The sequence below is a fragment of the Pinus tabuliformis genome, chromosome 1_2, assembly GCF_031772625.1.
Source record: "Pinus tabuliformis cultivar Carrire ecotype Pingquan chromosome 1_2, CPIR1, whole genome shotgun sequence".
Taxonomy (NCBI): domain Eukaryota; kingdom Viridiplantae; phylum Streptophyta; class Pinopsida; order Pinales; family Pinaceae; genus Pinus; species Pinus tabuliformis.
This window is the reverse complement of record NC_142298.1, coordinates 1,248,392,377-1,248,536,555: the sequence shown is the minus strand read 5'-3', so window position 1 is coordinate 1,248,536,555 and position 144,179 is coordinate 1,248,392,377. Positions and strand designations below refer to the sequence as shown.

At 38.3% G+C, this 144,179-nt stretch overlaps 2 protein-coding genes across 2 annotated transcripts; both read left to right on the top strand.

Moving 5' to 3' along the window:
• The first annotated feature begins 29,089 nt into the window (after positions 1–29,089).
• On the top strand, positions 29,090–89,299 carry LOC149210769 (F-box protein At5g49610-like). The gene is made up of 2 exons (XM_089399085.1): positions 29,090–30,007; positions 88,949–89,299. The coding sequence occupies exons 1-2, from the start codon at positions 29,090–29,092 to the stop codon at positions 89,297–89,299; spliced, it is 1,269 nt and encodes a 422-aa protein (XP_089255211.1).
• A 2,553-nt stretch (positions 89,300–91,852) lies between these two features.
• Positions 91,853–139,625, top strand: LOC149210768 (F-box only protein 6-like). Its single transcript, XM_089399084.1, has 2 exons — positions 91,853–92,687; positions 139,456–139,625. Exons 1-2 carry the CDS (start codon positions 91,853–91,855, stop codon positions 139,623–139,625), a joined length of 1,005 nt encoding a protein of 334 aa, XP_089255210.1.
• Positions 139,626–144,179: the final 4,554 nt, after the last annotated feature.

Below are 144,179 nucleotides of genomic sequence, written 5' to 3'. Positions count from 1 at the left end.
CTGCCTGCAATTGTTGAGTTAGTTGACTGTTTAATTGTTGTTGCGTCAACAATTGCTGCTCTGCCTTCTGCTTTGTTTCAGCTAACTGTGCCTGTAATGAGAAAATCTCTTGATCCTTGGTTTTCAGTAGAAGACTTACCTCCGCTGCCTTATCTATTGTCGCTGCCGAATAGCCTCCCGCATACTGTGACAGTTTTGTCAGGTCATCGGAGGGGTCAAATTCCTCCTTCCAAAGCACATTTCCCGTGATAGTTTTCTCTGGGAAAAGGGAAGGTTGATCAGTCCTTCTTCTTTTCCTTTGTCGGTTAACCACTGCTTTATGCCTTGGGTTGTAGAAGACATCCAAGGGAGGAATATCTTCTACCTGCAAAATGATTTGGTCGGAGGGGTCCTTTCGTATTATCTCTACCTCTTTAGAAATGGGTGGGCCGCTGGTTCCACTCATATCCTGTGATGAAGTGATTTCCTGTGTGTCCATTGTCTTGGAAGTGTCTGTGTCCTTTGAACATTCCAACCCACTGATGATGGAATAAAATTGCTTCCATTCCTGGAGCAATTTAGGGTAAATATGAGTATCTATATTGACATCAATGGTGGTTTGTTTTTGCTTTTCAGCTTGGGACTCCTTCCGCACGTTTTCCTGCTCTCTCTTCTGCTTTTCCTCTTGCTCTCTTCTCTGTTTTTCCTCCTGCACTCTCTTCTGCTTTTCTTCTTTTTCTTTTCTCTGCTTTTCTTCCTGCTCTCTCTTCTGCTTTTCCTCCTGTTCCTTCTTCTAATCCTTCGTTGTAACCGGAGGTTCCTTTGACTGTTGTCGATCAGGCTCGCTTGATGATGTCGCTGGGGTTGTCGCTAGTAAATCTAGAGGCAGAGTTTGCAACCTCTATTCTCTAAGTTTATTAAATTCAGTCAGCCCTTCATCATTATATTTCATTTTGGCCAATGCTCTAACCTGATTTATTGTCTCAGCTGAAGAGAAAAGGTCGTCAAACATATCTTCCTTATGGTCAAATTTTGACAATTTGGCCTGTTCTAGTGCATTATAGGCAACTTTGTTTGGATCAAACTGCCTATTTGGTAGAGTCGCCAGAGTCAATGATTTAATATTTGTGGCTTCCTTTTCTGCATGTTTGAGATCATGCAGAGTATAGACACCACATCTCAAGGGAAAAGAGGGCCAGCCCTGCTTTTTATTCTTTTTGAGAGTCTGTGTAACACTCTCAGCAATAATCTGGTAAGAGATTTCTCTTGCCAACAGTTTATCCGGTATATATAAAGGGAGAACATGAGGTTCGGCTTGGCTACCGAAAACTCTTATATATGTTAATTTATCCTCTCCAAACCATCTCCCTACCACTGTTAAATCAATCCCAGCTTGGTAGGAAATCTTGGGAATGGGTTTATCAAAAATAGAATAATAAATAGGCACCATAAAGCCATTGCAGACTTGGTACAGATGGTGCTTGTATGAGGATTTCCATAATTTTTTATGGTATATGTGGATAGTCGTGGGGTCTTGTGGCGTCCACCTCCATCCGAGCACGGGAAATTCAGAATTGAAACACAATGTATCTAAAATATATGTACTGTAATAGAATGGGGGAACTATCCTTTCAGATATGGAAGTCTTATTCCTAAACTCAAGAACAACTTTGGCTAGTTTATCTGAGAGAATAGTGGCCCAATCCAATATTATACTGTGGCATGCAGCTTCCATTAAGGGGACCATTTCTATAGTGAAATTAGCAGAGTCATGCAATCCCCATAATCTACACATCATTATTCCAGCGTAGCAATAAGGAGAAGCCAGGGAATCAACTAAGTACTTACCGGAAGACTCATGTTTGTGCTTCGCCAGGTTTTGTCTCCAATCCCGGATGGGTTCGGATTCAACTTCATTCTCGTTTGAGAATTTCTCCAGGAATGCCTTATTGTATATCTTCTCTGGCTCAGGCAAATGATACATTTTCCTCAGATCATCTGCTTGGAATGACCCAAAAATTCTCCCGTCTCTGGTGCTAAGGGTTCTATCCATGATTGGGATTTCTTCAATTGCCCATCGCACTACATCTGTGTATGGGAGAATTTGTTCCCTAGCTGCTATCCGGTGAAGGAAGGAGTCAGCTAAGTCCTTGAGAGTACCTTCAGATTTCCGAGTAGAATCTGCAGTAGCTTCTATTCCCGTCACTTTAGGTTCTTCGATCTCGATCAGGTTATAGGTGCTCTGCTAAGTAGTTCTGCCAAGACCAGAACATGTGGTATCCGAGATTAATCCTTTATTTTTTTCAGTGGCAACTTGTCCTGTAGCTGGCGCAGCGGAAGTGCCTGTGGTCTTCTTGGACTTCTTCCCCATTTTGCTTGAGCTTTCTCCTTGGGATGAATTCTGCACAGAGGCGAAAATAAACGTAACACGGAGAATTGGCGATGAAAACTTCAAAGTAATGAGCTATAGTGACTGATGCATAAAAAGGGATTAGCTTTTAAAATGGGCGCAGATGCAATCCATGGGAGGATTTTAGGACTTACGATCACATTAAATGGCAGTTTAAAACCTACCAATCCTAAATGCCCATTATATCATTAATCGGCCGAATGATTCATTTAAGCGTGCTGTAGATGTTTTGGCGGTTGAGTGCAGGCGAATCATTGTTGGGCGGATCAAACCTTTAATATGAATAAATCGTGATATCCCTTTATTCCAACTGTTTTTTTTGAAATCTGAGCTTTATCGCAATCGGCGATCGGGGCAAACTTAAATCCTTTATATTGACATCTTTTGAAAACCTTGATAGCCGATAGCGATATCACATCGCATCAGGAGTATTGGGATCATATGAGATATGCATTATATATCGCCGATCGTCGATCGCCGATATCGCATCGCATCGGGGCCAAAGGCATGGGGCGCTTTAAAATGTGCATAGAGTATTGCTGATAGCCGATAGCGATATCACATCGGCGGAGACCAATGTGCCACTTATTTATATGCTTTATGTCATTGCGATATGCGATCTTGCGATCACTTTATCGCAATGATAAAGATTGATTTATTTGATAACAATGGGTTTTTCCAGAAAAGGTTTTATAATGTTTTTTATTTGGTTTTCGGACCTTTTTTCAATAATGCAATATTGATACCAATCAACTTTAAAGGGACCCATTTCATATGATAATTTTGTGAATAAAATGATAAGAAATGGGGGGTTGTTGTAGAGCACAACAATTGGCGATTCGCTGGAAGAAACAACTATCTATGAAAAGTATAGAGATACTTAAACTTTTTTAAAATAGAGTTCTAATCACAAAAGGGAAAAAATCTAATATAACTAGGTATAAATGCATTCCGAGTAAAATGAAACCATTTTGTTAATTTCCTCTCTTTTTAAGAAAATAGATACATTCTAAGTTTTAAATAAGCCTTTATTGGTTTATAATGATAAAATAGAAAACCTTTCCAAATCATCTTTTATAATGAACTCGTCTGTCATAGGTAGAGCCTCTGCTGCCAGCAAACGTTCATAGTTTCGACAAGGATACCTTTTAACCATGTTATTGTCCATTGTCCCATCCAATTTAAGAGTGTGATTAACAGCATGAATTCAAAATATGTTTTCATATTTTGTATTTCTTTCTTTTCCTGTTATTGATAAGATAAAAAGTCATTGTCCTGGTTTGGTAGCCAGCTATTGACAATGCCATTCACTGGTAGTAATCTAACCGAACAAGCTGGCTCGTGATGAGACCCCTTGTCTTAAAATTGCTAAGCCATTACCCCGTTATGGTATGCAGTATTGGTAATGTCAGTTAAACTATTTCCCTATGATCATGGTAAGCAGGCTTGTAATAAGACCTCTTATCTTTTTATATCAAAAAAAAAAAAAATAGAATTACACTCTGAGTAATCATACACTTTGGTGAATGAGATGGACAATTTTCTCTTTTAAGAGTAGATGGATGACAGGGTAAGAGTTGAAGATGCTGAAGTTGGATTGGCTTATATCTTAATATTGATAACCTTTTATGACCAATTTAAAAACAGAAAATGATTTATAATACTTTTAAACTTTGAGAGGTGTTCACAAAACTTGAAGTGTGGTTTCAGAATACAATGATACCTAGTTTCCTAGAAATTATCCCTTTTGGTTAAGACTTCTATTATTTTAAAAGCAAATATCATTTTACCTTTATGGATTAAGTTTTCAAACACAACAAAGGTCAATAGAGGATACCTTACAACATTATTTTCTAAAAAAAAATCCTACAAACTACAAAAATCTATCAAGCTAAAAGGAGAAGGGGTTACCTTCTCAATTAAAGAATTTCTTTAAGATAAGGCCATTAATAGGGAGAGAATCTCTCAAACCTGATAAATCTTGCAACATGAAGGTTGAATAGCCTATCTTCTCACAGATCTGAAATGGTCCAAGCCACATCTTCTGGAACTTGGTGTGTTTTCCCTTGTCCTCATGAGCTTTGTCCCATTTCAGAACTAAATCACCGACTTGAAATTGTTTTGAACCGGATGAGACTGAATCAAAAGCTGCCTTGATGATTTGCTGATGTTTGGAATGAATAACCTTAGATTTTTCTCTTTCCTCTTCTAATTTTAGAATTTGATCATGTCGAAACTGAATAGAAGAGGAAGGACTTTCCTCAATGAACTAAATTAGGGCTAGAGAAGGAAGAACAAGATTTGTGGGTAGTACTGCTTCTTTTCCATACACAAGGTTGAATGGGGAAGATCCTATAGAAGCTTTCTGTGTTATCCTATCAACCCATAACGCAAACATTAAGGATTTGTGCCAGTTTTTATGATTCTGTTCGATAGTTCGCTTAATGATTTTGATCAGATTCTTATTAGTAGACTCTGCTAAACCATTACCCTGGGGATAGTAATTAGCATAATATTTCAATTTAAATCCTCTTTTAATAGCGAATTCAAACATAGCATTACCTGAGAAATAAGATGCATTATCAAAAACAAGAGCATTTGGGACACCAAACCTGGTAATGATGAATTGATCTATGAACTCAATGATTGCTTCAGAATTTGCTGTCTTCAAACGAATTTCCTCCACCCACTTAGTAAAATAATCGGTAGCAGTAAGGATATACTTATGCTGTTTGGAAGATGGTGGAGTAATTTCCCCAATGATGTCCAATCCCCATTGCTCAAATGGTTGTTCAATGTTGACTGGTTGCAGAGGGAAAGCTGGTTTACGTTGTCTTCCACTAGAAGTTTGACAATTGAGGCATTTCCTTACATATTCGTGGGTATCTCTAAACAGAGTGGGCCAATAGTATCCAGCATGAATAATTTTGTGAGCTGTTGTGTCAGCTCCAAAATGTCCTCCTGCTGGTCCATCATGTAACTCCTGCAAAACCTTTTGTGCTTTAGGTTTCTCAAGGCATCTTAATAAAATAGAATCATAATTATGCTTAAAAAGCACATCATCAATAATTGTAAAATTATTTGCTTTTAACCTAATGGCCCTTTTGTTTTTGTAAGACAGGTTTGGAGGTGCATAACCATTCTTTAAATAAAAGATTAAATCTGCATATTGAGATTCAGAATCAGTAACACTTATCTGGTTGATTTCTTCAGTTTGATCTGTATCGCTTGATTCTGGAATGTTGGATGCTCCTGCCAATATCCTGCAAAAACCTTGGCACCTAACAATCTTTGCTGGCTTAATTTCTAAGTCATATTCTTGAAGCGCTGTGACCCAGTTTGCTCTCTTTTCTCCCAATTCTTTTTGAATTAATAATTTCCTAACAGCAGGGAAAGGAACTATAACCTTTGTATGGGTTTTCAAATGGAAGGGTCTATAATGTTTGACTGCTTTAAATACAGCAAAGGCTTGTTTTTCTACTTCGGAGTAATTCAATTCAGCACCCTGAAGATTTGAACTAAAAAATGAAATGGGTGCTTCCAATTTGTGATCGTTGAGCTGCGTGAGTACTGCTGCATAAGACGAGGTGGAGGCAATAGTGTATAATGTAAAATGATTAGAAAAATTGGGAGTATTTAAGGCTGGGGCATCGATTATTGATTGTTTGATTAAATCAAATGCTTCTTTCTCTGCTGGTCCCCACTTAAAGATTGAATTCTTCTTGATCATAGTTTTAAGTGGCAAAATAATTTGAGAAAAATCTGGAAAAAACCTTTTAACAAAATTGATTTGGCCTAAAAATGACTGCATGGATTTCTTATTGTGCGGGAAAGGGATTTCAGATATTTCTTTGATCCGTTCAGGATCAATATAAATGCCATCTTTAGACACAATAAAGCCTAACAGCTTTCCTTGGTCAAGAGCAAAGAAATATTTTTTAGGGTTAAGAGAAATACCATATCTCTTGCAGCGTTGAAAGATTTGATTTAGGTCATGCAAATGATTGGACTTCTTTTTAGAGAATACAGTAATATCGTCTAGATAGACGACTACTGTTCTATTAATCATCCCTCTAAAAGTTGTATCCATCGCTCTTTGGAATGTTGCTCCTGCATTAATAAGTCTGAAGGGCATTTTTTGATATGCATATGTTCCCCACTTGGTTCTGAACGTGGTTTTAAGCTGGTCATCAGGATGGACCAAAACTTGGTTATATCTTGAGAAACCATCTAGAAAAGACATTAATTCAGAGCCTGCTACTGATTGGAGTATTTGCTCCATGGTAGGTAATGGGAAATTGTCTTTTAAGCTTGCTTTGTTCAAATTTCTGAAATCAATGCAAATCCAAATGTCGCCATTTTTCGTTTTGACTGGCACCATATTGGAGACCCAGTTTGAGTGTCGGACTGGAAAAATGATCTTGGCTTTCAAGAGTTTGTTAATTTCAGTCTTTATTTGACTCTCCAAACTTGGATGTATTTTTCTTAACTTCTGTTGAATTGGTTTCTGATTAGGAAGCAGTGGAATGGTATGCTGGATAATGGATGTATCATAAGTCTTCAAATCATCATATTTCCAAGCAAAAACCTGTTTATTTTTCCTTAACAGTTTAATGAATGCTTCTTTCTCTTCCAAGGAAAGTTCTAATCCTAAATTAATATTTTGAGGAGTTTGCTCAGTACCTAGATTTATCAATTCAAACCTTAGGGTAGAGCTTTGGAGCTTTGCATTAGTTACAGGTTTAAACCTGTCTTTAATATCATAAAGATCCTCCAGCTTTACCACAGGCTTAGGAATTGAATTTTCCTGAGGTGTTTCTCTCATTTGAGAGTCATGCTCATTTTCCTCAATAATTTGATTATCATAGGACTTTTCAGAAGTTAAAAATTGTAAAATATCCTCATCGTGATTGAACACTCTCCAATTAGTGACATTGTCAGGAATTGAAGGCCTAAAAAGCAATTCTACTGAAAATCTATCCAGGTTGTAGTCCTCAGAAGGTAGGAGTTTAGAAGCTACATTGGCTAGCAGGTCGGCTGTCGAGTTCTGAGATCTAGGGATGGCGGAAATATTGAATGCCAAAAAGTGTGAAGTGAGTTCTTGTACTAGCAATTGATAATGTTTAAGATGATTGGAAAGACAATGGATTGTATTTCTCACATGTTTGATAATAATTTCAGAATCGCCGAATACTTTTAAATATTGTACTTTAAGGCCGATCGCTTTATACAATCCCTGGACTAGGGCTTCATATTCAGTTGTATTGTTTGTACATTCAAATTCCAGCCTACAAGACAACATTGTTTTTTCTCCTAGTGGGCTAACCAAAATACATCCTGCTCCTGAGCCCTCACTAGATTTGGACCCATCGAAATATAATGACCAAAATAAGGAAGTATTAACAATTTTATTTACAGACTTCTCAGTATCATTGAAACATCTAGACTTATCTGTTTGTGAAAAATTCTCAATTTGAGATGAAAAATGATTGACTGAAAAAGGGGATGACTGGGCAGTAAAGTTACCAAAGAATGACTCAGATGCATAATTCCCCAAAATGTTGTTATTAAATGCTACAGGTTGGTTTTCTTGCTCAAATTCAGTGACTGTATGGGTCATATGTTTTTCTCGATCAATCCTTATTTGATTTGGCTTACCTTTATAGGGAAGCCACATATGTGACCAATCAGTAGAAATATATCCATGTAGTTTTTCAGACTAATCCCTACTCAAGATTAAACCGTAAAATTCAGGTATATCAGCTATCAGGATATCAATCCTTTGTACTACTATGGGATCAGCAGATAACCTGATAGTTACAGAATTAATATCTCCCACAAACTGTACTTTGGTCCTATCCAACTGCACAATATGAATAGCAGACTTCTGGGGTTCAATGTTCAGTTTGGAACAAACTGAGGCTGGCATTATGTTAGAAGATACCCCTAATTCAATCAAACAGTTGTGTAGGCTTCTGTTGTAAATCTCATAGGTCAGAAGGAAGGGTGGAGTATGGGAATTTGATCTGTCTCCAATCAGAACTGAATCGGTAGCTTCAACCATACCGGGAGGAGGTTGGCCTGAATCATTAGCAGCTTTTGCACTGGGAAGAGGTGTAGAAGGAACAACATTTAGTTCTTTGAGAAGAAATTTATGTTGATGTTTTAATTTACTAAGTTCAAGCATAGTAATGTTTGCTTTAGTTTTCTTCATGTCATCGACAATGTTGTATTCCATTGAATCTGATACCACTAATGTTTTAGATATTGAAGGATTATTAGAAGTTGAAGGCTGGTTTTGGGGAACTGCTGCAGGCGATTTCTTTGCAGGTATTTTTTCTTTGGTTGTAGCAGCACCAGCACTCCTTTTCTTTGATGTTACCTGAATGGGCTCGGAAGTACTTTTACTCCTAGTAGTGAGCGGGAATGCTTCCTCTTCATTATCGGTATCAGAGTTGGGGAGTATAAAATCCCACATTCAATGACATTCTACTACTTCTTCTTCATCGCTAGTTGGTGAAATCGTTTCCTCTTCCTCTTCTTCTTGCTCTGAATCAGCATTAGATATGACATTTGGTGGCTTTGATTCATTTTTCTTATAATTCCTAAAGGGTCTTTTGGTTGAGGTCTCAGCTACCTGTTTCTTTATTTCAACCATTTCATTTGATAAAGTTTTTAGGAATTTTTGCAAACCCTCCATGTCATAGGGGTCTTTTGAGGTTTTCTTTCTTGAGTCATCTTTAAAAGATACTTTTTTGGCTTTTCTGTCTTCCAGGGCAGCTTTCTTTTCTAGAGCATTGATACGTTTCTCCACAGCAAGTGCTTCTCTCATGTTTTCGGCTAAGGTAGGTTTCCCAGCCCTATCCACAAAAATGGCTATATTGGCAGGCAGGGTGGTTATATACCATTCGCTTCGAATTTGTTCACTTGGTTTGGAGGCTGTCGGGATTTTGTTCAGGAGTTTATTGAATCGAGCATTAAATTCCTTAATTGGTTCCCTATGCTCTATCCTAAGATTGGAGAGGTCGTTTATTAGGGTAGCCAGAGACCTATCATCTCCATATTTGTTAAGAAACTGCTCTTGGCAAGTGTTCCAACTGGTAATGGAACTAGAGGGTAAGGAAAAATACCAGGATCTGGCTGATCCCTACAAGGTGTAAGGAAAAAGTCTAACAACAACATCATGTTATGTTACTCCTTTCAAGTTGACTGCCAACATGAAATTATTAATGTGTTCCTCAGCCTGGGTCCCATCATCTGGATTAAACTTGGGTAGCCATTTTTCAGGAGCATCTGGTAATGGATGCAATGGTGCAGGCATATTGACTGCACTAGGTCTGGTCCATGGATCTGCCATTATAATAGCAATAGTGGTTGGTACTACTGTTGGGACTCCAGATGTCTGGGAAGGAAATAATGTTGAGGAGTGAGCAGGTTGGGATGCTGAAGCTCCTAATCCCTGGTGAACAACAATATGTAATGGGGGAATGGATGGTTGACTTTGCAGAGGAGAAGATGCAATGGAGGATGTGGATGAAAGCTCTTCACTGTCAGATCCTTCAGTATATTTCTTCACCTTTTTCCTTTTGGGTAAAGGGAACTCATTGGGTTCAATACCGAGCTTTTCGCTTCGAAGTCTGGTGAGAGGGTGAGGTAAATTGAACTGTGAAGTCACACTGCTTTGTGATACCTCAGATTTCTGTGGTGAAATCGAGAAGCTCTGAAGTTTGTGGATAAGAGACTGGACTTCAGGTGATTCAAGACTTAATTGTTCTGGAGTATGATGGGTTTGAGCAGTGGTAGTTGATTCCTCTTCTTCTTGTTTGGATACTGGAGAACCAGCATGCGAATGAGAAGTTTGAGGGGAATCGGAGGGAGATTTACTCTTAGAATGGCTTATAGATTTTTGTTTATGTGCCATTCACAGTCAGGCCCTCCTTCTACCGCCAAAAATGTTGATGCCTCGAAAATCACTGCAACAACATTGGGGATAAACACCCAGTCCGAACCTTAGTACAGCTCCTTTTCCGTTTGGAATGGTGGATCCGACTGGGGATAATGGGACCAGTTTCCCTGAAGTGGATAAACGGGATGAATGGATGATTTATTAACTAAGCTAGTTATGGGCGAATAACTAAATCTATTAACAAGAATACAAGAATATGACCTATCCCGGGAACTTATTGAGCTTTAAAGTGCAGTGCTTGATGGTTTATGTCTATAAAAAGGCATATAGATGACTCCATTTAACAGGCATGGACATTATTTCATTCGGGATTACTATGCTTAAATAGTTAAGCAAAGCGATTAAAGCGATATTACCACACTTATCATTTATATCATTGACACATACATGATTAAAAGAAAGGCACATCATAAAAAATCCAAAGTGGAAGGAATATAGATCTGCTGTTAAAGCGCATGCATATAATCAATAATAACAAAGGATAATCAAATAACAATTCATATGAAAGGAATGAATTCAGACATAGATAAAAATACCATATGAGCTGCTTGACACTCCCAATATCAATCGCTACTTGTAATTCTTCCTTCAACGCAGAAACATTTTCAACAAAGACAATAGTGCACAATTGCATAAAAAAGCTTCCTTGTCAAATTAAGAACAACTGGTCCAGTTTCATAAAAGAATATTGACTGAAGCACAGTAGTGAAAACTTCAGTCTTTAAGTCTGGTACAAAACTTTACGACCCTTTTTAAAACAATGAAAGGGTCTATAAATACTTAACTAATCTACCTATCTATAAAACAAAAATCCTATTTAATTGGTAACAATCAATCTTGATTTGATTTTCTTCAGCAATCTGGCAGTCGGAGGCATGATTCATCAAGTAGGCTGCTTGCCTTTATATATGAGCTGACTTATCGCAAGCATTGGCTCTACTTCAGGTGGTTTGTTGAGGCGCGAGCTGAGCTGGGCGGCATAGGTGGCATCCTGAATATCAGGAATAATATACCCGATTGCATCTGTTAGGCACTTGAGGGCGTCTCTCTGTGTATGCGGCTTGACCAGGAAGAACCAATATGTGTCCCAGGTTAAACTGTTAATCCCAGCGATTAACCTCCCATTTTCTTCTAGATCTGGATAACAAGATTGCTCCAATGTTTTCATAGTTGTCAACTTTCCTGGTGTACATTGGGAAATCATATTTGATAAGTAGAGAGTGTTATTAACTAGCTCAACTAAATTGCTAGAAGCTGATTTACATCTTGAAGCCGCCCTCTCTGCTTTCATTAACTGGGACTACCATTCTGTGAAGAGTATATCTTTATGTGGTTCTAGGATCCTGGGCAAATTCGCCGCTTGTCCGTGATCAAAATCTTGCCAGTCAAGAAATGCAGCCATGGTTTCTTCGGCTTGATCCACTTCAGTTCTGGCCTTCTCTACTTGCTTATTTATGGATGTCGTTAATTCACACAGTGGCTCTACCTGGGTGATTTGTTGACACAGAAGCTTAATTTGGGATATTAATGTAGTGTTTATTTGCAATGCTTCTGCTCTAAATTCAGCCACTTGTGGAACACCCTTTATTTTTTCGAGCTGTGATGACAATTGAGCAATTTGCTCATCTTTTGTTTTCATCATTTGCTCATTTGCTGCCTTTAATTGTGCCAATGCCTCTGATAATTCTTTCTGTTTCTGGATCGCGCTTTGGTCGATCCTTTTCTTTTCTGCCTGCAATTGTTGAGTTAGTTGACTGTTTAATTGTTGTTGCGTCAACAATTGTTGCTCTGCCTTCTGCTTTGTTTCAGCTAACTGTGCCTGTAATGAGAAAATCTCTTGATCCTTGGTTTTGAGTAGAAGACTTACCTCTGATGCCTTATCTATTGTCGCTGCCGAATAGGCTCCCGCATAATGTGACAGTTTTGTCAGGTCATCGGAGGGGTCAAATTCCTCCTTCCAAAGCACATTGCCCGTGATAGTTTGCTCTGGGAAAAGGGAAGGTTGATCAGTCCTTCTTCTTTTCCTTTGTCGTTTAACCACTGCTTTATGCCTTGGGCTGTAGAAGACATCCAGGGGAGGAATACCTTCTACCTGCAAAATGATTTGGTCGGAGGGGTCCTTTGGTATTATCTCTACCTCTTTAGAAATGGGTTGGCCACTGCTTCCACTCAGAACCTGTGATGAAGTGATTTCCTGTGTGTCTGTTGTCTTGGAAGTGTCTGTGTCCTTTGAACATTCCAACCCATTGATGATGGAATCAAATTGCTTCCATTCATGGAGAAATTTAGGGTCAATATGAGTATCTATATTGACATCAATGGTGGTTTGTTTTTGCTTTTCAGCTTGGGACTCCTTCCGCACTTTTTCCTGCTCTCTCTTCTGCTTTTCCTCTTGCTCTCTTCTCTGTTTTTTCCTCCTGCGCTCTCTTCTGCTTTTCCTCTTTTTCTTTTCTCTGCTTTTCTTCTTGCTCTCTCTTTTGCTTTTCCTCCTGTTCCTTCTTCTGATCCTTCGTTGTAACCGGAGGTTCCTTTGACTGTTGTCGATCAGCCTCACTTGATGATGTCGCTGGGGTTGTCACTAGTAAATCTAGAGGCAGAGTTTGCAACCTCTGTTCTCTAAGTTTATTAAATTCAGTCAGCCCTTCATCATTATATTTCATTTTGGCCAATGCTCTAACCTGATTTATTGTCTCAGCTGAAGAGAACAAGTCGTCAAGCATATCTTCCTTATGGTCAAATTTTGAAAATTTGGCCTGTTCTAGTGCATTATAGGCAACTTTGTTTGGATCAAACTGCCTATTTGGTAGAGTCGCCAGAGTCAATGATTTAATCTTTGTGGCTTCCTTTTTAGCATGTTTGAGATCATGCAGAGTATAGACACCACATCTCAAGGGAAAATAGGGCCAGCCCTGCTTTTTATTCTTTTTGAGAGTCTGTGTAACACTCTCAGCAATAATCTGGTAAGAGATTTCTCTTGCCAACAGTTTATCCGGTATATATAAAGGGAGAACATGAGGTTTGGCTTGGCTACCGAAAACTCTTATATATGTGAATTTCTCCTCTCCAAACCATCTCCCTACCGCTGTTAAATCAATCCCAGCTTGGTAGGAAATCTTGGGAATGGGTTTATCAAAAATAGAATAATAAATAGGCACCATAAAGCCATTGCAAACTTGGTACAGATGGTGCTTGTATGAGGATTTCCATAATTTTTTATGGTATATGTGGATAGCCGTGGGGTCTTGTGGCATCCACCTCTAGCCGAGCACGGGAAATTCAGAATTGAAACACAATGTATCTAAAATATATGCACTGTAATAGAATGGGGGAACTATCCTTTCAGAGATGGAAGTCTTATTCCTAAACTCAAGAACAGCTTTGGCTAGTTTATCTGAGAGAATAGTGGCCCAATCCATTATTATACTATGGCATGCAGCTTCCATTAAGGGGACCATTTCTATAGTGAAATTAGCAGAGTCATGCAATCCCCATAATCTACACATCATTATTCCAGTGTAGCAATAAGGAGAAGCCATGGAATCAACTGAGTACTTACCGGAAGACTCATGTTTGTGCTTCGCCGGGTTTTGTCTCCAATCCCGGATGGGTTCGGATTCAACTTCATTCTCGTTTGCGAATTTCTCCAGGAACGCCTTATTGCATATCTTCTCTGGCTCAGGAAAATGATACATTTTCCTGAGATCATCTGCTTGGAATGACCCGAAAATTCTCCCGTCTCTGGTGTTGAGGGTTCTATCCATGATTGGGATTTCTTCAATTGCCCATCGCACTACATCTGTGTATGGGATAATTTGTTCCCTAGCTGCTATCTGGTGAAGGAAGGAGTCAGCTAAGTCCTTGAGAGTACCTTCGGATTTCCGAGTAGAATCTGCAGTAGCTTCTATTCCCGTCACTTTAGGTTCTTCGATCTCGATCAGGTTATAGGTGCTCTGCCAAGTAGTTCTGCCAAGACCAGAACATGTGGTATCCGAGATTAATCCTTTCTTTTTGTTAGTGGCAACTTGTCCTGCAGTTGGCGCAGCGGAAGTGCCTCTGGCCTTCTTGCACTTCTTCCCCATTTTGCTTGAGCTTTCTCCTTGGGATGAATTCTGCACAGAGGCGAAAATAAACGTAACACGGAGAATTGGCAATGAAAACTTCAAAGTAATGAGCTATAGTGATTGATGCATAATAAGGGATTAGCTTTTATAATGGGCGCAGATGCAATCCATGGGAGGATTTTAGGACTTACGATCACATTAAATGGCCGTTTAAAACCTGCCAATCTTAAATGCCCATTATATCATTAATCGGCCGAATGATTCATTTAAGCGTGTTGTAGATGTTTTGGCGGTTGAGCACAGGTGAATCATTGTTGGGCAGATCAAACTTTTAATATGAATAAATCGTGATATCCCTTTATTCCAACGATTTTTTTTGAAATCTGCGCTTTATCGCAATCGGCAATCGGGGCAAACTTAAATCCTTTATATTGACATCTTTTGAAAACCCCGATAGCCGATAGCGATATCGCATCGCATTGGGAGTATTGGGATCATATGAGATATGCATTATATATCGCCGATCGCCGATATCGCATCGCATCGAGGCCAAAGGCATGGGGCACTTTAAAATGTGCATAGAGTATTGCTGATAGCTGATAACGATATCACATCGGCGGAGACCAATGTGCCACTTATTTATATGCTTTATGTCATTGCGATATGCGATCTTGCGATCGCTTTATCGCAATGATAAAGATTGATTTATTTGATAACAATGGGTTTTTCCGAAAAAGGTTTTATAATGTTTTTTATTTCGTTTTCGGACATTTTTTCAATAATGAAATATTGATACCAATCAACTTTAAAGGGACCCATTTCATATGATAATTTTGTGAATAAAATGATAAGAAATGGGGGGTTTTTGTAGAGCACAACAGAATCCGAAGCAACAGAAAAGTGCCCCCAAATTGTAGAACAAAGGACAAAGCCAAGGTGGGGTGGGCCAGGACAACCCACCAAAGCCACAACCAAATAGAAACACAGCGAAGCTAAAGAAGAAACAGGAAAGTGGTGTGAGTTCCATAAGAGCTCCACTCACAACAAAAGTTAGTGCTAGGCTAAGCAGTCACTGGTAGCTGAGCTAAAGGCTTCAGAATCAAATGCATGTTCCGACTCTGAGTCAGAACCCAATAATGGGAATTACAAAGGGAAGTAGATTATCGATGTGGAGCCCAACGCCACTATTTCCACCACGAAGATCCAGAAGGAGGAACCAGAAGATCCAAAGGAAGAGTGCCTCTTCCACTCTCAGATGTGGGTAAAGAGTTCCTCGATACAATTCATTCTCGATAGCGGGAGCTAAACGAACCTCATTTTGGCAGAGGTCGTGAAGCGCCTGGGATTACCAACTATAGCACATCCACAACCGTACATAATCGAGTGGCCTCACCAAGGACGGAATCTTCACGTGAGCTAGTAGTGTCACTTTCCAAATAGCATCAAGCCCTTCACAGATGAGGTATTATGTGACGTTTCTCCCCTTGATGTTTGTGATGTATTATTAGGCCAACCATACTTATGGAAGTGAAATGATTTGTATGACTCAAGGTCACGTGTTGTTGTTGTTACTTTGGGAAATAAGTTGTACAATGCAGTAAGCTCATTTCCAAAACTAGGATATTCATTTTCCTGATTATACGCCCTCAGGGAAAGAAAAAGACGGTGGCCACGACCTCTAGACAGGGACCTTCTACACAACAACAACAGATGGACAATGTCATGGAGGAGTATGAGGACATCTTCACCTCCCCTGTAGGGGTGCCTTTGCATTATTAGATCAACCAATCCATCAATCTGACCCCAGGTGCGCCGCTGCCCAATGGACCAATCTATCGGTGCTCCGTTATGGAGAATGACGAAATCAAGAGCCAAATTCAGGAGCTGCTGGAAAAAGGTCACATCTGGCCAAGTTCATCACCCTGTGGGAGCCCAATCATGTTGGTACAAAAGAAGGATGGGACTTGAAGACTCTGTATTGACTATTGTGCGTTGAAAAAGATCATTGTCCGGAATAGGTATCCGATCACAAGGATTGATGACCTTCTGGACCAACTAAAGGGGACAAAACATTTCAGCAAGATCGACTTGAAATCAGGATATCATCAAGCACCAATTGAAACCTATGATGTGTGGAAGACTGTCTTCATAGCCAAGGATGGCCTTTTCGAATGGTTAGTTATGCCTTTTGGGTTGACAAATGCTCCTGCAACCTTCATGAGGCTAATGGATGACATCTTGCAACTATTCACCAACTCATTTGTAGTGGTATACTTGGATGACATCTTGATCTTCATCTAGAGTTGGGAAGAGCACTTCCACTGCATCTGATAGGTTCTCTAAACACTGCGGCAACACAAGATATGTGCCAATTTGGAGAAATGAACTTTTGGCATGACCCACGTTCAATATCTGAGATACATTATTGATGAACAAGGGGTGCATATGGATCCATCCAAGATCCAAGTCAGCCAAGATTGGCCAGCTCCAACCTCTCTGACAGAGCTTTGCAACTTTCTGGTTCTTGCCAATTTCTACCGCAAGTTCGTGTTGGGATTCTCTCATGTCACTTGGCCCTTGAGTCAAGTCACTAAGGGAGGAGCGAAAGAAAAATTCTTTTGGTTTGAATATCAATAGAAGGGATGCGCAGAGTTGAAACATCACCTCTTCTCTGCACTAGTGCTCACATTACTACCCTTGCAATAGCCATTTGAGATCAAGACAGATGCCTCTGGCTATGCTATTGGGGCAATCCTTACACAACAGGGGAATCTAATGGCATATCATAGTGAGACACTTTCAGACACAGTCTAGAAGTATCCCACTTATGGCAAAGAGATGTATTCCATTGTGCAGGCCTACTGACTATGCTATTGGGGCAATCCTTACTCAACAGGGGAATCTAATGGCATAACATAGTGAGACACTTTCAGACACAGTCTAGAAGTATCCCACTTATGGAAAAGAGATGTATTCCATTGTTCAGGCCTACAAACAATCAAAGCATTACATTATGGGGAAGGAAATGGTTGCCCACATAGACCACCGACCCCTGTAGTTCATACAGACGCAAGGAAATTTGCAGAATGATCGCCATCAAAAGTGGTCCACATACTTGCAACAGTTCCATTTGGATATCAAGTATAATAAGGGAAGCACCAATAATGTTGCAGATTGCCTCAGCCGACCACCGATCATTACGTTAACCACTGTTCTCAACTATTGTGGGCATGAGACTTCTGATTGGCCACATCTCTACAAAAGCGACCCAAAATTCGACCACACATACCAAATGCTCTTGGAGGGTCATCAAGTTCCAGATGTTCACCTCCAGGATGCCCTATTATGCCACATGGGACACCTTTGTGTTCCTTCAAGTGAACATGCCAAGATGATTTGGGAAGCACACTACAGTCGGTCCACTAGGCATTTCAAGGTTGAGAAAACGATGGTAATACTGTAGAAGTATTTTTATTAGATGAATCTTTGACAAGATGTTGGGAAGTACATCAGATTCTGCATTGCCTGTTCCATTTCCAAACCAGCCATCAAGAAGTAAGGCCTCTATACTCCGCTACCTACCCCTAGTCAACCTTGGGAATCAATCTCCATGGATTACATGTCGGGCCTTCCTTCTATGAAGCATGACAATGACTGTGTTTTTTTGGTCGTTGATAGATTCTCGAAGATGGCCATTATGGCAGCCTGCAAGAAAAATATCATAGCGGAAGCCACTGCTAAACTCTTTTTTGAATGAGTGTGGGTACACTTTGGGATCCCACAGTCTATCATATCAAATAGGGACAGAAGGTTTCTCAGTACATTTTGGTCCAATCTCTCGTCGATGCTGGACACCAAGCTCACTAAGTCCACAACTTTCCATCCCCAAACTAACGGCCAGAAAAAGGTCATCAATAGGAGGATCACACATTATGCGCATGTACAACTCAAAGCATCCATGCACATGGGATGAGAACCTCTCCTATGTCTATCACAACTATAATCGGGCTCTCCACAGCTCGTCTGGCCATAGCCCTTTTCAGGTGGGCTTGGTATTCCATCCACTATGTCCCATTGATGTGGTCATGCCATTTGCAACTACTCTAGAAAATTCGGCTCATTTCCATTCCGAAACCGATAAGGCAAACAAATTCATTGAGCACATACAAAATATCCTCTATCAGGTCCACAAAATTCAATATAAATCAAATGCCAAGTACAAGCAGTGACATGATCAACATTGGGTTCCACACGAGTTTCAAGTGGGCAACAAAGTCTCGTTGCATTTGCAAAAGCAATGCCTTACTAGAGCCTATCAGAAACTCAGACCACTCTAATATGATCCTTACACCATTACCAAGGTTGTGGGAGACAATGCATTTGAGCTTAGCATTCCCCATTCCTTGGCCTGCACGCAATGTTCAAAGTGGACCGCCTTCAACCATACTTCCCACCATTGCTAGACACATCAGACATTGTAGAACAACTCACACCTATAGAGCTAAATCCAGATTGCATGGAACAATACAAAAATGATTAGATCATGGACACACAAATAAAGAACACCTGACAACAAAGGATCAAATTGTATCGAGTTGTTAAAGAAGGCTAACTCCTTCACAAGGGCAAGTGGCTCACGAGGGACCAAGTTCAACATAAGTTTCCTCATCTCATGGAGGAACTCAACACAATGGGGACCATTTCTTCCTAAGGGGGGAGGAATGATCCAGGTGGCCACCTGCCTATTCCACTTGGACCCCCACCATTTTTTCTTTCAGTTTTTCAGTTTCCTTATTTGTAGCACAATTTACTATTTTTTGCAGTTTTTCGGGTCCTCAACTTCGGAGCCATTTTGAGGCCCTAAATCACATTTTATGGGAAAATCGGGAGAAAAAATGGTTTGCAAACCAATGTTTCTCACTCAAAATTTGTAGTCCTCAGATAGATATTTCTAACGAGGTATTGTGCATGTCAAATGGAGATCACATGCCAAAGTTACGACCCTGGGAAGTTGATGTACCAATTTACCCAAACGGGGCCCATAGTTTGGCACTTCATCTCCTAGGGTTAGGTTTTTGGATGTTTAGGGTTTTCCATTGTTTCTCAATAATAAATAGGCCTTGAGCCTCATTGTGACATAGCTAAGAGGCATGTAGCCACCAAATCTCTTCGTAGAGATAAGCTACCATCGCCCGAGCTAGTCTTATTTCCATTCTATTTGTAAGCATATTTTAGTATTTGATATTAATGAAATGAAGTGTTATTTCTAATACATCTTTGTATTTATGGTTATATCTACAATTTTGTGTGTTCTTGTTTAAATTTGGATCACTCATCTTCATTTTCCCCTGCTATTTCTAGTGAGTGCCCCAATTATTTTTAATCACAACCTTGAAGGCGATAGTATATGATTGTTATCTAAGTTCATTCTTCGAACGAATCCATCCTAGTAAGTTTTACGAGCCCTAGGAAGGAGAAGCTCAGTTCTATCATGGTGACAAGCCTTTCGTTGTAAAATTTTAACGAGGCCGACGTAAGAATCACTTAGTATCTTTTTCATATTTAGAGAGTTTGAAAAAGAGATGAAAAAGAAAACTCCATCATGTCCCTTTTCGTAATTTTCCCCTCGAACCCAAAAAGGTAGAAATAAATATTCGAGGGAACCTCTTTACCATGTCGACCAAGGTGTAACTATTTTGTAAATGGTTAGTCTCAGCCCGAAAAAGGGGTAAACGTATACTGAGGTGATGTCGATTCATTTACTTTAACGAGTTCGAAATGACAAGTACTTGGAAATCTTTTCAATTTTCATGATTCAGAAAAGAGTTGAAAGATGACCCCATGGGGGTTCCTTTTTTGTTTATTTAAGGATTTTGAAAAAGAGATAAAATAAAACTCCTAGAATCGGTTAGTAATGATAATTTTTTATATTGAAGGCACCTGTAACTACACAATAAACGCACCCATCACTGATATCGATAAATTATCAAAATATTATAAAATATTTGACAAATGACTTTCAAAACTTATAAATAGGCAAAAGTAATTTCATTTTTTACTATTTTACCAAAATAAGTTGTGAAAGTGTTTTTGTGCCCTAATTTCCTTGATTTTCTAGTGGTTATTGTGGGAGATCCAAGGTATGATTCCATGATCCATCTATGACAGGTAAGAACCTCATCAGTATTCTTGCATTTCATTACCTTTTTATGCAATGTTAACGGTGAATTTTAAGCTAGAGAAGAGGATTTTTAAAATTTAGGTCGTCAGTCACCATCGCGGGTATGGTCATCAAATCTGCAATGGTTGCGCTAGAGCCCAAAGGTTTGCATGATGCCATTGCACTATTTTGAAAACATACGTGATGGTGCCGAGAGCGAATTTTAGAGATTAAAAACTCATATCAAAGAGAAAAAAGTTTATTTTTATCCATGGAAAAAGCACTAAAAAGGGTTTAAATGTTGTTTGCAGGAGAAATATTGTCCTAGAGTGGAAAGAAAGAGGCCATGAGGCTGAGGATCACCAAGCATCTCAAGATCTGGCATGCATAAATTATTTGAGGGATTGTCTCCTTCTGAAATTATTCCAGACCACAAGATTGAGGGCACAGATGGAGTTGCTACCCTATCTGATCAATCATTGGGATGTAAATCGAGAGATCTTCATCATCAAAGGGCAAGAACTGGAATTGGAGGAAATGGACATCCATTTCATCATGGGATTATCTTTTCAAGGAGAAGATATTCAACTCTTTGGATCTCACTAAGGAGGTGAGAATACCAGGAGTCTAGCCCATAGATATTGTCCTGGAGTCGAGATAACCAATGGAGGTAAGGTGAAGATTACAACAATCACCAATAACCTTGTTCTGAGAATAATATTGTTCACCATGGTCCTTGTATCTGGCACGCAAGATCTTTATGGGGCTTCCTAGTCTCAGTTTCAGTATGATATTTCTTGTTTGACCCCTACCATCTTCAACTGGTGTGGAGGTCTTTTGGTGAACATGAAGCACCAACTAACCAAGGGTAAGCATGGACACCTGAAGCAGTTCAGGTTTGGTTCCATTGTAGTGACCTTCTTCTTGGAGCGAATACTGCTCTTCTAGTATCAGTGGGTAGAAGTACCACATCCTACCCCCCGAGATTTGAGGCTTGTGAGATGGAGCCAGCTCATGCCTCGAGGAGGCACCAGCCAACATATGCGCTACCCTCCACAATTTTTTTCTTGCCTTGAATGCCAATTACTCATGGTGGATGACTATGCTTATGCCAACATATATTTCATAGGAGATCCAGATCTACCTCTTCCACCAGGCAAACAGTGGACCAACACAGTTAAAAACTTCTTTTTTTTGGATTTTTTTAAGCCTTTTCGGATTTTTTTTCAAGTTTTTTTGCATTTTTTTCTTTTTATGAGAATATAATATAAGACTCAACTTATGATAAATGTGTATATTTGTGACCAGAGACACCACCAAGCATGTCTCCAATAGCACGACAAGCTGCCCATCCAATAGTGGTTGGAGATTACGAGGAAGGGGTTGATCCCTTAGCCGAGATGGAGCGTAATCTGGAGGAAATCACCCAAGGGGTTCTAGATTATGCCACCATCAATGATGTTCCACTGCGTTGGTAGAGACATGCAATCAGAGTCTCTACGGGACTGCGTCGGCTATTAGGCTGAGTGGTCAGAGTAGTCACGAGCTACCATGAGCACCGCGCAATTTGATAGCTCTTCTAGTCTTTTACACATTTAGTAGGCTTTGAAAGCCAAGTGTCTCAGAACACTCTATTTTTTGACATTTTTAGGTAAACACTTAGGCAAATGCAATATATATATATGTATATATATATATATGTATATATATATATATATATGCATGTTTTATTTCCACTTATGTGTTCATAACATGATTCAGTTTTACAAATGACGCAAATGTCTATCAAGAACAAAATTTTCTAATGTATCAGTTAATGTATTTAAATTACATGGAATATGTTGATATGTAATGTAATCAAAATTTCTTTCCAGAAATCTAACACGTAGATACATATGCAATATTTGTAGATTTCCTACTAAATAATGATTATTTAATTGTAACACAATGAGCTGTGAATCCAACTTAAAAACTAAATCCCTAATGCCAACAACAACTGCTTCTAACAAGAGTTCAATAACTGCACTATACTCAATGATATTATTGGTTGTTTGACCAAGGCAGATGCCTTGTAAGTTAATCAGCTCACCACTAAGGTGATAGAGTACCCATGCTACGGAAGATAGGTTTCATGTGCTAAGACAAGCACCATTAGCAAAACTAATGTAATGACCTAATGACATCTGCAAACCGAGTGGAACACAAGGTAAGCAGAAAAACATATGTCTACAAAGAAAACAAACACACCAAAAATCAGAACATATTATTGACCCTTTCAATCAGTACATTTTGATCGAGATCTCTGATTCTTCCTCCAATAGGATTTTTCTTGCAATCTGTTATTTTGCTCCTATCAAATCTACCTCCTATAAGAAAAAACCTTAGATAAGAATTTTCCTTTCACTACCCTAGAAAAATACATTCACAATGTGAGGAATGAAGGTAATATCATTTTGCTTGGGTACTTCAATGCTTAAAATGCTACCAATCAAGTTATTATGTTAATTTACCACTCTAACCCTCACCCCTTGTGGCTAGACAAAGATGATGACTTAGCTAATAGATTCAAGAGAACCTCTTAAGATAGAACTGAGAACTTATTTGGCATTGAGCTCCTCAAGCTTTGTAGTTCCCAATACTTTATCTCTAATGGTATTGGCAAGTGGCCTTCCTCTGGAAAGATGACATGTTTACCTAGGTTGGACAGTAGTATTGTGGACTATGTGATTTCAGACACCCATGTCCTTAACCATATTACCAACTTTGAGCTTCTCAGATATTTCGAGCCTAACTTTGACCACATGCCTTTGTCTTTAAATATCAAACTTTCTATTCATACTAGCCACATGTAGGATACTAGTGAAATCCAAAGACATTGATTTCAATCAGAGTAATGTATACATTTTCTTAAAGGAGCTAAAAAGGGATTTATGTTCTCTCAATTATAATAATAATATTGATCAAATTTATCACAATTTTAATACTACCATTAACAAGTTCTCTACTGAGGTTTCCCATAAGGTTAATAGAACTTCCAACCCTTGGTATGAAAAATACTGTAAAAGTGCCAGGAAAGCTATTCGAGACACTCCTAACGAAACTGTTAAGATCTAAAATATTAGTATATACAAATCCCTCATTAAATAGAAAAAATGGGCATATATTAATAAGAGACAAGAGTGGCTTCTTCATATTTCTAAAGTTGCGCCGAAAAAGTTTTGGTGGAATGTGCTTATTCATAAATCTAAAGATAATCATTTTATCCCCTTAGGAAAGTGGAAAATCTATCTTAAGAAGTTGTATGACTCCCCGGAAACCATGGACAACATCGTTAGCACTCCTATTAAGGAAGATATATTTTCTCTTGAGGATGTTGAGTCTGGGATTAATAAGCTCGCTAGTGGGAAAGCTAAAGATATTGAAGGATACCAAGATGAGATCTTAAAGTTGGGAAGATATATCATCATTCTGCATCTCCACAAGCTTCTCAATTTGGGTGTAAAGCATAACTTCCCTAAGCCTTGGACACAAAGCCTTATTATGACTATCTTTAAAAATGGTGACAATATTGTTCCCTCTAACTGCATGACCTTTATGATTAGCCACATCTTAGCCAAGATTTATGGTCTCATTTGGAAAAGAAGAGTAACCATCGGCTCGAAAGACATGGCAAAAGAGCTAAAGGGCACGCTAGTTTTAGGAGATACCACTTGACTATCGACCATCTTGTCACTCTCAAGATCATTGTTGAGGAATGTTGCAATAGTAAATTTGATCTATTTTGTTGCTTTGTGGACTTTAGAAAATCCTTTGACATTGTTCATCGGGATAGGCTTTGGAAAATACTTGATGAGATAATGATTCCTCCTGAGTTGAAGATTGTTGTGATTCACCTCTATGAGATAGTTGTTTCCAATCTCAAGGCCAACTAAGGGTGGTCTAAATATATTAAATGCAATATCGGGGTTAAGCAAGGGTGTCCCATTTCCCCAACCCTTTTTGGTATTTACATCGATAAGCTAGAGTGTTTGGAAATTGCGGGCTGCAAAGGGATTGAGCTTGCTAGTATTATCATGACTCTTCTCCTCTATGTCTATGATATCATTCTTCTTGCTAGAAGCCATAAGGACCTAGACAAGCAACTTAAGAGTCTTCATGATTATTGCTCCAATATGAGTATGACAGTTAATATTGACAAGACTAAAATCATGATTATTAAATCCAAAAATATCTCCCATAGAAATTTCATCTACGATAACAATCGCTTCGAATATGTCTCTTCTTATAAATATTTGGGTATTGACAATCCATATCAGCGCAACTGGAATTACAACAATGTGAAAAGGATTATTAGAGGCTAGAAAGCTTATGATGATCTTGAAAACAATTGTAAGGATGTGGATCTTTGTATTTGGAGTAAAAAAAGGTTCCTTTTTATGACCCTCGTCACCCCCTGTTGTCCTATACGGTTGTGAAGTTTGGGGTTGCAGTATATATGGAGAGTCGTGAAGAAATATTCATATGATTCAAAGGCAACCATAACCTACAATCTAAAGCTCAAGGGAAATACCCCCTATCGTATCCTCGTAATTGAAGCTTGCCTCTCCCTTATTGAATGTAGGGCTACGTTTAAGTATCTTATGTATAAGAAGAAGCTTTACAACATGAAATCCAAGAGGCTTCTTAAAATTGCTTCTAACTTTAGTCAAAACCCCCACCTTTGTCTCAAGCATGGGTGGCATAAGGATGCGCAGTCTTGGCTCAACCATTGAAGGGTAAATGAGTAGATCATTTTCGGAAGCAAGGATAGTGTCAAAGATACTATCACCTCCAAATTTAAGGATAAGATATGGGATGATAAGGAGCTTGAGGGTAAAAGGAAGCCTAGGTATTATAAGGAGGTGATCAACCCCACCCTTGAGAACCAGAATTATATTTTTGTTTTGACTGCCTCGAATAAAAAGATGAGCCTAATATTATAACTAATTCTCATGAGTTTCCAAATGAAACCAGACAGTGGTCTACTCCCAAGACTCCCGAGGATGATAGAATTTGTCAGCTTTGTGATACTAAGAAGATGGAGGATGAAAATCACTTTCTTTTAGATTGGTCGACGTTTACTCACATCAGCTCTCATTTCCCTAACATGTGTCACACTTCTAATCTTATTGACTTGTTAAGTCAACCCAACTATAGTGACCTTGGTGCGCTTCTTTCCCTTCTTTTTTAGCATAGAAATAAGATTCTCAATAATTAAAATTAGATTCTTCTTCTTCTTAAAGTCTCATAAACCGCAATAAGCAAAATATGATAAATAAAAATATTTCAATTTATTTAATAAAATATTTTCAAAATAAAAAAATATTAATAATAATAACAACAAAATGCAACCAAAAAAATTATTTATAATAGAAAATAAATAAAAATATAAAAATATATATTTTTAAAAATAAAATAAATAAACATTCTAAAACAATTTAATAAAAATAAAAAATAAAACTACACCCATATATATTTATCTTTAATTTATCTTTAATGCAAAGTACTATCCACACAAATAATGCCCAGACTTACATAGATAACTTTACATTTACACCACCGAAAGAAGCACCTTACAGAATATCTTAAATAAGTAAGATACCTTTTCTCGTGGGAAACAAAGGTGAATTGGGCCGCGCTTATGGTTGTACTCCACACTCACAGAAGCAGGAGAAACAATTATGCAAGTGGACACTATCGTCAAAAATGTGGTTTGTAAGAGAATGATATATCAAATCCGTTTTATGATAAATATGACCGTTACATAAGTCAACGCTTGTGGTCAAAAATTGGTGGGCAGTCTTGTTTTTTGTATTCTAAGATACATACAGAGATAACTTTGTTTGAGCCTCCATGTAATTTTACTTTTTTACTTTAATAGATCAACATTACTTAGAAAAAAAAAAAGATAATGACGATGATTAACATCCACTGAGACCAAATTGGTCTATCGGACCTACAATATTCTTAATTACTTTCTAATTGTCTAGGTCCTCGTCTTTCTTGGCGAGATTGGTGTTGTAGCTTTCTTTTTTTCTCTACGGTCTTCCAACTTTCTTTATCTTGCATCTCCTTCATCTCTTCTGATTCTTGGGACATTGGTGTCTTAGCTTCGTGATCTATTGTGTTCGTCCTTTTGAGGATAGTCGAAGAAGAAGTTTAGTCTCGGAGATCTGCTTTGCTATTAAATGAAGATTTATTTTGTGCAGTATTCGAACCCTCATAACTGCTTGAGGGGTTGTCGAGTTCACTCTTTTGTTTTTGGGCGAGGCTTTCCCCCTGCTTGTCTTGAGAGTTGTTTCTTTCTTGCCCGATTTCTTGTGATTCAGAGTTTTCTTGAGATTATTCTTCTTTGACGACACTGTAGTGTTCCTTTTGTGCTCCTTCCCACCATCTAGATCTGTGGTGATTTTTTCTAGCATAATTTTTCTAGGAGGCTTTTGGGCAATTTTTGGCTAGGTAGCCTATCTCGAAGAAGGATCGACATCTGAAGATGACACTTTCATAATCGAGTTTTTGGTTCCACACATAGTCTTTACTTGTTTGATGTATTTTACATTTCCAGACAAATGCGTGCATAGGTGGTTCTAGCATATTCTATGTTTTTGGGCACCTGCAGTGAAATTTCTCATCTGGTTGGATAATATAAATAGCACAAAACAATGCTTCCACATCCTCATCCTTGAAGAGTCTTCCCATTCGGTAAGGTCGCCATTTTTTAAGTGCCTGTTGTTTCGTTTGATTTTGCACCGAAGTTGTTGGAAGTTCAATCCTATATGCAACTGATCCAATCCTCTCTAGGATTTCAACGGGCCCACAAAATGTAGCTACCAACTTTGCATAGATACCCAGTCTCAATGAAATTTTCAACCATAGAGATCTTAATTAACCATTATGATTGACCATATTCAACCATAAAAACCATGGTGAGAATGTCACTTTTACTTTAAGAATTGAACATTACCATTAGGGAGCATCAAAGGGCACCTTGGGAGTATTCGGAAAGTGTAGTTCCTCACAGAACAGTTTGGAATTTCCAAAAACAAAAAAAGCCTTGCGGAACCGTCCACCTTCTCTCGGATCCACTCACGATCTATGATTGCATTTCCAATGGCTTTTAGCAAAGAGAAATTCCAGAGATGCAAGGGTAGGTTTTGCAATCTCACCTAAACTGGTACTGAAATTATGACCGTTGTCGAGGGATCGAATAATGGGTTCCATGGCCTCATGAATAAGCCTGATTTTTCCCAAAACCAAGGGCTGGAATCTAGTATACATTGTCTGCTTTCAGGGTTTTCAAAATCTACTATAAAGAAACCCCTAGCACAGGGGTAGATATTAATTGCATTAGGAATTAGAGGTTTCCATACCTCCGAGATCCAACTGTGGAGAGCTGTCAGCCGCGGCCAAAAACCATTGAATCAACATATTAGGGCACTCTCAGAGAACTTCAAAGCCTCATCAAGTGAGGCTTGGACCACCTGGACTGGGGCTTCACTAACGATATGGGCAGGAGCTTGCCCCCCAAAAGCGGACGGAACTAAGCCAACATCGATTTTTGCGAAGCTGGGAGCCATCTGGAGAATGCTCTCGAGCTGAATATAAAAGATTGCCGAAGAGAAGCCAGAGAGGATTGTCGAAGAGAAGTGAAGAGTCGCAGATCTATAAACCGCAATAAAGAGACAAGCGATAGATCTAAGGCCCAATCGATGAGAAGAGAAGTGAGGAACCACAGGTCTATATCAAGACTTGGTTACATTCTAGTAATGGCTGCCAAGACTTGGTTACGAGCCGCAGTAATATGCATGTAGTATGTCGAAAACTAGTATTCTAGATCTTCGCCCAAAGCCATATTTTACATCTCCGCAATGAAGAGCCGCAGAGGAATCGACAGATGTAATATGGTGTATTGATAAAAAGCTACAGATCTCCGAAATAAAAAACCACACTAATATAATAGATTTCGAAGAGATATAATATAATAGATCTATTATAATAATAATATTTTTAACATACTATTTATCTTTTATTTAAAAAAAAAAAACAAAACTTAAGGAATTGGAATTTCGGAATTTGAAACCGAACAGAATCGAATTCCAGTATTTTCGAATTTTTCTGCAGTAATATAATATATCAATTATAATAATAATATTTTTAACATACTATTTATCTTTTATTATTAAAATATATATATATACCAAATTGGAATTTCGGAATTTGAAGCAGAATCGAATCGAATTCCACTGTTTTCGATTTTTCCTGGACAGAACGGGCGAACTTGGTAGCTATGCCCTTGGTAGCTATGCTTTATATCTCGTTATTTGTATTTTATAGCTCAATTCTCATGATATAACTTGTGAACGTGAGAGCGAGACCCTAGGATCAGAACGGACCGAGCAGAAGTACCGTGGAATACCTCCGAAATAATAATTGCAGCGTGAACAATTCAAAAGATATTTTCAGAGATTATAGCAATGGAAGCAGAAATCTGGCAAAGGCTCCCACAAGATTTGTTGCATATGATTTTAGCGAGGCTGCCAATGCGGGTTCTTGGCATAATGAGGACTGTCTGTAAACAGTGGAATTCTCTGTTGTCTTCCCGTGATGCCCTCCAAGTAAATGTTCCAAATTGGTCGCTGCATTCCACCCCGGGGTTTCTGATTCAGATCCATTGGAATCCGAGAGTTGACGTGGAATCTTGGGTTATGGAAGGACGCGGTTCCCACATTTACAAACTTCCTTTGCTCAGTCACATCGTTGTGCATAATTGCAAGGGCATCCTGTGCTGTCAAAGAAAAGGGGATCAGAAGGATCTTTTGATAGGCATTCCTGGTACCAAGAATTGGAGACGGCTGCCTCGTCTTCCATTACCTACTTTCTCTTTCAGTGGAATGAGTTTCGATACCTCCACTAGGCGTTGCACTCTCCTGCTCGGCTATTCCTACAGGCAACTTCAGGGCGACAATAGAAGAATTGTGATGTGTATTTATGATTCAGAATCGAACGCGTGGACCAGGGTTTCCACGACGGTCGCCGGCCATATTTGGCCTTGTAGAAAGGGTATTTACTGTAAAGGAAAGTTTTACTGGGCTACTCTCAATCTGGATGTAGAGCATCGCAATCTCATCGTAGCCTTCAATATTGTTGATGGACTTTGGACAGAAATGGCACAACCAGAGGGATGCACAAAGATACGTCCTGGAAATTTATGTGAACACGATGGCCAAGTGGTGCTAATTGAATTGTGTGCAACTAAGAAAAGTGGTTGTGTTGACGTTCGCATGTGGAAGTTGAACGAATTTTTAAAAGGTGAAACGTGGTGTAAGCTAACATCAGAAGGCCACTTTCCGTTATCTCCCGCCGTTACAATGAACAGCAGTGGGTTGATAATGGTAATAGATTGGAAAATAAATATGTCAATATATAACTCTGAGGGGAAATTAATCTGCCGGAATATGAGATTACCGGATCTTCATACTTATCAACGACGACTGCAATATTATATATCTTATATATCTCTATCAGCCTTGGAATCCAACAATTTGTGGTGGCCTTAGTTATCAGTCCCTGCTTGCGGCCATGCAGGGACTGTAGCAATCGCTTGTGGTTGAATTTATATTATTAGTCCCTGCTTGCCGCAATACAGGGACTATCGCAATCGCTTGTAGTTGAATTGATATTAATTGAATTGACTAGCTTTCTTCAACAAAATTTAACCAAATTAGTGGGGGCAATTTCAACTCAGCAAAATTTAACAGAAGTCTTGAATCGCATCTCTTATTGGAGACTTCACCTGCCTGGAGGCAATGATATACAAAGTTTATGCAAACTTTATACTGCAAAAGTAAGTATCTATTCATTCGTATTTTTTATAACTCCACTAATCTTTGCATTAGCCTAGCATTAGTCTTCGACATTATAATGTTGATCCTCCATCACCCCCAATACTTAGGCATTTGTTTTGTTGTCACTTCAAACCACTTGGCGGCTTGTTTTGTTGTGTGACTGTTTTGTTGTTTGGCTGTCACACTTGTCCAGCGCCAAGATGACAAGTTTTTTCTTTCTCCACTCACGAGCTTTTCTTTTGCTTCAAGAAGGTTGCACACCATTTGCTTGACTGGAATTCTTCAATCTCCTCTTCATTGTTCTTCACCTACTATGCTCTGCAAGCTTTTTTCCACCAAGTTTTTCTCCTCCAGGATTGGAAACAATAATGGGGCAACAACTAATTGCAACCTATTTTTTATCAAAGTTTCTCCATCTCCACCCTGTGAGAGGACCTTATCTACAGGCCATCCAGTTCAAATCTTTTGCTTCGTTCATACATATACAAATACTTCAGAATTGTACACTCGTAAAACCAGTGAATTCATAGCTACCGACTCTCCTGTAGAAGAAACAGTGGATCCTAAAAATCGCTCAAAAGTGTTCAAGGTCAAGAGTGTACAGAGAAAAAACAAAAACTAACACACAGAGACCAGCACACTGAAAGGTATTTTCAAATTTCAAATTTCAGCAATTATTCAATGTATGGTAAAATAATTACAGTAAAAATAAACAAAAACAAAAATTATTTCCAAATTTTAATTATTCTAGCTCAATGTGCAATAAGAACAAAATAGTAAAAATAGAAACCAACACAATTTTGCTTGACCGCATGTTCTATATTAAGCAGCATGAAAATTCCAATCCATGTGTTTACTAAAGTTGAGAGATGAAACCATATTCTAGCTTAGGGACGCCATGATCAAATGAATATAACATTTAGAGAAAAATATATTAAATTAATTACAATTATAAAAGTTTTCACAAACATAGCCTTTAAATCAAAGATCAAACACAGACCATTTCATGGAGGAAAATTAGCAGACACCTAAACAAAGTAGCTATATTCGCTTTCACTTATGAAACATATCATGGACATAACTTTTAAAAAGTGAAAATTCGAATGCTCTGAAGAGACTTCACATAAAACATTAAAAGGCAAGATTCTAATCTTGTTAAGCCCAGATTGAGAAGACCAGAAAACACCAACCTAACAATATATGAAGTGTCCGAAAGCAACCTCGGCAAATTCCTCGCTCGTGCAAATTAAGGTAATTCTTGTTAAGGGAAACTAGTCCATTGGTGATCTTGTCTGTTGCCTTGTACACCTTACCCTATGTGTCTTCCCCAATCTTTTCAAGCTTTTCACACTTATCCATGGCCACCTAATTCAATAAATCGCTGAGGCCATTTTCAGGTTCCATCAACATATTATATGGGAACTCTTGTTTCACATTGCGGCTCATACCACTTGGCGGTGGTTTTAATTTGTGTAGGTGGTTTTAATTTGTGTAGATGCATGAACTCCTCATGGCCTCCAAGATAGATGGTCCACAATGACAGCTCTATTTAGCAGCCCAGCGAAAGGTCTACAATTTCATTCCATAATATTGAATTTAGGTTCTTAATTGTTTTCATTTTTTTACAATTCAATGAAGTGTATTGGTCTTTGTTTTCTTGCTAATTTAATGATATGATTTTGAATTTCATATCGGTAATGTTTTTAATTGTTTTTTTCTTTACAAATTCAACGATTTTAATGAGATAATTGTTTGAAATATATTTGTTTCTGGTGAAAATATAAATTTTCAAAATTTTTAACATTGTTTATAAATATTTTATTCAAATTTATCATTTTAATATTTTCAACCAAAATTTCAAAATACATATATATTCCATATATGTTTATTTTCGAGTGTTGTCTCTGTTACTAAGTGCTCTTTATAATATTTAATGGTCACAGTTTCTCTTCACTAGCCGAAGATTTACGCAGTAACCTTTGTAGGCAGGTGAAGCTAATTCTATTTTCGGTATGTAGTCAAAGGTCCAACAAAAGACAAGCGACTAGGCTAATGCCAGGGATAGCAGATCATCAAGTATGGAGTTGCAGAAGAGAATATCTAAGATGGGTAAAGCAGAGAGGTTGAGAAAAAAGGCATATATAATGATACTGAGGTGTTTTAAACATCTGTCGAAAAGACCATGAAAATCTTCTTTCAGCCATTGTTATTATTAACATATGAAGTTTGAATTGTTTTGGTAATAATCCCTCTTAAAAGTTATGAATTTTGAATTGTTTTGGTAATAATCACTCTAAAAAGTTATAACACCTGCAGAAGTAATACACATATTTGCATTTTCTTTACCAGAATATTATGCTTCAATCCTTTATGAATAAGTACGCTCAAGTCTATATTGATTCCGCACCATCTTTGTTGGTGCTGATTGTGACTGCATTTTTAGAATTATTTTTATCAAACAATTGTTCTTTTAACATTTCATCTAATATTTACCAGCAGGGACTATCTAATGTTTACCAGCAGGGACTATGGCTGCCCAGCTCTAGATCTTTATACAATAATCTATGTTCTATGAAATATTTTATTGCTTTTTGAATTGTATTTGTAAATTTTAATGATATTGGATTTGCCTCTCTAACGAATGCATCATTTTTCCCTTTATGTCTACCTGTCACGATGATATCATAAAAAACTTATATTCATAGAAATTAGTATAGACATTCATTTTTTCTATAACTAATTTAATTCAAAATTATGGATAAGCAAAGTTTGAATTATTCGCGCAAATATATTAAACTTATTCTAAGTATTATTATAAAGATTAATTAAAAATTTAACGGCCTTGGGAATTCGATGGACAGTTTAAACTTTCTTGGCAATAAAAGGATTCTATATTTTGTAAATTCATTGAACACCCGTCTATTCAACTCTTTCATTTACGTAATTAGCATGCAATCGGATCTGTCTTCCGCATATGAATCTCTGAAAAGCTTCCCCTCGAAAATATAGTCGGATGCTTTCCAATCCACCTTCTGCAGACATTTCGTTGGTCGGCTAAGAAATATATTGTGTTAATGCAAATCAATCAGTAGTTTTACTCAAGTTAGATAGGTGTTTATGTAAACTTGTTTAGTGTTAATAGTTTGCGTTACAAGTATAATGCTATTCTAGGTTTTTTAAAGTCATTTTATAGTTCATTATGTGTAGAAACCTTAGAGTTGTAAGGTAAGAATGTAAAATAATGGGTGTGTTTTGAGAAAATTTTATTAAAACATATAACTTATAATTATCAGTGTTAAATTAAATTAATAATAGTTAATATAAAACAGAATTTTAGTCTTGGTTTGGCAAAACATTCATATATTTTGGTCGGTAGTAACCACTAGTAAGTCTATATATTTACTATTAAGTTCCTACAAAAGCATAAATTAAGGTGGTAAATAACCTCATAAATATGTTTATTTACATGTTATTCCTATCCATTGAAAGAATTGTTAAAGTTGTGGTGGGAAGTAATAGATGGGATAAAAAATCACTACACATCTAAAATTCATAGATGAATTTTGCAAGGATATCCATAAATTATGACATTAAATATGTGTGATGGTTATCCACATGACATTATATAGTACAAAAGATGCAATAAGACCGAAGTTGTTGTTGGGAAAAGTATCCAATATGGAATGACCCTATCCCACTCTAAGGGTGATAGTACCTCAGCAACAATCAAAGCAAAGCTATTTAGGATTACTTCTTTATGAGATGTAAGAGAGGGGAGAAAGAGATCCACTAACGGATGTCTTCCGCTAATGATTGATCCAATCTTCTCTCTTTGCTGCTTGCTCCGAGCTCCTTGCTCTTTAACTGGCCCAGCTACACCAAGATCCTGCAAAATGACAAGAGAGGGAAACTACAAGAAGCATACATTCATAATTGATTCAAGGATTAGAATAAATCAAATACACAAGTATAACAACACACCATTGAGACACATACATATAGAAGAACCTCAAATGCTTTATTAATGGAAGAAGTAAAGTTCAGGAAGTAATACAACCATAAAAGGCCCAATCCAGCATCACCTCCCAGCAGAAAGAAATCTCCTCTTCACCTCCTTCAAGCAAATCACCCAATAATTCTATACTCAAACCAACAACACTTACTTTCACAAGATTCCAGCCTCCTTAGACCTCATGAGAGAGCTCTATATATAGGAGTTTTGGAGAAAGGATGAGTCAGATTGTAGCTGGCATGAAGCTGACTAGTGTCCTCTCCCACTTTAGTTATTCTTCAGTTCTTGAGTCCACTTGGAGGTTCTTGCTTCCACTTGGAGATCTAGACCCTCTTACTCATCACCAGTCGAATTCCTTGATCCAAGTGTCATTTTGGAAGCTTCCTTGGCATTGACACCTTGATGAATGACTGTGCCACTTGGCCAAACTCGCCCAGCGCAGGTAGCCTTCTTTGCAGTTGACATTCAACGTAGGTACACAGTGGAGCAGTTGACATTCAGCGCAGATGCTCAATGGAGCAGTTGAGATGATCCAGAATTAGCTTGTTTTTGAGTGTTTTCAGGTGGAGAACTGATATTTAGAGTTGTGGTTTGCTGACCTTGTTCCTCTAGGGGTAGGAACAACATGTTTAGGGACTTTGGATCCCTTAGATTATCGACATTTCATGCTTCATGCTGTAAGGCATAAAAATGTCTATAACAGTTGCCCCCTAAAGTATGAGGTCGTTTATCGGGTGAAATGCTTTATCAAGAGGATCCGAAGTTCATTCAATCGCTGAGAGGTGACCTGTAATAAAATACAATACAATACATTATTTTTCATTCTGCTTTCATGATCTAGCTGAGGCAGACATTCCCATGCTCAGCCTTATAAATTCATTTTGGTACATATAACAGACGATCGTCTCATGGTAGACTGATAATTCTCTGCTGAAATTATCATCCTTTGAGTAGGATGATCATCTGCTGCAATGATGTACATGTCAAATGTCTTTATATTTCCTGAATATATATCGCAGCCCGGATGGATGAAACTAGATCCGGGGTCTTCAAACTCGTTCGATCTTCACTCTAAGTACAAGTCGATCCATGTGAGAATTGCGCTGAAGTCGAACATGGAAAGACATCGCTTGATTACTGGTCAATAATGTAAACCGTTAACAAGCGCGAGAGGAATCACCGATAATGATAATGACCCTCAAGGTACTGCAGTACAATTCACGTGGTGTGAATAAGGGACTTGGCGTCGAACACCACGCAAAATCTTCTGGTCGAAGGTCATCGATGTATACCTGTCGTCGGAAGTGAGAAACTTGCCATTGAGGCATGCAAGCTTCAAAGTACTGAGGGGGGTGTTCCTAGATCTACTTCTTGGATAATGAGCTGAAGTCGACAAGAAGCGATTCGTCAAAGGAGGGCCTTAATGAATCCCACATCAGTGACACGGAATGGAGCTAATGATTTTAGTGGAGGTGAAAACAATCTGTGAAATATGATTCAGGGTGGCGATCATGGGTGGATGAAGGATAATGTATGGCAGTGGAAGGGACACGGTTGACTCTTTCTGAACAACATCTCTTGAACATATAATGACACTGATGGGATGGATCGGTAGCATTACCCCAAATGTGGATGGTTTGGCGAAGACCATGGTGATGAGACCGGTGAATGAAACAACCCAACCCGATGTGATACAGAGGAAAAGTGTCATGCTCAAGAGCGACTTGCTACCATTAAAGCTTTGAGGTTCTCCCAATTTTTCCCCAGTCATTTCTGACCAGTACCTCTTTATTTTTGTCAAGCTTGAGGAGGATAACATATGCTTGTTCTATAACCTGCCCTTTGGGCAAGCCTATCGCTATGTTTTAACGAGCTTAGCGATAGGGAAACTCGTTCTCGTCTAAAGACAAGTTTGTCGCTATTTAATCATTTTAACGAGTCTAATGACAAGGAAAACTCGGTCCTTTTCATTTTTAGAGAGTCTGAAAAGGTACAGAAAGTTAACTCCAAAATTCCTTTTTCGTCATCTAATCCCTTAAGTCCGAAAAAGTATAAAACAATACAGAAGGGATGAGTTTTCGATAACTTTAACGAGCCGAATAAAACAAGCGCTCGACCTTTTTGTGCAATAATCCCTCAGGTCCAAAAAGATTAAAATCTAGAGGAGGGATAGCTCTTCCGGTCACTTTAACGAGCTGGAAGGCCAAAACTAGGCAAACTTTTCATATTTTACGAGTCAGATGAAAAGAGCTCAAAGAAGACTCGTCTTTTGAGGAACGAGTGATATACAGGGATAACAGCAGATTCCAGGTACAGGTTGGAATTTTCCAATCATGGCAGTGTCACAAGGATGGCTAGGTGAAATCACTCTTCGCAGTTGTTCCTCAAAATGGGTAAACAATCATATGGGGGCGAACGATCGGCCAAATGGAATGGAGGTGGCAGGTGCAAACACGACCAAGGCTTTTATGGCTAATAAATTTACGATCACAGTAGTTATTTGCCGGGGTATGTTCATTTTTTAATGAGCTTAAATGCTCATTCTTATGTTTATTTTTTAACGAGCATGAACTATGTACTAAAACTGCTCGGATCTCGCTTTTCTATTTTTTAACGAGCATAAATTCCACGGTAAAACTGCTCGAATATATGGTCAAATTTTGATTTTCGAGTTTTATTCTGTTTGAGTTATATGATCCATATATACAATCTTTGATGATGTGTCCTTTTTATAAATGTTGCAAATGTCTATCTAACACATAGTTTGCTAATGAGTCAGTTAATGTGTTTAAGTTTCTCGAAATATGTTGATATTGAATTGAATCAAATCGTCTTTCCAAGATCTTAACCCTTAGGAACATGCGATAAATAGCTGGATTGCGAACAGAATATATACCATTGAGTTGTAGTATTACGAGCTGTGAGTCTAGCCTGACAATTAGTCGGCATATGCCACGTGTGATGGCATCAGAGAGTAGTTCTATCAACGCGCTATACTCAGTGATGTTATTCGTTGATTTCCCAATACACACACCTCTGAAACTTACTAGCTCGCCGTTTGGATCAAAAATGGCCCAGGCTGCGGAGGATAGGTTCCGCGAACTACGACTCGCTCCGTCGGCATATCCAACACATGTCTCAAGAAGGTTCGACATCTGCAACAAATGGAAAAGGTGGATCACTCGACTAGAACAAATACTTTAGCGAAAACAAAATACAACAAAAGCATGCAGGTTACTATTTAAGCATAGTAACGCTTGAGGTACAACCCGTTGCGGGGCTGCGCCAGTGGAATTCCGTCATAATCCATTAACTCGTAGGCTCCTTTTGCTAATACCCTTTTCACAATATAGGGGCCCATCCATAAGGACTTGAATTTACCTGCTCCCAATTTATCAGATTCTTGGTCATAAAGCAAGACCAAATCACCTTCTGAGAAGACACGGGGTTTGACACTTTTGTCGAACTGAGCCTTGACTCGTTTCTTATGGGCTTCGTTAGCCAAAGCGGCATCACGACGGGTTTCATCCAACTGGATTAATTCCAAGAAATGAGCCTCTTATTCTAAAGTTCCAGGGAGGAGATCAATTGCGAGTTTAAGCAACGAAATTTCGCACTGGATTGGTAAGACTGCTTCCAGGCCATACACCAGTTGAAAAGGTGTGAACCCGGTTGCGTTCTTTACCGATGTTCGGTAAGCCCACAAGGCTGAGTACAGGATTAGGTGCCACCTTCTTTTATGAACATCGATCATCCTTTGCAACGTACACTTTAGGACCTTGTTGATTGCCTCAACTTGTCCGTTGGCTTGCGGATAATATGGGGTAGAGCTGTCGTGAGATAGCCCTAGCTTGGCAGCTAATTCAACCATCATGTGATTGCGAAAATGCGACCCATGATCTGTAACTATAGCCTGTGGTACGCCAAACCTGGCGACTACATGATTGAAAAAGAAAAGGGCAGCTGTTTCACCAGTGTTATCCAATGTAGGCATCGCCTCGGCCCATTTGGTAAAATAGTCAACAGCGACTATAATATACCCATGCCCCCCGGTCGAGGTGGGGTTACATTGCATGAAATCGATGCCCCACTTGGCGAAGGGCCCAAAAACAACTATCGGCTGTAAAGGTGCGAGTGGTCGTCTGGTTTTGTTATCAAAAATTTGACAAGCATGGCAACTTCTGACTGCGGTTATGCAATCTTTGAACATGGTTGGCCAGAAGTATCCTGCTCGTAAGATTTTTTCGTGCTATTGCATATCCAGACTGATGCCCCCCACACGCGCCTGAATGACATTCATTCAGGGCTTTTTCGGCCTCCTCATGGGTAAGGCACCTTCTCAGAACTGTATCGACACCACGACGGTAAAGTGTATCACCGACGATCATGTAGTCTTTTGCTTGGTATCGTATACGTTTTTGTTCGGAGTTGTTAACACCCAGGTTGTTCCCTATGACTCCCAAGGGAATACGGCCGGGGTAACCACTAACCAATCTTTGGATTACAGTGCCTAGCCACACTGTAATCAGAGAGGGCTCTCTCTTTATGATTTGTCTCTGTTTTGTGGAGGTTTTAGGCTAGTTATAAAATGAGGGTGTTTAGTTTTATGTTTTGGTTGAGGGATATCTTTCTGTACTTGAAGTGTGCAATCTGCAGATGAGTTTATTTCATTGGGAAATGGAGTCTGTGGCTACAAATGTTTTAGAAACCTTGGGGTGATTTACTGAGATTACAGGGCCAATTAGATATTTCATATAACAAAGTTAGATTATGATGGTGACATGTGAACAACCAGCGAAAAGCATTTAAGAAATTTTCACTAAAGTCGGGGTGTGGGGAAGAGATAGATGCCTCAGGAGCAAACTTGAATTCCTGAGAATATTTATCACAGTGAGAGATATAGCTTGAAAGTGTAGCAATTAAGAATTACACCTTATTTACTCTATCTGGAAGAAAACATTTATAACAGCTTAGATTGAGTTCAGGGTAATGTGTGATTAAATCCTGGAACTATTCTTTTACTTTGCCATTAAGTGTAAGACATCAGAAACATGAAAGAACATGAAAAAACTAGAAAACATATAACACAGAGGTTGAAAGAAAACTTATTGTGCTATGAAACATGCAGGAATCCTGTAACAATCAGCCAGCCACCACAGTGCATCAAGGAACACAGAGCTTTGGAAATTCCATCCACCTTTTGTATTATTTCTCTGAGAGTTATACAACAACAGAAGTATAGAAATGAAATCAACAACCACCCTTGCAAACTCATGCGAAGGGGAATTTATAGAAATGTTTATACAAAATATCTCAGGCATTGAGTCATCTGAGAGAAAATATCTTCATTACTTCGTACATAAAAGTAAAAAAGAAGTTATTACAGCTTTGAATGCAGCATAACTGCTCTTTAAGTCTGTCAGAGGATATTTTGACCTTTGGAGGTCAGTGAGTCGGTTGAACCGCTTTTCTTTAATGCTGAAAAATGTGTCTTTACGTTTGCTACGCTGTATTTTCTTGGCTCTGCCACCTGTGACTGTACTTGCTGCTGTGGTGACCGAATAGCCCTGTTGAGTTGGCTCAGCCTTTCATCTTTCCTCTGCATGCTTATCTACCAAAATTTTCCCTGTGTATGATCACTTATAAATCGGAGAACACATAAATTACAGGTTCTGGCTTGATAATATTATCTGTGTCAATTTATTCCAGACTTCCTATGTGGGCAATTGGTGCTTGACAATTGCCTCTATGGTTTCATCTGCTTCTGTATATTTGTAAAAATTTGGGGGCACATCGAACAGATGATTGATCTCGTTCATGATAAAAAAATAGGTTTTCCACCCTATTATATAGAGTTTGCCCTGATGCTGGCCCTGATTCTGCTGAAGTGCTGGGTTGTCCTGCAATTTGACTTGCAGCAAAGGCATTGACCCTTTTAGCATAGTTTTCATGGTTAAGCAGTCTTCCCACACTGCTTAGTAGACTGGGGAGGCCTCTGTTTTGCAATACTTGAAACCTGTCCATGAACTTGTTGATTTCGGTCTGCATATCTTGAGTTCTCCTTTCTAATGTTCCAACCAGGTTTCTTAATGTCAGGACCCTTTTAACCATTGAGACTGTCTCAGTCCTGTGAGCAATTCCCATGGTGGCCAGTTGAGAGCTTGTCCTGTTATTCAATATGTTAATCATTCTACTGGCAGCATCAGGCATGTTACCAAGGCTTGCTCTTGCTCTGTGTATTTCCCTATTTGCCTTTGTAATGAGCACTGACTGCTCATTTATGGTCTCAATGAACTGCCACTGATCAATAATGGACTGACCAATGTTGGCCCAAAGGACTATTTTGAGCTCTGCTGTCACCTTGTCTAGTGTGAGCTCTTTCTCAAGCTCAGCTATTCTCTTTTTGAGAGCTCTTATATCTCTTTCCTTCTCGGCCACATTCTGTTTGCTCTTGTCATATCTTTCATTTACTTTAGCCAAAGATTCTTTGGCTTGATTAAGCTCTAACATTTGAGCTTCCAGGACTTGAATTTCATTTTGAAGCTTCTGCATATCCAGACTATGAGTCTGCTCTGTTGTTGGTGCGACTATTGATGTAGTTGGTGTTGTAGGTTCTGTTTGCTGAGGAGGAGGGGCAGTAGTTGGAGCAGCTTCCTCAAGGTTGATCACTTCAGGAGGAGGCTTGGAGGTTTGCCCTTCTTCTCTTTGTTTCAAGGCTACCTGTAGTGTTGTTTTTGCAGCCTCTGATTCTCCCAGCTTTTCCTGAGTTTGGATTAGCTGCTTGTACAGAGATATCAACAAGGTTGTGGCCTCTTGATCATGTCTTTGCTGGGCAACATCATCTGTTTGAGGGTGAATTGTGGCTGGGAGTTTGATCTTTCTCCTCAAGGCTGCCATGTCTGCATCCCTCAATTTTAGTATCTCTTGTATGCCCTTGATGTCTTTGGGATCATGCCCAATCTCTATGATGATGTCCTCTAAGGACCTTATTCTGTTGTCCTTTGCCTGGGATGATTCTCTCTCCAACTCTAGCTGAGAGGCTGTATTGTTAAGGCTATTTTGTAGCCTGTAGTTATCCAATGTTTGGTCTGCCAAGGAAGCATAGACCATCTCACCCGTTTGCTTATGCAGTTCTATCTTGTCCATTGGGTGGATATCCTTGGCAAGGACTTCCAGGTTAGTCCTCAAGTAGTCAGAGGCAGATTGGGGTTGCACTGCTGTTGGCATAAAATGACTCATGATCATTTTGCCTTCCTGCACATCATATGTAGACATGAGTCTTTGTTGATTGGTGGGAGCCATGTTCAAAAGATGGTTATACAGTTGTATCTTGATGGGCTCATTTCTCCTCTTAATATCGATGAATTGCTGCTTAATGCTAGGTCCACCTTCCCTTTTCTGATTTGAGGAACTCACTTCTCCTCCCATTGCTCTATCCTGCTCCTGTTGAAAGGAGCTTGCTGATGCTTCCCTGCTGGGTGGGACCATACCAAAGGACTGTCCTATTGGCATTTCTTCCTCTGAGAAGGGATTGATTCTCTGTCTTTTCTCCCCATGACTTGCTGATGTTGTAAGGGGAGTCTCTCTGTCCCTTTTCCTTCTTGTATCCTCCTTTTGTGGAGTTTGGAGGATTGATGCCTCAGCTGAAGTTTCTTGCCTTGGAGGCACAGTTTGTTCAATGGATTTAGGGGCTTCCACTGTTTGCTCTTGCTGGACAGGCTGTTCCTGCCTTTGTTCTTTTTGTTGTTGCTGTTCTTCTTGTTGTTGCACTTCTCCCTGCTGTTGCACTTCTCCCTGCTGCTCCATCTCTTCTTGTTGCTGCACTAGGGTTTCCATTTGCTCTTCAGTCATAGGAGATGGCTGTTCCACCTGCTTTTCTTTGCCTTTGCTGCTTGTCTATGGAGTATTCATGGCAGCTTGCTGATGTGTTGTTGAGGCTGAGGCAGCTGCTCCAAGTTGTCTTTTGTATGAGAGGGGGACCTGTCCACAAGTTTTTAAGTCAGTTTCCTTTTGAATATTTCTGGCCTCTCTTTCTAGCAGCTCTTCACTAGTGATTTCCTTTTCTAGGGTGCCCTCTTCCTAGCTCAATGCATTGGCATACTGCTCAATCTCAGGCTGCCTCACATGTGAATAGGTACCCAATTTGTATCTTATCCTCCTGAGGGAAACAAAATGATTGGGGTCATAGGGTATCCACTCAAAACTAGTTTGCAGTTTGATAGCCTCTAGGATACTATTGGCCTCTTTCCATCCCTCCTCTTTTTTGTTATATAGGAAAGGGCCCAGCTGGCTCCTTACCTTCAACTGTGCCTTCTTGTTCTTACTTTGGAAGTGGAGGTAGTCGGCATTCCCAAATTGCCTGAAGTATTCTAGGGCAAAAAGCCTCATGGGGACATACCTTGGCAGCCTATAAGGCTTCAACTCACAGCCATATACTCTGATGACTGTGTGGTCTTGGTAAAGGTACCAATTACCAATGCTGTAGGTTTTGTTTACATGGAGAATTCTCCTCATGTCATCAGTTAACCTTGGAGGAGGAACACCATACAATAATGTCATAGCTGGATGTATGAATAAGTCTATGAACTCACAGTATGTGTATGGTGACACAGAGGTGCAATGAAAAACAGAGGTCCAAAACACAACTGACCTTGGATTCCCCTGGGCATTAACTTGTTTCAGGGTAATGAGGAAGCTGCATGGTTGATAAAACAAGAATAGATGGTAAATGTAGGAAGTGTACCTGAACAGTCTTTCCCTTTGCAGATTCATCAGCTGGTCATGGATCCTATCTGCAATATATGTGGCATAGTCATAATGTACAGCTGGAGGCTTTCTAGGAGAGAATATAGACAGCATTGCCATTATAATATCATCCACATCCTCCATTCCCCTGAACCCTAGGACATAGCTGATCAAATCCACTAGCATTCTGCCCAATTCATTTAAGTATGCATATCCAATAGGAGGAGTTCTTATGGCTTCAGAGCCTGGTTGTATAAATAGCTGGTTGATTTTGATGATCTGGTCATTTGACAACTTATTCCCCTTCTTTATCAAGTTCTGCATGTAGAGGGGGGTCAATGGTTTTGCAGTGTGGAAATGCAGCATCTCATTTATGCTCTCTGGGGTGATATGGAACAGAATTGAGCCTGTGGGGCTGAGGACAGCTCTTTGGCATGGATCATAGCACTCCTGGCATCTGTGGATCAATTCAGGCATAGGATTTACCTGGGGCAGGTTGTAGATGGGCAAGTTTGAGTCCCAAATCCCTAGGATATCATCTCCACTAAGGTGCTGGGCTTTCAACTCATTTAGCATCAGAATATTATATTTAGAGCCTAATGGAAACCAATCCAACATTTTATAATCCATATCTCCCAGAGCTTTCCATTCTAACTCCCTATGAGGGGCATTGAGAGGCTTGATGTTCAGTGAAATTGGAGTTTCCATGGTCTATTAAGCTTCTGACTTGCAGGTGAACTGGTTGAAGTAAACAGCACAACACAGAGGTGATTCCTTACAAAGAAGGTGTGAATTTCAGGGACCAGAGGGTGAAGTGGGCACACAGTAATTGAAGTATTGTTTGAATTACGAATAAGACCAATGTCTTGTCTCACTCTGTCTTTTGTGGCAGGTTTTTAATGGATTGTCCAACTGTCTCACGATTGCGCGAGCAGTTTACAGTTTTTGATAAGAACTCGGGAAATCAAGGCTCAGCTGGTGGTTTTCGAGCTTGCAGTTGGAAATAGAGGCTTTGCAGAGGGAATTTGCCAGTAAAATGATGAGTTTTAGTGTCCTTTGAGCCTTCTGAGTAATTTACAGACAATTTAGGCGTATCGAGGATAAATGATGAGAAATACCTGGTAAACAGCGAGCAGTGGTCGTAAATGTGGGCAGAATTGGTGCTCTGGAGGTCTCCAGGTCGATTCCAGTGGGGTGGTGCAGTTTTGGACGTAAAAGACCATGCAGCGGAAACAATATCGAATGAGCAAAATGTATGCAAAACGTGATTTTTGGCCAAAATATGGACCTTTTGGCAATTTGGCACCTTTTCTGGGATGACGTCAGCATGACGTCATAGGGTGGGGTCAAGCTCGGATGACGTCAGCATGACATCATCGGGTGAGGTGGCGAGCTGCTATTGGTCCACGGGGATGATGCGGTGGCAGATACGTTGGCACAGAGGCGGACAAAAGTACTGATGCGATGGCGGCGTGGTTCTGACGTGGCGTTGACGTGGGACCAGCAAACCGGGCGGTAAGTACCATAGCGGTTACGGTTTCTCAAAGCGCTTACGATACGGCCCCGGTTTTGTCAGAGGCCGCTCCGAGAGCCTTGAACGGGTGACGCGTGGCTGAGGACTGACGTAACCCTTCGTCATTTTCTCGGGCGCTAACTGTCAGGCGTGGGGGCCGCTCCAATATCAATGAGGACCGTCGGATCACTTGGGTCCAATCCGACAGTTGACGGAAGGGCGATGTGATCGGTGGATACGGACGCGGGTGGAGGAATAAACAAATATTTCTTTTGGGACACGTGCTCAGCGGGAAAGATTCAGATATGGTTTTTTCAATGTTTTTCAATATATTTCAAAAAATCAAATATATGCGCCAACTTTGGTTAAGCGGCAAAAAGTGGGTTTTTTGGGTTTTTTCATAATTTCAAAGGGGTTATGGGTAGGAAGGGGTTTTTATAGGGTTTTTCTTTGCAAATGACGGTTTAATGAGTGGAATGACTTGAAACAAGGGAGAGAGATGAGGTATAGGTTCATCAAAGTGACCAGATGTCATTTTGATTCCTTTTTAGAGAACATATGGCTATAATGCCAAGGGGAGGGATATTTATACAAAATTTGGGGTTTATACACCATGGTGTTAGTACTAGTAGGGGAAAGGTAATATAGGGGATTTACATAGTAGTGTTAGAGTTAATATGGGGGAGAATGTGAATAAGGGGGAAAATCACTAAGTTTATTTGAAACTTACTTAGTTTAGGGAGTAGATCAAAATGAAAAGAATTTTTAGACAAGAAATGTGGCTTCTAAAAGATTAAGAACCACCATGAAACCATAATCTCTTCCATGAATCTCAGCTGATGAGGGAGTGTTAGTAATAAAATGGAAAAGGGGAAGAAGGGAGGTTAGACATGCTTCTTGCTTGCTGCAACTTGATGAAGAATGACACCTTCTCAATTTATTTATTTTGCTTTGGTGAACAGAGTTAGCACACATGCAACTTATAAGGAATGACCTTTCTGCAACCCCAACTGCCTACCCATCTATTTGCCTAGCATTTTTTATTTCTTCTTGGAGGGTGCACTTGGACTTGCAGACCCTTACTTGCCTTTTCTTTTCTTTGGCTTTTTTTTTTTTTTTATCTACTTCTACCCTTATTTCTTCCAAGGTCCCAAATTAAGCTGTTGGGAGCCTTTTTTCTCTACCTAAACTACTTGTCTGCCAAGATTAAACAGTTTGGACAGACTCCTTTCTCTATTCTACAACTGAAAATTTAAAACATGACATGGTCTAGATTAGACTGTTGGACCATCCATCAAAATTTGAGTCCTTACCAAGCTATAAGCACAGATTGGATTCTCTTGGAAATATGTGATCTTTGAATCATCAAAGTAGAGCATATTTGGACCTTTTCATAGCCAATCATGAAATATGAAACCTATTGGTATAGGTAGCTAACAGGAGCGAGAGGTGTTAGGCCTGAAATTTTGGGTTTGGAGATAAACTACGATATCTCCATACCACTCATCGCTTACAGATATCAGAAACAAACTTTCGTCCACAATTGACTCTTCCGATGTTTCATCGTTGGACGATGATGGGAGATCGCATAACAATTCTGCGAAAACTAGAGCTTTCTTTGATTATTTCACAAATTCCAGATCAAACTCTTGAAGGATCGCTATCCATTTTGAATATTTCCCCCCAGCAACTGTCGCGACAGTATATAAGTCATGGGGTTGCAATCTGACAAGATGGTAGTTTTCCGAAAGAGGACATAATGTCGAAACCTTTGAATCGCTTGAACAGCTGCAAGCACTAGTTTTTCAACATAAGAATATTTAATTTCTGTATCATTTAAGTTTTTACTTAAACAATAAATAGGATGTTCCATTCCATCGACCTCTTGAACTAAAACCATCGCAATGGTCGTATCCGTTGCAGCCAGATACAGGTTAAAATCTCTTTGATAGTCCGGGGCGTACATTAATGATGCTTTTGCTAGACAATCTTTCAGAGCATCAAAGGAAGCTTGCGCCACCTGGTCCCAGAAAAAAGGTACATCCTTTTTCAAAAGACGAGTATAACCCTTAGCAAGTTCTGCGTAATTTGGAATGAACCTCCTCAGAAAGTTTGCTTTCCCTTGGAGTTTCTAAATCTGAAGCAAATTTGAAGGTGGAGGCAAATTAATGATTGCCTGAACCTTCCAGGGGTCGAGACGAATCCTGTCCTTAGAGACTACAAAGCCAAGTAAACGACCAGAACCGACGCAAAACACACATTTGTGTGGATTGAGTCTTATCTTGTAGTGTCGGAAACGTAGAAATATCGCTCTTAAATGCTGCGGATGATCAGTCCGCTTTCGCGAATGAGCCGGAATATCGTCGAGATAGGGTTGAACAATGTTCTTGATGTCATGGAAGGCATAATTCATTGCCCTCTGAAACGTCGCCCCTGCGTTCTTTAAACCAAAGGGTAATTTTTGATAAGCGAATGTGCCCCACGGACAAATAAATGCAGTCTTTGACTGGTCCTGTGGGCGGATATTTATTTGATTATACCCGGAAAATCCATCCATAAATGAAAAGATTTCACATCTGGCGCATTCATCAATTATCTGGTCGATGAAGGGTGTAGGGTAGTTGTCCTTCGGACAAGCTTGGTTTACATCCCTATAATCGACACACACTCTAATCGTCCCTTGTTTCTTCATAACAAGGACAATATTCGATACCCAATCGGTTAGAGGAACCGGGTAGATGAATCCAGCATGGAGGAGTTTTTCAACTTTCGCCTTAATGGCAGCGGCTTTCTTGGGGTGCACCTGCCGAAGCTGTTGTCTTACTGGTTTGACATCAGGATACATTTTAATTTCATGTTCAACGATACTCGAGTCAATGCCTGGCATTTCATCATATGACCAAGCAAAAACGTCTTTGAATCGCGAAAAAGAGCGTTATATATTTCCAGTTCTGAAGGGGAACAACCTTTGCCGACATAAATATTCTCTACAACATCTGTTTTAGTCGAGATATTTATGGCTATAGTCTCTTCAATATTGGATAGGTTTAGCTCGGAATCCACCGTGTTTACAGTATTTGTTAGGAATTCAAAAACTGAAGGGTGATAAAGGTCCCTTTGAGTATCTTCTTCATATTCCGGAAGAAGGGAACGATGGTGGTGATCATTCCATGGTGCCCCCTCAATCATCATTGATTGTAAGATTCCCTCATCAGTCCCATGTACTTTAGACCAAGGATCCAATGGGTTCCATATTCTCTAGACCTATCTACCCAAACGCTTGACGAGCGTTGATTTGGGTTCGCCTCCCATGCTTGAAACATTGATTGCTACAATATTTCTAAAGGGCTCGGGGGCAAAACCATTGAACGATCCATGTTGACCTTTGTGGAAGATATCATGTTGCAGGTTGCTACAAATGGTATATTTCCCATATAAATAGGAGGTGGTAGCGCGAAAGTTCCCATCAATGTGGGGTCTTTCAATAATCCTACTCCGATATCTTGAATTGAATGGTTGCTCTCATGGATCATGGGAATGCTTCCTGTGACTTGTGAACCATTAGGGAGGAAATTCTGTTGGTCGACGATCGTAATCCCTCCTTCAAATGGGAATGCGATCTTCCTAAAATAAGTCGACACAACAGCTGCCATGGCATAAATCCATGGTCTACCTAGTAGGATGTTATAGTCAAGATTTCCATCAATGACCTCAACATCAATTTCTATTGTCTTTCCTCCTAGTTCAACTTTCAAGTTATTAAGGATACCGTAAGAGGTATAAGTCCTTTCGTCGAAAGCTTTTAATGTCGTCGAAGATCGCGACAAGGTTGGAGATCCTAAAGTTTTCCAGCAACTCATCGACATAATACATGTCGATGCTCCCTCATCAATTATTGTTCTGTGAACAGTTTTGTTGAGGGCTTTCACTTGAATAAGGAAAGCTAATTGAGCTGGTAACTGAGGATCGTATCCTTTGTGATCAAAGGATACTAGATTGGAATCCTTAGGATCAACCCCACCAATTGCTGATAACAATGCCTGCCTTTGGGATGGACAATTTTGTAATACTTCAAGAGTCGATATAACGGATGGCGATTGTGCCAAATCTTCCACTATGTTATAATGTTGCGCCACTCTGGCGCGAGGATTAAATGTCGACTTCTGTACTACACCCTTTGGCGGTTTTATTGTTAATTCAGGAATGATGGGTGGTACAACTTCTGTCGAAGTTGTTGTCCAACTACTTGGTTGATCTTTACCTTTTTCATTAGACAGCTGAGGATTCCCATAATATTTGTTCCTTGTCGAAATCAAAGCATCATTTTGTTGTTTCGAAACTGACAACATAAGTACTTGCGACGGGGAAGCATTTCCACTATCAACCAGATTTTGACCTGGGTTGCGAAATGGATCAGTTAACACAGCTGAGGTTTGAGAACTTTTAAATAACCTCTTTAACTCAACTTTGAATGGGCAATTCTTTGTGTAATGATCCTCTTCATCACATATTTGACATGGATAAATTTGTTTCCCTTGCCCAGGAGGGTTTGAAGAATTTTTTCGAGGAGATGATTCTCCTTGTTTTTTCTTCTTCCCTTTGTTTTGCTTTTTCTTTCTTCCTGGTTGATTGGTTTCTTTGCCTTTATCTGCTGATACGACATTTACTTCCGAAGCAAGAATTTCTTCTTTTGCATTTTGATCCGAATTCTTACGAGCTTTCTTTGACGAAGCCTCTATCGATTTCGCGTTTTCTGTGCCAATCACACCGTCACCGGCATGAGAGTCACTATTTGATTTAGGAGGAGGAGGAATTGAAAATTCTGGTCTAGGGGCGTCAGGTATTTTGTCGTAGAGCGTGCCGGACTGAGTATAAACTAAGTCCAAATACTGTGCACGAGCAATGACTTGCTCCTCAGTTACGACTCCCCCCTTGGCCACATCTTCCGTAATAGCAAGAAGTAACGACTTTATAAACCATTCAGCTAATAGCTGATCGGGAACGTATTTTTTCACCATCCTACGACGACGACGCCACTCATGTATATGATCAGATATATGGGTGGCAGTTGTCTGCTTGAAGTTGGTTAATATTTCAGTTCCCGTTTCATACCTTATCGGTAATTGAAAATGGGTTAAGAAAGTCATGGCGAGGGAACTAAAATTGTTGAAAGAGGCTCTTGGCAATTCAATATACCATTTAGCTGCTGGACCTGTCAATGTCCTCTGAAAAAGGTGAAGCCTTATCGAATCGTCGTTTAGGGTGTTCGACGAACACCACAGATGAAAAGTCATCACGTGATTCGATGGGTCTTCACCTGGATTTCCATTGAATTTAGGAATGTCAGATGGAAGTTTATGAGGAATCGCTGGCCATCAAGGGGCATAAGCAATCGGATCGTTGGTTAACCGGTGTAAATCGGGTAACTCTAAAGTTGCCACGAATGGTAACTGCTGATTCAGGTTAGGCGAAGCATAACCAGGGTATGATGGAATCGCTTGAGCAGTTGGCCTTTGCATACCAGCATAATGTAATTGATGTTGGTATGACTGATACGGTTGGTGGACTTGACCACTGTAAAGTGGTTGGTTTTGGCCGTTTTGGATATACGGTTGTCCACTGTTCGCAAAGATCTGCTGCTCAGAACCTTGGTACACTTGCTGGAATTGCGGTTGTTGGTATTGCACAAGCCACGGTTGTGAAGCCATGTTTTGTTGTGCTATGCTAACCGTTGGACCGAGGTGTGGGGTAATTGTACCCATTTGGACCTGTGTCGCCCCACCAGTTGGCGATTGCGGTTGTGGCGCATGTTCAAGAGGCTGTTGCATTACAACCTGAGAAATCTGAGGTTAACATGTAACAGGTATCGCTTGAACTTGTGACACAGTTACAATAGCTAGTGTGGTTGGGATGTTCGTCATAGGTACACACTGTTGCATAGAATATACAACCCTTGGTTGTTGAGGTAGCATAGGTACCCAACTACTCGACGCAATTCCAGTATAACCTGAATACTGTTGAGAACTGCCGTATGGATATCCTCCCGGAGGAGGTAATGAAATGGCATACTGCCCCCCATACGGTAGCAATCCGGAACTGAGAGGGATTGTTAGTCCTTGAGGACTGGATGGCCCAAACTGACCTCCATGAGGATCAATATGTCGAGTTTCAACATAAGAGTTTCCAGGTATTACTCCGGATGAACAAACTGGAACAGACCATACTGTCGAAATAGTCCCTTGGTGGACTCCTTCTAGCTGTTGTGAGCTAGTTGGGACAGCTGGTATGCCGGCAAGCATTGTCGGAGTGATGGCAGGGGCTTCTGTTGTCGCTGTGTCATTTGACATAGTCCTAGATGATGACGGTTGTTCAGACATCTTAATTCTATCCAATAGATTGCCTAGCGATTCTACAGGAACTTCCACTTGTGGTGGATTAACCTCTGATGAAGGAAATAGAGTGACCCCGACTCCAAAATGAGTTGGAGTACTTGCTTGCGGATCCTCTGCAATTTCCTCTATCGCAATCAAACCCGGTGGAAGAGGAAGACCGTCAGGTCCGTAAAATATTTCTGGTGCCGAAGAAGTGGTTGCTTCGACAACGACAGTTTTTTGGGGAACAAAACTCTCTGGACCAGTTACAGATGGAACTGGTTCAGTTATACAAGTATTTTCCCTCGGACTAGGATCAGTATTACTGTCCTTCTGTGGCTGTTGAACTTCTTCTATAGAGGCAGGGTTTCCAGAAATGTTAGGAGTAACCAGAACCTCAGATGCAGTTGGAACACTTGTTCTAACTTTTATAGGAGATTTTGAACCGGTTAAACGAGTTCGCTTTGTCCATACTGTTTTCGATTCCGGAGACAAAGACGGTTGACTCGTAAGCCTCGGCGAACGACGGGGTTTCAATTGACTTTCTTCCACGATTGCGGATTACTCGATCAACCAAAATATTAAAAGGGGAAATTTTTGTTTCCGTATTGAATGAATTTTATTAGACGCTTTTAGACACAACTTGCTTTTTCACTTTTTAAGAGTCGAGAAAAAGCTAAAGATGACTCTAGTCTCCTTCGATGTTTTAACGAGCCCGAAGTGACAAATGCTCGGATGGACTTTTTCAGTTATAGAGTTTGAAAAAGGCCAAAAGAAACTGCTATGGATATCTAGGCAGAGGGTGTGCCAAACCTTTCGCAAAACCACAGAATACATTTTACGGTACGGGTGGTCGATCTTCGTGAATGCTGTGTTCACTGCATTGCGATCAGTAGGGCGGCCGACACGGCTTCCTATGGATAAAAGATATATTCCTATAGGGGTCTCCCAATATATACGCGACGGTACGTGGGAGCACAAGTCCGTATTAGTGCCACCGACTCTCAGGAGGAATCACCCACCTTCTTCGAGATCGACAATCACTACGTTTAACGACACCAGAACACATCTCTAGCTTAGACCTCTATGTGTTTGCGTTATGTTTCAAAGCGTTGTTAGGTTCATTCAATATATTTTAAGTTTATCTTTTTAAATTTTGCCTTTCAAGGTTCACCACGAGATGTTTGATACAAATTCATAAATGCAATCTAAGATGAGAAGCAAGCTTTTTCAATCTTTTCGACTTATGAAAATCTTAGCTACTGAGGGAAAAGAAAGACATCATCTTTTCACACAGATCAAAGAGCACACACTAATGCACTTTTTCCCTAAATCAACATACAAACTTATCAAATGAAAATTGCATAATGCAGGTATTTCTTTTCTCTTTCTTAATGTTGATGTAATACAAAAAGAAAGCTGTTGTATAATTTCGAATCCAATTTCAAGCGAAAGCAAACAAGCTTGTCCAAAATCAAAAGACACCTTAATATTTACTTGTTTCGACACTAGAAATATATAAATTCAAACAATATGACGAAAGCAAAAGCTCAATCAGCTATGAACAGCAAATAAACTAACTCTTAAGATCAAAACGACACTTATCACAGGTCTAGATCTAAGAGGCCACAGCAAGACTAGTTCACTTTCGTTACGGGAAACTGTAAATGATACAAGAAATACACAAAGAACAAACACAGTTTCTTTATACAACCGAGGCAGAATAGTGGCAAGGAAAGTTGGTTTCAGATAGGTACATTGACTGGTAACGGGCTGAAAAAACAAGGATGAAAACAGGGCAATAAACAGGAGGGAACCCCAGTAGCACTAGGCAAAACTGGTTCAGCGCAGGTAGTACATTGGCAGTTTGACCTTCAGCGTAGGTAGCCCCTTCGGGAACTGCGCTGAAATGCAGATTGCCTTCACAGTGCCTGCACTGAAGAGATAAACTTTCGTTTTTCTCAGTTTCCGGGTCACAGATTGCTAAAAAATTCATAGTCTTTGGCCAAATCAGAAGCTATCAATCAAGTACACACTAAGGGATGAAAAGGAGGATGAAAAGCTATCACTAAGAGCTATTTAGAGTCCTTGTGGATCAACTCTTCAAATCATAAACTTGCCTAGAAACTGAGCTAGAGTAGCTGCCCTCTACTTTGCATTTGAAAGATCCAAATGCAGTTCGATTCGATACTCCATGTGTTTATGAAATGAATAGCAAAAACACAAACAACCAACAAGATACAATTTCCCCAGCGGAGTCGCCAATTTGTTGTTGGGAAAAGTATCCAATACGGAATGACCCTATCCCACTCTAAGGGTGATAGTACCTCAGCAACAATCAAAGCAAAGCTATTCAGGATTACTTCTTTATGAGATGTAAGAGAGGGGAGAAAGAGATCCACTAACCGATGTCTTCCGCTAATGATTGATCCAATCTTCTCTCTTTGCTGCTTGATCCCAGCTCCTTGCTCTTTCACTGGCCCAGCTACACCAAGATCCTGCAAAATGACAAGAGAGGGAAACTACAAGAAGCATACATTCATAATTGATTCAAGGATTAGAATAAATCAAATACACAAGTATAACAACACACCATTGAGACACATGCATATAGAAGAACCTCAAATGCTTTATTAATGGAAGAAGTAAAGTTCAGGAAGTAATACAACCATAAAAGGCCCAATCCAGCATCACCTCCCAGCAGAAAGAAATCTCCTCTGCACCTCCTTCAAGCAAATCACCCAATAATTCTATACTCAAACCAACAGCACTTCCTTACTTTCACAAGATTCCAGCCTCCTTAGACCTCATGAGAGAGCTCTATATATAGGAGTTTTGGAGAAAGGATGAGTCAGCTTGTAGCTGGCATGAAGCTGACTAGTGTCCTCTCCCACTTCAGTTATTCTTCAGTTCTTGAGTCCACTTGGAGGTTCTTGCTTCCACTTGGAGATCTAGACCCTCTTACTCATCACCAGTCGAATTCCTTGATCCAAGTGTCATTTTGGAAGCTTCCTGGGCATTGACACCTTGAGGAATGACTGTGCCACTTGGCCAAACTCGCCCAGCACAGGTAGCCTTCTTTGCAGTTGACATTCAGCGCAGGTACACAGTGGAGCAGTTGACATTCAGCGCAGATGCTCAGTGGAGCAGTTGACATGATCTAGAATTAGCTTGTTTTTGAGTGTTTTCAGGTGGAGAACTGATATTTAGAGCTGTGGTTTGCTGACCTTGTTCCTCTAGGGGTAGGAACAACATGTTTAGGGACTTTGGATCCCTTAGATTATCGACATTTCATGCTTCATGCTGTAAGGCACAAAAATGTCTATAACACAAGTTATGGTCCAATCAAATGTTTGGGAAATATTTTTTTAATAATAATTGAAAAATAAAACCGAAGGGAGTAGCTCAATTGAATATTGCCTTGGTAATGAAGTGACATATTCCTCAATATTTAGGTTCAAACCTCCTAATGGATTAGCTAACACAAAAAAAAAGGAACAACAACAACAAAATAATAAAAACATATAGTTAATAAACATACACATATATGACATGCATACCACATTAAAAAAATAAATTAAGAAAATCTTAAAACTTTTACATAAATATATTTTAATATAATTAAAAATAAGAATATCTCTTGATTTTAGACTTTTGTGATTTATACAAAAGGATATCTCTATATATAAACATTAAATTTATATAAATATAAATAATATTAATAAGAATTAGTATCGATCCATCTTAATTTTGGATCTATTATAGGCTTGGAAGAATTAAATCTCTTGAGGTGCATCATAATTTTGGATCTACTAAGCATTTAGAAGGATCATATTTCTTGAGGTGCAAACCTCTTTGAAAGTGAAAAGAAATTTGATCCCTTTAAAATAAACCTAAATTGGATAATAACACAATATAAACTCAAAATTAAATTTTGAAATTATCTAATTAAAATAAAAAAATTATATATATATATATATATATATATATATATATATATATATTTTACTCAAGTGTTCTAATTCATTTCATTAAATCAAATATTAAATTAAATTAAATTATTAAGTTAATTTTAAATTATTAAATTAATTTGAATCCAATCCACACATAATATAGTATAGCGAACAATTTGCCAAAGAATATCAATATTATTTATAATAATTATAATAATGGTGATGGTTTAGTTTTTTATTTTTGCGTGATATAGTTATCAAAAATTAATTTCATCTCTTAAACATTATTTACTTTCTGAATTTAGGTTTATCCGATCCATAATGAATTACAAAGTTTTTTAGTGGAAATCACATAATAATTTTTTTGGCCAAAGCCTTTCCGTAGAAATCACATAACAATTATTTTTGGCCGAACCATGGTTCATCATCCTGACCAGATGAAGAGATAGACATTAAATAGAGAGCAATATAGAGACCAAAATTTCAAATAACGGCTATTTTTGAAAAATAATATTTAAATTATGGTAGTAACAAATATTATTAAGTAACGCTATATTAAGAAACTAGTTTTTGAAAAATACTATTTAAATTAATTTATTAAGATCAAATATTATTAAAAAAATATTAATGGAAAATAATCCAAAAATAAAACTAAAAAGAAAAAAGTCAAAGTCAATAATATTTAAATTATGATATTGATTTATAAAAAACAAATATTGTTAAGTAACAACTAGTTTTTGAAAAATAATATTTAGATTAATTTATTAAAATCAAATATTATTAAATTTTTTTATTAATGGGAAATAATCAAAAAATACAACAAGAATAAATAAATAAATAAAATCAAAGTCAATAATATTTAAACTTTGGATTGCTTTTGTGATCCATAATAAATTAAACAAAGCCTTTTGGTAGAAATCACATAAGAGAATTTTTTGGCAAAAAAAAATAAAAAACAAAGTCAATAATATTTAAATTTGAGGCTTCTCTAATCATAATGAATTAAGCATAGTCTTTCAGTAGAAATCACATAAGAGAATTTTTTAGCTGACACGTTTGGAACCAAGTGTGATTCATCATCATAATATTTAAATTATGATATTAATATTAAAAACAAATATTATTAACACAACTAGTTTTTGAAAAATAATGTTTAAAATTAATTTATTAAAATCAAATATTATTAAAAAAATCTGTTAATGGGAAATAATCGAAAAATATGACTAAAAAGAAAAGAATTAAAGTCAAACTACAAGGAAGGGAAGTAAAAAATTATAAAAAGGAGTGAAGACCCTAATTGAGACAACATCATATAACAAATAAAAATAATTAATGGAAATAAAATAAAATAAAAATAATTAATAGAAAATAAATAAAATAAAACAAAAATATACACAAGTAACTATATGATGATGATGATGATGGTTAACGTCTGCTCAGACCAAATAATGATCTATCGGACCTAAAATGACAAATTATTTATTTTGATTTAAGATTTTATTCCTATGCTCAAAAAGCTTGGAGAGAAGCCTCCCGAGTTCACTATAATTTTGGCATTGTAAAAGGCTAGGAAGGTCAGTATTGTAACAAAGGTTGTGAAATTGAGATCTAATGTGGTTGTATGCAGGGCACTCTAAGAGGAAGTGGTTTTCATCCTCGATGCTCCTATTCTCACAAATGCGGCAGATCCTTTCTATCCATGGCGTTTTAGGAACTGCCCAACGGCCAGTTTCACTATGGAGCTCATGAGAATTCGTTCTAATCTTTGCTATATTAGTTTTCTTCTTTGAGCTAGTTAAAATAGAGAGATACTTTTGATCTTCAAGGGTGGGGTTGATGACCTTCTTATAATAACTTAATTTTCTTTTAGACGCTAAATCTTTCTCACACCACAATTTTTCTTTGAACTTAGAAGTAACAATATCTTTAATGTTATTTATGTTTTGCAAAGCATCATTCTCATTGATCTCCCAATATTTTAACCAGGCCCTTGTGTCCTTATGCCATCCTCGGTTAAGCCTTAGGTGGTTTTGGCTGGAATTTAAAGCTAGCTTAGGAAGTCTATGATTGTCTATGTTATTGAGCTTGTGCTTGTACACCAGAAACCTGAGCATAGCTAGGCTCTCAATAGGAGAAAGAACTGCTTCTATTGTTGAATCTATATATATATATATATATATATATATATATATATATATATATATATATATATATATATATTTAACAATAAAATACAAGGTTGAAGCCCATTAAACAAATAACAAAAATATTAAAAGGAGTTAAGAACAAATAAAATACTTAAGAAAGCATGAAGGATCAAGAATATAAAGTCTAATGAAGAATAAACCAACAACAAATACTATAAAAAGGACACCAATACCTTCATAGATAAACAAACAAACAAAATCAACCCAAAAGAAAGAAACCTAAAAAACAAGGAGGACAAAATAGGGACCCAACTTCTATTAATAATTCAGGCATCGTCTTGATTCAAATTATTAGGACTTTTTTTTATTTCTAAGGCCTCCTTCAATTTACGATGATGGAAATGACTAGCCCTAGCAACGGCTTGGGTCTCCTCAGTGTAGATGTGATGCTTAGATTTATCTGCATGGTCTGCCAAAGCAGAGGAGTGGGTCCTGCCATGCTTGATGTCAGCAACATGTTCATGAATCCTTTGATTAATTGAGCGACCAGTCTCACAAATGTAGGGAGTCCCATAAGAGCATGGGTTACCGTAAACACCCTTCATATTCTTGGGGTCCACTGGGTCTTTTATAGATCTAAGGGAGCTCCAGATGGTTTTTAAAGGCCTAAAGGTTGAAGCGACCTTATGTTTCCTTAGGATCTTCACAATCTTGTCAGTGGTATTTTAGATAAAAGGAAGATGAACACCAAAAAATTGATCCTTGGTATCTTTCTTAGCCCTAGGACCTTTTTGAGCCCTGAGGAAAGCCTTAGTACATTGGTGTTTACTATACCCATCATTAAATAAAACACTTAGGAGATGTTCTTTCTCTTCATTGAGGTGGTTTTCATTAGAAACTCTTCAGGCTCTAGTCGCTAAGGTGTTGAGAAAACCAAGCTTTTAAGCTAAGAAATGATGAGAATTATCATGAATATATTGTTTCATATGAGTTTTCTTACGAAATCCCTGATGAGAAAAAGAGCCATTATCATTCCTTGAGAGGAGGATGTTAAGGAAGGGAAGACTACCATTACTTTCAAATTCCAAAGTGAAATTTATGGAACTAGATTGATTTTTAATATGGAGAAAAAATAATTCCAACCCTTCCTTAGCATGGGACCAATGACACAAGTGTCATCCACAAACCTCTTCCACATCTTAGGTAGAAGACGAGAAGAAGCTAAGTCCTTTGATTCAAAATCCTCCATGAATAGATTAGCTACCATAGGGGAGAGGGGAACCCATGGCAAAACCGCAAGTTTGCTCATAGAATTCCCCATCGAATGAAAATAATTCATCTAGTCCTGATGATGAGCCACACTAGTTGATTCGAAACGCGTCGGTCAAAATAATTCATTATGTGATTTCTACCGAAAGACTTTTCATAATTAGTTATTTTTTTATTATTATCAAATCATTTAAAATTATTATTATTATTTTTTAATATTAATTAAATATTTTTTATTAATTTATTTTTATACATAATAATTAAATAATTTATTTTAATTGCTTTCTCTTTTCTCATTTTTTTAAGAAATTGAGCAATTTTATATTAGGAAAAATATTATACATAAGTACAATCATAAAATCGTTGAGGCTTGGGGTTGAGATTAAACTGGGAGGAGTTGAATGTGGACCATCTACACGAGAGGAAACTAGATGGTCTTTCAATGCAAGTATAAGTTTGAAAGAGTGCCATAGTCCATGCAAGAATTAAAAACAGTTTACAAAAGTAGCTTATTTCAGGATTCAAAAAGTGTGGCTATCAAAACTTTTCCCATGTAGAGAGCTAAGGAAAAATAGAGCATAAGAAACTAAATAAATAACATGTTCAGACCACTTGTTTTCCCTTGGAGCTAGATGAGACTGGTTGCACTTTATTGATTCCAACTTCATTATCCTTTGCCTTAGAAAACTCATCATTCGCATTTTCCTCAACAATGACACAACCATTGTTAACAAGGTTCATCCTCTCTGCAGACAGAGACGATCCCTCTAGCCCAATGAGTTAGTCTAGCGACTTGAGAGGACAATCAACTAGATATCTTCCCAGATTATGATTGAAAAATAGAACAAGAGATCAGAAGGCCTACCTTGCTCTGATGCTAATCTGATTTCCTTTGTGAAGTCCTTGAACTACTTGTGTCAAGGTCTTGTTCCTGCTTCTTTCAGCGCTTATGTACCTGTACAAACAACCAAGAGACAATAAAGCATGCCAAAACCAATAGCATTAGCTGATCAAGTTATGCCAAACAAATACATACATGAACATATATATTGGGAATATGAATGAGCAGTTGTATTATTATTTAAAGAATAAAGGGGAAGCTTACAACCATAACCTTGATGTCGAAAGGCTCTCCTTTAGTGGTAATCCAAGTCCAAGCCAAGAAACTCTCCAACACTCCTTCTCCAATTTTAATGAATAACCTCTAAGCACAAGCTCGGCATAGGGGTGCAAATGGACATAGATCAACCATTTGGGAATGGTAGAGGGGAAATTTATAGGTTGGGAGAGGGAGTTAGACCTCCTCCAAATATAGGATTAGGCCCACATCTTAAGGAGGTAGCTCATAGGGATGAGACGTAGAGGTTAAATTAGGAAGATTTGACCTCATCTATGCAAAACCACCTCTAGCTTGCCGCTCTAGAAGATTCTAGATCACAAAGCTTCTCATTCTCTTTTGGAAAACTTCATTTTTGAGACCATCATGAATATGAGAGAGAACAGATCGATGCCATCACTGGCTTAACAAGGTGCAACAGGCGATCATCGCGGTTTCGATTTTTATAAGGGTGATGATTCTCATTTTAGGGTTTCATGAGCTATTTCTTTAGGGAATGCTGTAGATATTTTCCAGACAAAGTTAAAGGAGGGATCTGAGATGTATAAACTGATGAGTATACTGTATAATTATCATGTTTCGATCACTTCTGTGTATTTCACAGGAAGTGCAGGAGGCGTGACAAAATATTGTGTAACAAATGGCCCCTAAAGCGCGAAGGCAGAACGAGGAGTGATGGTTGAAATGCTTTACGAGATTTTGGTAAGGACAAGGATGCACAATATCAGGAGACTTGCAAATCCAGGATGCATATACCTATACATATTTGAGATTAAGACATGAATCCATGGCATGGACGCAACCATCCAGATGATGAAGACTACATAAAAATATCCATGGTATGGGCACAACCATTTAGATAACAAGGATCAGATAAATATTAAGTCTCAGGGTATGGTCACAACCATCCGTATCATAGAAACATGTGTACATTCATGAATAACATAAAACTCCATGCAACCTAAGCCATAACAGACAGGGCTCAGGGTCTTGCACTCCATCCCAATCCGATCAATGTATGAATCCTAGCATGCAAAGAAATGTGTTGAAGTCGAACATGCTAGAAAACCACCTAATTAGTAGGCTAATGATGTGGACCGTTAACAGGTACGATAGAAACCACCAATAATAATAATGGCCCTCAAGGTACAATAGTACAATCCTTAAATGTAATAATGAAGTTGAGGTCGAACACTCATGGAATCACTCAATCAAAAGCCAGTAATGAAGACCTATCATCGGATACAAAGAACTGACCATTAAAGCATGCCAACTCTAAGGTACTAAAAGGGAGTTTCTAAGTCATCTTCCTAGATAGTGAGCTAAAGTTGATAGGAGGTGACCCATTCAAGGAAAGAAATGATGAATCCCCCATCATTGACATGAAACAAGGAATAAAGTAGAATGATATTTAGGATTGTACCAATGACTCAAACAATATATGGGTAAATAACTGCAAATTAGAATTTCTTGAACATATTGGCGACACGACTCTAGAGTGTGGTAGCATCTGACTCAACATGGAACTAAAGTTCATGATGACAATGTGGAATAGTTAAAGGAGAGGCAATATGGATCACCCAAACCCGAGAGGACAAGTGACTAAGTGAGGATATCCCAAACCCGACACAAGAGCAGAAGAGTGTCATGTTCAAGAGTGACATGTTGCCTATACAAAGGATGTCTCATTGATATAGGTGGATATTGGTGGCCACTCGCCTATTCCACTTGGACCTCACCATTTTTCTTTCATTTTTTTAGTTTCCTTATTTGTAGCACAATTTACTATTTTTGGCAGTTTTTCGGGTCGTTCACTTATTGAGCTGTTTTGAGGCCCTAAACGACGTTTTTTGGGAAAAGCAGGAGAAACATGGGACATAAATTGATGTTTCTCACTCAAAATTTGTAGTCTTCGGATTGATATTTATAACAAGGTATTGTGTGCATCAAACGGAGATCATATGCCAAAGTTACAACCCCAAGAAGTTGATGTACCAATTTACCCAAACGGGGCCCATAGTTTAGCGCTTCATCTCCTAGGGTTAGGCTTTTGGATGTTTATGGTTTTCCATTGTTTCTTAATAACAAATAGGCCTTGGAGCCTCATTGTAACACAGTTTAGAGCATGTAGCTGCCACATCTCTTCTTAGAGATAAGCTACCATTGCCCGAGCTAGTCTTATTTCCATTCTGTTTGTAAGCATATTTCGATATTTGATATTAATGAAATGAAGTGTTATTTCTACTGCATCTTTGTATTTATGGTTATATCTGCAATTTGTTGCATTCGTGCTTAAATCCGAACCAGTGGTATTAGAGTAGTCTACTCTTTCTCTATTTTGCTTTTCATGTCCCCAACAAGGTCAGGATATAAGAAGTTAGGGCTTGAACTGGTTGAACCTTTGTAAGACTAGCCTCGCAAATCCCAACAGCTTCCCATGGCAGATGAAAGTAAAGATGAGGGGGCAGGCGATCCTATCAAAATCTTGCTTGAAGAAGCCCTTGAGCGACAAAGGAACGTAATGATGGACAACTTTTCTCAAATCCTTCAACGGCTACCCAAGGGCGTCACATCTACTTCATGCAGCTACTCTGGAAGTGCCACACCCTTTAAGGTACAACTTAACTTTGACATTCCCATATTTGAGGGTCGGCTAAATGCAGACACTGTAGATAAATGGTTAAATATGCTAGAAGTATATTTTTTCGTTCATGATTTTTCGAGCCAGGAAAATATCACTTTTTCACTTCTCAAAGAAGCCCCCCACATCAAGGGCTGGTGGGAAACCTATTGTGAGCAGAAGGATGAAAGTACGAACTCATTGTTTTCAGCCACACCCACTTGGAAATTGTTCCGGGATTCCATCAAGGAGTAGTACTACCCTATCGGGAACTATGAGGATAAATACATAAAGTGTACAACACTGTGATAGTGAAGGGACCAAGATGTGCCATATTTTACCAATGGTTTTCATACCCTTCACACAAAGTTGGGTATCAAGGATTTTGAGAAGCTTTTGGTTTTCATGTACCACAGCTACCTACATAGATACATCCATGATGAGATGGAGTTTCTGGACATCTCCTCGCTCAATATGGCATACCGATATGCTGTCAAGATCAAACAAAAGTTTAAACAAAAGAAGCAAGAATTTGCATCTGTGAGTCTGTTGATGCCTCAAAAATCACTGCAACAACATTGGGGATAACCACCCGGTCTGGACCTTAGTACAGCTACTTTTCTATTTGGAATGGTGGCTCCGACTGGGGATAATGGGACCAGTTTCCCTGAAGTGGATAAACGGGATGAATGGATGATTTATTAACTAAGCTAGTGATGGGCGAATAACTAAATCTATTAACAAGAATACAAGAATTATGACCTATCCCGGGAACTTATTGAGCTTTAAAGTGCAGCGCTTGATGGTCTATGTCTCTAAACAGGCATATAGATGACTCCATTTAACAGGCATGGACATTATTTCATTCGGGATTACTATGCTTAAATAGTTAAGCAAAGTGATTAAAGCGATATTACCACACTTATCATTTATATCATTGACGCATACATGATTAAAAGAAAGGCACATCATGAAACATCCAATAGTGGAAGGAATATAGATCTGCTGTTAAAGCGCATGCATATAATCAATAATAGCAAAGGATAATCAAATAAAAATTCATATGAAAGGAATGAATTCAGACATAGATAAAAATACCATATGAGCTGCTTGACACTCCCAATATCAATCGCTACTTGTAATTCTTCCTTCAACGCAGAAACATTCTCAACAAAGACAATAGTGCACAATTGCATAAAAAAGCTTCCTTGTCAAATTAAGAACAACTGGTCCAGTTTCATAAAAGAATATTGACTGAAGCATAGTAGTGAAAACTTCAGTCTTTAAGTCTGGTACAAAACTTTACGACCCTTTTTAAAACAATGAAAGGGTCTATAAATACTTAACTAATCTACCTATCTATAAAACAGAAATCCTATTTAATTGGTATCAATCAATCTTGATCTGATTTTCTTTAGCAATCTGGCAGTCGGCGGCATGATTCATCAAGTAGGTTGCTTGCCTTTATATCTGAGCTGACTTATCGCAAGCATTGGTTCTACTTCAGGTGGTTTGTTGAGGTGCGAGCTGAGGTGGGCAGCATAGGTGGCATCCTGAATATCGGGAATAATATACCCGATTGCATCTGTTAGGCACTTGAGGGCGACTCTCTGTGTATGCGGCTTGACCAGGAAGAACCAATATGTGTCCCAGGTTAAACTGTTAATCCCAGCGATTAACCTCCCCTTTTCTTCTAGATCTGGATAAAATGATTGCTCCAATGTTTTCATAGTTGTAAACTTTCCTGGTGTACATTGGGAAATCATATTTGATAAGTAGAGAGTGTTATTAACTAGCTCAACTAAATTGCTAGAAGTTGATCTACATCTTGAAGCTGCCCTCTCTGCTTTCATTAACTGGGACTGCCATTCTGTGAAGAGTATATCTTTATGTGGTTCTAGGATCCTGGGAAAATTGTCGCTTGTCCTTGATCAGAATCTTGCCAATCAAGAAATGCAGCTATGGTTTCTTCGGCTTGATCCAATTCAGTTCTGGCCTTCTCTACTTGCTTATTTATGGATGCCGTTAATTCACACAGTGGCTCTGCCTGGGGGATTTGTTGACACAGAAGCTTAATTTGGGATATTAATCCAGTGCTTATTTGCAATGCTTCTGCTCTAAATTTAGCCACTTGTGGAACGCCCTTTATTTTTTCGAGATGTGATGACAATTGAGCAATTTGCTCATCTTTTGTTTTCATCATTTGCTCATTTGCTGTCTTTAATTGTGCCAATGCCTCTGATAATTATTTATGTTTCTGGATCGCGCTTTGGTCGATCCTTTTCTTTTCTGCCTGCAATTGTTGAGTTATTTGAATGTTTAATTGTTGTTGCGTCAACAATTGCTGCTCTGCCTTCTGCTTTGTTTCAGCTAATTGCGCCTGTAATGAGAAAATTTCTTGATCCTTGGTTTTCAGTAGAAGACTTACCTCTGATGCCTTATCTATTGTCGCTGCTGAATAGGCTCCCGCATACTATGACAGTTTTGTCAGGTCATCGGAGGGGTCAAATTCCTCCTTCCAAACCACATTGCCCGTGATAGTTTTCTCTGGGAAAAGGGAAGGTTGATCAGTCCTTCTTCTTTTCCTTTGTCGTTTAACCACTGCTTTATGCCTTGGGCTGTAGAAGACATCCATGGGAGGAATATCTTCTACCTGCAAAATGATTTGGTCGGAGGGGTCCTTTGGTATTACCTCTACCTCTTTAGAAATGGGTGGGCCGCTGGTTCCACTCAGAACCTGTGATGAAGTGATTTCCTGTGTGTCCATTGTCTTGGAAGTGTCTGTGTCCTTTGAACATTCCAACCCACTGATGATGGAATCAAATTGCTTCCATTCCTGGAGCAATTTAGGGTCAATATGAGTATCTATATTGACATCAATGGTGGTTTGTTTTTGCTTTTCAGCTTGCGACTCCTTCCGCACTTTTTCCTGCTCTCTCTTCTGCTTTTCCTCTTGCTCTCTTCTCTGTTTTTCCTCCTGCGCTCTCTTCTGCTTTTCTTCTTTTTCTTTTCTCTGCTTTTCTTCCTGCTCTCTCTTTTGCTTTTCCTCCTATTCCTTCTTCTGATCCTTCGTTGTAACCGGAGGTTCCTTTGATTGTTGTCGATCAGGCTCGCTTGATGATGTCGCTGGGATTGTCGCTGGGGCCAATGCTCTAACCTGATTTATTGTCTCAGCTGAAGAGAATAGGTCGTCAAACATATCTTCCTTATGGTCAAATTTTGACAATTTGGCCTGTTCTAGTGCATTATAGGAAACTTTGTTTGGATCAAACTGCTTATTTGGTAGAGTCGCCAGAGTCAATGATTTAATCTTTGTGGCTTCCTTTTCTGCATGTTTGAGATCATGCAGAGTATAGACACCACATCTCAAGGGAAAAGAGGGCCAGCCCTGCTTTTTGTTCTTTTTGAGAGTCTGTGTAACACTCTCAGCAATAATCTGGTAAGAGATTTCTCTTGCCAACAGTTTATCCGGTATATATAAAGGGAGAACATGAGGTTCGGCTTGGCTACCGAAAACTCTTATATATGTGAATTTCTCCTCTCCAAACCATCTCCCTACCGTCGTTAAATCAATCCCAGCTTGGTAGGAAATATTGGGAATGGGTTTATCAAAAATAGAATAATAAATAGGCACCATAAAGCCATTGCAGACTTGGTACAGATGGTGCTTCTAAGAGGATTTCCATAATTTTTGATGGTATATGTGGATAGCCGTGGGGTCTTTTGGCGTCCACCTCCAGCCGAGCACGGGAAATTCAGAATTGAAACACAATGTATCTAAAATATATGCACTGTAATAGAATGGGGGAACTATCCTTTCAGAGATGGAAGTCTTATTCCTAAACTCAAGAACAGCTTTGGCTAGTTTATCTGAGAGAATAGTGGCCCAATCCATTATTATACTGTGGCATGCAACTTCCATTAAGGGGACCATTTCTATAGTGAAATTAGCAGAGTCATGCAATCCCCATAATCTACACATCATTATTCCAGCATAGCAATAAGGAGAAGCCAGGGAATCAACTGAGTACTTACCGGAAGGCTCATGTTTGTGCTTCACCGGGTTTTGTCTCCAATCCTGGATGGGTTCGGATTCAACTTCATTCTCGTTTGCGAATTTCTCCAGGAATGCCTTATTGTATATCTTCTCTGGCTCAGACAAATGATACATTTTCCTCAGATCATCTGCTTGGAATGACCCGAAAATTCTCCCGTCTCTGGTGCTGAGGGTTCTATCCATGATTGGGATTTCTTCAATTGCCCATAGCACTACATCTGTGTATGGGATAATTTGTTCCCTAGCTGCTATCCAGTGAAGGAAGGAGTCAGCTAAGTCCTTGAGAGTACCTTCAGATTTATGAGTAGAATCTGCAGTAGCTTCTATTCCCGTCACTTTAGGTTCTTCGATCTCGATCAGGTTATAGGTGCTCTGCCAAGTAGTTCTGCCAAGACCAGAACATGTGGTATCTGAGATTAATCCTTTATTTTTGTCAGTGGCAACTTGTCCTGCAGCTGGCGTAGCGGAAGTGCTTGTGGTCTTCTTGGACTTCTTCCATATTTTTCTTGAGCTTTCTCCTTGGGATGAATTCTGCACAGAGGCGAAAATAAATGTAACACGGAGAATTGGCGATGAAAACTTCAAAGTAATGAGCTATAGTGACTGATGCGTGATAAGGGATTAGCTTTTAAAATGGGCGTAGATGCAATCCATGGGAGGATTTTAGGACTTACGATGACATTAAATGGCCGTTTAAAACCTGCCAATCTTAAATGCCCATTATATCATTAATCGGCCGAATGATTCATTTAAGTGTGTTGTAGATGTTTTGGCAGTTGAGCACAGGTGAATCATTTTTGGGCGGATCAAACCTTTAATATGAATAAATCTTGATATCCCTTTATTCCAACGATTTTTTTTGAAATCTGCGCTTTATCGCAATCAGCGATCCGGGCAAATTTAAATCCTTTATATTGACATCTTTTGAAAACCCCGATAGCCGATAGTGATATCGTATCGCATCGGGAGTATTGGGATCATATGAGATATGCATTATATATCGCCGATCGCTGATCGCCGATCGCCGATCGCTGATCGCCGATCGCCGATCGCCGATATCGCATCGCATCGGGGCGAAAGGCATGGGGCGCTTTAAAATGTGCATAGAGTATTGCCGATAGCCGATAGCGATATCGCATCGGCGGAGACCAATGTGCCACTTATTTATATGCTTTATGTCATTGCGATATGCGATCTTGCGATCACTTTATCGCAATGATAAAGATTGATTTATTTGATAACAATGGCTTTTTCCGAAAAAGGTTTTATAATGTTTTTTATTTGGTTTTCGGAGCTTTTTTCAATAATGCAATATTGATACCAATCAACTTTAAAGGGACCCATTTCATATGATAATTTTGTGAATAAAATGATAAGAAATGGTGGGTTTTTGTAGAGCACAACAGAATCCGAAGCAACAGAAAAGTGCCCCCAAATTGTAGAACAAAGGACAAAGCCAAGGTGGGGCGGGCCAGGACAACCCACCAAAGCTACAACCAAATAGCAACACAGCGAAGCTAAAGAAGAAACAGGAAAGTGGTGTGAGTTCCATAAGAGCTCCACTCAACACAAGTGAGTGCTAGGCTAAGAAGTCACTAGTAGCTGAGCTAAAGGCTTTAGAATCAAATGCATGTTCCGACTCTGAGTCAGAACCCAATAATGGGAATGAAAAAGGGAAGTAGATTATCGATGTGGAGCCCAACACCACTATTTCCACCACGAAGATCCAGAAGGAGGAACCAGAAGATCCAAAGGAAGAGTGCCTCTTCCACTCTCAGATGTGGGTAAAGAGTTCCTCGATACAATTCATTCTCGATAGCGGGAGCTAAATGAACCTCATTTTGGCAGAGGTTGTGAAGCGGCTGGGATTACCAACTATAGCACATCCACAACCGTACATAATCGAGTGGCCTCACCAAGGACGGAATCTTCACGTGAGCTAGTAGTGTCACTTTCCATATAGCATCAAGCCCTTCACAGATGAGGTATTATGTGACATTGCTCCCCTTGATGTTTGTGATGTATTATTAGGCCAACCATACTTATGTAAGTGAAATGCTTTGTATGACTCAAGGTCACATGTTTTTGTTGTTACTTTGGGAAATAAGTTGTACAATGCAGTAAGCTCATTTCCAAAACTAGGATATTCATTTTCCTGATTATACGCCCTCAGGGAAAGAAAAAGACGGTGGCCACGACCTCTAGACAGGGACCCTCTACACAACAACAACAAATGGACAAGGTCATGGAGGAGTATGAGGACATCTTCACCTCCACTGTAGGGGTGCCTTTTCATTATTAGGTCAACCACTCCATCAATCTGACCCCAGGTGCGCCGCTGCCCAATGGACCAATCTATCAGTGCTCCGTTATGGAGAATGGGGAAATCAAGAGCCAAATTCAGGAGCTGTTGGAAAAAGGTCACATCTGGCCAAGTTCATCACCCTGTGGGAGCCCAATCATGTTGGTAAAAAAGAAGGATGGGACTTGAAGACTCTGTATTGACTATCGTGCGTTGAACAAGATCACTGTCCGGAATAGGTATCCGATCACAAGGATTGATGACCTTCTGGACCAACTGAAGGGGACAAAACATTTCAGCAAGATCGACTTGAAATCAGGATATCATCAAGTACCAATTGAAACCTATGATGTGTGGAAGACGGCCTTCATAGCCAAGGAGGGCCTTTTCGAATGGTTAGTTATGCCTTTTGGGTTGACGAATGCTCCTGCAACCTTCATGAGGCTAATGGATGACATCTTCCAACCATTCACCAACTCATTTGTAGTGGTATACTTGGATGACATCTTGATCTTCATCTAGAGTTGGGAAGAGCACCTCCACTACATCCGATAGGTTCTCTAAACACTACGGCAACACAAGATATGTGCCAATTTGGAGAAATGAACTTTTGGCATGACCGAGGTTCAATATCTGAGATACATTATTGATGAACAAGGGGTGCATATGGATCCATCCAAGATCCAAGTCAGCCAAGATTGGCCAGCTCCAACCACTCTGATAGAGCTTTGCAACTTTCTGGGTCTTGCCAATTTCTACAGCAGGTTCGTGTTGGGATTCTCTCATGACACTTGGCCCTTGAGTCAAGTCACTAAGGGAGGAGCGAAAGAAAAAATCTTTTGGTTTGAATATCAACAGAAGGGATGCGCAGAGTTGAAACATCACCTCTTCTCTGCACTAGTGCTCACATTACTACCCTTGCAATAGCCATTTGAGATCAAGACAGATGCCTTTGGATATGCTATTGGGGAAGTCCTTACACAACAGGGGAATCTAATGGCATATCATAGTGAGACACTTTCAGACACAGTCTAGAAGTATCCCACTTATGGCAAAGAGATGTATTCCATTGTGCAGGCCTACTGACTATGCTATTGGGGCAATCCTTACTCAACAGGGGAATCTAATGGCATATCATAGTGAGACACATTCAGACACAGTCTAGAAGTATCCCACTTATGGCAAAGAGATGTATTCCATTGTGCATGCCTACAAACAATCAAATCATTACATTATGGGGAAGGAAATGGTCGCCCACATAGACCACCGACCCCTGTAGTTCATACAGATGCAAGGGAATTCGCAGAATGATCGCCATCAAAAGTGGTCCACATACTTGCAACAGTTCCATTTGGATATCAAGTATAATAAGGGAAGCACCAATAATGTTGCAGATTGCCTCAGCCAACCACCGATCATGGCGTTAACCACTGTTCTCAACTCTTGTGGGCACGAGACTTCTGATTGGCCACTTCTCTACAAAAGCGACCCAAAATTCGACCACACATACCAAACGCTCTTGGAGGGTCATCAAGTTCCAGATGTTCACCTCCAGGATGCCCTATTATGCCACATGGGACACCTTTGTGTTCCTTCAAGTGAACGTGCCAAGATGATTTGGGAAGCACACTACAGTCGGTCCACTAGGCATTTCAAGGTTGAGAAAACGATGGTAATACTGTAGAAGTATTTTTATTAGATGAATCTTTGACAAGATGTTAGGAAGTACATCAGATTCTGCATTGCCTGTGCCATTGCCAAACCGACCATCAAGAAGTAAGGCATCTATACTCCGCTACCTACCCCTAGTCAACCTTGGGAATCAATCTCCATGGATTACATGTCGGGCCTTCCTTCTACGAAGCATGAAAACGACTGTGTTTTTGTGGTCGTTGATAGATTCTCGAAGATGGCCATTATGGTGGCCTGCAAGAAAAACATCATAGCGGAAGCCACTGCTAAACTCTTCTTTGAATGCGTGTGGGTACACTTTGGGATCCCACAGTCTATCATCTCAAATAGGGACAGAAGGTTTCTCAGTACATTTTGGTCCAGTCTCTGGTCGATGCTGGACACCAAGCTCACTAAGTCCACAACTTTCCATCCCCAAACTAACGGCTAGAAAAAGGTCATCAATAGGAGGATCATACATTCTGCGCATGTACAACTCAAAGCATCCATGCACATGGGATGAAAACCTCTCCTATGTCTATCACAACTATAATCGGGCTCTCCACAACTCGACTAGCCATAGCCCTTTTCAGGTGGGCTTGGTATTCCATCCACTATGTCCCATTGATGTGGTCATGCCATTTGCAACTACTCTAGAAAATTCGGCTCATTTCCATTCCGAAACCGATAAGGCAAACAACTTCATTGAGCACATACAACATATCCTCTAGCAAGTCCACGAAATTCAAGATAAATCAAATGCCAAGTACAAGCAGTGACATGATCAACATTGGGTGCCACACAAGTTTCAAGTGGGCGACAAAGTCTGGTTGCATTTGCAAAAGCAATGCCTTACTAGAGCCTATCAGAAACTTAGACCACTCTGATATGGTCCTTACACCATTACCAAGGTTGTGGGAGACAATGCATTTGAGCTTAGCATTCCCCATTCCTTGGCCTACACGCAATGTTCAATGTGGACCGCCTTCAACCATACTTCCCACCATTGCTAGACACATCAGACATTGTAGAACAACTCACACCTATAGAGCTAAATCCAGATTGCATGGAACAATACACAAATGATTAGATCATGGACACACAAATAAAGAACACCTGACAACAAAGGATCAAATTTTATCGAGTTGTTAAAGAAGGCTAACTCCTTCACAAGGGCAAGTGGCTCACAAGGGACCAAGTTCAGCATAAGTTTCCTCATCTCATGGAGGAACTCAACACAATGGGGACCATTTCATCCTAAGGGGGGAGGAATGATCCAGGTCGCCACCTGCCTATTCCACTTGGACCCCCACCATTTTTTCTTTCAGTTTTTCAGTTCCCTTATTTGTAGCACAGTTTACTATTTTTTGCAGTTTTTCGGGTCCTCAACTTCGGAGCCATTTTGAGGCCCTAAATGACATTTTCTGGGAAAATCGAGAGCAAAAATGGTTTGCAAACCAATGTTTCTCACTCAAAATTTGTAGTCCTCAGATAGATATTTCTAACGAGGTATTGTGCATGTCAAATGGAGATCACATGCCAAAGTTACGACCCTGGGAAGTTGATGTACCAATTTACCCAAACGGGGCCCATAGTTTGGCACTTCATCTCTTAGGGTTAGGTTTTTGGATGTTTAGGGTTTTCCATTGTTTCTCAATAATAAATAGGCCTTGAGCCTCATTGTGACATAGCTAAGAAGCATGTAGCCACCAAATCTCTTCGTAGAGATAAGCTACCATCGCCCGAGCTAGTCTTATTTCCATTCTATTTGTAAGCATATTTCAGTATTTGATATTAATGAAATGAAGTGTTATTTCTAATACATCTTTGTATTTATGGTTATATCTACAATTTTGTGTGTTCCTGTTTAAATTTGGATCACTCATCTTCATTTTCCCCTGCTATTTCTAGTGAGTGCCCCAATTATTTTTAATCACAACCTTGAAGGTGATAGTATATGCTTGTTGTCTAAGTTCATTCTTCGAACGAATCCATCCTAGTAAGTTTTACGAGCCCTAGGAAGGAGAAGCTCAGTTCTGTCATGGTGACAAGCCTTTCGTCGTAAAATTTTAACGAGGCCGACGTAAGAATCACTCAGTATCTTTTTCATATTTAGAGAGTTTGAAAAAGAAATGAAAAAGAAAACTCCATCATGTCCCTTTTCGTAATTTTCCCCTCGAACCCAAAAAGGTAGAAATAAATATTCGAGGGAACCTCTTTACCATGTCGACCAAGGTGTAACTATTTTGTAAATAGTTAGTCTCATCCCGAAAAAGGGGTAAACGTATACTGAGGTGATGTCGATTCATTTACTTTAACGAGTTCGAAATGACAAGTACTTGGAAATCTTTTCAATTTTCATGAGTCAGAAAAGAGTTGAAAGATGACCCCATGGGGGTTCCTTTTTTGTTTATTTAAGGATTTTGAAAAAGAGATAAAATAAAACTCCTAGAATCGGTCAATAATGATAAATTTTTATATTGAAGGCACCTATAACTACACAATAAACGCACCCATCACTGATATCGATAAAATATCAAAATATTATAAAATATTTGACAAATGACTTTCAAAACTTATAAATAGGCAAAAGTAATTTCATTTTTTACTATTTTACCAAAATAAGTTGTGAAAGTGTTTTTGTGCCCTAATTTCCTTGATTTTCTAGTGGCTATTGTGGGAGATCCAAGGTATGATTCCACGATCCATCTATGACAGGTAAGAACCTCATCAGTATTCTTGCATTTGATTACCTTTTTATGCAATTTTAACGGTGAATTTTAAGCTAGAGAAGAGGATTTTTAAAATTTAGGTCGTCAGTGACCATCGCGGGTATGGTCATCAAATCTGCAATGGTTGCGCTGGAGCCCAAAGGTTTGCATGATGCCATTGCACTGTTTTGAAAACATACGTGATGGTGCCGAGAGCGATTTTTAGAGATTAAAAACTCATATCAAAGAGAAAAAAGTTTATTTTTATCCATGGAAAAAGCACTAAAAAGGGTTTAAATGTTGTTTGCAAGAGAAATATTGTCCTAGAGTGGAAAGAAAGAGGCCATGAGGCTGAGGATCACCAAGCATCTCAAGATCTGGCATGCATAAATTATTTGAGGGATTGTCTCCTTCTGAAATTATTCCAGACCACAAGATTGAGGGAACAGATGGAGTTGCTACCCTATCTGATCAATCGTTGGGATGTAAATCGAAAGATCTTCGTCATCAAAGGGCAAGAACTGGAACTGGAGGAAATGGACATCTATTTCATCATGGGATTATCTTTTGAAGGAGAAGATATTCAAATCTTTGGATCTCACTAAGGAGGTGAGAGTACCAGGAGTCTAGCCCATAGATACTATCCTGGAGTCGAGATAACCAATGGAGGTAAGGTGAAGATTACAACAATCACCAATAACCTTGTTGTGAGAATAATATTGTTCACCATGGTCCGTGTATCTGGCACGCAAGATCTTTATGGGGCTTCCTAGTCTCAGTTTCAGTATCATATTTCTTGTTTGACCCCTACCATCTTCAACTGGTGTGGAGGTCTTTTGGTGAACATGAAGCACCAACTGACCAAGGGTAAGCACGAACACCTAAAGCAGTTCATGTTTGGTTCCATTGTAGTGACCTTCTTCTTGGAACGAATACTGCTCTACTAGTATCAGTGGGTAGAAGTACCACATCCTACCCCCCGAGATTTGAGGCTTGTGAGATGGAGCCAGCTCATGCCTCGAGGAGGCACCAACCAACATATGCGCTACCCTCCACAATTTTTTTCTTGCCTTGAATGCAAATTACTCATGGTGGATGACTATGCTTATGCCAACATATATTTCATAGGAGATCCAGATCTACCTCTTCCACCAGGCAAACAGTGGACCGACACAGTTAAAAACTTTCTAGAGCATTGATACGTTTCTCCACAGCAAGTGCTTCTCTCATGTTTTCGACTAAGGTAGGTTTCCCAGCCCTATCCACAAAAATGGCTATATTGGCAGGCAGGGCGGTTATATACCATTCGCTTCGAATTTGTTCACTTGGTTTGGAGGCTGTCGGGATTTTGTTCAGGAGTTTATTGAATCGAGCGTTAAATTCCTTAATTGGTTCCCTATGCTCTATCCTAAGATTGGAGAGGTCGTTTATTAGGGTAGCCAGAGACCTATCATCTCCATATTTGGTAAGAAACTGCTCTTGCCAAGTGTTCCAACTGGTAATGGAACCAGAGGGTAAGGAAAAATACCAGGATCCTGATGATCCCTACAAGGTGTAAGGAAAAAGTCTATCAACAACATCTTGTTCTGTTACTCCTTTCAAGGTGACTGCCAACATGAAATTATTAATGTGTTCCTCAGCCTGGGTCCCATCATCTGGATTAAACTTGGGTAGCCATTTTTCAGGAGCATCTGGTAATGGATGCAATGGTGCAGGCATATTGACTGCACCAGGTCTGCTCCATGGATCTTCCATTATAATAGCAATAGTGGTTGGTACTACTGTTGGGACTCCAGATGTCTGGAAAGGAAATAATGTTGAGGAGTGAGCAGGTTGGGATGCTGAAGCTCATAATCCCTGGTGAACAACAATATGTAATGGGGGAGTGGATGATTGACTTTGCAGAGGAGAAGATGCAATGGAGGATGTGGATGAAAGCTCTTCACTGTCAGATCCTTCAGTATATTTCTTCGCCTTTTTCCTTTTGGGTAAAGGGAACTCAGTGGATTCAATACCGAGCTTTTCGCTTTGAAGTCTGGTGAGAGGGTGAGGTAAATTGAATTGCGAAGTCACACTGCTTTGTGATACCTCAGATTTCTATGGTGAAATCGAGAAGCTCTGAAGTTTGTGGATAAGAGACTGGACTTCAGGTGATTCAAGACTTAATTTTTCTGGAGTATGATGGGTTTGAGAAGGGGTAGTTGATTCCTCTTCTTCTTGTTTGGATACTGGAGAACCAGCATGCGAATGAGAAGTTTGAGGGGAATCAGAGGGAGATTTACTCTTAGAATGGCTTATAGATTTTCGTCTATGTGCCATTCACAGTCAGGCCCTCCTTCTAGCACCAAAAATGTTGATGCCTCGAAAATCGTTGCAAGAACATTGGGGATAACCACCCGGTCCGGACCTTAGTACAGCTCCTTTTCCGTTTGGAATGGTGGCTTCGGCTGGGGATAATGGGACCAGTTTCCCTGAAGTGGATAAACGGGATGAATGGATGATTTATTAACTAAGCTAGTGATGGGTGAATAACTAAATCTATTAAAAAGAATACAAGAATTATGACCTATCCCGGGAACTTATTGAGCTTTAAAGTGCAGCGCTTGATGGTCTATGTCTATAAACAGGCATATAGATGACTCCATTTAACAGGCATGGACATTATTTCATTCAGGATTACTATGCTTAAATAGTTAAGCAAAGCGATTAAAGCGATATTACCACACTTATCATTTATATCATTGACGCATACATGATTAAAAGAAAGGCACATCATAAAACATCCGATAGTGGAAGGAATATAGATCTGTTGTTAAAGCGCATGCATATAATCAATAATAGCAAAGGATAATCAAATAAGAATTCATATGAAAGGAATGAATTCACACATAGATGAAAATACCATATGAGCTGCTTGACGCTCCCAATATCAATCGCTACTTGTAATTCTTCCTTCAACGTAGAAACATTCTCAACAAAGACAATAGTGCACAATTGCATAAAAAAGCTTCCTTGTCAAATTAAGAACAACTGGTCTGGTTTCATAAAAGAATATTGACTGAAGCACAGTAGTGCAAACTTCAGTCTTTAAGTCTGGTACAAAACTTTACGACCCTTTTTAAAACAATGAAAGGGTATATAAATACTTAACTAATCTACCTATCTATAAAACAGAAATCCTATTTAATTGGTATCAATCAATCTTGATCTGATTTTCTTCAGCGATCTGGCAGTCAGCGGCATGATTCATCAAGTAGGCTGCTTGCCTTTATATCTGAGCTAACTTATCGCAAGCATTGGCTCTACTTCAGGTGGTTTGTTGAGGCGCGAGCTGAGCTGGGTGGCATAGGTGGCATCCTGAATATCGAGAATAATATACCCGATTGCATCTGTTAGGCACTTGAGGGCAGCTCTCTATGTATGCGGCTTGACCAGGAAGAACCAATATGTGTCCCAGGTTAAACTGTTAATCCCAACGATTAACCTCCCCTTTTCTTCTATATCTAGATAACATGATTGCTCCAATGTTTTCATAGCTGTCAACTTTCCTGGTGTACATTGGGAAATCATATTTGATAAGTAGAGAGTGTTATTAACTAGCTCAACTAAATTGCTAGAAGTTTATTTACATCTTGAAGCCGCCCTCTCTGCTTTCATTAACTGGGACTCCCATTCTGTGAAGAGTACATCTTTATGTGGTTCTAGGATCCTGGGCAAATTCGCTGCTTGTCCTTGATCAGAATCTTGCCAGTCAAGAAATGTAGCTATGGTTTCTTCGGCTTGATCCAATTCAGTTCTGGCCTTCTCTACTTGCTTATTTATGGATGTCGTTAATTCACACAATGGCTCTACCTGGGCGATTTGTTGACACAGAAGCTTAATTTGGGATATTAATGTAGTGTTTATTTGCAATGCTTCTGCTCTAAATTCAGCCACTTGTGGAACACCCTTTATTTTTTCGAGCTGCGATGACAATTGAGCAATTTGCTCATCTTTTGTTTTCATCATTTGCTCATTTGTTGCCTTTAATTGTGCCAATGCCTTTGATAATTATTTCTGTTTCTGGATCGCGCTTTGGTCGATCCTTTAATTTTCTGCCTGCAATTGTTGAGTTAGTTGATTGTTTAATTGTTGTTGCGTCAACAATTGTTGCTCTGCCTGCTCTGCCTTCTGCTTTGTTTCAGCTAACTGCGCCTGTAATGAGAAAATCTCTTGATCCTTGGTTTTCAGTAGAAGACTTACCTCCGATGCCTTATCTATTGTCATTGCCGAATAGGCTCCCGCATACTGTGACAGTTTTGTCAGGTCATCGAAGGGGTCAAATTCCTCCTTCCAAACCACATTGCCCGTGATATTTTGCTCTGGGAAAAGGGAAGGTTGATCAGTCCTTCTTCCTTTCCTTTGTCGTTTAACCATTGCTTTATGCCTTGGGCTGTAGAAGACATCCAGGGGAGGAATATCTTCTACCTGCAAAATGATTTGGTCGGAGGGGTCCTTTGGTATTATCTCTACCTCTTTAGAAATGGGTGGGCCGCTGGTTCCACTCAGAACCTGTGATGAAGTGATTTCCTGTGTTTCCGTTGTCTTGGAAGTGTCTGTGTCCTTTGAACATTCCAACCCACCGATGATGGAATCAAATTGATTCCATTCCTGGAGAAATTTAGGGTCAATATGAGTATCTATATTGACATCAATGGTGGTTTGTTTTTGCTTTTCAGCTTGGGACTCCTTCTGCACTTTTTCCTGCTCTCTCTTCTGCTTTTCCTCTTGCTCTCTTCTTTGTTTTTCCTCCTGCGCTCTCTTCTGCTTTTCTTCTTTTTCTTTTCTCTGCTTTTATTCCTGCTCTCTCTTCTGCTTTTCCTCCTTTTCCTTCTTTTGATCCTTCGTTGTAACCGGAGGTTCCTTTGACTGTTGTCGATCAGGCTCGCTTGATGATGTCGCTGGGGTTGTCGCTAGTAAATCTAGAGGCAGAGTTTGCAACCTCTGTTCTCTAAGTTTGTTAAATTCAATCAGCCCTTCATCATTATATTTCATTTTGGCCAATGCTGTAACCTGATTTATTATCTCAACTGAAGAGAACAGGTCGTCAAACATATCTTCCTTATGGTAAAATTTTGACAACTTGGCCTGTTCTAGTGCATTATAGGAAACTTTGTTTGGATCAAACTGCCTATTTGGTAGAGTCGCCAGAGTCAATGATTTAATCTTTGTGGCTTCATTTTCTGCATGTTTGAGATCATGCAGAGTATAGACACCACATCTCAAGGGAAAAGAGGGCCAACCCTGCTTTTTATTCTTTTTGAGAGTCTGTGTAACACTCTTAGCAATAATCTGGTAAGAGATTTCTCTTGCCAACAGTTTATCCGGTATATATAAAGGGAGAACATGAGGTTCGGCTTGGCTACCTAAAACTCTTATATATGTGAATTTCTCCTCTCCAAACCATCTCCCTATCGCTGTTAAATCAATCCCAGCTTGGTAGGAAATCTTGGGAATGGGTTTATCAAAAATAGAATAATAAATAGGCACCATAAAGCCATTGCAGACTCGGTACAGATGGTGCTTGTAAGAGGATTTCCATAATTTTTTATGGTATATGTGGATAGCCGTGGGGTCTTGTGGCGTCCACCTCCAGCCGACCACGGGAAATTCAGAATTGAAACACAATGTATCTAAAATATATGCACTGTAATAGAATGGGGGAACTATCCTTTCAGAGATGGAAGTCTTGTTCCTAAACTCAAGAACAACTTTGGCTAGTTTATCTGAGAGAATAGTGGCCCAATCCATTATTATATTGTGGCATGCAGCTTCCATTAAGGGGACCATTTATATAGTGAAATTAGCAGAGTCATGCAATCCCCATAATCTACACATCATTATTCTAGCGTAGCAATAAGGAGAAGCCAGGGAATCAACTGAGTACTTACCGGAAGACTCATGTTTTTGCTTCGCCGGGTTTTGTCTCCAATTCCGGATGGGTTCAGATTCAACTTCATTCTCGTTTGCGAATTTCTCCAGGAACGCCTTATTGTATATCTTCTCTGGCTCAGGCAAATGATACATTTTCCTCAGATCATCTGCTTGGAATGACCCGAAAATTCTCCCGTCTCTAGTGTTGAGGGTTCTATCCATGATTGGGATTTCTTCAATTGCCCATCGCACTACATGTGTGTATGGGATAATTTGTTCCCTAGCTGCTATCCGATGAAGGAAGGAGTCAGCTAAGTCCTTGAGAGTACCTTCAGATTTCCGAGTAGAATATGCAGTAGCTTGTATTCCCGTCACTTTAGGTTCTTCGATCTCGATCAGGTTATAGGCGCTATGCCAAGTAGTTCTGCCAAGACTAGAACATGTGGTATCCGAGATTAATCCTTTCTTTTTGTTAGTGGCAACTTGTCCTGCAGCTGGCGCAGCGGAAGTGCCTGTGGTCTTCTTGGACTTCTTCCCCATTTTTCTTGAGCTTTCTCCTTGGGATGAATTCTGCACAGAGGCGAAAATAAACATAACACGGAGAATTGGCGATGAAAACTTCAAAGTAATGAGCTATAGTGACTGATGCATAATAAGGGATTAGCTTTTAAAATGGGCGCAGATGCAATCCATGGGAGGATTTTAGGACTTACGATCACATTAAATGGCCGTTTAAAACCTGCCAATCTTAAATGCCCATTATATCATTAATCGGCCGAATGATTCATTTAAGCGTGCTATAGATGTTTTAGCGGTTGAGCACAGGTGAATCATTGTTGGGCGGATCAAACCTTTAATATGAATAAATCGTGATATCCCTTTATTCCAATGGTTTTTTTTGAAATCTGCGCTTTATCGCAATTGGCGATTGGGGCAAACTTAAATCCTTTATATTGACATCTTTTGAAAACCCCGATAGCCGATAGCGATATCGCATCGCATCGGGAGTATTGGGATCATATGAGATATGCATTATATATCGCTGATCACCGATATCGCATCGCATCGGGGCCAAAGGCATGGGGCGATTTAAAATGTGCATAGAGTATTGCCGAAGCCGATAGCGATATCGCATCGGCGGAGACCAATGTGCCACTTATTTATATGCTTTATGTCATTGTGATATGCGATCTTGCGACTGTTTTATCGCAATGATAAAGATTGATTTATTTGATAACAATGGGTTTTTACGAAAAAGGTTTTATAATGTTTTTTATTTGGTTTTCAGACCTTTTTTCAATAATGCAATATTGATACCAATCAACTTTAAAGGGACCCATTTCATATGATAATTTTCTGAATAAAATGATAAGAAATGGGGGGTTTTTGTAGAGCACAACAGAATCAGAAGCAACAGAAAAGTGCCCCCAAATTGTAGAACAAAGGACAAAGCCAAGGTGGGGCGGGCCAGGACAACCCACCAAAGCCACAACCAAATAGCAACACAGCGAAGCTAAAGAAGAAACAGGAAAGTGGTGTGAGTTCCATAAGAGCTCCACTCACAACACAAGTGAGTGCTAGGCTAAGCAGTCACTGGTAGCTGAACTAAAGGCTTCATAATCAAATGCATGTTTCGACTCTGAGTTAGAACCCAACAATGGGAATGACAAAGGGAAGTAGATTATCGATAGTTTGGCACTTCATCTCCTAGGGTTAGGTTTTTGGATGTTTTGGGTTTTCCATTGTTTCTCAATAATAAATAGGCCTTGAGCCTCATTGTGACATAGCTAAGAGGCATGTAGCCACCAAATCTCTTCGTAGAGATAAGCTACCATTGCCCGAGCTAGTCTTATTTCCATTCTATTTGTAAGCATATTTCACTATTTGATATTAATGAAATGAAGTGTTATTTCTAATACATCTTTGTATTTATGGTTATATCTACAATTTTGTGTGTTCCTGTTTAAATTTGGATCACTCGTCTTCATTTTCGCCTGCTATTTCTAGTGAGTGCCCCAATTATTTTTAATCACAACCTTGAAGGCGATAGTATATGCTTGTTATCTAAGTTCATTCTTCGAACGAATCCATCCTAGTAAGTTTTACGAGCCCTAGGAAGGAGAAGCTCAGTTCTGTCATGGTGACAAGCCTTTCGTCGTAAAATTTTAACGAGGCCGACGTAAGAATCACTCAGTATATTTTTCATATTTAGAGAGTTTGAAAAAGAAATGAAAAAGAAAACTCCATCATGTCCCTTTTCGTAATTTTCCCCTCGAACCCAAAAAGGTAGAAATAAATATTCGAGGGAACCTCTTTACCATGTCGACCAAGGTGTAACTATTTTGTAAATAGTTAGTCTCAGCCCGAAAAAGGGGTAAACGTATACTGAGGTGATGTCGATTCATTTACTTTAACGAGTTCGAAATGACAAGTACTTGGAAATCTTTTCAATTTTCATGAGTCAGAAAAGAGTTGAAAGATGACCCCATGGGGGTTCCTTTTTTGTTTATTTAAGGATTTTGAAAAAGAGATAAAATAAAACTCCTAGAATCGGTCAATAATGATAATTTTTTATATTGAAGGCACCTGTAACTACACAATAAACGCACCCATCACTGATATCGATAAAATATCAAAATATTATAAAATATTTGACAAATGACTTTCAAAACTTATAAATAGGCAAAAGTAATTTCATTTTTTACTATTTTACCAAAATAAGTTGTGAAAGTGTTTTTGTGCCCTAATTTCCTTGATTTTCTAGTGGCTATTGTGCGAGATCCAAGGTATGATTCCACGATCCATCTATGATAGGTAAGAACCTCATCAGTATTCTTGCATTTCATTACCTTTTTATGCAATTTTAAGAGTGAATTTTAAGCTAGAGAAGAGGATTTTTAAAATTTAGGTCGTCAGTGACCATCGCGGGTATGGTCATCAAATCTGCAATGGTTGCGCTAGAGCCCAAAGGTTTGCATGATGCCATTGCACTATTTTGAAAACATATGTGATGGTGCCGAGAGCGATTTTTAGAGATTAAAAACTCATATCAAAGACAAAAAAGTTTATTTTTATCCATGGAAAAAGCACTAAAAAGGGTTTAAATGTTGTTTGCGGGAGAAATATTGTCCTAGAGTGGAAAGAAAGAGGCCATGAGGCTGAGGATCACCAAGCATCTCAAGATCTGGCATGCATAAATTATTTGAGGGATTGTCTCCTTCTGAAATTATTCCAGACCACAGGATTGAGGGCATAGATGGAGTTGCTACCCTATCTGATCAATCATTGGGATGTAAATCGAGAGATCTTCATCATCAAAGGGCAAGAACTGGAACTGGAGGAAATGGACATCTATTTCATCATGGGATTATCTTTTCAAGGAGAAGATATTCAACTCTTTGGATCTCACTAAGGAGGTGAGAGTACCAGGAGTCTAGCCCATAGATACTGTCCTGGAGTCGAGATAACCAATGGAGGTAAGGTGAAGATTACAGCAATCACCAATAACCTTGTTCTGAGAATAATATTGTTCACCATGGTCCTTGTATCTGGCACGCAAGATCTTTATGGGGCTTCCTAGTCTCAGTTTTAGTATGATATTTCTTGTTTGACCCCTACCATCTTCAATTGGTGTGGAGGTCTTTTGGTGAACATGAAGCACCAACTGACCAAGGGTAAGCACAGACACCTGAAGCAGTTCAGGTTTGGTTCCATTGTAGTGACCTTCTTCTAGGAGCGAATATTGTTCTTCTAGTATCAGTGGGTAGAAGTACCACATCCTACCCCCCGAGATTTGAGGCTTGTGAGAGGAGGCACCAGCCAACATATGCGCTACCCTCCACAATTTTTTTCTTGCCTTGAATGCCAATTACTCATGGTGGATGACTATGCTTATGCCAACATATATTTCATATGAGATCTAGATCTACCTCTTCCACCAGGCAAACAGTGGACCGACACAGTTAAAAACTTCTTTTTTTTGGATTTTTTAAAGCTTTTTTGGATTTTTTTTCAAGTTTTTTTGGATTTTTTTCTTTCTATGAGAATATAATATAAGACTCAACTTATGATAAATGTGTATATTTGTGACCAGAGAGACCACCAAGCATGTCTCCAATAGCACGACGAGCTGCCCATCCAATAGTGGTTGGAGATTATGAGGAAGGGGTTGATCCCTTAGCCGAGATGGAGCGTAATCTGCAGGAAATCACCCAAGGGGTTCTAGATTATGCCACCATCGATGATGTTCCACTGCGTTGGTAGAGACATGCAGTCAGAGTCTCTACGAGACTGCGTCAGCTATTAGGCTGAGTGGTCAGAGTAGTCACGAGCTACCATGAGCACCGCTCAATTTGATAGCTCTTCTAGTCTTTTACACATTTAGTAGGCTTTGAAAGCCAAGTGTCTCAAAACACTCTATTTTTTTACATTTTTAGGTAAATACTTAGGCAAATGCAATATATATATATATATATATATATATATATATATATAGATATAGATATATATGCATGTTTTATTTCCACTTATGTGTTCATAACATGATTCAGTTTTACAAATGACGCAAATGTCTATTAAGAACAAAATTTTCTAATGTATCAGTTAATGTATTTAAATTACATGGAATATGTTGATATGTAATGTAATCAAAATTTCTTTCCAGAAATCTAACACGTAGATACATATGCAATATTTGTAGATTTCCTACTAAATAATGATTATTTAATTGTAACACAATGAGCTGTGAATCCAACTTAAAAACTAAATCCCTAATGCCAACAACAACTGCTTCTAACAAGAGTTCAATAACTGCACTATACTCAATGATATTATTGGTTGTTTGACCAAGGCAGATGCCTTGTAAGTTAATCAGCTCACCACTAAGGTGATAGAGTACCCATGCTACGGAAGATAGGTTTCATGTGCTAAGACAAGCACCATTAGCAAAACTAATGTAATGACCTGATGACATCTGCAAACCGAGTGGAACACAAGGTAAGCAGAAAAACATATGTCTACAAAGAAAACAAACACACCAAAAATCAGAACATATTATTGACCCTTTCAATCAGTACATTTTGATCGAGATCTCTGATTCTTCCTCCAATAGGATTTTTCTTGCAATCTGTTATTTTGCTCCTATCAAATCTACCTCCTATAAGAAAAAACCTTAGATAAGAATTTTCCTTTCACTACCCTAGAAAAATACATTCACAATGTGAGGAATGAAGGTAATATCATTTTGCTTGGGGACTTCAATGCTTAAAATGCTACCAATCAAGTTATTATGTTAATTTACCACTCTAACCCTCACCCCTTGTGGCTAGACAAAGATGATGACTTAGCTAATAGATTCAAGAGAACCTCTTAAGATAGACTGAGAACTTATTTGGCATTGAGCTCCTCAAGCTTTGTAGTTCCCAATACTTTATCTCTAATGGTATTGGCAAGTGGCCTTCCTCTGGAAAGATGACATGTTTACCTAGGTTGGACAGTAGTCTTGTGGACTATGTGATTTCAGACACCCATGTCCTTAACCGTATTACCAACTTTGAGCTCCTCAGATATTTCGAGCCTAACTTTGACCACAGGCCTTTGTTTTTAAATATCTAATTTTCTATTCATACTAGCCACATGTAGGATACTAGTGAAATCCAAAGACATTGATTTCAATTAGAGTAATGTATACATTTTCTTAAAGGAGTTAAAAAGGGATTTATGTTCTCTCAATTATAATAATAATATTGATCAAATTTATCACAATTTTAGCACTCCTATTAAGGAAGATATATTTTCTCTTGAGGATGTTGAGTCTGGGATTAATAAGCTCGCTAGTGGGAAAGCTAAAGATATTGAAGGATACCAAGATGAGATCTTAAAGTTGGGAAGATATATCATCATTCTGCATCTCCACAAGCTTCTCAATTTGGGTGTAAAGCATAACTTCCCTAAGCCTTGGACACAAAGCCTTATTATGACTATCTTTAAAAATGGTGACAATATTGTTCCCTCTAACTGCATGACCTTTATGATTAGCCACATCTTAGCCAAGATTTATGGTCTCATTTGGAAAAGAAGAGTAAGCATCGGCTTGAAAGACATGGCAAAAGAGCTAAAGGGCACGCTAGTTTTAGGAGATACCACTTGACTATCGACCATCTTGTCACTCTCAAGATCATTGTTGAGGAATGTTGCAATAGTAAATTTGATCTATTTTGTTTCTTTGTGGACTTTAGAAAATCCTTTGACATTGTTCCTCGGGATAGGCTTTGGAAAATACATGATGAGATAATGATTCCTCCGGAGTTGAAGATTGTTGTGATTCACCTCTACGAGATAGTTGTTTCCAATCTCAAGGCCAACTAAGGGTGGTCTAAATATATTAAATGCAATATCGGGGTTAAGCAAGGGCGTCCCATTTCCCCAACCCTTTTTGGTATTTACATCGATAAGCTAGAGTGTTTGGAAATTGCGGGCTGCAAAGGGATTGAGCTGGCTAGTATTATCATGACTCTTCTCCTCTATGTCTATGATATCATTCTTCTTGCTAGAAGCCATAAGGACCTAGACAAGCAACTTAAGAGTCTTCATGATTATTGCTCCAAGATGAGTATGACAATTAATATTGACAAGACTAAAATCATGATTATTAAATCCAAAAATATCTCCCATAGAAATTTCATCTACGATAACAATCGCTTCGAATAGGTCTCTTCTTATAAATATTTGGGTATTGACAATCCATATCAGCGCAACTGGAATTACAACAATGTGAAAAGGATTATTAGAGGCTAGAAAGCTTATGATGATCTTGAAAACAATTGTAAGGATGTGGATCTTTGTATTTGGAGTAAAAAAAGGTTCCTTTTTATGACCCTCGTCACCCCCTGTTGTCCTATACGGTTGTGAAGTTTGGGGTTGCAGTATATATGGAGAGTCGTGAAGAAATATTCATATGATTCAAAGGCAACCATAACCTACAATCTAAAGCTCAAGGGAAATACCCCCTATCGTATCCTCCTAATTGAAGCTTGCCTCTCCCTTATTGAATGTAGGGCTATGTTTAAGTATCTTATGTATAAGAAGAAGCTTTACAACATGAAATCCAAGAGGTTTCTTAAAATTGCTTCTAACTTTAGTCAAAACCCCCACCTTCGTCTCAAGCATGGGTGGCATAAGGATGCCCAGTCTTGGCTCAACCATTGAAGGGTAAATGAGTAGATCATTTTGGGAAGCAAGGATAGTGTCAAAGATACTATCACCTCCAAATTTAAGGATAAGATATGGGATGATAAGGAGCTTGAGGGTAAAAGGAAGCCTAGGTATTATAAGGAGGTGATCAACCCCACCCTTGAGAACTATAATTATATTTTTGTTTTGACTGCCTCGAATAAAAAGATGAGCCTAATATTATAACTAATTCTCATGAGTTTCCAAGTGAAACCAGACAGTGGTCTACTCCCAAGACTCCCTAGGATGATAGAATTTGTCAGCGTTGTGATACTAAGAAGATGGAGGATGAAAATCACTTTCTTTTAGATTGGTCGACCTTTACTCACATCAGCTCTCATTTCCCTAACATGTGTCACACTTCTAATCTTATTGACTTGTTAAGTCAACCCAACTATAGTGACCTTGGTGCGCTTCTTTCCCTTCTTTTTTAGCATAGAAATAAGATTCTCAATAATTAAAATTAGATTCTTCTTCTTCTTAAAGTCTCATAGACGCAATAAGCAAAATATGATAAATAAAAATATTTCAATTTATTTAATAAAATATTTTCAAAATAAAAAAATATTAATAATAATAGCAACAAAATGCAACCAAATAATTTATTTATAATAGGAAATAAATAAAAATATAAAAATATATATTTTTAAAAATAAAAAAAAATAAACATTCTAAAACAATTTAATAAAAATAAAAAATAAAAATACACCCATATATATTATATTAAATAAGTAAGATACCTTTTCTCGTGGGAAACAAAGGTGAATTGGGCCGCGCTTATGGTTGTACTCCACACTCTCAGAGAAACAGGAGAAACAGTTATGCAAGTGGACACTATCGTCATAAATGTGGTTTGTAAGAGAATGATATATCAAATCCGTTTTATGATAAATATGACCGTTACATAAGTGAACGCTTGTGATAAAAAATTGGCGGCTTTCCCCAAATCAGGTTGACTCTAGTTTGATTTAATCAGTATTAAAATAATATAAATTATGCTTTATATTATAGTTAACAAATTCAAATTTATATTATAGTTATCAAATTCAAATTTGATTCGGAAAAGATTTTACTACATACTATATAAATTCAATAAGCATAGATTTTCCAAAATTAAATTATTAAAAAATATATATATTTATCAAAAGATTATAACATATCATAAAACAATATATTTTAAAAAAATTCACATTCTCACATCCTAAATTTTAATATCACTTAAAAATAAAAATAAAACATTATTACTTAATAACTAAAACAACCTAAATCAAGATCCCAATGAAAACACGTTTTCAAAGCACATTCTACTTAATTCAAAACAAATAGGAGGGGAGAAGCACACCCAAAAACTTTAGTTCATGTTCGATTTGGTTACTTGTATGGGAGTGTTCCCAACATATTTACCAAATTTGAAAAAAAAAATACCACTAACTGAAATTAAAATAGAAAAAATTGGAGATTATATATTCCACTACCTGAAATTAAAATAGAAAAAATTGGAGATTATATATTTCATAAATATCTATAACTAAGCATTTATTAATTTTTATTAAAGGATTTTATTATTTTTAACAAGTATAAACTTATTGTTTTCAACTATATTACATTATGATTTTTTTTTTTTTTAAGACTAATTTTTTTAATATCTTGTTTTTTTTAATATAGAAATTTCAGTTTGTAATATTTTAAAGAATATATAATTTTCTATTTTTTTTGTTAAGCTTGAGAAAACTTTCTCATTTTCAATTTTACATGTCCATTATTCACCCCACAACTAAAGAAAGGTAGTACAAGATTCAAACCCAAGATCTCTGGTTGGATGAGACTTCATTCCATGGCCATTGCCATTTGAGCTACCCAAACAAGCTTAAAAATTTCTATTTTTAAATATTAAATTTTATATTAAAAACAAATTTTACTAAATTAAATAATATAGATTTTTCTATTTTTAAATATTAAATTTTATATTTATAATTTTGTTTTACTAAAATCTATTGATGATGATGATGATAACGACGATGATTAACCGAGATGCGGGTGATTAATGGGAATTCAATGCCAATAAGACAGGAGAACGACAGACGGCGGTGCCACATGGCCACCCGCATCCTCCTTCATGCCAAATTATGGCAAAATACAAGTTACAGGTAGGCACCATTAATCTAGTGCATTGGTCGAGGCAACCATAATAGGCTTAAGGCCATGGCGAATATCAGCAACAATTCATTATCCCTCTCCCCGCTTGACTGCTCCTACCCCCCACAAGCAGAGGCGCCGAACACACGCACTGGCACAATGAAACACTATTGGCTTCTATGCTATGTGGATTTTGGAAATGGACAGCACTTCACCCATTCCACCCACGGTGCTTTGAATTTTACAGAATTCTTCTGCCTCTAGCCCAATCAACACCAAAAACCCCAGAACAAACGATATCCTATATGTTTCTAATTCTAGTTATAACTCTGTTATCCCCACTCAAAACTCCAATAGCCATCCTGCTGGTCACGCAATGACACGGATCAGGCATAGAATGCATAACAGACGTGGAAGTAGTCGGTAGCACTCGCCCAGCGATGCAGCCCACCCCTGATTCAGAAGCCCCTGTCTCCTCCCCTCTTCTGGCCATTTCAGAGGTCATCTCTCTGACAATTACCCGCATACCCATAGTGGAAGAGGTCGAGCACAGATTCATGGTGCTCGAAGAGTAAATGCTGCCACTCAAACAACTGGCCCTCCTGATCTCCCTTATCCCTCTTACCACACTACCCAGTTTCGCTTTCAAAGCATGATGAATCAACCAGCCATCCTTGCAACTATAACTGTGGCTTTCAGTGAGGAATTGAATCAGTGAGAGGCGCAAATTTCCTGGACACAAGAACCAGAACTAGAGAAAGGGACGCCAAGCAGGCAGGCGAAGGTTGAGAAGTCGGGTGATACAAAAGCTGGACCAAACACAGAAAAGAAGATTGTTTCGTTCAAGCACAAAGAAAGATATGGCAGCACCCTGCATGGCGAGGATATGGCTAGTGGCAAGCATGCAGGAGATGAACACAAGGGAGACATGCAAAAGGCTGGAGGCAACCAAGGTGGCATGTCTATTGCGATGGCGAAGGAGGAAGACTACGGCTGTTGCGTCGTGGAGGAACTGGTGGACTGGGTGGACCACGACTGCTGCATAGTGGAAGAGCAGCCACGTGACGACTAGTGGACTTCGTTGGACTATTGAGAATGACAGGTGGGCATTGTTGGACTGAATCATGTTTTTCTCTGTTTTGACTATATGTCTCATTTGGACTAGATCACAACTGGGTTTTACCAATTTTATACTGATTGGAATCTGACTAGGTTTATACTTCTTTTGTTTATGAACTGGCTTTATTTCTTGGATACACTCGGACTGGTTTCCCCTCGGTGGGCAGTCTTGTTTTTTGTATTCTAAGATACATACAGAGATAACTTTGTTTGAGCCTCCATGTAATTTTACTTTTTTACTTTAATAGATCAGCGTTACTTAGAAAAAAAAAAGATAATGACGATGATTAACATCCACTGAGACCAAATTGGTCTATCGGACCTACAATATTCTTTATTAGTTTCTAATTGTCTAGGTCTTCGTCTTTCTTGGCGAGATTGGTGCTGTAGCTTTCTTTTTTTCTCTATGGTCTTCCAACTTTCTTTATCTTGCATCTCCTTCATCTCTTCTGATTCTTGGGACATTGGTGTCTTAGCTTCGTGATCTATTGTGTTCGTCCTTTTGAGGATAGTCGAAGAAGAAGTTTAGTCTCGGAGATCTGCTTTGCTATTAAATGAAGATTTATTTTGTGTAGTATTCGAACCCTCATAACTGCTTGAGGGGTTGTCCAGTTCACTCTTTTGTTTTTGGGCGAGACTTTCCCCCTGCTTGTCTTGAGAGTTGTTTCTTTCTTGCCCGATTTCTTGTGATTCAGAGTTTTGTTGAGAGTATTCTTCTTTGATGACAGTGTAGTGTTCCTTTTGTGCTCCTTCCCACCATCTAGATCTGTGGTGATTTTTTCTAGCACAATTTTTCTAGGAGGCTTTTGGGCAATTTTTGGCTAGGTGGCCTATCTCGAAGAAGGATCGACATCTGAAGATGACACTTTCATAATTGAGTTTCTGGTTCCACACATAGTCTTTACTTGTTTGATGTATTTTAGCTAGGAATCTGGCGCTAAAGTCCATTTCCACACAAATGCGTACATAGGTGGTTCTAGCATATTCCTATGCTTTTGGGCACCTGCAGTGAAATTTCCCGATTGCATTTCCAATGGCTTTTAGCGAAGAGAAATTCCAGAGATGCAAGGGTAGGTTTTGCAATCTCACCTAAACTGATACTGAAATTATGACTGTTGTCGAGGGATCGAATAATGGGTTCCATGGCCTCATGAATAAGCCTGATTTTTCCCAAAACCAAGGGCTGGAATCTAGTATACATTGTCTGCTTTCAGGGTTTTCAAAATCTACTATAAAGAAACCCCTAGCACAGGGGTAGATATTAATTGCATTAGGAATTAGAGGTTTCCATACCTCCGAGATCCAACTATGGAGAGCTGTCAGCCGCGGCCAAAAACCATTGAATTAACATATTAGGGCACTCTCAGAGAACTTCAAAGCCTCATCAAGTGAGGCCTGGACCACCTGGACAGTGGGAGCTGGGGCTTCACTAACGATATGGGCAGGAGCTTGCCCCCCAGAAGCGAACAGAACTAAGCCAACATCGATTTTTGTGAAGCTGGGAGCCATCTGGAGAATGCTCTCGAGCTGAATATAAAAGATTGCCGAAGAGAAGCCATAGAAGATTGTCGAAGAGAAGTGAAGAGTTGCAGATCTATAAACCGCAATAAAGAGACGAGCCATAGATCTAAGGCCCAATCGATGAGAAGAGAAGTGAGGAGCCACAGGTCTATATCAAGACTTGGTTACATTCTAGCAATGGCTGCCAAGACTTGGTTACGAGCCGCAGTAATATGCATGTAGTATGTCGAAAACTAATATTTTAGATCTTCGCCCAAAGCCGTATTCTACATCTCCGCAATGAAGAGCCGCAAATGAAAAGCCACAGTAAGAGCTGCAGAGGAATCGACAGATCTAATATGATGTATAAATGCAGAGCTGCAGATCTTCACACATCTAATATGGTGTATTGATAAAAAGCTTCAGATCTCCGAAATAAAGAACCACACTAATATAATACATTTCGAAGAGATGTAATATAATAGATCTATTATAATAATAATATTTTTAACCTACTATTTATCTTTTATTAAAAAAAAAAAAAAAACAAAAACAAAACTTAAGAAATTGGAATTTCGGAATTTGAAACCGAACAGAATCGAATTCCAGTATTTTCGAATTTTTCCGCAGTAATATAATACATCAATTATAATAATAATATTTTTAACATACTATTTATGTTTTATTATTAAAATATATATATATATATATATATATATTATATTTTATATTTCATATTTCATGTTCATATACCGAATTGGAATTTTGGAATTTGAAGCCGAACCGAATCGAATTCCAGTGTTTTCGAATTTTTCTGACCAGAACTTGGTAGCTATGCTTTATATCTCGTTATTTGTATTTTATCGCTCAATTCTCATGATATAACTTGTGAACGTGAGAGCGAGACCCTAGGATCAGAACGGACCGAGCAGAAGTACCGTGGAGTACCTCCGAAAGAATAATTGCAGCGTGAACAATTCAAAAGATATTTTCAGAGATTATAGCAATGGAAGCAGAAATCTGGCAAAGGCTCCCAGAAGATTTGTTGCATATGATTTTAGCGAGGCTGCCCATGCGGGTTCTTGGCATAATGAGCACTGTCTGTAAACGGTGGAATTCTCTGTTGTCTTCCCGTGATGCCCTCCAAGTAAATGTTCCAAATTGGTCGCTGCATTCCACCCCGGGGTTTCTGATTCAGATCCATTGGAATCCGAGAGTTGACGTGGAATCTTGGGTTATGGAAGGACGCGGTTCCCACATTTACAAACTTCCTTTGCTCAGTCACATCGTTGTGCATAATTGCAAGGGCATCCTGTGCTGTCAAAGAAAAGGGGATCAGAAGGATCTTTTGATAGGCATTCCTGGTACCAAGAATTGGAGACGGCTGCCTCGTCTTCCATTACCTACTTTCTCTTTCAGTGGAATGAGTTTCGATACCTCCACTAGGCGTTGCACTCTCCTGCTCGGCTATTCCTACAGGCAACTTCAGGGCGACAATAGAAGAATTGTGATGTGTATTTATGATTCAGAATCGAACGCGTGGACCCAAGTTTCCACGACGGTCGCCGGCCATATTTGGCCTTGTAGAAAGGGTATTTACTGTAAAGGAAAGTTTTACTGGGCTACTCTCAATCTGGATGTAGAGCATCCCAATCTCATCGTAGCCTTCAATATTGTTGATGGACTTTGGACAGAAATGGCACCACCAGAGGGATGCACAAAGATACGTCCTGGAAATTTATGTGAACACGATGGCCAAGTGGTGCTAATTGAATTGTGTGCAACTAAGAAAAGTGGTTGTGTTGACGTTCGCATGTGGAAGTTGAACGAATTTTTAAAAGGTGAAACGTGGTGTAAGCTAACATCAGAAGGCCACTTTCCTTTGTTGAACGAATTTTTAAAAGGTGAAACGTGGTGTAAGCTAACATCAGAAGGCCACTTTCCGTTGTCTCCCGCCGTTACAATGAACAGCAGTGGGTTGATAATGGTAATAGATTGGAAAATAAATATGTCAATATATAACTCTAAGGGGAAATTAATCTGCCGGAATATGAGATTACCGGATCTTCATACTTATCAACGACGACGGCAATCTTATATATCTCTATCAGCCTTGGAATCCAACAATTTGTGGTGGCCTTAGTTATCAGTCCCTGCTTGCGGCCATGCAGGGACTGTAGCAATCGCTTGTGGTTGAATTTATATTATTAGTCCCTGCTTGCCGCAATACAGGGACTATCGCAATCGCTTGTAGTTGAATTGATATTAATTGAATTGACTAGCTTTCTTCAACAAAATTTAACCAAATTAGTGGGGGCAATTTCAACTCACCAAAATTTAACAGAAGTCTTGAATTGCATCTCTTATTGGAGACTTCACCTGCCTGGAGGCAATGATATACAAAGTTTATGCAAACTTTATACTGCAAAAGTAAGTATCTATTCATTCGTATTTTTTATAACTCCACTAATCTTTGCATTAGCCTAGCATTAGTCTTCGACATTATAATGTTGATCCTCCATCACCCCCAATACTTAGGCATTTGTTTTGTTGTCACTTCAAACCACTTGGCGGCTTGTTTTGTTGTGTGACTGTTTTGTTGTTTGGCTGTCACACTTGTCCAGCGCCAAGATGACAAGTTTTTTCTTTCTCCACTCACGAGCTTTTCTTTTGCTTCAAGAAGGTTGCACACCATTTGCTTGACTGGAATTCTTCAATCTCCTCTTCATTGTTCTTCACCTACTATGCTCTGCAAGCTTTTTTCCACCAAGTTTTTCTCCTCCAGGATTGGAAACAATAATGGGGCAACAACTAATTGCAACCTATTTTTTATCAAAGTTTCTCCATCTCCACCCTGTGAGAGGACCTTATCTACAGGCCATCCAGTTCAAATCTTTTGCTTCGTTCATACATATACAAATACTTCAGAATTGTACACTCGTAAAACCAGTGAATTCATAGCTACCGACTCACCTGTAGAAGAAACAGTGGATCCTATAAATCGCTCAAAAGTGTTCAAGGTCAAGAGTGTACAGAGAAAAAACAAAAACTAACACACAGAGACCAGCACACTGAAAGGTATTTTCAAATTTCAAATTTCAGCAATTATTCAATGTATGGTAAAATAATTACAGTAAAAATAAACAAAAACAAAAATTATTTCCAAATTTTAATTATTCTAGCTCAATGTGCAATAAGAACAAAAGAGTAAAAATAGAAACCAACACAATTTTGCTTGACCGCATGTTCTATATTAAGCAGCATGAAAATTCCAATCCATGTGTTTACTAAAGTTGAGAGATGAAACCACATTCTAGCTTACGGACGCCATGATCAAATGAATATAAGATTTAGAGAAAAATATATTAAATTAATTACAATTATAAAAGTTTTCACAAACATAGCCTTTAAATCAAAGATCAAACACAGACCATTTCATGGAGGAAAATTAGCAGACACCTAAACAAAGTAGCTATATTCGCTTTCACTTATGAAACATATCATGGACATAACTTTTAAAAAGTGAAAATTCGAATGCTCTGAAGAGACTTCACATAAAACATTAAAAGGCAAGATTCTAATCTTGTTAAGCCCAGATTGAGAAGACCAGAAAACACCAACCTAACAATATATGAAGTGTCCGAAAGCAACCTCGGCAAATTCCTCGCTCGTGCAAATTAAGGTAATTCTTGTTAAGGGAAACTAGTCCATTGGTGATCTTGTCTGTTGCCTTGTACACCTTACCCTATGTGTCTTCCCCAATCTTTTCAAGCTTTTCACACTTATCCATGGCCACCTAATTCAATAAATAGCTGAGGCACGCTTGGAAAGGTCGATTAAGTGAATCTAATCCAAGTCAATATGCCCAAAAAACGATCCATTGTTACAGGATATCCACCTTACAAGAAACTATGTTTATGAGGCTGCATGTTCTGGATTTCTATATGGTCATGGAAATGTATATGAACGAAAGAAAATTGAAACCAGAAAGTTGTGAATGAAGGAATATATCGGTTGAAAATTCCCTTTAGGTGGGCGGTGCATGTGAAGAGAACGTGTCATGTTATATGGTTGTGTGGTAAGAGCTTTAGAAAATTATAATTTGTGAGCCAATGTCATATATATGGGATGCCCAGCTAATAAATTACCAGTTCTTTAAAATGTTGCAATAGAAAAGTTTTATATGGTTGTGTGGTAAGAACTTCAGAAAATTATAATTTGTCCGCCAATGTCATATATGGGATGCCCAGCTAGTAAATTACCAGTTCATTGATTTATTTTAATATGTAAATTATTTGTTTTGTGACAACAGTAGAATTTTATTGATTTATCTTAATAGGTAAATTATTTGTTTTATATTGAATATAAATGTATTATTACTTGGGTTGAAAATCACATTTTATGATGGCTACTAAGATTAATCACACTTTATGAGCGCTACTGAGATTAGTCTTGATGGAGATATAACAATTGACATTTCTTCTTTTAATTAGGTTTTTCCAGGAATATCAGATATGATTGGTACTTCTTATAATCTTCTTGCCACATCATTGTACTGCATTGTACTTTTTGAGAGGTAAAGGTAATGAATAAACTAGAAAATATGAAGCGCACACAAGCAAATCATAGGTTACCAAATCCAATTGTAATTCAGACAAATTTCTTTCGGGGTATCGATCTAAAGATGACCAGCCTAACTGCTATCCAAACCAGAGTTACAGATGAAAATCCAATAAAATCCTTGGCTGAGAAGGTACCTAAATAGTAAACCACATGTTCAGATGAAAAATCAACTAAACCCTTATCGAAAGGATTGGAGGAAAAGTCACATCAGTTTTTCAGGTTCCACAACATATTATATTATATGGAACTCTTGTTTCACATTGCGGCTCATACCACTTGGCGGTGGTTTTAATTTGTGTAGATGGTTATACAACATGCATGAACTCCTCATGGCCTCCAAGATAGATGGTCCACAATGACAGCTCTATTTAGCAGCCCAGCGAAAGGTCTACAATTTCATTCCATAATATTGAATTTAGGTTCTTAATTGTTTTCATTTTTTTACAATTCAATGAAGTGTATTGGTCTTTGTTTTCTTCCTAATTTAATGATATGATTTTGAATTTCATATCGGTAATGTTTTTAATTGTTTTTTTCTTTACAAATTCAACGATTTTAATGAGATAATTGTTTGAAATATATTTGTTTCGTGTAAATATTTTATTTAAATTTATCATTTTAATATTTTTGAACCAAAATTTAATACATATATATATTCCATATATGGTGATTTTCGAGTGGTGTCTCTGTTACTAAGTGTTTTGTTGGGAATAATGCTTAATTAGTTATGTAAATTGGTGACAAAGTAGGCAGCAGATTTTGTGTTGTCTTTAAAATTAAAGCAGCAGATTGTTAGGATGGTGAGTGCTCGAAGATGCCAGTAGATTGATTGCAGAGTTGATTGACAAATATTTTAGTAATAGTTTTACTATTTAAGAATGTAGTTTATAGTTGAATTTAATATATGAGATTTGCACCATTTCTTATCTCACACAGTCACTTTGTTTTTTTAATTGTTTTATCTTTTATATGTTTTTTTCTTCATAGTACTGTTTTCTCATTTGGCTGGAAATAAGTCATTTCATATTCTACATGTTGTGTTTTTTAATTGTTTTATATTTTATATGTTTTTTTCTTCATAGTACTGTTTTCTCATTTGGTTGGAAATAAGTCATTTCATATTCTACATGTGGTATCATAGCAGGTAAAATTATTTTGGGTTAAAGCTGTATTGTTGGAATTTCGCCAAAGTTAATCATGTCGAATTCTAACCAGATGCTAGTTCCAGAATTTGATGGTAACGATTATGATTATTGGTGCATTAAGATGCTAACCTTTTTTATTGGAAAAGATTTGTGGGAGATTGTTGAATCAGGATATGAAGAGCCAGCTGATTGGAATGCTCTTACAGCCAATGAAAGAACAACAAGAAAGGAAGCAAGGAAGAAGAATGCTCAAGCTTTGTTTCACATTCAGATAGCTCTTGATAAGAGCTTATTTCCAAGAATATCTGGAGCAAAAACTGCCAAAGCTGCATGGGAGACTCTACAAGAAGCTTACCAAGGTAGTGATCAAGTTAAGGTGGTCAAGCTTCAGACATTGAGGCGAGAGTTCGAGAATTCGAAGATGCAAGAAGCTGAAAGTATCAGTGACTATTGTGTGAGAGTCAAAGATGTGGTCAACAAAATGGCTACACTTGGAGAAGTTGTAAGTAATGAAGTTTTAATTAAAAAAGTATTGAGATCTTTAACACATAGATGGAATCATGTTGCAATAATCATGGAAGAAAGTAAGGATTTAATAAAACTACAGTTTGATGAATTGGTTGGATCTTTGATGTCTCATGAAGAAAGATTGAAGGAAAGTTTTGAAGCTGTAGAGAAAGCTTTTTCCTCTAAATTACAAATTACAAAGAATGAAGATGCAAGTAGCAGTACCAAAAGCCATCAAGGTCAAGGTAAATGGAAAAGCCAAAATTATTCTAGAGGTAGAGGAAGAGGTGGGTCAAGTGGAAGAGGTAGTTTCAGAGGAAGAAGTAGAGGTAGATTTGATAAGAGAAATGTTCAATGTTACCATTGTAACAGGTATGGTCACTTTGAAAGAGAATGCAGATTGAAAGAAGGTAAAAATGCTAATTATGCTCATGAAAGTGGTGAGTATCCTCAAGATCACTTATTTTTATCTTATGCCAAAGGTGAAAATACTAGTAAAGATGTTTGGTACCTAGATTCTGGATGCTCTAACCATATGACAGGGAATGAGAAGTTGTTTTCAGCAAAGGATAGAAGTTTCAAATCCAAGATCCAGCTTGGTGATGATAAATCATTGGAGGTTGCTGCCAAAGGAGCTATGGAGGTCCAAACAAAAGAAGGTACAAAGAGTATTCATGACATTTATTATACTCCAGAATTGAAGCATAATTTGTTGAGTGTTGGACAGCTATGTGAGAAAAATTATAAAGTAGTCTTTGAAAATAAGACATGTACTATCTATGATAAGAATAAGGGAAATAGGGTGATCACTGTTATGCCTATGACAAGAAATAGGATGTTTCCCTTGAGGTTTGATGAACATAACAACAATCTTGCTAATATGGCTTATGAGGATTCAAGTTGGTTATGCAATCTCAGGTATGGGCATTTAAATTTTCACAGTTTGAAGTTTCTAACCTCACATGCATTAGTTTCTGGTTTGCCCAAGGTAGAAGAGCATAAGGAGGTTTGTGAAGGATGTGCTAAAGGAAAGCATGCAAGGGAAAGGTTTCCAAAGGGTAGTGCATGGAGGGCTTGTCACCCACTTCAGCTTGTTCATTCAGACATATGTGGTCCTATGCAGACTAAGAGTTTGGGTAAGTCATCATATTTCATCACTTTTATTGATGATTACTCACGAAATTGTTGGGTATATTTTTTTAAGGCCAAAAGTGAAGCCTTGGATACATTCAAGAAGTTCAAAGCCCTTGTAGAAAATGAGAAAGGGTGCAAGATCAAATGTTTGCGAACTGACCGTGGAGGCGAATTCTGCTCAAAAGTTTTCCAGAGTTATTGTGATATGAATGGCATCAGGAGGCAGCATACTACAGCATACACACCCCAGCAGAATGGCATAGCTGGAAAAAAAAATCGTACTGTGGTTGAAATGGCAAGATGCATGCTACAAACTAAGGGATTGAGCAACACTTATTGGGGAGATGCAGTTGCTACAGCAGTATACATCCTCAACTGTAGCCCCATCAGTGCATTGAAAAATATGACTCCTTATGAAGCTTGGTATGAAAAAAAGCCTAATGTTAATCATTTCAAAGTTTTTGGTTGTTTGGCTTATGTGCATGTACCTTATCAGAATAGAAAAAAGTTAGATGCAAAGAGTGAGTTATGTATTTTTATTGGGTATAGTGAGACAAACAAGGCTTATAAATTGTATAATCCTCTAACTAACAAGCTTATTGTCTCAAGAGATGTAATTTTTGATGAAGGGGGAGTTTATGGTCATCAAAAAGGCCATGTTGAGAAGACAAAATCTGTTTTGAATGATGACATAATTGTTGATAATGATCATGAGCAGCCAACTAATGTTTCTGTAATTAGTGGCTTAACTCCACCAAGCGGCCCTTCATCAATTTCTTCAACATCAAGTTCAAGTCCAACTTCTTCTCCAAGTTCTACAAGGAAGGTAAGAAGATTGAGTGATATTTATGAGAGGAGTACAAATCAAGCACATGAAGAAAGCCCAATAGGTGAGATAGTCAATTTTGCTTTATTAGCTAAGGCTGAATTTGAACCAGCATGTTTTGAAGATGCGTGTACTAATGAGGTTTGGATGCAAGCCATGCAAGAAGAGATGGATTCTATTCAAAGGAATGACACTTGGAAGTTGACAGAGCTTCCACATGACAAGAAAAAAATTGGCACCAAATGGGTCTATAAGACTAAATTTAACAGTGATGGGAGTGTTGAAAGACGCAAAGCAAGATTGGTTGCTAAAGGATTCACACAGAAGTATGGAATTGATTATGAAGAGACATTTGCACCAGTAGCAAGACAAGAGACCATTAGAATGTTGATTTCATTAGCAGCGCATAAAAGGTGGAGCATACATCATATGGATGTGAAAAGTGCCTTCTTGAATGGGTACTTAGAAGAGGAAGTATATGTGGAGCAGCCACAAGGTTTTGAAGTGGAAGGAAAGGAGAATAATGTCTACAAGTTGAAGAAGGCTTTGTATGGCCTTAAGCAAGCACCAAGAGCGTGGTATGCAAGGATTGATGGATACTTTCAGGAAAATGGCTTCCAGAGAAGTAAGAATGATCCTACCCTTTACTACAAACAAGAAGGTATTGATATTTTAATCATAAGTTTGTATGTTGATGATCTATTGTATATGGGTAGTAGTTCTAAGATGAATGATAAATTCAAAGCTGCTATGATGAATGAATTTGAGATGAAAGATCTAGGCATCATGAAATATTTTCTAGGAATGGAGGTTTATCAAAGTAGGGATGAGATTTTCATTTGTCAGACAAAGTATGCACAGGATATGTTAAATAAATTTGATATGCTTGATTGTCATCCATCCCCTACTCCAAGTGCTCATGGAGAAGTGTTATGTAGAGATAATGGTGCTGATTTAGTTGATGAGAAAACTTACAGAAGTATTGTGGGGAGCTTGATATTTCTAACCCACACAAGGCCTGATATTACATATTCAGTTTCACTTGTTTCAAGGTATATGACAAATCCATCTCAAATACATATGAAGGCAGCAAAGAGGATTTTAAGGTATGTGAAAGGCACTCTAAATTTTGGTATTCATTACTACTCTTCTGAAAAGTTCAATCTTGTTGGATTTAGTGATTCAGATTGGGGAGGTAGTCTTGATGACCGTAAGTCCACATCTGGAAATTGTTTCTCTTTTGGTTCTGGTTTGATTACATGGAGCTCAAAAATACAAATCATTGTTGCCCTCTCATCCACAGAAGCGGAATATGTTGCAGTTACCTCAGGTACACAAGCTCTTTGGCTCAGAAAAATTTTGGAAGAAATTGGAGAAAAACAAGTTCAGTCTACAATGATTTATTGTGATAATGTAAGTGCCATCAAGTTAGCAAAGAATCCAGTTCATCACAGCAGGACAAAGCATTTTGACCTGAAATATCACTTCATTAGAGATTTGGTGCAGAAGAAGGAGATTGAATTGAAGCATATAAATACTCAGCATCAACTAGCAGATATATTCCTTAAAGCAGTTGCAAAAGATCAGTTTTTGGCATTACGAGATAAGATAGTAAATCCTCATTAATCATTAAGGGGGAGTGTTGGAAATAATGGTTAATTAGTTATGTAAATTCCTGACAAAGTAGGGAGCAGATTTTGTGTTGTCTTTAAAATTAAAGCAATAGATTGTTAGGATGGTGAGTGCTGGAATGGAAATTCGCTTTAATGCCAGTAGATTGATTGCAGATTTGATTGACAAATATTTTAGTAATAGTTTTACTATTTAAGAATGTAGTTTATAGTTGAATTTAATATATGAGATTTGCACCATTTCTTATCTCACATAGTCACTGTGTTTTTTAATTGTTTTATCTTTTATATGTTTTTTTCTTCATAGTACTGTTTTCTCATTTGGCTGGAAATAAGTCATTTCATATTCTACATGTTCTTTATAATTTTTAATGGTCACATGTTTCTCTTCACTAGACGAAGATTTACGCAGTAACCTTTGTAGGCAGGTGAGGCTAATTCTATTTTCGGTATCTAGTCAAAGGTCCAACAAAAGACAAGCGACTAGGCTAGTGCCAGGGATAGCAGATCATCAAGTATGGAGTTGCAGAAGAGAATATCTAAGATGGGTAAAGCAGAGAGGTTGAGAAAAAGGCATATATAATGATATTGAGGTGTCTTAAACATCTCTCGAAAAGACCATGAAATTCTTCTTTCAGCCATTGTTATTATTAACATATGAATCTTGAATTGTTTTGGTAATAATCCCTCTTAAAAGTTATGAATTTTGAATTGTTTTTGGTAATAATCACTCTTAAAAGTTATAACACCTGCAGAAGTAATACACATATTTGCATTTTCTTTACTAGAATATTATGCTTCAATCCTTTATGAATAAGTACGCTCAAGTCTATATTGATTCCATACCATCTTTGTTGGTGCTGATGGTGACTGCACTTTTAGAATTATTTTTATCAAACAATTGTTCTTTTAACATTTCATCTAATGTTTACCAGCAGGGACTAGGGCTGCCCAGCTCTGGTTCTTTATACAATAATCTATGTTCTATGAAATATTTTATTGCTTTTTGAATTGTATTTGTAAATTTTAATGATATTGGATTTGCCTCTCTAACGAATGCATCATTTTTCCCTTTATGTCTACCTGTTACGATGATATCATAAAGAACTTATATTCATAGAAATTAGTATAGACATTCATTTTTTCTATAACTAATTTAATTCAAAATTATGGATAAGCAAAGTTTGAATTATTGGCGGAAATACATTAAACTTATTCTAAGTATTATTATAAAGATTAATTAAAAATTTAACAGCGTTGGGAATTCGATGGATAGTTTAAACTTTCTTGGCAATAAAAGGATTCTATATTTTGCAAATTCATTGAACACCCGTCTATTCAACTCTTTTATTTACGTAATTAGCATGCAATCGGATCTGTCTTCCGCATATGAATCTCTCAAAAGCTTCCCCTCGAAAATATAGTCGGATGCATTCCAATCCACCTTCTGCAGACATTTCGTTGGTCGGCTAAGAAATATATTGTGTTAATGCAAATCAATCAGTAGTTTTACTCAAGTTACATAGGTGTTTATGTAAACTTGTTTAGTGTTAATATTTTGCGTTACAAGTATAATGCTATTCTAGGTTTTTTAAAGTCATTTTATAGTTCATTATGTGTAGAAACTTTAGAGTTGTAAGGTAAGAATGTAAAATACTGGGTGTGTTTTGGGAAAATTTTATTAAAACATATAACTTATAATTATCAATGTTAAATTAAATTAATAATAGTTAATAGTAAAACAGAATCTTAGTCTTGGTTTGGCAAAACATTCATATATTTTGGTGGGTAGTAACCACTAGTAAGTCTATACATTTACTATTAAGTTCCTACAAAAGCATAAATTAAGGTGGTAAATAACCTCATAAATATGTTTATTTACATGTTATTCCTATCCATTGAAAGAATTGTTAAAGTTGTTGTTAGGATATTCCGACACATAGGAAATAGTTAAGTTCAACTTGGTCTAGTATAGAGTTACGTAAAGTGTGTTTCTTTACCGTTGTACATTTTGTAACTTACAATCCGACGGTCACGATATGTAGTGATACGACAGTTCACTCTCTCCTCGGTATTACCGACACTTGATCCGTGGCTTGACACCCGATTGGTCCATGAGTTCTATTTAAAGCGCATGGAGGGTCATTGTTCGGGTCATCCGTGCATGAGAGAAGCTTATGTAAATTTTCATTCTTTGATTAATAAATTGCCTATAGTACCCACGTTGGGACAGGCTGTGGACTATTTCCCTCTTTGAGGGTTTTAACCACGTCAAAAATACTCGTGTATTGATCTGTGATCTGGTTGTGAGCGGTGTCCTTTTGGTATTCTTTCTGAGGAACTTACCCTGTAAATTCCTACATGGTATCGGAGCTATTTGAGGGCCGCGTCCATTGGTGATCCAAATCTGAAGCCGGTAGAACTGCATGCGGTTGTCGTTTCCTAGATCTGTTGTTTCTGACTGCTTTCGGGCCGAGAAGACTGCTCTGTTGCGTTCGGAGCATCTGTTCCAGTGAGGAACCCCTTTCGTTTCACGCGAAAAGGTTTCCGGTAGCCCTAGCTGCGTCATTTTTCAGATCGGGAGGTATACAGTGTTTTTATAGTTTACTGTTATTTTCTCTCTGCTTATTTCGGTTTCGGTTTATTTAGCCCTTTTTTAACCGGATCTATACCTTTCATTTATGCGTATGCTCTTTGCCCTGCGACTCTGTGCGATCTGGGCAAATCAGAAACAGAAAGGAAGGATTTTTCTCATGCGTATGCTCTTTTCCCTGCACCTTAGTGTGATCTTGGAAAATCAGAAACATTGAGAAAAATATTTAGTTTTTCGGCTAAAGCTAACTTTGAGCCGCAAGGTTCATTTTTTTAAAATATCTAGTTTTTTGGCTAAAGCTAACTTCGAGCCGCAAGGTTCGTTTTTCTTGGCATATTCGTGTTGTGTTTTGTATTTTGTGTTTTTGTAGGGAAAAAGAGCTTTCTCAAGGCAAGCACGCAAACCAAGCCCCCCCCCCCCCCTTCTCCCTCTCTCTCTCTCTCTCTCTCTCTCTCTCTCTCAAATTTTTTGTATAGATCAATTGGTTCAAAGCTATTTTAAGAGAGTAGAGGTCTTGGGTTCAAGTCTCCATTTTGTGGGGGCGGATTTTTTCATTCCCGCACATTCGCGCACTTTGCCGGCGACTTCAACAAATTTTTTTCAAAAAGCCATAACTTCTTCATCCGGAAGCCTTTTTCAGAGCCGTTTTTTTTTAAAACAGCCTAATTTTTCGAGATCTATCCATTGGAACACTTACTTTCAGCATCTTCAGCTTCAGTTTTTAAAAAAAAATGGAAAGTCCATACCAAGTCATTCTTGACAGCACTAACTACTTCCAATGGGTAGCCTACATGGAAGATTTACTTAGAAGTAAAGGTCTCTACAGAATAGCCACAGACCAAGAGAAGCCAAAAGATGAAGACAAGGCTGCAAAATGGGAAAATAGACAATATCAAGCACGTGGTTTGATAGGGATGTCTATTTCTCCTAATCTTAGATTCCATATTGCAAAACTTGAGACTCCTCATGAAGCATTGGAAAAAATCGCTAAAGTTTTTGGGATTAAAAATTAAATTAGAGCCCATCAACTTGAAAATGAGTTGCTTACCTTGGATCCTAATAATTTTTGTTGCATTGAAGATTTCTTGTCCAAATTCAAGACCCTTAGATATCTCTTGGAAGGTATTAAGGTTAAGGAAGAAGATGGTAACCTTATTTATTCCATCCTTACTAAGTTGGGACCAGCCTACTCTGTATTTGTTTCCACTTTCCATTCTACAAGGGAAGCTTTCATTTGTCAAGGAAAAGACTACAAGGCCCCTTCCTTTGACTCCTTTTGTGATTCCTTAATAAGTGAACAAGAAAAACTCTTACACCTTGGTCTTCTTAATCTTGGAAACTCTTCCAAGAAAGTGTTAGCCGCCCAGCAGCAACCAAATTCAAACAATCCTAAGAAGTCATATCCTAAAAAGAATGGTCCTAAACCAAACAAGGGTCCTAAGCAAACTCAGCCTCAAAATGAAAGATCATTTCAGCAAAATGATAAGACCAATAAAAACAAATGGAAGAAGACTGATAGACATTGCAATTTTTGTAATCGAGATGGTCACTTAGAATCAAAATGCTTTAAAAAGATGGAAGCCTTGGAAGCAGCAATGAAGAAACATAACATTCATTTGGGGCAATCTTCTACTTCAACTTCATCTTCCGGGATGGCACTTTCTGCATGTCGTTGTCAATCATCTCAGTCTGGTTATGCATTAAATGTATCTTCTTCTTCTCATTCTCATGAGTGGCTCATTGATTCTGGAGCCTCATATCACATGGCCAAAAACCAAGCCATGTTTTCTTCTTTAAATGATTGTAACACCAAAAATATATATGTTGGTGATGATAGATCTCTTAATGTTGTAGGGACTGGAACTGTTCATCTAGACAATGGTCAGTTTAATGATGTATTATGTGTTCCAACCTTATCCTGCAACCTTCTATCTGTATATTAGATAACTCATTCAAGTGAAGGTAAAATTGTTGAATTTTCACCTCATGATGTTGTAATCAAGGATCTAAGAGATCCTAAACAGATTCTAGCTACTGGTATTGCTGATGATTCCACAAGGTTGTATAAGTTTCACAACTTTGGGTCATCAAATCTTCCCTCAGTATTTGTTGCTCATAATGATGAAGTGAGCAAACTTTGGCATGAGCGATTTGGTCACTTAAACTATCGCTCCCTTCAGCATCTATGCAAAGAAAATATGGTGACAGGTCTTCCTATGGTATCTTGCAGAGATGGTGTTTGTTCCGGATGTGTACTCGGAAAACATCATCGGGACAGTTTTGACAAACGTGCCTCTTGGCACGCCTCAGCCCCTTTACAGCTTGTGCACAGTGAATTATGTGGTCCACTTCCTGTTGCTTCATTCTCTGGCTGCAAGTATTTCTTAACTTTCATTGATGATTTCTCCAGACGCACTTGGGTATACTTCTTAAAACTCAAGAGCGAAGTATTTAACACATTTTTGGCCTTCAAAGCCTTTGTTGAAAAACAATCTGGACATCAAATTCTTAAGCTAAGAACTGATAATGGTGGAGAATATGTTAAAAACACATTCATCAACTTTTGCACCGAAAATGGAATTTAAATGCAACATATTGTTCCATACACTCCACAACAAAATGGTGTAGCTGAAAGGAAAAATCGCACCTTAAAGGAAATGGCTAATTGTATGTTGCAATCTAAAGGACTCAGTCTTAGTTTTTGGGCCGAAGAAATTAATTGTGCAAATTATATAATCAATCGCACTCCTACTAAGGTTCTAAAGAATATCACTCCAGAAGAAGCTTGGAGTTCCATTAAACCAGATGTAAGTCACTTTCGTGTTTTTGGAAGTGAAGCATGGGTCCATATTCCAGATGAAAAGCATAAATCTTTAGAACCTAAGAGTGAGAAATGTATTTTTTTTGGATATTCTGAAGATGTAAAAGGTTATAGACTTATTCCATTTAAGTCCAAAAATGTTATCATTAGAAGAGATGTAAAATTTGATGAAACTAAATCGACCTGCGAGCCTAGTCCGGTGGATGTGCCACCTCTTCCTATCTCTTCTACTTTTGAAAACATTTCTTCTTCAGATGATGAAAGTGAGGATGATAATCCTCCCCCACCTTCTAAGGATCCTCAACTTACAAGATGGGTCCATGCTACTCGGGATGCAGCAGGTGATCTTGCCGGTGATCCTATAGATCAGCGACGTACACGTTCTCAGTTTGAAAGAGCCTCTTCTTTACTGGCTCAAGCTCCAGTAAATCATGATCCTGACACTTTTGCAGAAGCTTCAGGCCATCCACATTGGGAAGCGGCTATGAATGAAGAATATCATTCATTGTTGACAAATGATACATGGGATCTTGTTCCTCTACCAAAGGAACACAAACTTGTTAGATGTAAATGGGTTTACAGAACCAAGTATGGACCAGATGGGAAAGTTGATAAACATAAAGCTCGTCTTGTTGCTAAGGGCTTTTCAAAGGTTGAAGGCATTGACTACATTGAAACCTTCTCCCCTGTTTCCAAAATGAACTCTATCCGCCTTGTTCTTTCCCTTGCTGCCTCTTTAAAATGGGAAGTCTATCAGATGGATGTTAAATCTGCCTTCTTGCATGGGGACTTGCAGGAAGAAATCTATATGGAACAACCCATTGGCTTCAGACAAACAGACTCCAGCCTTGTTTGTCGACTTAAGAAATCCCTTTATGGTCTCAAGCAAGCTCCTCGGGCTTGGTATGCCAAAATGGATAGCTTTCTTTTAGAATCTGGCTTTTCTAGGTGTCATTCTGACAATACTGTCTACACCAAGAAAGTGGGCAACTCTCTTATCATCCTTGTTCTTTATGTTGATGATCTTATTCTTACGGGTAGTGATCCCAACCTTATCAACCATGTGAAGTCCAGCCTTAAAAAGAAATTTGAAATGACAGGCTTAGGACACTTACACTATTTTCTCGGTCTTCAAGTCTTGCAATCCAAGGAGGGTATTTCCCTTTCCCAGTCCAAGTATGCTTGTGATATTCTTCGTCATTTTCACATGGAAGACTGTAAGCCAGCCCCTTCTTCCTTTCAGTCTGGAGTCAAACTTTCAGTCTCTTGTACTTCTCCTGAAGTTGATGCTACCTTATACCGTCAACTTGTAGGAAAACTCTTGTATTTAACCCATACTCGTCCTGATCTTTCCTTTGTTGTTGGCCTTGTTGCTCGTTTTATGCAAAACCCCCGTGAAAGTCATTGGAAAGCAGCCAAAAGAATACTTCGTTATGTTCGAGGTACAGTACAGTTTGGGATTCATTACAGTGCCAAAGCAACTCCTCTATTAGTTGGTTTCACTGATTCTGATTGGGCTGGTGACCCTGATGATCGGAAGTCTACTGCCGGTTATGTCTTCACTCTTGGTTCAGGACCTATTACATGGGCTTGTAAGAAACAGGCTGCCATTTCTCTTTCGTCAGCAGAAGCAGAGTATCGTGGTGCCGTGGAAGCTAGTAAGGAAGCCTTGTGGCTTCGTCAGATCCTATCAGAGTTTGACTTTGAGCAGCAGCATCCAGCCACACTTTGGTGTGATATTCAAAGTGCCATTCAGCTATGCAAAGATCCAGTCCAGCATCAGCGCAACAAACACATTGAACTACACATGCACTTCATCAGAAAGCTCATTCATGACCATGTTCTTGAAGTGCAATATTGTTCAACAGATGATCAGGTTGCAGACATCTTCACAAAGGCTCTCACAGAGGCGCAGTTCACTAAACTTCGATATATGCTTGGAGTTCAGGAAGTTGTCACTAAGGGGGGATAGGCTCTAGTGCCTCCTTCCTTCTCCTATTGTGTCATATTTGTAAATCCTTCAATCCTATCCCAAGTTGTTCTTAAGGGGGGATGTTAGGATATTCCGACACATAGGAAATAATTAAGTTCAACTTGGTCTAGTATAGAGTTAGGTATAGAGTTAGGTAAAGTGTGTTTCGTTACCGTTGTACATTTTGTAACTTACAATCCGACGGTCACGATATGTAGTGATCCGACGGTTCACTCTCTCCTCGGTATTACCGACACTTGATCCGTGGCTTGACACCCGATTGGTCCATGAGTTCTATTTAAAGCGCATGGAGGGTCATTGTTCGGGTAATCCGTGCATGAGAGAAGCTTATGTAAATTTTCATTCTTTGATTAATAAATTGCCTGTAGTACCCACGTTGGGACAGGTCGTGGACTGTTTCCCTCTTTGAGGGTTTTAACCACGTCAAAATACTGGTGTATTGATCTGTGATCTGGTTGTGAGCGGTGTCCTTTTGGTATTCTTTCTGAGGAACTTACCCTGTAAATTCCTACAGTTGTAGTGGGAAGTAATTGATGGGATAAAAAATCACTACACATCTAAAATTCATAGATGAATTTTGCAAGGATATCCATAAATTATGACATTAAATATGTGAGATGGTTATCCACATGACATTATATAGTACAAAAGATGCAATAAGACCCAAGTTATGGTCCAATCAAATGTTTGGGAAATATTTTTTTAATAATAATTGAAAAATAAAACCCAAGGGAGTAGCTCAATTGAATATTGCCTTGGTAATGAAGTGACATATTCCTCAAGATTTAGGTTCAAACCTCCTAATGGATTAGCTAACACAAAAAAAAAAAAGGAACAACAACAACAAAATAATAAAAACATATAGTTAATAAACATACACATATATGACATGCATACCACATTAAAAAAATAAATTAAGAAAATCTTAAAACTTTTACCGAAATATATTTTAATATAATTAAAAATAAGAATATCTCTTGATTTTAGACTTTTGTGATTTATACAAAAGGATATCTCTATATATAAACATTAAATTTATATAAATATAAATAATATTAATAAGAATTAGTATAGATCCATCTTAATTTTGGATCTATTAAAGGCTTGGAAGAATTAAATCTCTTGAGGTGTATCATAATTTTAGATCTACTAAGCATTTAGAAGGATCATATTTCTTGAGGTGCAAACCTCTTTGAAAGTGAAAAGAAATTTGATCCCTCTAAAATAAACCTAAATTGGATAATAACACAATATAAACTCAAAAATAAATTTTGAAATTATCTAATTAAAATAATATATATATATATATATATCAAATTATATATATATATACTCAAATGTTCTAATTCATTTCATTAAATCAAATATTAAATTAAATTAAATTATTAAGTTAATTTTAAATTATTAAATTAATTTGAATCCAATCATAATATATAATTCATTTCATTAAATCAAATATTAAATTAAATTAAATTATTAAGTTAATTTTAAATTATTAAATTAATTTGAATCCAATCCACACATAATATAGTATAGCGAACAATTTGCTGAAGAATATCAATATTATTTATAATAATTATAATAATGGTGATGGTTTAGTTTTTTATTTTTGCATGATATAGTTATCAAAAATTAATTTCATCTCTTAAACATTATTTACTTTCTGAATTTAGGTTTATCCGATCCATAATGAATTACAAAGTTTTTTTTAGTTGAAATCACATAATAATTTTTTTGGCCAAAGCCTTTCCGTAGAAATCACATAACAATTATTTTTGGCCGAACCATGGTTCATCATCCTGACCAGATGAAGAGATAGACCATGACCACAGATTAAATAGAGAGCAATATAGAGACCAAAATTTCAAATAACGGCTATTTTTGAAAAATAATATTTAAATTATGATAGTAACAAATATTATTAAGTAACCGCTATATTAAGAAACTAGTTTTTGAAAAATACTATTTAAATTAATTTATTAAGATCAAATATTATTAAAAAAATATTAATGGAAAATAATCCAAAAATAAAACTAAAAAGAAAAAAGTCAAAGTCAATAATATTTAAATTATGATATTGATTTATAAAAAACAAATATTGTTAAGTAACAACTAGTTTTTGAAAAATAATATTTAGATTAATTTATTAAAATCAAATATTATTAAATTTTTTTATTAATGGGAAATAATCAAAAAATACAAGAAGTATAAATAAATAAATAAAATCAAAGTCAATAATATTTCAACTTTTGGATTGCTTTTGTGATCCATAATAAATTAAACAAAGCCTTTTGGTAGAAATCACATAAGAGAAACTTTTGGCAAAAAAAAAAAAAAAACAAAGTCAATAATATTTAAATTTGAGGCTTCTCTAATCATAATGAATTAAGCATAGTCTTTCAGTAGAAATCACATAAGAGAATTTTTTAGCTCAACTAGTTTTTGAAAAATAATGTTTAAAATTAATTTATTAAAATCAAATATTATTAAAAAAATCTATTAATGGGAAATAATGGAAAAATATAACTAAGAAGAAAAAAATCAAAGTCAAACTACAAGGAAGGGAAGTAAAAATTTATAAAAAGGAGTGAAGACCCTAATTGAGACAACATCATATAACAAATAAAAATAATTAATGGAAATAAAATAAAATAAAAATAATTAATAGAAAATAAATAAAATAAAACAAAAATATACACAAGTAACTATATATATATATATATATATATATATATATATATATATAGATTCAACAATAAAATACAAGGTTGAAGCCCATTAAACAAATAACAAAAATATTAAAAGGAGTTAAGAACAAATAAAATACTTAAGAAAGCATGAAGGATCAAGAATATAAAGTCTAATGAAGAATAAACCAACAACAAATACTATAAAAAGGACACCAATACCTTCATAGATAAACAAACAAACAAAATCAACCCAAAAGAAAGAAACCTAAAAAACAAGGAGGACAAAATAGGGACCCAACTTCTATTAATAATTCAGGCATCGTCTCTATTCAAATTATTAGGACTTTTTTTTTATTTCTAAGACCTCCTTCAATTTACGATGATGGAAATGACTAGCCCTAGCAACGACTTGGGTCTCATCAATGTAGATGTGATGCTTAGATTTATCTGCGTGGTCTGCCAAAGCAGAGGAGTGGGTCCTACCATGCTTGATGTCAGTAACATGCTCATGAATCCTTTGATTAATTGAGCGACCAGTCTCACAAATGTAGGGAGTCCCATAAGAGCATGGGTTACCGTAAACACCCTTCATATTCTTGGGGTCCACTGGGTCTTTTATAGATCTAAGGTAGCTCCAGATGGTTTTTAAAGGCCTAAAGGTTGAAGCGACCTTATGTTTCCTTAGGATCTTCACAATCTTCTCAGTGGTATTTTAGATAAAAGGAAGATGAAAACCAAAAAATCGATCCTTGGTATCTTTCTTAGCCCTAGGACCTTTTTGAGCCCTGAGGAAAGCCTTAGTACATTGGTGTTTACTATACCCATCATTAAATAAAACACTTAGGAGATGTTCTTTCTCTTCATTGAGATGGTTTTCATTAGAAACGCTTCAGGCTCTAGTCGCTAAGGTGTTGAGAACACCAAGCTTTTAAGCTAAGAAATGATGAGAATTATCATGAATATATTGTTTCATATGAGTTTTCTTACGAAATCCCTGATGAGAAAAAGAGCCATCATCATTCCTTGAGAGGAGGATGTTAAGGAAGGGAAGACTACCATTACTTTCAAATTCCAAAGTGAAATTTATGGAACTAGATTGATTTTTAAGATGGAGAAAAAATAATTCCAACTCTTCCTTAGCATGGGACTAGATGACACAAGTGTCATCCACAAACCTCTTCCACATCTTAGGCAGAAGACGAGAAGAAGCTAAGTCCTTTGATTCAAAATCCTCCATGAATAGATTAGCTACCATAGGGGAGAGGGGTACCCATGGAAAAACCGCAAGTTTGCTCATAGAATTCCCCATCGAATGAAAATAATTCATCTGGTCCTGATGATAAGCCACACTGGTTGATTCGAAACGCGTCGGTCAAAATAATTCGTTATGTGATTTCTACCGAAAGACTTTTCATAATTAGTTATTTGTTTATTATTATCAAATCATTTAAAATTATTTTATTTATTTTTTATTTTTTTAATATTAATTAAATATTTTTTATTAATTTATTTTTATACATAATAATTAAATAATTTATTTTAATTGCTTTCTCTTTTCTCATTTTTTTAAGCAATTGAGCAATTTTATATTAGGAAAAATATTATACATAAGTACAATCATAAAATCGTTGAGGCTTGGGGCTGAGATTAAACTGGGAGGAGTTGAATGTGGACCATCTACACGAGAGGAAACTAGATGGTCTTTCAATGCAAGTATAAGTTTGAAAGAGTTCCATAGTCCATGCAAGAATTAAAAAGAGTTTACAAAAGTAGCTTATTTCGGGATTCAAAAAGTGTGGCTATCAAAATGTTTCCCATGTAGAGAGCTAAGGAAAAATAGAGCATAATAAACTAAATAAATAACATGTTCAGACCACTTGTTTTCCCTTGGAGCTAGATGAGACTGGTTGCACTTTATTGATTCCAACTTCATTATCCTTTGCCTTAGAAAACTCATCATTCGCATTTTCCTCAACAATGACACAACCATTGTTAACAAGGTTAATCCTCTCTGCAGACAGAGACGATCCCTCTAGCCAAATGAGTCAGTCTAGCGACTTGAGAGGACAATCAACTAGATATCTTCCCAGATTATGATTGAAAAATAGAACAAGAGAGAAGGCCTACCTTGCTCTGATGCTAATCCGATTTCCTTTGTGAAGTCCTTGAACTACTTGTGTCAAGGTCTTGTTCCTGCTTCTTTCAGCGCTTATGTACCTGTACAAACAACCAAGAGACAATAAAGCATGCCAAAACCAATAGCAAATCCAATAATAATCTATTTAGCTGATCAAGGAATGCCAAACAAATACATACATGAACATATATATTGGGAATATGAATGAGCAGTTGTATTATTATTTAAAGAATAAAGGGGAAGCTTACAACCATAACCTTGATGTCGAAAGGCTCTCCTTGAGTGGTAATCCAAGTCCAAGCCAAGAAACTCTCCATCACTCCTTCTCCAATTTTAATGAATAACCTCTAAGCACACGCTCGGCATAGGGGTGCAAATGGACATAGATCAACCATTTGGGAATGGTAGAGGGGAAATTTATAGGTTGGGAGAGGGAGTTAGACCTCCTCCAAATATAGGATTAGGCCCACATCTTAAGGAGGTAGCTCATAGGGATGAGACGTAGAGGTTAAATTAGGAGGATTTGACCTCATCTATGCAAAACCACCTCTAGCTTGCCGCTCTAGAAGATTCTAGATCACAAAGCTTCTCATCCTCTTTTGGAAAACTTCATTTTTGAGACCATCATGAATATGAGAGAGAACAGATCGATGTCATCACTGGCTTAACAAGGTGAAACAGGCGATCATCGCGGTTTCGATTTTTATAAGGGTGATGATTCTCATTTTAGGGTTTCATGAGCTATTTCTTTAGGGAATGTTGTAGATATTTTCCAGACAAAGTTAAAGGAGGGATCTGAGATGTATAAATTGATGAGTATACTGTATAATGATCATGTTTCGATCACTTCTGTGTATGTCACAGGGAAGTGCAGGAGGCGTGACAAAATATTGTGTAACAAATGGCCCCTAAAGCGCGAAGGCAGAACGAGGAGTGATGGTTGAAATGCTTTACAAGATTTTGGTAAGGACAAGGATGCACAGTATCATGAGACTTGCAAATCCAGGATGCATATACCTATACATATTTGAGATTAAGACATGAATCCATGGCATGGACGCAACCATCCAAATGATGAAGACTACATAAAAATATCCATGTTATGGGCACAACCATTTAGATAACAAGGATCAGATAAATATTAAGTCTCAGGGTATGGTCACAACCATCCGTATAATAGAAACATGTGCACATTCATGAATAACATAAAACTCCATGCAACCTAAGCCATAACAGACAGGGCTCAGGGTCTTGCACTCCATCCCGATCAGATCAATGTACGAATCCCAGCATGCAAAGAAATGTGTTGAAGTCGAACATGCTAGAAAACCACCTAATTAGTAGGCTAATGATGTGGACCGTTAACAGGTACGAGAGAAACCACCAATAATAAGAATGGCCCTCAAGGTACAACAGTACAATCCGTAAATGCAATAATGAAGTTGAGGTCGAACACTCATGGAATCACTCAATCAAAAGCCAGTAATGAAGACCTGTCATCGGATACAAAGAACTGACCATTAAAGCATGCCAACTCTAAGGTACTAAAAGGGAGTTTCTAAGTCATCTTCCTAGATAGTGAGCTAAATTTGATAGGAGGTGACCCATTCAAGGAAAGAAATGATGAATCCCCCATCATTGACATGAAACAAGGAATAAAGTAGAATGATATTTAGGATTGTACCAATGACTCAAACAATATATAGGTAAATAAATGCAAATTAGAATTTCTTGAACATATTGGCGACGCGACTCCAGAGTGTGGTAGCATCTGACTCAACATGGAACTAAAGTTCATGATGACAATGTGGAATAGTTAAAGGAGAGGCAATATGGATCACCCAAACTCGAGAGGACAAGTGACTAAGTGAGGATATCCCAAACCCGACACAAGAGCAGAAGAGTGTCATGTTCAAGAGTGACATGTTGCCTATACAAAGGATGTCTCATTGATCTAAGTGGATATTGGTGGCCACCCGCCTATTCCACTTGGACCTCACCATTTTTCTTTCATTTTTTTAGTTTCCTTATTTGTAGCACAATTTACTATTTTTGGCAGTTTTTCGGGTCCTTCACTTCTGGAGCCGTTTTGAGGCCCTAAACGACGTTTTTTGGGAAAAGCAGGAGAAACATGGGACATAAATTGATGTTTCTCACTCAAAAGTTGTAGTCTTCGGATTGATATTTATAACAAGGTATTATGTGCATCAAACGGAGATCATATGCCAAAGTTACAACCCTAAGAAGTTGATGTACCAATTTACCCAAACGGGGCCCATAGTTTAGCGCTTCATCTCCTAGGGTTAGGTTTTTGGATGTTTATGGTTTTCCATTGTTTCTTAATAATAAATAGGCCTTGGAGCCTCATTGTAACACAGTTTAGAGCGTGTAGCTGCCACATCTCTTCTTAGAGATAAGCTACCATTGCCCGAGCTAGTCTTATTTCCATTCTGTTTGTAAGCATATTTCGATATTTGATATTAATGAAATGAAGTGTTATGTCCACTGCATCTTTGTATTTATGGTTATATCTGCAATTTGTTGCATTCGTGCTTAAATCCGAATCAGTGGTATCAGAGTAGTCTACTCTTTCTCTATTTTGCTTTTCATGTCCCCAACAAGGTCAGGATATAAGAAGTTAGGGCTTGAACTGGTTGAACCTTTGTAAGACTAGCCTCGCAAATCCCAACAGCTTCCCATGGCGGATGAAAATAAAGACGAGGGGGCATGCGATCCTATCAAAATCTTGCTTGAAGAAGCCCTTGAGCGACAAAGGAACGTAATGATGGACAACTTTTCTCAAATCCTTCAACGGCTACCCAAGGGTGTCACATCTACTTCATGCAGCTACTCTGGAAGTGCCACACCCTTTAAGGTACAACTTAACTTTGTCATTCCCATATTTGAGGGTCGGATAAATGCAGACACTGTAGATAAATGGTTAAATATGCTAGAAGGATATTTTTTCGTTCATGATTTTTCCAGCCAGGAAAATATCACTTTTTCACTTCTCAAAGAATCCCCCCACATCAAGGGCTGGTGGGAAACCTATTGTGAGCAGAAGGATGAAAGTATGAACTCATTGTTTTCATCCTCACCCACTTGGAAATTGTTCCGCGATTCCATCAAGGAGTAGTACTACCCTATCGGGAACTATGAGGATAAATACATAAAGTGTACAACGCTGTGATAGTGAAGGGACCAAGCTGTGCCATATTTTACCAATGGTTTTCATACCCTTCACACAAAGTTGGGTATCAAGGATTTTGAGAAGCTTTTGGTTCTCATGTACCACAGCTACCTACATAGATACATCCATGATGAGATGGAGTTTCTGGACATCTCCTCGCTCAATACGGCATACCGATATGCTGTCAAGATCAAACAAAAGTTTAAACAAAAGAAGCAAGAATTTGGATCTTTGAATCTGTTGATGCCTCGAAAATTGCTGCAACAACATTGGGGATAACCACCCGGTACGGACCTTAGTACAACTCCTTTTCTATTTGGAATGGTGGCTCCGATTGGGGATAATGGGACCAGTTTCCCTGAAGTGGATAAACGGGATGAATGGATGATTTATTAACTAATCTAGTGATGGGCGAATAACTAAATCTATTAACAAGAATACAAGAATTATGACCTATACCGGGAACTTATTGAGCTTTAAAGTGTAGCGCTTGATGGTCTATGTCTATAAACAGGCATATAGATGACTCCATTTAACAGGCATGGACATTATTTCATTCAGGATTACTATGCTTAAATAGTTAAGCAAAGCGATTAAAGCGATATTAGCACACTTATCATTTATATCATTGACGCATACATGATTAAAAGAAAGGCACATCATAAAACATCCAATAGTGGAAGGAATATAGATCTGCTGTTAAAGCGCATGCATATAATCAATAATAGCAAAGGATAATCAAATAACAATTCATATGAAAGGAATGACTTCAGACATAGATAAAAATACCATATGAGCTGCTTGACACTCCCAATATCAATCTCTACTTGTAATTCTTCCTTCAACGCAGAAACATTCTCAACAAAGACAATAGTGCACAATTGCATAAAAAAGCTTCCTTGTCAAATTAAGAACAACTGGTCCAGTTTCATAAAATAATATTGACTGAAGCACAGTAGTGCAAACTTCAATATTTAAGTCTGGTAAAAAACTTTACGACCCTTTTTAAAACAATAAAAGGGTCTATAAATACTTAACTAATCTACCTATCTATAAAACAGAAATCCTATTTAATTGGTATCAATCAATCTTGATCTGATTTTCTTCAGCGATCTGGCAGTCGGCGGCATGATTCATCAAGTAGGTTGCTTGCCTTTATATCTGAGCTGACTTATCGCAAGCATTGGCTCTACTTCAGGTGGTTTGTTGAGGCGCGAGCTGAGCTGGGCGGCATAGGTGGCATCCTGAATATCGGGAATAATATACCCGATTGCATCTGTTAGGCACTTGAGGGCGGCTCTCTGTGTATGCGGCTTGACTAGGAAGAACCAAATTCAGCCACTTGTGGAACGCCCTTTATTTTTTCAGGTTGTGATGACAATTGAGCAATTTGCTCATCTTTTGTTTTCATCATTTCCTCATTTGCTGCCTTTAATTGTGCCAATGCCTCTGATAATTCTTTCTGTTTCTGGATCGCGCTTTGGTCGATCCTTTGCTTTTCTGCCTGCAATTGTTGAGTTAGTTGACTGTTTAATTGTTGTTGCGTCAACAATTGCTGCTCTACCTTCTGCTTTGTTTCAGCTAACTGCGCCTGTAATGAGAAAATCTCTTGATCCTTGGTTTTCAGTAGAAGACTTACCTCCGATGCCTTATCTATTGTCGCTGTCGAATAGGCTCCCGCATACTGTGACAGTTTTGTCAGGTCATCGGAGGGGTCAAATTCCTCCTTCCAAACCACATTGCCCGTGATAGTTTGCTTTGGGAAAAGGGAAGGTTGATCAGTCCTTCTTCTTTTCCTTTGTCGTTTAACCACTGCTTTATGCCTTGGGCTGTAGAAGACATCCAGGGGAGGAATATCTTCTACCTGCAAAATGATTTGGTCGGAGGGGTCCTTTGGTATTATCTCTACCTCTTCAGAAATGGGTGGGCCGCTGGTTCCACTCAGAACCTGTGATGAAGTGATTTCCTGTGTGTCCATTGTCTGGGAAGTGTCTGTGTCCTTTGAACATTCCAACCCACTGATGATGGAATCAAATTGCTTCCATTCCTGGAGAAATTTAGGGTAAATATGAGTATCTATATTGACATCAATGGTGGTTTGTTTTTGCTTTTCAGCTTGGGACTCCTTCCACACTTTTTCCTGCTCTCTCTTCTGCTTTTCCTCTTGCTCTCTTCTCTGTTTTTCCTCCTGCGCTCTCTTCTGCTTTTCTTCTTTTTCTTTTCTCTGCTTTTCTTCCTGCTCTCTCTTCTGCTTTTCCTCCTGTTCCTTCTTCTGATCCTTCATTGTAACCGGAGGTTCCTTTGACTGTTGTCGATCAGGCTCGCATGATGATGTCACTGGGGTTGTCGCTAGTAAATCTAGAGGCGGAGTTTGCAACCTCTGTTCTCTAAGTTTATTAAATTCAGTCAGCCCTTCATCATTATATTTCATTTTGGCCAATGCTCTAACCTGATTTATTGTCTCAGCTGAAGAGAACAGGTCGTCAAACATATCTTCCTTATGGTAAAATTTTGACAATTTGGCCTGTTCTAGTGCATTATAGGCAACTTTGTTTGGATCAAACTGCCTATTTGGTAGAGTCGCCAGATTCAATGATTTAATCTTTGTGGCTTCCTTTTCTGCATGTTTGAGATCATGCAGAGTATAGACACCACATCTCAAGGGAAAAGAGGTCCAGCCCTGCTTTTTATTCTTTTTGAGAGTCTGTGTAACACTCTCAGCAATAATCTGGTAAGAGATTTCTCTTGCCAACAATTTATCCGGTATATATAAAGGGAGAACATGAGGTTCGGCTTGGCTACCGAAAACTCTTATATATGTGAATTTCTCCTCTCCAAACCATCTCCCTACCGCTGTTAAATCAATCCCAGCTTGGTAGGAAATCTTGGGAATGGGTTTATCAAAAATAGAATAATAAATAGGCACCATAAAGCCATTGCAGACTTGGTACAGATGATTCTTGTAAGAGGATTTCCATAATTTTTTATGGTATATGTGGATAGCCGTGGGGTCTTGTGGTGTCCACCTCCAGTCGAGCACGAGAAATTCAGAATTGAAACACAATGTATCTAAAATATATGCACTGTAATAGAATGGGGGAACTATCCTTTCAGAGATGGAAGTATTATTCCTAAACTCAGGAACAACTTTGGCTAGTTTATCTGAGAGAATAGTGGCCCAATCCATTATCATATTGTGGCATGCAGCTTCCATTAAGGGGACCATTTCTATAGTGAAATTAGCATAGTCATGCAATCCCCATAATCTACACATCATTATTCCAGCGTAGCAATAAGGAGAAGCCAGGGAATCAACTGAGTACTTACCGAAAGACTCATGTTTGTGCTTCGCCGGGTTTTGTCTCCAATCCCGGATGGGTTCGGATTCAACTTCATTCTCGTTTGCGAATTTCTCCAGGAACGCCTTATTGTATATCTTCTCTGGGTCAGGCAAATGATACATTTTCCTCAGATCATCTGCTTGGAATGACCCGAAAATTCTCCCGTCTCTAGTGTTGAGGGTTCTATCCATGATTGGGATTTCTTCAATTGCCCATCGCACTACATCTGTGTATGGGAGAATTTGTTCCCTAGCTTCCATCCGGTGAAGGAAGGAGTCAGCTAAGTCCTTGAGAGTACCTTTAGATTTCCGAGTAGAATCTGCAGTAGCTTCTATTCCCTTCACTTTAGGTTCTTCGATCTCGATCAGGTTATAGGTGCTCTGCCAAGTAGTCCTGCCAAGACCAGAACATGTGGTATCCGATATTAATCCTTTCTTTTTGTCAGTGGCAACTTGTCCTGCAGCTGGCGCAGCGGAAGTGCCTGTGGTTTTCTTGGACTTCTTCCCCATTTTGCTTGAGCTTTCTCCTTGGGATGAATTCTGCACAGAGGCGAAAATAAACGTAACACGGAGAATTGGTGATGAAAACTTCAAAGTAATGAGCTATAGTGACTGATGCGTAATAAGGGATTAGCTTTTAAAATGGGCGCAGATGCAATCCATGGGAAGATTTTAGGACTTACGATCACATTAAATGGCCGTTTAAAACCTGCCAATCTTAAATGCCCATTATATCATTAATCGGTCGAATGATTCATTTAAGCGTGCCGTAGATGTTTTGGATGTTGAGCGGAGGTGAATCATTGTTGGGCGGATCAAACCTTTAATATGAATAAATCGTGATATCCGTTTATTCCAACGGTTTTTTTTGAAATCTGAGCTTTATCACAATCGGCGATCGGGGCAAACTTAAATCCTTTATATTGACATATTTTGAAAACCCCGATAGCCGATAGCGATATCGCATCGCATCGGGAGTATTGGGATCATATGAGATATGCATTATATATCGCCGATTGCCGATATCGCATCGCATCGGGGCCAAAGGCATGGGGCGCTTTAAAATGTGCATAGAGTATTGCTGATAGCCGATAGCGATATCGCATCGGCGGAGACCAATGTGCCACTTATTTATATGCTTTATGTCATTGCGATATGCGATCTTGTGATCACTTTATCGCAATGATAAAGATTGATTTATTTGATAACAATGGGTTTTTCCAAAAAAGGTTTTATAATGTTTTTTATTTGGTTTTCGGACCTTTTTTCAATAATGCAATATTGATACCAATCAACTTTAAAGGGACCCATTTCATATGATAATTTTGTGAATAAAATGATAATAAATGGGGGGTTGTTGTAGAGCACAACAATTGGCGATTCGCTGGAAGAAACAGTTATCTCTGAAAAGTATAGAGATACTTAAACTTTTTTAAAAATAGAGTTCTAATCACAAAAGGGAAAAAATCTAATATAACTAGGTATAAATGCATTCCGAGTAAAATGAAACCATTTTGTTAATTTCCTCTCTTTTTAAGATAATAGATACATTCTAAGTTTTAAATAAGCCTTTATTGGTTTATAATGATAAAATAGAAAACCTTTCCAAATCAGTTTTTATAATGAACTCGTCTGTCATAGGTAGAGCCTCTGCTGCCAACAAACGTTCATAGTTTCGACAGGGATACCTTTTAACCATGTTATTGTCCATTGTCCCATCCAATTTAAGAGTGTGATTAACAGCATGAATTCAAAATATGTTTTCATATTTTGTATTTCTTTCTTTTCCTGTTATTGATAAGATAAAAAGCCATTTTCCTGGTTTGGTAGCCAGCTATTGACAATGCCATTCACTGGTAGTAATCTAATCGAACAAGCTGGCTCGTGATGAGACCCCTTGTCTTAAAATTGCTAAGCCATTACCCTGTTATGGTATGCAGTATTGGTAATGTCGGTTAAACTATTTCCCTATGATCATGGTAAGCAGGCTTGTAATAAGACCTCTTATCTTTTTATATCAAAAAAAAAAATTAGAATTACACTCTAAGTAATCATACACTTTGGTGAATGAGATGGACAATTTTCTCTTTTAAGAGTAGATGGATGACAGGGTAAGAGTTGAAGATGTTGAAGTTGGATTGGCTTATATCTTAATATTGATGACCTTTTATGACCAATTTAAAAACAGAAAATGATTTATAATACTTTTAAACTTTGAGAGGTGTTCACAAAACTTGAAGTGTGGTTTCAGAATACAATGATACCTAGTTTCCTAGAAATCATCCCTTTTGGTTAAGACTTCTATTATTTTAAAAGCAAATATCATTCTACCTTTATGGATTAAGTTTTCAAACACAGCGAAGGTCAATAGAGGATACCTTACAACATTATTTTCTAAAAAAAAATCCTACAAACTAAAAAACTCTATCAAGCTAAAAGGAGAAGGGTTTACCTCCTCAATTAAAGAATTTCTTTAAGATAAGGCCACTAACAGGGAGAGAATCTCTCAAACCTGATAAATCTTGCAACATGAAGGTTGAATGGCCTATCTTCTCACAGATCTGAAATGGTCCAAGCCACATCTTCTGGAACTTGGTGTGTTTTCCCTTGTCCTCATGGGCTTTGTCCCATTTCAGAACTAAATCACCAACTTGAAATTGTTTTGAACCGGATGAGACTGAATCAAAAGCTGCCTTGATGATTTGCTGATGTTTGGCATGAATAACCTTGGCTTTTTCTCTTTCCTCTTCTAATTTTAGAATTTGATCATGTCTAAACTGAATAGAAGAGGAAGGACTTTCCTCAATGAACTGAATTAGGGCTAGAGAAGGAAGAACAAGATTTGTGGGCAGTACTGCTTCTTTTCCATACACAAGGTTGAATGGGGAAGATCCTATAGAAGCTTTCTGTGTTATCCTATCAGCCCATAACGCAAACATTAAGGATTTGTGCCAGTTTTTATGATTCTGTTTGATAGTTCGCTTAATGATTTTGATCAGATTCTTATTAGTAGACTCTGCTAAACCATTACCCTGGGGATAGTAATTAACATAATATTTCAATTTAAATCCTCTTTTAATAGTGAATTCAAACATAGAATTACCTAAGAAATAAGATGCATTATCAAAAACAAGAGCATTTGGGACACCAAACCTGGTAATGATGAATTGATCTATGAACTCAATGATTGCTTCAGAATTTGCTGTCTTCAAAGGAATTGCCTCCACCCACTTAGTAAAATAATCGGTAGCAGTAAGGATATACTTATGCTATTTGGAAGATGGTGGAGTAATTTCCCCAATGATGTCCAATCCCCATTGCTCAAATGGTTGTTCAATGTTGACTGGTTGCAGAGGGAAAGCTGGTTTACGTTGTCTTCCACTAGAAGTTTGACAATTGAGGCATTTCCTTACATATTCGTGGGCATCTCTAAACAGAGTGGGCCAATAGTATCCAGCATGAATAATTTTGTGAGCTGTTGTGTCAGCTCCAAAATGTCCTCCTGCTGGTCCATCATGTAACTCCTGCAAAACCTTTTGTGCTTTAGGTTTCTCAAGGCATCTTAATAAAATAGAATCATAATTCTGCTTAAAAAGCACATCATCAATAATTGTAAAATTCTTTGCTTTTAACCTAATGGCCCTTTTGTTTTTGTAAGACAGGTTTGGAGGTGCATAATCATTCTTTAAATAAAATATTAAATCTGCATATTGAGATTCAGAATCAGTAACACTTATCTGGTTGATTTCTTCAGTTTGATCTTTATCGCTTGATTCTGGAATGTTGGATGCTCCTGCCAATATCCTGCAAAAACCTTGGCCCCTAACAATCTTTGCTGGCTTAATTTCTAAGTCATATTCTTGAAGCGTTGTGACCGAGTTTGCTCTCTTTTCTCCCAATTCTTTTTGAATTAATAATTGCCTAACAGCAGGGAAAGGAACTATAACCTTTGTATGGGTTTTCAAAAGGAAGGGTCTATAATGTTTGACTGCTTTAAATACAACAAAGGCTTGTTTTTCTACTTCAGAGTAATTCAATTCAGCACCCTAAAGATTTGAACTAAAAAATGAAATGGGTGCTTCCAATTTGTGATCGTTGAGCTGCGTGAGTACTGCTGCATAAGACGAGGTGGAGGAAATATTGTATAATGTAAAATGATTAGAAAAATTGGGAGTATTTAAGGCTGGGGCATCGATTATTGATTGTTTGATTAAATCAAATGCTTCTTTCTCTGCTGGTCCCCTCTTAAAGACTGAATTCTTATTGATCATAGTTTTAAGTGGCAAAATAATTTGAGAAAAATCTGGAACAAACCTTTTAACAAAATTGATTTGGCCTAAAAATGACTGCATGGATTTCTTATTGTGCGGGAAAGGGATTTCAGAGATTTCTTTGATCCGGTCAGGATCAATATAAATGCCATCTTTAGACACAATAAAGCCTAAGAGCTTTCCTTGGTCAAGAGCAAAGAAAGATTTTTTAGGGTTAAGAGAAATACCATATCTCTTGCAGCGTTGAAAGATTTGATTTAGGTCATGCAAATGATTGGAATTCTTTTTAGAGAATACAGTAATATCGTCTAGATAGACGACTACTTTTCTATTAATCATCCCTCTAAAAGCTGTATCCATCGCTCTTTGGAATGTTGCTCTTGCATTAATAAGTCCGAAGGGCATTTTTTGATATGCATATGTTCCCCACTTGGTTCTGAACGTGGTTTTAAGCTGGTCATCAGGATGGACCAAAACTTGGTTATATCCTGAGAAACCATCTAGAAAAGACATTAATTCAGAGCCTGCTACTGATTGGAGTATTTGCTCCATGGTAGGTAATGGGAAATTGTCTTTTAAGCTTGCTTTGTTCAAATTTCTGAAATCAATTCAAATCCGAATGTCGCCATTTTTCTTTCTGACTGGCACCATATTGGAGACCCAGTTTGAGTGTCGGACTGGAAAAATGATCTTGGCTTTCAAGAGTTTGTTAAGTTCAGTCTTTATTTGACTCTCCAAACTTGGATATATTTTTCTTAACTTCTATTGAATTGGTTTCTGATCGGGAAGCAGTGGAATGGTATGCTGGATAATGGATGTATCATAAGTCTTCAAATCATCATATTTCCAAGCAAAAACCTGTTTATTTTTCCTTAACAGTTTAATGAATGCTTCTTTCTATTCCAAGGAAAGTCCTAATCCTAAATTAATATTTTGAGGAGCTTGCTCAGTACCTAGATTTATCAATTCAAACCTTAGGGTAGAGCTTTGGAGCTTTGCATTAGTTACAGGTTTAAACCTGTCTTCAATATCATAAAGATCCTCTAGCTTTACCACAGGCTTACGAATTGAATTTTCCTGAGGTGTTTCTCTCATTTGAGAGTCATGCTCATTTTCCTCAATAATTTGATTATCATAGGACTTTTCAGAAGTTAAAAATTGTAAAATATCCTCATCATGATTGAACACTCTCCAATTAGTGACATTGTCAGGAATTGAAGGCCTAAAAATCAATTCTACTGAAAATCTATCCGGGCTGTAGTCCTCAGAAGGTAGGAGTTTAGAAGCTACATTGGCTAGCAGGTCGGCTGCCGAGTTCTGAGATCTAGGGATGGCGGAAATATTGAATGCCAAAAAGTTTGAAGTGAGTTCTTGTACTAGCGATTGATAATGTTTAAGATGATTGGAAAGACAATGGATTGTATTTCTCAGCTGTTTGATAATAATTTCAGAATCGCCGAATACATTTAAATATTGTACTTTAAGGCCGATCGCTTTATACAATCCCTGGACTAGGGCTTAATATTCAGCTGTATTGTTTGTACATTCAAATTCCAGCCTACAAGACAACATTGTTTTTTCTCCCAGTGGGCTAACCAAAATACATCCTGCTCCTGAGCCCTCACTAGATTTGGAACCATCGAAATATAATGACCAAAATAAGGAAGTATTAACAATTTTATTTACAGACTTCTCAGTATCATTGAAAGATCTAGACTTATCTGTTTGTGAAAAATTCTCAATTTGAGATGAAAAATGATTGGTTGAAAAAGGGGATGACTGGGCAGTAAAGTTACCAAAGAATGACTCAGATGCATAATTCCCCAAAATGTTGTTATCAAATGCTACAGGTTGGTTTTCTTGCTCAAATTCAGTGACTGTATGGGTCATATGTTTTTCTCAATCAATCCTTATTTGATTTGGCTTACCTTTATAGGGAAGCCACATATGTGACCAATCAGTAGAAATATATCCATGTAGTTTTTCAGACCAATCCCTACTCAAGATTAAACCATAAAATTCAGGTATATCGGCTATCAGGATATCAATACTTTGTACTACTCTGGGATCAGCAGATAACCTGATAGTTACAGAATTAATCTCTCCCACAACCGGTACTTTGGTCCTATCCAACTGTACAATATGAATAGCAGACTTCTGGGGTTCAATGTTCAGTTTGGAACAAACTAAGGTTGGCATTATGTTAGAAGATGCCCCTGAGTCAATCAAACAGTTGTGTAGGTTTCTGTTGTAAATCTCATAGGTCAGAAGGAAGGGTGGAGTATGGGAATTTGATCTATCTCCAATCAAAACTGAATCGGTAGCTTCAACCATACCGGGAGGAGGTTGGCCTGAATCATTAGCAGATTTTGCACTGGGAAGAGGTGTAGAAGGAACAACATTTAGTTCTTTGAGAAGCAATTTATGTTGATGTTTTAATTTACTAAGTTCAAACATAGTAATGTTTGCTTTAGTTTTCTTCATGTCATTGACAATGTTGTATTCCATTGAATCTGATACCACTAATGTTTTAGATATTGAAGGAATATTAGAAGTTGAAGGCTGGTTTTGGGGAACTGCTGCAGGCGATTTCTTTGCTGGTATTTTTTCTTTGGTTGTAGCGGCACAAGCACTTCTTTTCTTTGATGTTACCTGAACGGGCTTGGAAGTACTTTTACTCCTAGTAGTGACCGGGAATGCTTCCTCTTCATTATCGGTATCGGAGTTGGGGAGTATAAAATTCCACATTCCATGACATTCTACTACTTCTTCTTCATCGCTAGTTGGTGAAATAGTTTCCTCTTCCTCTTCTTCTTGCTCTGAATCAACATTAGATATGACATTTGGTGGCTTTGATTCATTTTTCTTATAAGTCCTAAAGGGTCTTTTGGTTGAGGTCTCAGCTACCTGTTTCTTTATTTCAACCATTTCATTTGATAAAGTTTTTAGGACTTTTTGCAAACCCTCCATGTCATAGGGGTCTTTTGAGGTTTTCTTTCTTGAGTCATCTTTAAAAGAGACTTTTTTGGCTTTTCTGTCTTTCAGGGAAGCTTTCTTTTCTAGAGCATTGATACGTTTCTCCACAGCAAGTGCTTCTCTCATGTTTTCGGCTAAGGTAGGTTTCCCAGCCCTATCCACAAAAATGGCTATATTGGCAGGCAGGGCGGTTATATACCATTCACTTCAAATTTGTTCACTTGGTTTGGAGGCTGTCGGGATTTTGTTCAGGAGTTTATTGAATCGAGCATTAAATTCCTTAATTGGTTCCCTATGCTCTATCCTAAGATTGGAGAGGTCGTTTATTAGGGTATCCAGAGACCTATCATCTCCATATTTGGTAAGAAACTGCTCTTGGCAAGTGTTCCAACTGGTAATGGAACCAGAGGGTAAGGAAAAATACCAGGATCCTGCTGATCCCTGCAAGGTGTAAGGAAAAAGTCTAACAACAACATCTTGTTCTGTTACTCCTTTCAAGTTGACTGCCAACATGAAATTATTAATGTGTTCCTCAGCCTGGGTCCCATCATCTGGATTAAACTTGGGTAGCCATTTTTCAGGAGCATCTGGTAATAGATGCAATGGTGCAGGCATATTGACTGCACCAGGCCTGGTCCATGGATCTTCCATTATAATAGAAATAGTGGTTGGTACTACTGTTGGGACTCCAGATGTCTGGGAAGGAAATAATGTTGAGGAGTGAGCAGGTTGGGATGCTGAAGCTCCTAATCCCTGGTGAAAAACAATATGTAATGGGGGAGTGGATGGTTGACTTTGCAGAGGAGAAGATGCAATGGAGGATGTGGATGAAAGCTCTTCACTGTCAGATCCTTCAGTATATTTCTTCACCCTTTTCCTTTTGGGTAAAGGGAACTCAGTGGGTTCAATACCGAGCTTTTCGCTCTGAAGTCTGGTGAGAGGGTGAGGTAAATTGAACTGCGAAGTCACACTGCTTTGTGATACCTCAGATTTCTGTGGTGAAATCGAGAAGCTCTCAAGTTTGTGGATAAGAGACTGGACTTCAGGTGATTCAAGACTTAATTGTTCTGGAGTATGATGGGTTTGAGCAGTGGTAATTGATTCCTCTTCTTCTTGTTTGGATACTGGAGAACCATCATGCGAATGAGAAGTTTGAGGGGAATCAGAAGGAGATTTACTCTTAGAATGGCTTATAGATTTTGGTTTATGTGCCATTCACAGTTAGGCCCTCCTTCTAGCACCAAAAATGTTGATGCCTCGAAAATCACTGCAACAACATTGGGGATAACCACCCGGTCTCGACCTTAGTACAGCTCCTTTTCCATTTGGAATGGTGGCTCCGACTGGGGATAATGGGACCAGTTTCCCTGAAGTGGATAAACGGGATGAATGGATGATTTATTAACTAAGCTAGTGATGGGCGAATAACTAAATCTATTAACAAGAATACAAGAATTATGACCTATCCCGGGAACTTATTGAGCTTTAAAGTGCAGTGCTTGATGGTCTATGTCTATAAACAGGCATATAGATGACTCCATTTAACAGGCATGGACATTATTTCATTCGGGATTACTATGCTTAAATAGTTAAGCAAAGCGATTAAATCGATATTACCACACTTATCATTTATATCATTGACGCATACATGATTAAAATAAAGGCACATCATAAAACATCCAATAGTGGAAGGAATATAGATCTGTTGTTAAAGTGCATGCATATAATCAATAATAGCAAAGGATAATCAAATAACAATTCATATGAAAGGAATGAATTCAGACATAGATAAAAATACCATATGAGCTGCTTGACACTCCCAATATCAATCGCTACTTGTAATTCTTCCTTCAATGCAGAAACATTCTCAACAAAGACAATAGTGCACAATTGCATAAAAAAGCTTCCTTGCCAAATTAAGAACAACTGGTCCAGTTTCATAAAAGAATATTGACTGAAGCACAGTAGTGCAAACTTCAGTCTTTAAGTCTGGTACAAAACTTTATGACCCTTTTTAAAACAATGAAAGGGTCTATAAATACTTAACTAATCTACCTATCTATAAAACAGAAATCCTATTTAATTGGTATCAATCAATATTGATCTGATTTTCTTCAGCAATCTGGCAGTCGGCGGCATGATTCATCAAGTAGGCTGCTTGCCTTTATATCTGAGCTGACTTATCACAAGCATTGGCTCTACTTCAGGTGTTTTGTTGAGGCGTGAGCTGAGCTGGGTGGCATAGGTGGCATCCTGAATACCGGGAATAATATACCCGATTGCATCTGTTAGGGAGTTGAGGGCGGCTCTCTGTGTATGCAGCTTGACCAGGAAGAACCAATATGTGTCCTAGGTTAAACTTTTAATCCCAGCGATTAACCTCCCCTTTTCTTCTAGATCTGGATAACATGATTGCTCCAATGTTTTCATAGTTGTCAACTTTCCTGGTGTACATTGGGAAATCATATTTGATAAGTAGAGAGTGTTATTAACTAGCTCAACTAAATTGCTAGAAGTTGATTTACATCTTGAAGCCGCCCTCTCTGCTTTCATTAACTGGGACTGCCATTCTGTGAAGAGTATATCTTTATGTGGTTCTAGGATCCTGGGAAAATTCGCCGCTTGTCCTTGATCAGAATCTTGCCAGTCAAGAAATGCAGCTACGGTTTCTTCAGCTTGATCCAATTCAGTTCTGGCCTTCTCTACTTGCTTATTTATGGATGCCGTTTATTCACACAGTGGCTCTGCCTGGGTGATTTGTTGACACAAAAGCTTAATTTGGGATATTAATGCAGTGTTTATTTGCAATGCTTCTGCTCTAAATTCAGCCACTTGTGGAATTCCCTTTATTTTTTCGAGCTGTGATGACAATTAATCAATTTCCTCATCTTTTGTTTTCATCATTTTCTCATTTGATGCATTTAATTGTGCCAATGCCTCTGATAATTCTTTTTGTTTCTGGATCGCACTTTGGTCGATCCTTCGCTTTTCTGCCTGCAATTGTTGAGTTAGTTGACTGTTTAATTGTTGTTGCGTCAAAAATTGCTGCTCTGCCTTCTGCTTTGTTTCAGCTAACTGTGCCTGTAATGAGAAAATCTCTTGATCCTTGGTTTTCAGTAGAAGACTTACCTCCGATGCCTTATCTATTGTCGCTGTCGAATAGGCTCCCGCATACTGTGACAGTTTTGTCAGGTCATCGGAGGGGTCAAATTCCTCCTTCCTAACCACATTGCCCGTGATAGTTTGCTCTGGGAAAAGGGAAGGTTGATCAGTCCTTCTTCTCTTCCTTTGTCGTTTAACCACTGATTTATGCCTTGGGCTGTAGAAGACATCCACGGGAGGAATATCTTCTACCTGCAAAATGATTTGGTCGGAGGGGTCCTTTGGTATTATCTCTACCTCTTTAGAAATGGGTGGGCCGCTGGTTCCACTCAGAACCTGTGATGAATTGATTCCTTGTGTGTCCGTTGTCTTGGAAGTGTCTGTGTCCTTTGAACATTCCAACCCATTGATGATGGAATAAAATTGCTTCCATTCCTGGAGCAATTTAGGGTCAATATGAGTATCTATATTGACATCAATGGTGGTTTGTTTTTTCTTTTCAGCTTGGGACTCCTTCCGCACTTTTTCCTGCTCTCTCTTCTGCTTTTCCTCTTGCTCTCTTCTCTGTTTTTCGTCCTGCACTCTCTTCTGCTTTTCTTCTTTTTCTTTTCTCTGCTTTTCTTCCTGCTCTCTCTTCTGCTTTTCCTCCTGTTCCCTCTTCTGATCCTTCGTTGTAACCGGAGGTTCCTTTGACTATTTTCGATCAGGCTCGCTTGATGATGTCGCTGGGGTTGTCGCTAGTAAATCTAGAGGCAGAGTTTGCAACCTCTGTTCTCTAAGTTTATTAAATTTAGTCAGCCCTTCATCATTATATTTCATTTTGGCCAATGCTCTAACCTGATTTATTGTCTCAGCTGAGGAGAACAGGTCGTCAAACATATCTTCCTTATGGTCAAATTTTGACAATTTGGCCTGTTCTAGTGCATTATAGGCAACTTTGTTTGGATCAAACTGCCTATTTGGTAGAGTCGCCAGAGTCAATGATTTAATCTTTGTGTCTTCCTTTTCTGCATGTTTGAGATCATGCAGAGTATAGACACCACATCTCAAGGGAAAAGAGGGCCAGCCCTGCTTTTTATTCTTTTTGAGAGTCGGTGTAACACTCTCAGCAATAATCTGGTAAGAGATTTCTCTTGCCAACAGTTTATCCGGTATATATAAAGGGAGAACATGAGGTTTGGCTTGGCTACCGAAAACGCTTATATATGTGAATTTCTCCTCTCCAAACCATCTCCCTACCGCTGTTAAATCAATCCCAGCTTGGTAGGAAATCTTGGGAATGGGTTTATCAAAAATAGAATAATAAATAGGCACCATAACGCCATTGCAGACTTGGTACAGATGGTGCTTGTAAGAGGATTTCCATAATTTTTGATGGTATATGTGGATAGCCGTGGGGTCTTGTGGTGTCCACCTCCAGCCGAGCACGGGAAATTCAGAATTGAAACACAATGTATCTAAAATATATGCACTGTAATAGAATGGGGGAACTATCCTTTCAGAGATGGAAGTCTTATTCCTAAACTCAAGAACAGCTGTGGCTAGTTTATCTGAGAGAATAGTGGTCCAATCCATTATTATACTGTGGCATGCAGCTTCCATTAAAGGGACCATTTCTATAGTGAAATTAGCAGAGTCATGCAATCCCCATAATCTACACATCATTATTCCAACGTAGCAATAAGGAGAAGCCAGGGAATCAACTGAGTACTTACCGGAAGACTCATGTTTGTGCTTCATCGGGTTTTGTCTCCAGGAATGCCTTATTGTATATCTTCTCTAGCTCAGGCAAATGATACATTTTCCTCAGATCATCTGCTTGGAATGACCCGAAAATTCTCCCGTCTCTGGTGCTGAGGGTTCTATCCATGATTGGGATTTCTTCAATTGCCCATCGCACTACATCTGTGTATGGGAGAATTTTTTCCCTAGCTGCTATCCGGTGAAGGAAGGAGTCAGCTAAGTCCTTGAGAGTACCTTCAGATTTCCGAGTAGAATCTGCAGTAGCTTCTATTCCCGTCACTTTAGGTTCTTCGATCTCGATCAGGTTATAGGTTCTCTGCCAAGTAGTTCTGCCAATACTAGAACATGTGGTATCCGAGATTAATCCTTTCTTTTTGTCAGTGGCAACTTGTCCTGCAGCTGGCGCAGCTGAAGTGCCTGTGGTCTTCTTGGACTTCTTCCCCATTTTGCTTGAGCTTTCTCCTTGGGATGAATTCTGCACAGAGGCGAAAATAAACGTAACACGAAGAATTGGCGATGAAAACTTCAAAGTAATGAGCTATAGTGACTGATGCGTAATAAGGGATTAACTTTTAAAATGGGCGCAGATGCAATCCATGGGAGGATTTTAGGACTTACGATCACATTAATGGCCGTTTAAAACCTGCCAATCTTAAATTCCCATTATATCATTAATCGGCCGAATGATTCATTTAAGCGTGCTGTAGATGTTTTGGCGGTTGAGCGCAAGTGAATCATTGTTGGGCGGATCAAACCTTTAATATGAATAAATCGTGATATCCCTTTATTCCAACGGTTTTTTGAAATCTGTGCTTTATCGCAATCGGCGATCGGGGCAAACTTAAATCCTTTATATTGACATCTTTTGAAAACCCCAATAGCCGATAGCGATATCGCATCGCATCGGGAGTATTGGGATCATATGAGATATGCATTATATATCGCCGATGGCCGATCGCCGATATTGCATCGCATCGGGGCCAAAGGCATGGGGCGCTTTAAAATGTGCATAGAGTATTGTTGATAGCCGATAGCGATATCGCATCGGCGGAGACCAATGTGCCACTTATTTATATGCTTTATGTCATTGCGATATGCGATCTTGCGATCGCTTTATCGCAATGATAAAGATTGATTTATTTGATAACAATGGGTTTTTCCGAAAAAGGCTTTATAATGTTTTTTATTTGGTTTTCGGACCTTTTTTCAATAATGCAATATTGATACCAATCAACTTTAAAGGGACCCATTTCATATGATAATTTTGTGAATAAAATGATAAGAAATGGGGGGTTGTTGTAGAGCACAACAGAATCCGAAGCAACAGAAAAGTGCCCCCAAATTGTAGAACAAAGGACAAAGCCAAGGTGGGGCGGGCCAGGACAACCCACCAAAGCCACAACCAAATAGCAACACAGCGAAGCTAAAGAAGAAACGGGAAAGTGGTGTGAGTTCCATAAGAGCTCCACTCAGAACACAAGTGAGTGCTAGGCTAAGCAGTCACTGGTAGCTGAGCTAAAGGCTTCAGAATCAAATGCATGTTCCGACTCTGAGTTAGAACCCAATAAGGGGAATGACAAAGGGAAGTAGATTATCGATGTGGATCCCAATGCCACTATTTCCACCACGAAGATCCAGAAGGAGGAACCAGAAGATCCAAAAGAAGAGTGCCTCTTCCACTCTCAGATGTGGGTAAAGAGTTCCTCGATACAATTCATTCTCGATAGCGAGAGCTAAACGAACCTCATTTTGGCAGAGGTCGTGAAGCGGCTGGGATTACCAACTATAGCACATCCAAAACCGTACATAATCGAGTGGCCTCACCAAGGATGGAATCTTCACGTGAGCTAGTAGTGTCACTTTCCATATAGCATCAAGCCTTCACAGATGAGGTATTATGTGACATTGCTCCCCTTGATGTTTGTGATGTATTATTAGGCCAACCATACTTATGGAAGTGAAATGCTTTGTATGACTCAAGGTCACGTGTTGTTGTTGTTACTTTGGGAAATAAGTTGTACAATGCAGTAAGCTCATTTCCAAAACTAGGATATTCATTTTCCTGATTATACGCCCTCAAGGAAAGAAAAAGACGGTGGCCACGACCTCTAGACAGGGACCCTCTACACAACAACAACAGATGGACAAGGTCATGGAGGAGTATGAGGACATCTTCACCTCCCCTGTAGGGGTGCCTTTGCATTATTAGGTCAACCACTCCATCAATCTGACCCCAGGTGCGCCGCTGCCCAATGGACCAATCTCCGTTCTGGAGAATGACGAAATCAAGAGCCAAATTCAGGAGCTGCTAGAAAAAGGTCACATCTGGCCAAGTTCATCACCCTGTGGGAGCCCAATCATGTTGGTACAAAAGAAGGATGGGACTTGAAGGCTCTGTATTGACTATCGTGCGTTGAACAAGATCGTTGTCCGGAATAGGTATTCGATCACAAGGATTGATGACCTTCTGGACCAACTAAAGGGGACAAAATATTTCAGCAAGATCGACTTGAAATCAAGATATCATCAAGTACCAATTGAAACCTATTATGTGTGGAAGACTGCCTTCATAGCCAAGGAGGGCCTTTTCGAATGGTTAGTTATGCCTTTTGGGCTGACGAATGCTCCTGCAACCTTCATGAGGCTAATGGATGACATCTTGCAAACATTCACCAACTCATTTGTAGTGGTATACTTGGATGACATCTTGATCTTCATCTAGAATTGGGAAGAGCACCTCCATTGCATCCGATAGGTTCTCTAAACACTGCGGCAACACAAGATATGTGCCAATTTGGAGAAATGCACTTTTGGCATGACCCAGGTTCAATATCTGAGATATATTATTGATGAACAAGGTGTGCATATGGATCCATCCAAGATCCAAGTCAGCCAAGATTGGCCAGCTCCAACCACTCTGACAGAGCTTTGCAACTTTCTGGGTCTTGCCAATTTCTACCGCAGGTTCGTGTTGGGATTCTCTCATGTCACTTGGCCCTTGAGTCAAGTCACTAAGGGAGGAGCGAAAGAAAAATTCTTTTGGTTTGAATATCAACAGAAGGGATGCACAGAGTTGAAACATCACCTCTTCTCTGCACTAGTGCTCACATTACTACCCTTGCAATAGCCATTTGAGATCAAGACAGATGCCTCTGGCTATGCTATTGGGGCAATCCTTACACAACAGGGGAATCTAATGGCATATCATAGTGAGACACTTTCAGACACAGTCTAGAAGTATCCCACTTATGGCAAAGAGATGTATTCCATTGTGCAGGCCTACTGACTATGCTATTGGGGCAATCCTTACTCAAAAGGGGAATCTAATGGCATATCATAGTGAGACACTTTCAGACATAGTCTAGAAGTATCCCACTTATGGCAAAGAGATGTATTCCATTGTGCAGGCCTACAAACAATCAAAGCATTACATTATGGGGAAGGAAATGGTCGCCCACATAGACCACCGACCCCTGTAGTTCATACAGACGCAAGGGAAGTCGCAGAATGATCGCCATCAAAAGTGGTCCACATACTTGAAACAGTTCCATTTGGATATCAAGTATAATAAGGGAAGCACCAATAATGTTGCAGATTGCCTCAGTCGACCACCGATCATGGCGTTAACCACTGTTCTCAACTCTTGTGGGCACGAGACTTCTGATTGGCCACTTCTCTACAAAAGCGACCCAAAATTTGACCACACATACCAAACGCCCTTGGAGGGTCATCAAGTTCCAGATGTTCACCTCCAGGATGCCCTATTATGCCACATGGGACACCTTTGTGTTCCTTCAAGTGAACGTGCCAAGATGATTTGGGAAGCACACTACAGTCGGTCCACTAGGCATTTCAAGGTTGATAAAACGATGGTAATACTGTAGAAGTATTTTTATTAGATGAATCTTTGACAGGATGTTGGGAAGTACATCAGATTCTGCATTGCCTGTGCCATTGCCAAACCGGCCATCAAGAAGTAAGGCCTCTATACTCGGCTACCTATCCCTAGTCAACCTTGGGAATCAATCTCCATGGATTACATGTCAGGCCTTCCTTCTACGAAGCATGACAACGACTGTGTTTTTGTGGTCGTTGATAGATTCTCGAAGATGGCCATTATGGCGGCCTGCAAGAAAAATATCATAACGGAAGCCACTGCTAAACTCTTCTTTGAATGAGTGTGGGTACACTTTGGGATCCCACAGTCTATCATCTCAAATAGGGACAAAAGGTTTCTCGGTACATTTTGGTCCAGTCTCTGGTCGATGCTGGACACCAAGCTCACTAAGTCCACAACTTTCCATCCCCAAACTAACGGCCAGAAAAAGGTCATCAATAGGAGGATCATACATTCTGCGCATGTACAACTCAAAGCATCCATGCACATGGGATGAGAACCTCTCCTATGTCTATCACAACTATAATTGGGCTCTCCACAGCTCGACTGGCCATAGCCCTTTTCAGGTGGCTTGGTATTCCATCCACTATGTCCCATTGATGTGGTCATGCCATTTGCAACTACTCTAGAAAATTCGGCTCATTTCCATTCCGAAACCGATAAGGCAAACAACTTCATTGAGCACATACAACATATCATCTATCAGGTCCACGAAATTCGAGATAAATCAAATGCCAAGTACAAGTAGTGACATGATCAACATTGGGTGCCACACAAGTTTCAAGTGGGCGACAAAGTCTGGTTGCATTTGCAAAAGCAATGCCTTACTAGAGCCTATCATAAACTCAGACCACTCTGATATGGTCCTTACACCATTACCAAGGTTGTGGGAGACAATTCATTTGAGCTTAGCATTCCCCATTCCTTGGCCTGCACGCAATGTTCAATGTAGACCGCCTTCAACCATACTTCCCACCATTGCTAGACACATCAGACATTGTAGAACAACTCACACCTATAGAGCTAAATCCAGATTGCATGGAACAATACACAAATGATTAGATCATGGACACACAAATAAAGAACACCTGACAACAAAGGATCAAATTGTATCGAGTTGCTAAATAAGGCTAACTCCTTCACAAGGGCAAGTGGCTCACGAGGGACCAAGTTCAGCATAAGTTTCCTCATCGCATGGAGGAACTCAACACAATGGGGACCATTTCTTCCTAAGGGGGGAGGAATGATCTAGGTGGCCACCTGCCTATTCCACTTGGACCCCCACCATTTTTTCTTTCAGTTTTTCAGTTTCCTTATTTGTAGCACAATTTACTATTTTTTGCAGTTTTTCAGGTCCTCAACTTCGGAGCCATTTTGAGGCCCTAAATGACATTTTCTGGGAAAATCAGGAGCAAAAATGGTTTGTAAACTAATGTTTCTCACTCAAAATTTGTATTCCTCAGATAGATATTTCTAACGAGGTATTGTGCATGTCAAATGGAGATCACATGCCAAAGTTACGACCTTGGGAAGTTGATGTACCAATTTACCCAAACGGGGCCCATAGTTTGGCACTTCATCTCCTAGGGTTAGGTTTTTGGGTGTTTAGGGTTTTCCATTGTTTCTCAATAATAAATAGGCCTTGAGCCTCATTGTGACATAGCTAAGAGGCATGTAGCCACCAAATCTCTTCGTAGAGATAAGCTACCATCGCCCGAGCTAGTCTTATTTCCATTCTGTTTGTAAGCATATTTCAGTATTTGATATTAATGAAATGAAGTGTTATTTCTAATACATCTTTGTATTTATGGTTATATCTACAATTTTGTGTGTTCCTGTTTAAATTTGGATCACTCATCTTCATTTTCCCCTGCTATTTCTAGTGAGTGCCCAAATTATTTTTAATCACAACCTTGAAGGCGATAGTATATGCTTGTTATCTAAGTTCATTCTTCGAACGAATCCATCCTAGTAAGTTTTACGAGCCCTAGGAAGGAGAAGCTCAGTTCTGTCATGGTGACAAGCCTTTCATCGTAAAATTTTAACGAGGCCGACGTAAGAATCACTTAGTATCTTTTTCATATTTAGAGAGTTTGAAAAAGAAATGAAAAAGAAAACTCCATCATGTCCCTTTTCGTAATTTTCCCCTCGAACCCAAAAAGGTAGAAATAAATATTCGAGGGAACCTCTTTACCATGTCGACCAAGGTGTAACTATTTTGTAAATAGTTAGTCTCAGCCCGAAAAAGGGATAAACGTATACTGAGGTGATGTCGATTCATTTACTTTAACGAGTTCGAAATGACAAGTACTTGGAAATCTTTTCAATTTTCATGAGTCACAAAAGAGTTGAAAGATGACCCCATGGGGGTTCCTTTTTTGTTTATTTAAGGATTTTGAAAAAGAGATAAAATAAAACTCCTAGAATCGGTCAATAATGATAATTTTTTATATTGAAGGCACCTGTAACTACACAATAAACGCACCCATCACTGATATCGATAAAATATCAAAATATTATAAAATATTTGACAAATGACCTTAAAAACTTATAAATAGGAAAAAGTAATTTCATTTTTAACTATTTTACCAAAATGAGTTGTGAAAGTGTTTTTGTGCCCTAATTTCCTTGATTTTCTAGTGGCTATTGTGGGAGATCCAAGGTATGATTCCACGATCCATCTATGACAGGTAAGAACCTCATCAGTATTCTTGCATTTCATTACCTTTTTATGCAATTTTAATGGTGAATTTTAAGCTAGAGAAGAGGATTTTTAAAATTTAGGTCGTCAGTGACCATCGCGGGTATGGTCATCAAATCTGCAATGGTTGCGCTAGAGCCCAAAGGTTTGCATGATGCAATTGCACTGTTTTGAAAACATACGTGATGGTGCCAAGAGCGATTTTTAGAGATTAAAAACTCATATCAAAGAGAAAAAAGTTTATTTTTATCCATGGAAAAAGCACTAAAAAGGGTTTAAATGTTGTTCGCAGGAGAAATATTGTCCTAGAGTGGAAAGAAAGAGGCCATGAGGCTAAGGATCACCAAGCATCTCAAGATCCGGCATGCATAAATTATTTGAGGGATTGTCTCCTTCTGAAATTATTCCAGACCACAGGATTGAGGGCACAGATGGAGTTGCTACCCTATCTGATCAATCGTTGGGATGTAAATCGAGAGATCTTCATCATCAAAGGGCAAGAACTGGAACTGGAGGAAATGGACATCTATTTCATCATGGGATTATCTTTTCAAGGAGAAGATATTCAACTCTTTGGATCTCACTAAGGAGGTGAGAGTACCAGGAGTCTAGCCCATAGATACTGTCCTGGAGTCGAGATAACCAATGGAGGTAAGGTGAAGATTACAACAATCACCAATAACCTTGTTCTGAGAATAATATTGTTCACCATGGTCCTTGTATCTGGCACGCAAGATCTTTATGGGGCTTCCTAGCCTCAGTTTCAGTATGATATTTCTTGTTTGACCCCTACCATCTTCAACTGGTGTGGAGGTCTTTTGGTGAACATGAAGCACCAATTGACCAAGGGTAAGCACGGACACCTGAAGCAGTTCAGGTTTGGTTCCATTGTAGTGACCTTCTTCTTGGAGCGAATAGTTCTCTTCTAGTATCAGTGGGTAGAAGTACCACATCCTACCCCCCGAGATTTGAGGCTTGTGAGATGTAGCCAGCTCATGCCTCGAGGAGGCACCAGCCAACATATGCGCTACCCTCCACAATTTTTTTCTTACCTTGAATGCCAATTACTCATGGTGGATGATTATGCTTATGCCAACATATATTTCATAGGAGATCCAGATCTACCTCTTCCACCAGGAAAACAGTGGATCGACACAGTTAAAAACTTCTTTTTCTTGGATTTTTTTAAGCTTTTTTGGATTTTTATCAAGTTTTTTTGGATTTTTTTCTTTTTATGAGAATATAATATAAGACTCAACTTATGATAAATGTGTATATTTGTGACCAGAGAGACCACCAAGCATGTCTCCAATAGCACGACGAGCTGCCCATCCAATAGTGGTTGGAGATTACGAGGAAGGGGTTGATCCCTTAGCCAAGATGGAGCGTAATCTGGAGGAAATCACCCAAGCGGTTCTAGATTATGCCACCATCGATGATGTTCCACTGCGTTGGTAGAGACATGCAGTCAGAGTCTCTACGAGACTGCGTCGGCTATTAGGCTGAGTGGTCAGAGTAGTCACGAGCTACCATGAGCACCGTGCAATTTGATAGCTCTTCTAGTCTTTTACACATTTAGTAGGCTTTGAAAGCCAAGTGTCTCAGAACACTCTATTTTTTGACATTTTTAGGTAAACACTTAGGCAAATGCATATATATATATATATATATATATATATATGCATGTTTTATTTCCACTTATGTGTTCATAACATGATTCAGTTTTACAAATGACGCAAATGTCTATCAAGAAATTGTTTTCTAATGTATCAGTTAATGTATTTAAATTACATGGAATATGTTGATATGTAATGTAATCAAAATTTCTTTCCAGAAATCTAACACGTAGATACATATGCAATATTTGTAGATTTCCTACTAAATAATGATAATTTAATTGTAACACAATGAGCTGTGAATCCAACTTAAAAACTAAATCCCTAATGCCAACAACAACTGCTTCTAACAAGAGTTCAATAAATGCACTATACTCAATGATATTATTGGTTGTTTGACCAAGGCAGATGCCTTGTAAGTTAATCAGCTCACCGTTAAGGTGATAGAGTACCCATGCTACGGAAGATAGGTTTCATGTGCTAAGAAAAGCACCATTAGCAAAACTAATGTAATGACCTGATGACATCTGCAAACCGAGTGAAACACAAGGTAAGCAAAAAAACATATGTCTACAAAGAAAACAAACACACCAAAAATCAGAACATATTATTGACCCTTTCAATCAGTACATTTTGATCGAGATCTCTGATTCTTCCTCCAATAGGATTTTTCTTGCAATCTGTTATTTTGCTCCTATCAAATCTACCTCCTATAAAAAAAAACCTTAGATAAGAATTTTTCTTTCACTACCCTAGAAAAATACCTTCACAATGTGAGGAATGAAGGTAATATCATTTTTCTTGGGGACTTCAATGCTTAAAATGCTACCAATCAAGTTATTATGTTAGTTTACCACTCTAACCCTCACCCCTTGTGGCTAGACAAAGATGATGACTTAGCTAATAGATTCAAGAGAACCTCTTAAGATAGAACTGAGAACTTATTTGGCATTGAGCTCCTCAAGCTTTGTAGTTCCCAATACTTTATCTCTAATGGTATTGGCAAGTGGCCTTCCTCTGGAAAGATGACATGTTTACCTAGGTTGGACAGTAGTGTTGTGGACTATGTGATTTCAGACACCCATGTCCTTAACCATATTACCAACTTTGAGCTTCTCAGATATTTCGAGCCTAACTTTGACCACAGGCCTTTGTCTTTAAATCTCAAACTTTCTATTCATACTAGCCACATGTAGGATACTAGTGAAATCCAAAGACATTGATTTCAATCAGAGTAATGTATACATTTTCTTAAAGGAGTTAAAAAGGGATTTATGTTCTCTCAATTATAATAATAATATTGATCAAATTTATCACAATTTTAATACTACCATTAACAAGTTCTCTACTGAGGTTTCGCATAAGGTTAATAGAACTTCCAACCCTTGGTATGAAAAATATTGTAAAAGTGCCAGCAAAACTATTCGAGACACTCCTAACGAAACTGTTAAGATCTAAAATATTAGTATATACAAATCCCTCATTAAATAGAAAAAATGGTCATATATTAATAAGAGACAAGAGTGGCTTCTTCATATTTCTAAAGTTGCGCCGAAAAAGTTTTGGTGGAATGTGCTTATTCATAAATCTAAAGATAATCATTTTATCCCCTTAGGAAAGTGGGAAATCTATCTTAAGAAGTTGTATGACTCCCCGGAAACCATGGACAACATCGTTAGCACTCCTATTAAGGAAGATATATTTTCTCTTGAGGATGTTGAGTCTGGGATTAATAAGCTCGCTAGTGGGAAAGCTAAAGATATTGAAGGATACCAAGATGAGATCTTAAAGTTGGGAAGATATATCATCATTCTGCATCTCCACAAGCTTCTCAATTTGGGTGTAAAGCATAACTTCCCTAAGCCTTGGACACAAAGCCTTATTATGACTATCTTTAAAAATGGTGACAATATTGTTCCCTCTAACTGCATGACCTTTATGATTAGCCACATCTTAGCCAAGATTTATGGTCTCATTTGGAAAATAAGAGTAAGAATCGGCTTGAAAGACATGGCAAAAGAGCTAAAGGGCGCGCTAGTTTTAGGAGATACCACTTGACTATCGACCATCTTTTCACTCTCAAGATCATTGTTGAGGAATGTTGCAATAGTAAATTTGATCTATTTTGTTGCTTTGTGGACTTTAGAAAATCCTTTGACATTGTTCCTCGGGATAGGCTTTGGAAAATACTTGATGAGATAATGATTCCTCCTGAGTTGAAGATTGTTGTGATTCACCTCTACGAGATAGTTGTTTCCAATCTCAAGGCCAACTAAGGGTGGTCTAAATATATTAAATGCAATATCGGGGTTAAGCAAGGGTGTCCCATTTCCCCAACCCTTTTTGGTATTTACATCGATAAGCTAGAGTGTTTGGAAATTGCGGGCTGGAAAGGGATTGAGCTTGCTAGTATTATCATGACTCTTCTCCTCTATGTCTATGATATCATTCTTCTTGCTAGAAGCCATAAGGACCTAGACAAGCAACTTAAGAGTCTTCATGATTATTGCTCCAAGATGAGTATGACAGTTAATATTGACAAGACTAAAATCATGATTATTAAATCCAAAAATATCTCCCATAGAAATTTTATCTACGATAACAATCGCTTCGAATAGGTCTCTTCTTATAAATATTTGGGTATTGACAATCCATATCAGCGCAACTGGAATTACAACAATGTGAAAAGGATTATTAGAGGCTAGAAAGCTTATGATGATCTTGAAAATAATTGTAAGGATGTGGATCTTTGTATTTGGAGTAAAAAAAGGTTCCTTTTTATGACCCTCGTCACCCCCTGTTGTCCTATACGGTTGTGAAGTTTGGGGTTGCAGTATATATGGAGAGTCGTGAAGAAATATTCATATGATTCAAAGGCAACCATAACCTACAATCTAAAGCTCAAGGGAAATACCCCCTATCGTATCCTCCTAATTGAAGCTTGCCTCTCCCTTATTGAATGTAGGGCTATGTTTAAGTATCTTATGTATAAGAAGAAGCTTTACAACATGAAATCCAAGAGGCTTCTTAAAATTGCTTCTAACTTTAGTCAAAACCCCCACCTTCGTCTCAAGCATGGGTGGCATAAGGATGCCCAGTCTTGGCTCAACCATTGAAGGGTAAATGAGTAGATCATTTTGGGAAGCAAGGATAGTGTCAAAGATACTATCACCTCCAAATTTAAGGATAATATATGGGATGATAAGGAGCTTGAGGGTAAAAGGAAGCCTAGGTATTATAAGGAGGTGATCAACCCCACCCTTGAGAACCAGAAATATATTTTTGTTTTGACTGCCTCGAATAAAAAGATGAGCCTAATATTATAACTAATTCTCATGAGTTTCCAAGTGAAACCAGACAGTGGTCTACTCCCAAGACTCCCTAGGATGATAGAATTTGTCAGCTTTGTGATACTAAGAAGATGGAGGATGAAAATCACTTTCTTTTAGATTGGTCGACCTTTACTCACATCAGCTCTCATTTCCCTAACATGTGTCACACTTCTAATCTTATTGACTTAAGTCAACCCAACTATAGTGACCTTGGTGCGCTTCTTTCCCTTCTTTTTTAGCATAGAAATAAGATTCTCAATAATTAAAATTAGATTCTTCTTCTTCTTAAAGTCTCATAGACCGCAATAAACAAAATATGATAAATAAAAATACTTCAATTTATTTAATAAAATATTTTCAAAATAAAAAAATAAAACAATATTAATAATAATAGCAACAAAATGCAACCAAATAATTTATTTATAATAGAAAATAAATAAATTTTTAAAAATAAAATAAAAAATAAAAATACACCCATATATATATTTATCTTTAATTTATCTTTAATGCAAAGTACTATCCACACAAATAATGCCCAGACTTACATAGATAACTTTACATTTACACCACCGAAAGAAGCACCTTACAGAATATCTTAAATAAGTAAGATACATTTTCTCGTGGGAAACAAAGGTGAATTGGGCCGCGCTTATGGTTGTACTCCACACTCTCAGAGAAACAGGAGAAACAGTTATGCAAGTGGACACTATCGTCAAAAATGTGGTTTGTAAGAGAATGATATATCAAATCCGTTTTATGATAAATATGACCGTTACATAAGTCAACGCTTGTGATAAAAAATTGGCGGCTTTCCCCAAATCAGGTTGACTCTAGTTTGATTTAATCACTATTAAATAATATAAATTATGCTTTATATTATAGTTATCAAATTCAAATTTGATTCGGAAAAAATTTGACTACATACTATATAAATTCAATAAGTATAGATTTTCCAAAATTAAATTATTAAAAAAAATCTATATTTACCAAAAAATTATAAAATATCATAAAACAATATATTTTAAAAAAATTCACATTCTCACATCCTAAATTTTAATATCACT

What these genes read in the sequence shown, in the direction of transcription:
- LOC149210769 (XM_089399085.1), top strand. Translation starts at nt 29,090, where the DNA reads ATGGAAGCAGAAATCTGGCAAAGGCTCCCACAAGATTTGTTGCATATG. An exon ending in ACAGCAGTGGGTTGATAATG is followed by an intron (nt 30,008 to 88,948) that starts GTAATAGATTGG and finishes AATCAGTGAGAG; the next exon opens with GCGCAAATTTCCTGGACACA.
- LOC149210768 (XM_089399084.1), top strand. Translation starts at nt 91,853, where the DNA reads ATGGAAGCAGAAATCTGGCAAAGGCTCCCAGAAGATTTGTTGCATATG. An exon ending in GTTGAACGAATTTTTAAAAG is followed by an intron (nt 92,688 to 139,455) that starts GTGAAACGTGGT and finishes ATTTGTGACCAG; the next exon opens with AGAGACCACCAAGCATGTCT.